Below are 144,179 nucleotides of genomic sequence, written 5' to 3' on the forward strand. Positions count from 1 at the left end.
TCTAGAAAAGAATTATTTCTAAAGAAAGTATCTAGAAAAGTTCCAAGAAAAGATTATTTTCGAAATTGAGGTTTTCAAAAAGAATGTAGAAAAGTGTTTTTCTAAGGGGAATAACTAGAAAAGTATCTAAAAATGTTTTCTTGAATGAGCCCCCAGAAAAGAATCTAACAGCAAAAAATAAATAAATCATTTTTTTCAGAAGAAATGATGCATAAAAGAATTTAGAAAAGAACGTTTTTTAGATTGAGGCTCTAGAAAAGAATCTTGAAAAGAGTTTTTTCTAGACAGAGGATCCAGAAAAGAGATTAGAAAAAAGTTTTCTAGGATAAGTCTCTAGAAAAGAATCTGAAAAAGACTTGTTTCTAGATAGAAGATCTAGAAAACTATGTTTTCAAAGTTGAGGCTCTAGAAAAGGATCTAGTAAAGAATTCTTTCTAAAAGGAGGATACAGAAAAGTTTCTTCAAAAGATTTTTCTCAAGATTGAAGTTCTAGAAAATCATTTAGAAAAGACATGTTTCTAGAGAGAACTAGAATCGTATCTAGAAAAAAAAATTATTGAATGAGTCTCTAAAAAGGAATCTACAGATCTTTCTTCTAAGATTGTTATCCATAAAAGAATCTAGAAAAGAACGTATTTTTATGTTGAGACTCTAGAAAAGAATCTAGAAAAGTGTTTTTTCTAGAGAGAGGATCCAGAAAAAATATTTTCTAGATTGAATTCTAGAAAATGATCTAGAAAAGAATTGTTTAACGAGAAAGGATAGAGAAAATTTCCAAGAAAAGATTTTTTTTCTAGATTGAGGTTTTTGAAAAAATTCTAGAAATGTATCTGTTTAAAAAGAGAATAAGTAGAAAAGTATTTATTTTTTTTTCTTGAATGAGGCTCCAGAAAAGAATCTAACAAAAAAAAAAACATGATTTCAGAAGAAATAATCCATAAAACATTCTAGAAAAGAACGTTTTTTTAGATTGAGGCTCTAAAAAAGAATCTTGAAAAGAGTTTTTCCTAGAAAGAGGATCCAGAAAAGAGCCTAGAAAAACTTTTTTCTAGCATGAGGCTCTAGAAAGGAATCTAGAAAAGACTTGTCTCTAGATAGAAGATCTAGAAAACTATGTTTTCAAAGTTGAGGCTCTAGAAAAGGATCTAGTAAAGAATTCTTTCTAGAAGGAGGATGCAAAAAAGTTTCTACAAAAGATTTTTCTCTAGATTGAAGTTCTAAAAAATCATCTAGAAAAGACATGTTTCTAGAGAGAAGAACTAGAAACGTATCTAGAAAAAATTTTTCTAGAATGAGGCTCTAAAAAAGAATCTATAAATCTTTCTTTTAAGTTATCCATAAAAGAATCTAGAAAGGGACGTTTTTAGGTTGAGACTCTAGAAAAGAATCTAGAAAAGTGTTTTTTCTAGAGAGAGGATGCAGAAAAAAATGTTTTCTAGATTGAGGCTCTAGAAAATGATCTAGAAAAGAATTGTTTCTAGAGAAAGTATCTAGAAAAGTTCCTAGAAAAGATTTTTTTCGAAATTGAGGTTTTCAAAAAGAAACTAGAAAAGTGTCTTTCTAAAGTGAATAACTAGAAAAGTACCTAAAAATGTTTTCTTGAATGAGGCTCCAGAAAAGAATCTAACAGCAAAAAATAAATAAAACAGTTTTTCAGAAGAAATGATGCATAAAAGAATTTAGAAAAGAACGTTTTTGATTGAGGCTCTAGAAAAGAATCTAGAAAAGAGTTTTTTCTAGAGAGAGGATCCAGAAAAGAGCCTAGAAAAACTTTTTCTAGCATAAGTCTCTAGAAAAGAATCTGGAAAAGACTTGTTTCTAGATAGAAGATCTAGAAAACTATGTTTTCAAAGTTAAGGCTCTAGAAAAGGATCTAGTAAAGAATTCTTTCTAGAAGAAGGATGCAAAAGAGTTTCTACAAAAGATTTTTCTCTAGATTGAAGTTCTAGAAAATCATCTAGAAAAGGCGTGTTTCTAGAGAGAACTAGAAACGTATCTAGAAAAAAATTTGTAGAATGAGGCTCTAAAAAAGAATCTACAAATCTTTCTTTTAAGAGTGTTGTCCATAAAAGAATCTAGAAAGGAACGTTTTTAGGTTGAGACTCTAGAAAAGAATCTAGAAAGGTGTTTTTTCTAAAGAGAGAAACAAGAAAAAATGATCTAGAAAAGAATTTTTTCACGAGAGAGGATAGAGAAAATTTCCAAGAAAAGATTTTTTTTCTAGATTGAGGCTCTAGAAAAGAATCTAGAAAAGAGTTGTATCTAGACAGAGGTTCCACAAATGAATCTAGAAAAAAATTTTCTAGCAGGAGGCTCTAGAAAAGAATCTAGAAAAGACTGGTTTCTAGATAAAAGATCTGGAAACTATGTTTTCTAAGTGAGGCTCTATAAAAGGATCGAGTAAAAATTGTTTCTAGAGAGAGGAGGCAGAAAAGTTTCTAGAAAAGATTTTTGTCTAGATTGAAGTTCTAGAAAATCATCTAGAAAAGGCGTGTTTCTAGAGAGAAGAACTAGAAACGTATCTAGAAAAAAATTTTCTAGAATGAGGCTCTAAAAAAAAAACTATAAATCTTTCTTTTAAGAGTCATCCATAAAAGAATCTAGAAAAGAACTTTTCTTTAGGAAGAGACTCTAGAAAAGAATCTAGAAAATTGTTTTTTCTAGAGAGAAGATCAAGAAAAAATGTTTTCTAGACTCAGTTCTAGAAAATGATCTAGAAAAGAATTGTTTCACGAGAGAGGATAGAGAAAATTTCCAAAAAAAGATTTTTTTCTAGATTGTGGTTTTTGAAAAAATTCTAGAAATGTATCTGTTTAAAAAGAGAATATGTAGAAAAGTATTTAAAATTTTTTTCTTGAATGAGGTTCCAGAAAAGAATCTAAAAAAAAAAAAAAAACAAAAAACAAAACAAAACAAAACAAAAAAACATGATTTCAGAAGAAATGATCCATAAAACATTTTAGAAAAGAACGTTTTTTTAGATTGAGTCTCTAGAAAAGAATCTTGAAAAGAGTTTTTCCTAGAAAGAGGATCCAGAAAAGAGCCTAGAAAAACTTTTTTTCAAGCATGAGGCTCTAGAAAGGAAACTAGAAAAGACTTGTTTCTAGATAGATCTAGAAAACTATGTTTTCAAAGTTGAGGCTCTAGAAAGGCATCTCATAAAGAATGGTTTTTAGAAAGTGGATGCAGAAAAGTTTCTGCAAAAGATATTTCTCTAGATTGAAGTTCTAGAAAATCATCTAGAAAAGACATGTTTCTTGAGAGAAGAAAAAGAAACTTATCTAGAAAAATTTTTTCTAGAATGAGGCTCTAAAAAAGAATCTACAAATCTTTCTTTTAAGAGAGTTATCCATAAAAGAATCTAGAAAGGGACGTTTTTAGGTTGAGACTCTAGAAAAGAATCTAGAAAAGTGTTTTTTCTAGAGAGAGAATCCAGAAAAAATGTTTTCTAGATTGAGGCTCTAGAAAATGATCTAGAGAAAGTATCTAGAAAAGTTCCTAGAAAAGATTTTTTTCGAAATTGATGTTTTCGAAAAGAATCTAGAAAACTCTCTTTTCTAAAGGGAATAACTAGAAAAGTATCTAAAAATATTTTCTTGAATGAGGCTCCAGAAAACAATCTAACAGCAAAAAATAAATAAAACATTTTTTCAGAAGAAATGATGCATAAAAGAATGCAGAAAAGAACGTTTTTTAGATTGAGGCTCTAGAAAAGAATCCTGAAAAGAGTTTTTTCTAGACAGAGGATCCAGAAAAGAGCCTAGAAAAAACTTTTTCTAGCATAAGTCTCTAGAAAAGAATCTAGAAAAGACTTGTTTCTAGATAGAAGATCTAGAAAACTATGTTTTCAAAGTTGAGGCTCTAGAAAGGCATCTAGTAAAGAATGGTTTCTAGAAAGTGGATGCAGAAAAGTTTCTACAAAAGATATTTCTCTAGATTGAAGTTCTAGAAAATCATCTAGAAAAGACATGTTTCTAGAGAGAAGAACTAGAAACGTATCTAGAAAAAAATTTTCTGGAATGAGGCTCTAAAAAAGAATCTACAAATCTTTCTTTTAAGAGAGTTATCCATAAAAGAATCTAGAAAGGAACGTTTTTAGGTTGAGACTCTAGAAAAGAATCTAGAAAAGTGTTTTTTCTAGAGAGAGGATCAAGAAAAAAATGTTTTCTAAATTGAGGCTCTAGAAAATGATCTAGAAAAGGATTGTTTCTAGAGAAAGTATCTAGAAAAGTTCCTAGAAAACATTATTTTCGAAATTGAGGTTTTTGAAAAGAATCTAGAAAAGTGTCTTTTCTAAAGGGAATAACTAGAAAAGTATCTAAAAATGTTTTCTTCAATTATACTCCAGCAAAGAATCTAGAAAAAAAAAAAAAAAAAACATGATTTCAGAAGAAATCATCCAGAAAAGAATCTAGAAAAGAACGTTTTTTTAGACTGAGGCTCTAGAAAGGAATCTAGAAAAGAGTTGTTTCTAGAGAGAGGTTCCACAAATGAATCTAGAAAAAAATTTTCTAGCAGGAGGCTCTAGAAAAGAATCTAGAAAAGACTGGTTTCTAGATAAAAGATCTGGAAACTGTGTTTTCTAAGTGAGGCTCTACAAAAGGATCTAGTAAAAATTGTTTCTAGAGAGAGGAGGCAGAAAAGTTTCTAGAAAAGATTTTTGTCTAGATTGAAGTTCTAGAAAATGATCTAGAAAAGGCGTGTTTCTAGAGAGAAGAACTAGAAACGTATCTAGAAAAAATTTTCCTAGAATGAGGCTCTAAAAAAGAATCTACAAATCTTTCTTTTAAGAGTCATCCATAAAAGAATCTAGAAAAGAACGTTTCTTTAGGAAGAGACTCTAGAAAAGTGTTTTTTCTAGAGAGAGCATCCAGAAAAAATGTTTTCTAGATTGAGTTCTAGAAAATGATCTAGAAAAGAATTGTTTCACGAGAGAGGATAGAGAAAATTTACAAGAAAATATTTTTTTTCTAGATTGTGGTTTTTGAAAAAATTCTAGAAATGTATCTGTTTAAAAAGAGAATATGTAGAAAATTATTTAAAATTTTTTTCTTGAATGAGGCTCCAGAAAAGAATCTAAAAAAAAAAAAAAAACAAACCATGATTTCAGAAGAAATGATCCATAAAACATTTCAGAAAAGAACGTTTTTTTAGATTGAGTCTCTAGAAAAGAATCTTGAAAAGAGTTTTTCCTAGAAAGAGGATCCAGAAAAGAGCCTAGAAAAACTTTTTTCTAGCACGAGGCTCAAGAAAGGTAACTATAAAAGACTTGTTTCTAGATAGATCTAGAAAACTATGTTTTCAAAGTTGAGGCTCTAGAAAGGCATCTAGTAAAGAATGGTTTCTAGAAAGTGGATGCAGAAAAGATTCTACAAAAGATATTTCTCTATGTTGAAGTTCTAGAAAATCATCTAGAAAAGACATGTTTCCAGAGAGAAGAACTAGAAATGTATCTAGAAAAAAATTTTCTAGAATGAGGCTCTAAAAAAGAATCTACAAATCTTTCTTTTAAGAGAGTTATCCATAAAAGAATCTAGAAAGGGACGTTTTTAGGTTGAGACTCTAGAAAAGAATCTAGAAAAGTGTTTTTTCTAGAGAGAGCATCCAGAAATAATGTTTTCTAGATTGAGGCTCTAGAAAATGATCTAGGAAGGAATTGTTTCTAGAGAAAGTATATAAAATAGTTCCTAGAAAAGATTTTTTTCGAAATTGAGGTTTTTGAAAAGAATCTAGAAAACTGTCTTTTCTAAAGGGAATAACTAGAAAAGTATCTAAAAATGTTTTCTTCAATTATACTCCAGCAAAGAAGCTAGAAAAAAAACAACATGAATTCAGAAGAAATCATGCAGAAAAGAATCTAGAAAAGAACGTTTTTTTTTAGATTGAGGCTCTAGAAAAGAATCTAGAAAAGAGTTGTTTCTAGAGAGAGGTTCCACAAATGAATCTAGAAAAAAAAATTCTAGCAGGAGGCTCTAGAAAAGAATCTAGAAAAGACTGGTTTCTAGATAAAAGATCTGGAAACTATGTTTTCTAAGTGAGGCTCTACAAAAGGATCTAGTAAAAATTGTTTCTAGAGAGAGGAGGCAGAAAAGTTTCTAGAAAAGATTTTTGTCTAGATTGAAGTTCTAGAAAATCATCTAGAAAAGGCGTGTTTCTAGAGAGGAACTAGAAACGTATCTAGAAAAAATTTTTTCTAGAATGAGGCTCTAAAATAGAATCTACAAATCTTTCTTTTAAGAGAGTTATCCATAAAAGAATCTAGAAAGGAACGTTTTTAGGTTGAGACTCTAGAAAAGAATCTAGAAAAGTGTTTTTTCTCGAGAGAGGATCCAGGAAAAAATGTTTTCTAGATTGAGGCTCTAGCAAATGATCTAGAAAAGGATTTTTTCTAGAGAAAGTATGTAGAAAAGTTCCTAGAAAAGATTATTTTCGAAATTGAGGTTTTCGAAAAGAATCTAGAAAAGTGTCTTTTCTAAAGGGAATCACTAGAAAAGTATCTAAAAATGTTTTCTTCAATTATACTCCAGAAAAGAATCTAACCAAAAAAAAAACATGATTTCAGAAGAAGTAGTAGAAGTAGTAGCCATACTACTACTGGGCTTATACCCCAAGGAACTACTACAGAAGGGAAAGGATCCTGTATGTGCCAAAATGTTTGTGGCAGCCCTTTTCATAGTGGCTAGAAGCTGGAAAATGAATGGATGTCCATCAATTGGAGAATGGTTGGGTAAACTATGGTATATGAATGTTATGGAATATTATTGTTCTATAAGAAATGACCAACAGGAGAAATACAGAGAGGCTTGGAGAGACTTACATCAACTGATGCTGAGTGAAACGAGCAGAACCAGAAGATTATTATACACTTCAACAATGATACTGTATGAGGATGTATGCTGATGGAAGTGGATTTCTTCAACATAGAGAAGAGCTAATCCAATTCCAATTGATTAATGATGGACAGAACCAGCTACATCCAGAAAAGGAACACTGGGAAATGAATGTAAACTGTTATTTTTACCTTCTGAATCCAATTCTTCCTGTGCAACAAAAAATTTGGTTCTACACACATATATTGTATCTAGAATATACTGTAATATATTTAACGTATATAAGACTGCTTGCCATCTGGGGGAGGGGGTTGGGGGAGGAAGGGAAAAAATCTGAATAGAAGTAAGTGCAAGGGATAATGTTGTAAAAAATTACCCATGCATATGTACTGTCAAAAAATGTTATAATTATAAAATAAAATAAAAAATTAAAAAAAAAAGTACCTAGTAAAGAATTCTTACTAGAGGTAGGATGCACAAAAGTTTCTACAAAAGATTTTTCTCTAGATTGAAGTTCTAGAAAATCATCTGGAAAAGACATGTTTCTAGAGAGAATTAGAAACGTATCTAGAAAAATTTTTTTCTAGAATGAGGCTCTAAAAAGGAATCTACAGATCTTTCTTCTAAGAGAGTTATCCATAAAAGAATCTAGAAAAGAACGTTTTTTTTAGGTAGAGACTCTAGAAAAGAATCTAGAAAAGTTTTTTTCTAGAGAGAGGATCCAGAAAAAATATTTTCTAGATTGAGGCTCTAGAAAAGGATCTAGAAAAGAATTGTTTCACGAGAGAGGATAGAGAAAAATTCCAAGAAAAGATTTTTTTTTATGGATTGAGGTTTTTGAAAAAATTCTAGAAATGTATCTGTTTAAAAAGAGAATATGTAGAAAAGTATTTAAATTTTTTTTTCTTGAATAAGGCTCCAGAAAAGAATCTAACAACAACAACAACAACAAAAAAAAAAACCCATGATTTCAGAAGGAATGATCCATAAAACATTCTAGAAAAGAACGTTTTTTTAGATTGAGGGTCTAGAAAAGAATGTTGAAAAGGGTTTTTTCTAGAAAGAGGATCCAGAAAAGAGCCTACAAAATCTTTTTTTCTAGCATGAGGCTCTAATAAGGAATCTAGAAAAGACTTGTTTCTAGATAGAAGATTTAGAAAACTATGTTTTCAAAGTTGAGGCTTTAGAAAAGGATCTAGTAAAGAATACTTTCTAGAAGGAGGATGCAAAAATGTTTCTATAAAAGATTTTTCTCTAGATTGAAGTTCTAGAAAATCATCTAGAAAAGACATGTTTCTAGAGAGAAGAACTAGAAACGTATCTAGAAAAAATTTTCTAGAATGAGGCTCTAAAAAACAATCTACAAATCTTTCCTTTAAGAGAGTCATCCATAAAAGAATATAGAAAGGAACATTTTTAGGTTGAGACTCTAGAAAAGAATCTAGAAAAGTGTTTTTTCTAGAGAAAGAATCCAGAAAAAATGTTTTCTAGATTCAGGCTCTAGAAAATGATCTAGAAAGGAATTGTTTCTAGAGAAAGTATCTAGAAAAGTTCCTAGAAAAGATTTTTTTTTCGAAATTGATGTTTTCGAAAAGAATCTAGATAACTCTCTTTTCTAAAGGGAATAACTAGAAAAGTATCTAAAAATGTTTTCTTCAATGAGCTTCCAGAAAAGAATCTAACAACAAAAAATAAATAAAACATTTTTTCAGAAGAAATGATCCATAAAAGAATCTAGAAAAGAACGTTTTTTAGATTGAGGCTCTAGAAAAGAATCTAGAAAAGAGTTTTTCTTAGACAGAGGATCCTAGAAAAAACTTTTTCTAGGATAAGTCCCTAGAAAAGTATCTAGAAAAGACTTGTTTCTAGATAGAAGATATAGAAAAATATGTTTTCAAAGTTGAGGCTCTAGAAAAGTACCTAGTAAAGAATTCTTACTAGAGGTAGGAGGCTGAAAAGTTTCTACAAAAGATTTTTCTCTAGATTGAAGTTCTAGAAAATCATCTGGAAAAGACATGTTTCTAGAGAGAATTAGAAACGTATCTAGAAAAAATTTTTCTAGAATGAGGCTCTAAAAAAGAATCTACAAATCTTTCTTTTAAGAGAGTTATCCATAAAAGAATCTAGAAAGGAACATTTTTAGGTTGAGACTCTAGAAAAGAATCTAGAAAAGTGTTTTTTCTAGAGAGAGGATCAAGAAAAAAATGTTTTCTAAATTGAGGCTCTAGAAACTGATCTAGAAAAGGATTGTTTCTATAGAAAGTATCTAGAAAAGTTCCTAGAAAAGATTATTTTCGAAATTGAGGTTTTTGAAAAGAATCTAGAAAAGTGTCTTTTCTAAAGGGAATAACTAGAAAAGTATCTAAAAATGTTTTCTTCAATTATACTCTAGCAAAGAATCTAGAAAAAAAATGATTTCAGAAGAAATCATCAAGAAAAGAATCTAGAAAAGAACGTTTTTTTTAGATTGAGGCTCTAGAAAAGAATCTAGAAAAGATTTGTTTCTAGAGAGAGGTTCCACAAATGAATCTAGGAAAAAATTTTCTAGCAGGAGGCTCTAGAAAAGAATCTAGAAAAGACTGGTTTCTAGATAAAAGATCTGGAAACTATGTTTTCTAAGTGAGGCTCTACAAAAGGATCTAGTAAAAATTGTTTCTAGAGAGGGGAGGCAGAAAAGTTTCTAGAAAAGATTTTTGTCTAGATTGAAGTTCTAGAAAATCATCTAGAAAAGGTGTGTTTCTAGAGAGAACTAGAAACATATCTAGAAAAAAATTTTCTAGAATGAGGCTCTAAAAAAGAATCTACAAATTTTTCTTTTAAGAGTCATCCATAAAAAGAATCTAGAAAAGAACGTTTCTTTAGGAAGAGACTCTAGAAAAGTGTTTTTTCTAGAGAGAGCATCCAGAAAAAATGTTTTCTAGATTGAGTTCTAGAAAATGATCTAGAAAAGAATTGTTTCACGAGACAGGAAAGAGAAAATTTCCAAGAAAAGATTTTTTTTTCTAGATTGAGGTTTTTGAAAAAATTCTCGACATGTATCTGTTTAAAAAGAGAATATGCAGAAAAGTATTTAAAATTTTTTTCTTGAATGAGGCTCCAGAAAAGAATCTAACAAAAAAACAAACCCATGATTTCAGAAGAAATGATCCATAAAACATTTTAGAAAAGAACGTTTTTTTAGATTGAGTCTCTAGAAAAGAATCTTAAAAAGGGTTTTTCCTAGAAAGAGGATCCAGAAAAGAGCCTAGAAAAACTTTTTTCTAGCATGAGGCTCTAGAAAGGAAACTAGAAAAGACTTGTTTCTAGATAGATCTAGAAAACTATGTTTTCAAAGTTGAGGCTCTAGAAAGGCATCTAGTAAAGAATGGTTTCTAGAAAGTGGATGCAGAAAAGTTTCTACAAAAGATATTTCTCTAGATTGAAGTTCTAGAAAATCATCTAGAAAAGACAGGTTTCTAGAGAGAAGAACGAAAAATGTATTTAGAAAAAAATTTTCTAGAATGAGGCTCTAAAAAAGGATCTACAAATTTTTCTTTTAAGAGAGTTATGCGTAAAAGAATCTAGAAAGGGACGTTTTTAGGTTGAGACTCTAGAAAAGAATCTAGAAAAGTGTTTTTTCTAGAGAGAGAATCCAGAAAAAATGTTTTCTAGATTCAGGCTCTAGAAAATGATCTAGAAAGGAATTGTTTCTAGAGAAAGTATCTAGAAAAGTTCCTAGAAAAGATTTTTTTCGAAATTGATGTTTTCGAAAAGAATCTAGAAAACTCTCTTTTCTAAAGGGAATAACTAGAAAAGTATCTAAAAGTTTTTTTCTTGAATGAGGCTCCAGAAAAGAATCTAACAGCAAAAAATAAATAAAACATTTTTTCAGAAGAAATGATGCAGAAAAGAATCCAGAAAAGAACGGTTTTTAGATTGAGGCTCTAGAAAAGAATCTTGAAAAGAGTTTTTTCTAGACAGAGGATCCAGAAAAGAGCCTAGAAAAATTTTTTTCTAGCATAAGTCTCTAGAAAAAAATCTAGAAAAGACTTGTTTCTAGATAGAAGATCTAGAAAACTATGTTTTCAAAGTTGAGGCTCTAGAAAACGATCTAGTAAAGAATTCTTACTAGAGGGAGGATGCAGAAAAGTTTCTACAAAAGATTTTTCTCTAGATTGAAGTTCTAGAAAATCATCAAGAAAAGACATGTTTCTAGAGAGAAGAACTAGAAACGTATCTAGAAAAAAATTTTCTAAAATGAGGCTCTAAAAAAGAATCTACAAATCTTTCTTTTAAGAGAGTTATCCATAAAAGAATCTAGAAAGGAACGTTTTTAGGTTGAGACTCTAGAAAAGAATCTAGAAAAGTGTTTTTTTTCCTAGAGAGAGGATCCAGAAAAAAATGTTTTCTAGATTGAGGCTCTAGCAAATGATCTAGAAAAGGATTTTTTCTAGAGAAAGTATGTAGAAAAGTTCCTAGAAAAGATTATTTTCGAAATTGAGGTTTTCGAAAAGAATCTAGAAAATTGTCTTTTCTAAAGGGAATCACTAGAAAAGTATCTAAAAATGTTTTCTTCAATTATACTCCAGAAAAGAATCTAACCAAAAAAAAACATTATTTCAGAAGAAGTAGTAGAAGTAGTAGCCATACTACTACTGGGCTTATACCCCAAGGAACTACTAGAGAAGGGAAAGGATCCTGTATGTGCCAAAATGTTTGTGGCAGCCCTTTTCATAGTGGCTAGAAGCTGGAAAATGAATGGATGTCCATCAATTGGAGAATGGTTGGGTAAACTATGGTATATGAATGTTATGGAATATTATTGTTCTATAAGAAATGACCAACAGGAGAAATACAGAGAGGCTTGGAGAGACTTACATCAACTGATGCTGAGTGAAACGAGCAGAACCAGAAGATTATTATACACTTCAACAATGATACTGTATGAGGATGTATGCTGATGGAAGTGGATTTCTTCAACATAGAGAAGAGCTAATCCAATTCCAATTGATTAATGATGGACAGAACCAGCTACATCCAGAAAAGGAACACTGGGAAATGAATGTAAACTGTTATTTTTACCTTCTGAATCCAATTCTTCCTGTGCAACAAAAAATTTGGTTCTACACACATATATTGTATCTAGAATATACTGTAATATATTTAACATATATAAGACTGCTTGCCATCTGGGGGAGGGGGCTGGGGGAGGAAGGGAAAAAATCTGAATAGAAGTAAGTGCAAGGGATAATGTTGTAAAAAATTACCCATGCATATGTACTGTCAAAAAATATTATAATTATAAAATAAAATAAAAAAATTAATAAAAAAAAGTACCTAGTAAAGAATTCTTACTAGAGGTAGGATGCACAAAAGTTTCTACAAAAGATTTTTCTCTAGATTGAAGTTCTAGAAAATCATCTGGAAAAGACATGTTTCTAGAGAGAACTAGAAACGTATCTAGAAAAAAATTTTCTAAAATGAGGCTCTAAAAAAGAATCTACAAATCTTTCTTTTAAGAGAGTTATCCATAAAAGAATCTAGAAAGGAACCTTTTTAGGTTGAGACTCTAGAAAAGAATCTAGAAAAGTGTTTTTTCTAGAGAGAGGATCCAGAAAAAAATGTTTTCTAGATTGAGGCTCTAGCAAATGATCTAGAAAAGGATTTTTTCTAGAGAAAGTATGTAGAAAAGTTCCTAGAAAAGATTATTTTCGAAATTGAGGTTTTCGAAAAGAATCTAGAAAAGTGTCTTTTCTAAAGGGAATCACTAGAAAAGTATCTAAAAATGTTTTCTTCAATTATACTCCAGAAAAGAATCTAACCAAAAAAAAAACATTATTTCAGAAGAAGTAGTAGAAGTAGTAGCCATACTACTACTGGGCTTATACCCCAAGGAACTACTAGAGAAGGGAAAGGATCCTGTATGTGCCAAAATGTTTGTGGCAGCCCTTTTCATAGTGGCTAGAAGCTGGAAAATGAATGGATGTCCATCAATTGGAGAATGGTTGGGTAAACTATGGTATATGAATGTTATGGAATATTATTGTTCTATAAGAAATGACCAACAGGAGAAATACAGAGAGGCTTGGAGAGACTTACATCAACTGATGCTGAGTGAAACGAGCAGAACCAGAAGATTATTATACACTTCAACAATGATACTGTATGAGGATGTATGCTGATGGAAGTGGATTTCTTCAACATAGAGAAGAGCTAATCCAATTCCAATTGATTAATGATGGACAGAACCAGCTACATCCAGAAAAGGAACACTGGGAAATGAATGTAAACTGTTATTTTTACCTTCTGAATCCAATTCTTCCTGTGCAACAAAAAATTTGGTTCTACACACATATATTGTATCTAGAATATACTGTAATATATTTAACATATATAAGACTGCTTGCCATCTGGGGGAGGGGGCTGGGGGAGGAAGGGAAAAAATCTGAATAGAAGTAAGTGCAAGGGATAATGTTGTAAAAAATTACCCATGCATATGTACTGTCAAAAAATGTTATAATTATAAAATAAAATAAAAAATTAATAAAAAAAAAGTACCTAGTAAAGAATTCTTACTAGAGGTAGGATGCACAAAAGTTTCTACAAAAGATTTTTCTCTAGATTGAAGTTCTAGAAAATCATCTGGAAAAGACATGTTTCTAGAGAGAATTAGAAATGTATCTAGAAAAAATTTTTCTAGAATGAGGCTCTAAAAAGGAATCTACAGATCTTTCTTCTAAGAGAGTTATCCATAAAAGAATCTAGAAAAGAACGTTTTTTTAGGTAGAGACTCTAGAAAAGAATCTAGAAAAGTTTTTTTCTAGAGAGAGGATCCAGAAAAAATATTTTCTAGATTGAGGCTCTAGAAAATGATCTAGAAAAGAATTGTTTCACGAGAGAGGATAGAGAAAAATTCCAAGAAAAGATTTTTTTTTATGGATTGAGGTTTTTGAAAAAATTCTAGAAATGTATCTGTTTAAAAAGAGAATATGTAGAAAAGTATTTAAATTTTTTTTTTCTTGAATAAGGCTCCAGAAAAGAATCTAACAACAACAAAAAAAAAAACAAAAAAAAAAAAACCCATGATTTCAGAAGGAATGCTCCATAAAACATTCTAGAAAAGAACGTTTTTTTAGATTGAGGGTCTAGAAAAGAATGTTGAAAAGGATTTTTTCTAGAAAGAGGATCCAGAAAAGAGCCTACAAAATCTTTTTTCTAGCATGAGGCTCTAATAAGGAATCTACAGATCTTTCTTCTAAGAGAGTTATCCATAAAAGAATCTAGAAAAGAACGTTTTTTTAGATTGAGGTTCTAGAAAAGAATCTAGAAAAGAGTTGTTTCTAGAGAGAGGATCCAGAAAAGAGCCTTGAAAAACTTTTTTCTAGCATAAGTCTCCAGAAAAGAATCTGGAAAAGACTTGTTTGTAGATAGAAGATCTAGAAAACTATGTTTTCAAAGTTGAGGAACTAGAAAACGATCTAGTAAAGAATTCTTTCTAGAAGGAGGATGCAAAAGAGTTTATACAAAAGATTTTTCTCTAGATTGAAGTTCTAGAAAATCATCTAGAAAAGGCTTGTTTCTAGAGAGAACTAGAAACGTATCTAGAAAAAAATTTTCTAGAATGAGGCTCTAAAAAATAATCTACAAAACTTTTTTTAAGAAAGTTATCCATAAAAGTATCTAGAAAGGAACGTTTTTAGGTTGAGACTCTAGAAAATAATCTAGAAAAGTGTTTTTTCTAGAGAGAGAATGCAGAAAAAAATGTTTTCTAGATTGAGGCTTTAGAAAATGATCTAGAAAACAATTGTTTCACACGAGAGAGTATAGAGAAAATTTACAAGAAAAGATTTTTTTTTCTAGATTGAGGTTTTTGAAAAAAATCTAGAAATGTATCTGTTTCAAAAGAGAATATGTAGAAAAGTATTTAAAATTTTTTTTTTCTTGAATTAGGCTCCAGAAAAGAATCTAACAAAAAAAAAACAAAAAAAAAAAAAACAAAAAACATGATTTCAGAAGAAATGATCCATAAAAAATTCTAGAAAAGAACGTTTTTTTAGATTGAGGCTCTAGAAAAGAATCTTGAAAAGGGTTTTTCGTAGAAAGAGGATCCAGAAAAGAGCCTACAAAAATTTTTTTTTTTCTAGCATGAGGCTCTAGAAAGGAATCTAGAAAAGACTTCTTTCTAAATAGAAGATCTAGAAAACTATGTTTTCAAAGTTGAGGCTCTAGAAAAGGATCTAGTAAGGAATTCTTTCTAGAAGGAGGATGCAGAAAAGTTGCTACAAAAGATTTTTCTCTAGATTGAAGTTCTAGAAAATCATTTCGAAAAGACATGTTTCTAGAAAGAACTAGAAACGTATCTAGAAAAAAATATTTTCTAGAATGAGGCTCTAAAAAGGAATCTACAGATCTTTCTTCTAAGAGAGTTATCCATAAAAGAATCTAGAAAAAAACTTTTTTTTCAATATAGACTCTAGAAAAGAATCTAGAAAAGTGTTTTTTTCTAGAGAGAGGATCCAGAAAAAATGTTTTCTAGATTGAGGCTCTAGAAAAGCATCTAGAAAAGAATTGCTTCACGAGAGAGGATAGTGAAAATTTCCAAGAAAAGATTTTTTTTTTCTAGATTGAGGTTTTTGAAAAAATTCTAGAAATGTATCTGTTTAAAAAGAGAATAAGTAGAAAAGTTTTTAATTTTTTTTTTCTGGAATGAGGCTCCAGAAAAGAATTTAACAAAAAAAAAAAAAAAAAAAAAAAAAAAAAAAAAAAAACAGGATTTCAGAAGAAATGATCCATAAAACATTCTAGAAAAGAAGGTTTTTTTAGTTTGAGGTTCTAGAAAAGAGTTGTTTCTAGAGAGAGGATCCAGAAAACAGCCTAGAAAAATTTTTTCTAGCATAAGTCTCCAGAAAAGAATCTGGAAAAGACTTGTTTCTAGATTGAAGATCTAGAAAACTATGTTTTCAAAGTTGAGGCTCTAGAAAACGATCTAGTAAAGAATTCTTTCTAGAAGGAGGATGCAAAAGAGTTTTTACAAAAGATTTTTCTCTAGATTGAAGTTCTAGAAAATCAATTAGAAAAGGCGTGTTTCTAGAGAGAAGAACTAGAAACGTATCTAGAAAAAAATTTTCTAGAATGAGGCTCTAAAAAAGAATCTACAAAACTTTTTTTTAAGATAGTTATCCATAAAAGAATCTAGAAAGGAACGTTTTTAGGTTGAGACTCTAGAAAAGAATCTAGAAAAGTGTTTTTTCTAGAGAGAGAATCCAGAAAAAAAATGTTTTCTAGATTGAGGCTCTAGAAAGTGATCTAGAAAAGAATTGTTTCACGAGAGAGGATAGAGAAAATTTCCAAGAAAAGATTTTTTTTTTCCTAGATTGAGGTTTTTGAAAAAATTCTAGAAATGTATCTGTTTAAAAAGAGAATATGTAGAAAAGTATTTAAAATTTTTTTCTTGAATGAGGCTCCAGAAAAGAATCTAACAAAAAAAAAACAAAAAAACAAAAAAAAAAAACAACATGATTTCAGAAGAAATGATCCATAAAACATTCGAGAAAAGAACGTTTTTTTTAGATTGAGGCTCTAGAAAAGAATCTTGAAAAGGGTTTTTCCTAGAAAGAGTATCGAGAAAAGAGCCTACAAAATTTTTTTTCTAGCATGAGGCTCTAGAAAGGAATCTAGAAAAGACTTGTTTCTAGATAGAAGATCTAGAAAACTATGTTTTCAAAGTTGAGGCTCTAGAAAAGGAACTAGTAAAGAATTCTTTCTAGAAGGAGGTTGCAGAAAAGTTGCTACAAAAGATTTTTCTCTAGATTGAAGTTCTATGAAATCATCTAGAAAAGACATGTTTCTAGAGAGAAGAACTAGAAATTTATCTAGAAAAAAATTTTCTAGAATGAGGCTCTAAAAAAGAATCTACAAATCTTTCTTTTAAGAGAGTTATCCAGACAAGAATCTAGAAAGGAACGTTTTTAGGTTGAGACTCTAGAAAAGAATCTACAAAAGTGTTTTTTCTAGAGACAGGACCCAGAAAAAAATGTTTTCTAGATTGAGGCTTTAGAAAATGATCTAGAAAAGAATTGTTTCTAGAGTAAGTATCTAGAAAAGTTCCTAGAAAAGATTTTTTTCGAAATTGAGGTTTTCGAAAAGAATCTAGAAAAGTGTCTTTTCTAAATGGAATAACTAGAATAGTATCTAAAAAAGATTTTCTTGAATGAGTCTCCAGGAAAGAATCTTACCAAAACAAACAAACAAACAAACAAACAAACAAACATGATTTCCGAAGAAATCATCCATAAAAGAATCTAGAAAGGAACGTTTTTAGATTGAGGCTCTAGAAAAGAATCTTGAAAAGTCTTTTTTCTAGAGAGAGAATCCAGAAAAAAATGTTTTCTAGAATGAGGCTCTAGAAAATGATCTAGAAAAGAATTGTTTCTAGCGAAAGTATCTAGAAAAGTTCCTAGGAAAGATTTTTTTTCAAAATTGAGGTTTTCGAAAAGAATCTAGAAAAGTGTCTTTTCTAAAGAGAATAACTAGAGAAGTATCTAAAAATGTTTTCTTGAATGAGCCTCCAGAAAAAAATCTTACAGCAAAAAATAAATAAAACATTTTTTCAGAAGAAATGATCCATAAAAAAATCTAGAAAAGAATGTTTTTTTAGATTGAGGATCTAGAAAAGAATCTAGAAAAGAGTTTTTCTTAGACAGAGGATCCAGAAAAGAGCCTAGAAAAGACTTTTTCTACCATAAGTCTCTAGAAAAGAATCTAGAAAAGATTTGTTTCTAGATAGATCTAGAAAACTATGTTTTCAAAGTTGAGGCTCTAGAAAAGGATCTAGCAAAGAATGGTTTCTAGAAGGAGGATGCAGAAAAGTTTCTACAAAAGATTTTTCTCTAGATTGAAATTCTAGAAAATCATTTAGAAAAGACATGTTTCTAGAGAGAACTAGAAACGTATCTAGAAAAAAATTTTCTAGAATGAGGCTCTAATAAAGAATCTACAAATCTTTCTTTTAAGAGAGTTATCCATAAAAGAATCTAGAAAGGAATGTTTTTAGGTTGAGACTCTAGAAAAGAATCTAGAAAAGTGTTTTGTCTAGAGAGAGAATCCAGAAAAAATGTTTTCTAGATTGAGGCTCTAGAAAATGATCTAGAAAAGAATTGTTTCACTAGAGAGGATAGAGAAAATTTCCAAGAAAAAAATATTTTTCTAGATTGAGGTTTTTGAAAAAATTCTAGAAATGTATCTGTTTAAAAAGAGAATATGTAGAAAAGTATTTAAATTTTTTTTTCTTGAATAAGGCTCCAGAAAAGAATCTAACAACAACAACAACAACAACAAAAAAAAAAAAAAAAAAAAAAAAAAAAAAAAAAAAAAAAAAAACCATGATTTCAGAAGGAATGCTCCATAAAACATTCTAGAAAAGAACGTTTTTTTAGATTGAGGGTCTAGAAAAGAATGTTGAAAAGGATTTTTTCTAGAAAGAGGATCCAGAAAAGAGCCTACAAAATCTTTTTTCTAGCATGAGGCTCTAATAAGGAATCTACAGATCTTTCTTCTAAGAGAGTTATCCATAAAAGAATCTAGAAAAGAACGTTTTTTTAGATTGAGGTTCTAGAAAAGAATCTAGAAAAGAGTTGTTTCTAGAGAGAGGATCCAGAAAAGAGCCTAGAAAAACTTTTTTCTAGCATAAGTCTCCAGAAAAGAATCTGGAAAAGACTTGTTTGTAGATAGAAGATCTAGAAAACTATGTTTTCAAAGTTGAGGAACTAGAAAACGATCTAGTAAAGAATTCTTTCTAGAAGGAGGATGCAAAAGAGTTTATACAAAAGATTTTTCTCTAGATTGAAGTTCTAGAAAATCATCTAGAAAAGGCTTGTTTCTAGAGAGAACTAGAAACGTATCTAGAAAAAAATTTTCTAGAATGAGGCTCTAAAAAATAATCTACAAAACTTTTTTTAAGAAAGTTATCCATAAAAGTATCTAGAAAGGAACGTTTTTAGGTTGAGACTCTAGAAAATAATCTAGAAAAGTGTTTTTTCTAGAGAGAGAATGCAGAAAAAAATGTTTTCTAGATTGAGGCTTTAGAAAATGATCTAGAAAACAATTGTTTCACACGAGAGAGTATAGAGAAAATTTACAAGAAAAGATTTTTTTTTCTAGATTGAGGTTTTTGAAAAAAATCTAGAAATGTATCTGTTTCAAAAGAGAATATGTAGAAAAGTATTTAAAATTTTTTTTTCTTGAATTAGGCTCCAGAAAAGAATCTAACAAAAAAAAAACAAAAAACATGATTTCAGAAGAAATGATCCATAAAAAATTCTAGAAAAGAACGTTTTTTTAGATTGAGGCTCTAGAAAAGAATCTTGAAAAGGGTTTTTCGTAGAAAGAGGATCCAGAAAAGAGCCTACAAAAATTTTTTTTTTTCTAGCATGAGGCTCTAGAAAGGAATCTAGAAAAGACTTCTTTCTAAATAGAAGATCTAGAAAACTATGTTTTCAAAGTTGAGGCTCTAGAAAAGGATCTAGTAAGGAATTCTTTCTAGAAGGAGGATGCAGAAAAGTTGCTACAAAAGATTTTTCTCTAGATTGAAGTTCTAGAAAATCATTTCGAAAAGACATGTTTCTAGAAAGAACTAGAAACGTATCTAGAAAAAAATATTTTCTAGAATGAGGCTCTAAAAAGGAATCTACAGATCTTTCTTCTAAGAGAGTTATCCATAAAAGAATCTAGAAAAAAACTTTTTTTTCAATATAGACTCTAGAAAAGAATCTAGAAAAGTGTTTTTTTCTAGAGAGAGGATCCAGAAAAAATGTTTTCTAGATTGAGGCTCTAGAAAAGCATCTAGAAAAGAATTGCTTCACGAGAGAGGATAGTGAAAATTTCCAAGAAAAGATTTTTTTTTTCTAGATTGAGGTTTTTGAAAAAATTCTAGAAATGTATCTGTTTAAAAAGAGAATAAGTAGAAAAGTTTTTAATTTTTTTTTTCTGGAATGAGGCTCCAGAAAAGAATTTAACAAAAAAAAAAAAAAAAAAAAAAAAAAAAAAAAAACAGGATTTCAGAAGAAATGATCCATAAAACATTCTAGAAAAGAAGGTTTTTTTAGTTTGAGGTTCTAGAAAAGAGTTGTTTCTAGAGAGAGGATCCAGAAAACAGCCTAGAAAAATTTTTTCTAGCATAAGTCTCCAGAAAAGAATCTGGAAAAGACTTGTTTCTAGATTGAAGATCTAGAAAACTATGTTTTCAAAGTTGAGGCTCTAGAAAACGATCTAGTAAAGAATTCTTTCTAGAAGGAGGATGCAAAAGAGTTTTTACAAAAGATTTTTCTCTAGATTGAAGTTCTAGAAAATCAATTAGAAAAGGCGTGTTTCTAGAGAGAAGAACTAGAAACGTATCTAGAAAAAAATTTTCTAGAATGAGGCTCTAAAAAAGAATCTACAAAACTTTTTTTTAAGATAGTTATCCATAAAAGAATCTAGAAAGGAACGTTTTTAGGTTGAGACTCTAGAAAAGAATCTAGAAAAGTGTTTTTTCTAGAGAGAGAATCCAGAAAAAAAATGTTTTCTAGATTGAGGCTCTAGAAAGTGATCTAGAAAAGAATTGTTTCACGAGAGAGGATAGAGAAAATTTCCAAGAAAAGATTTTTTTTTTCCTAGATTGAGGTTTTTGAAAAAATTCTAGAAATGTATCTGTTTAAAAAGAGAATATGTAGAAAAGTATTTAAAATTTTTTTCTTGAATGAGGCTCCAGAAAAGAATCTAACAAAAAAAAAACAAAAAAACAAAAAAAAAAACAACATGATTTCAGAAGAAATGATCCATAAAACATTCGAGAAAAGAACGTTTTTTTTAGATTGAGGCTCTAGAAAAGAATCTTGAAAAGGGTTTTTCCTAGAAAGAGTATCGAGAAAAGAGCCTACAAAATTTTTTTTCTAGCATGAGGCTCTAGAAAGGAATCTAGAAAAGACTTGTTTCTAGATAGAAGATCTAGAAAACTATGTTTTCAAAGTTGAGGCTCTAGAAAAGGAACTAGTAAAGAATTCTTTCTAGAAGGAGGTTGCAGAAAAGTTGCTACAAAAGATTTTTCTCTAGATTGAAGTTCTATGAAATCATCTAGAAAAGACATGTTTCTAGAGAGAAGAACTAGAAATTTATCTAGAAAAAAATTTTCTAGAATGAGGCTCTAAAAAAGAATCTACAAATCTTTCTTTTAAGAGAGTTATCCAGACAAGAATCTAGAAAGGAACGTTTTTAGGTTGAGACTCTAGAAAAGAATCTACAAAAGTGTTTTTTCTAGAGACAGGACCCAGAAAAAAATGTTTTCTAGATTGAGGCTTTAGAAAATGATCTAGAAAAGAATTGTTTCTAGAGTAAGTATCTAGAAAAGTTCCTAGAAAAGATTTTTTTCGAAATTGAGGTTTTCGAAAAGAATCTAGAAAAGTGTCTTTTCTAAATGGAATAACTAGAATAGTATCTAAAAAAGATTTTCTTGAATGAGTCTCCAGGAAAGAATCTTACCAAAACAAACAAACAAACAAACAAACAAACAAACATGATTTCCGAAGAAATCATCCATAAAAGAATCTAGAAAGGAACGTTTTTAGATTGAGGCTCTAGAAAAGAATCTTGAAAAGTCTTTTTTCTAGAGAGAGAATCCAGAAAAAAATGTTTTCTAGAATGAGGCTCTAGAAAATGATCTAGAAAAGAATTGTTTCTAGCGAAAGTATCTAGAAAAGTTCCTAGGAAAGATTTTTTTTCAAAATTGAGGTTTTCGAAAAGAATCTAGAAAAGTGTCTTTTCTAAAGAGAATAACTAGAGAAGTATCTAAAAATGTTTTCTTGAATGAGCCTCCAGAAAAAAATCTTACAGCAAAAAATAAATAAAACATTTTTTCAGAAGAAATGATCCATAAAAAAATCTAGAAAAGAATGTTTTTTTAGATTGAGGATCTAGAAAAGAATCTAGAAAAGAGTTTTTCTTAGACAGAGGATCCAGAAAAGAGCCTAGAAAAGACTTTTTCTACCATAAGTCTCTAGAAAAGAATCTAGAAAAGATTTGTTTCTAGATAGATCTAGAAAACTATGTTTTCAAAGTTGAGGCTCTAGAAAAGGATCTAGCAAAGAATGGTTTCTAGAAGGAGGATGCAGAAAAGTTTCTACAAAAGATTTTTCTCTAGATTGAAATTCTAGAAAATCATTTAGAAAAGACATGTTTCTAGAGAGAACTAGAAACGTATCTAGAAAAAAATTTTCTAGAATGAGGCTCTAATAAAGAATCTACAAATCTTTCTTTTAAGAGAGTTATCCATAAAAGAATCTAGAAAGGAATGTTTTTAGGTTGAGACTCTAGAAAAGAATCTAGAAAAGTGTTTTGTCTAGAGAGAGAATCCAGAAAAAATGTTTTCTAGATTGAGGCTCTAGAAAATGATCTAGAAAAGAATTGTTTCACTAGAGAGGATAGAGAAAATTTCCAAGAAAAAAATATTTTTCTAGATTGAGGTTTTTGAAAAAATTCTAGAAATGTATCTGTTTAAAAAGAGAATATGTAGAAAAGTATTTAAATTTTTTTTTCTTGAATAAGGCTCCAGAAAAGAATCTAACAACAACAACAACAACAACAAAAAAAAAAAAAAAAAAAAAAAAAAAAAACAAAAAAAAAAACCATGATTTCAGAAGGAATGCTCCATAAAACATTCTAGAAAAGAACGTTTTTTTAGATTGAGGGTCTAGAAAAGAATGTTGAAAAGGATTTTTTCTAGAAAGAGGATCCAGAAAAGAGCCTACAAAATCTTTTTTCTAGCATGAGGCTCTAATAAGGAATCTACAGATCTTTCTTCTAAGAGAGTTATCCATAAAAGAATCTAGAAAAGAACGTTTTTTTAGATTGAGGTTCTAGAAAAGAATCTAGAAAAGAGTTGTTTCTAGAGAGAGGATCCAGAAAAGAGCCTAGAAAAACTTTTTTCTAGCATAAGTCTCCAGAAAAGAATCTGGAAAAGACTTGTTTGTAGATAGAAGATCTAGAAAACTATGTTTTCAAAGTTGAGGAACTAGAAAACGATCTAGTAAAGAATTCTTTCTAGAAGGAGGATGCAAAAGAGTTTATACAAAAGATTTTTCTCTAGATTGAAGTTCTAGAAAATCATCTAGAAAAGGCTTGTTTCTAGAGAGAACTAGAAACGTATCTAGAAAAAAATTTTCTAGAATGAGGCTCTAAAAAATAATCTACAAAACTTTTTTTAAGAAAGTTATCCATAAAAGTATCTAGAAAGGAACGTTTTTAGGTTGAGACTCTAGAAAATAATCTAGAAAAGTGTTTTTTCTAGAGAGAGAATGCAGAAAAAAATGTTTTCTAGATTGAGGCTTTAGAAAATGATCTAGAAAACAATTGTTTCACACGAGAGAGTATAGAGAAAATTTACAAGAAAAGATTTTTTTTTCTAGATTGAGGTTTTTGAAAAAAATCTAGAAATGTATCTGTTTCAAAAGAGAATATGTAGAAAAGTATTTAAAATTTTTTTTTCTTGAATTAGGCTCCAGAAAAGAATCTAACAAAAAAAAAACAAAAAACATGATTTCAGAAGAAATGATCCATAAAAAATTCTAGAAAAGAACGTTTTTTTAGATTGAGGCTCTAGAAAAGAATCTTGAAAAGGGTTTTTCGTAGAAAGAGGATCCAGAAAAGAGCCTACAAAAATTTTTTTTCTAGCATGAGGCTCTAGAAAGGAATCTAGAAAAGACTTCTTTCTAAATAGAAGATCTAGAAAACTATGTTTTCAAAGTTGAGGCTCTAGAAAAGGATCTAGTAAGGAATTCTTTCTAGAAGGAGGATGCAGAAAAGTTGCTACAAAAGATTTTTCTCTAGATTGAAGTTCTAGAAAATCATTTCGAAAAGACATGTTTCTAGAAAGAACTAGAAACGTATCTAGAAAAAAATATTTTCTAGAATGAGGCTCTAAAAAGGAATCTACAGATCTTTCTTCTAAGAGAGTTATCCATAAAAGAATCTAGAAAAAAACTTTTTTTTCAATATAGACTCTAGAAAAGAATCTAGAAAAGTGTTTTTTTCTAGAGAGAGGATCCAGAAAAAATGTTTTCTAGATTGAGGCTCTAGAAAAGCATCTAGAAAAGAATTGCTTCACGAGAGAGGATAGTGAAAATTTCCAAGAAAAGATTTTTTTTTCTAGATTGAGGTTTTTGAAAAAATTCTAGAAATGTATCTGTTTAAAAAGAGAATAAGTAGAAAAGTTTTTAAATTTTTTTTTCTGGAATGAGGCTCCAGAAAAGAATTTAACAAAAAAAAAAAAAAAAAAAAAAAAAAAAAAAAAAAAAAAAACAGGATTTCAGAAGAAATGATCCATAAAACATTCTAGAAAAGAAGGTTTTTTTAGTTTGAGGTTCTAGAAAAGAGTTGTTTCTAGAGAGAGGATCCAGAAAACAGCCTAGAAAAATTTTTTCTAGCATAAGTCTCCAGAAAAGAATCTGGAAAAGACTTGTTTGTAGATTGAAGATCTAGAAAACTATGTTTTCAAAGTTGAGGCTCTAGAAAACGATCTAGTAAAGAATTCTTTCTAGAAGGAGGATGCAAAAGAGTTTTTACAAAAGATTTTTCTCTAGATTGAAGTTCTAGAAAATCATTTAGAAAAGGCGTGTTTCTAGAGAGAAGAACTAGAAACGTATCTAGAAAAAAATTTTCTAGAATGAGGCTCTAAAAAAGAATCTACAAAACTTTCTTTTAAGATAGTTATCCATAAAAGAATCTAGAAAGGAACGTTTTTAGGTTGAGACTCTAGAAAAGAATCTAGAAAAGTGTTTTTTCTAGAGAGAGAATCCAGAAAAAAAATGTTTTCTAGATTTAGGCTCTAGAAAGTGATCTAGAAAAGAATTGTTTCACGAGAGAGGATAGAGAAAATTTCCAAGAAAAGATTTTTTTTTCCTAGATTGAGGTTTTTGAAAAAATTCTAGAAATGTATCTGTTTAAAAAGAGAATATGTAGAAAAGTATTTAAAATTTTTTTCTTGAATGAGGCTCCAGAAAAGAATCTAACAAAAAAAAAACAACAACAACAAAAAAAAAACAACATGATTTCAGAAGAAATGATCCATAAAACATTCGAGAAAAGAACGTTTTTTTTAGATTGAGGCTCTAGAAAAGAATCTTGAAAAGGGTTTTTCCTAGAAAGAGTATCGAGAAAAGAGCCTACAAAATTTTTTTTCTAGCATGAGGCTCTAGAAAGGAATCTAGAAAAGACTTGTTTCTAGATAGAAGATCTAGAAAACTATGTTTTCAAAGTTGAGGCTCTAGAAAAGGAACTAGTAAAGAATTCTTTCTAGAAGGAGGTTGCAGAAAAGTTGCTACAAAAGATTTTTCTCTAGATTGAAGTTCTATGAAATCATCTAGAAAAGACATGTTTCTAGAGAGAAGAACTAGAAATGTATCTAGAAAAAAATTTTCTAGAATGAGGCTCTAAAAAAGAATCTACAAATCTTTCTTTTAAGAGAGTTATCCAGACAAGAATCTAGAAAGGAACGTTTTTAGGTTGAGACTCTAGAAAAGAATCTACAAAAGTGTTTTTTCTAGAGACAGGACCCAGAAAAAAATGTTTTCTAGATTGAGGCTCTAGAAAATGATCTAGAAAAGAATTGTTTCTAGAGTAAGTATCTAGAAAAGTTCCTAGAAAAGATTTTTTTCGAAATTGAGGTTTTCGAAAAGAATCTAGAAAAGTGTCTTTTCTAAATGGAATAACTAGAATAGTATCTAAAAAAGATTTTCTTGAATGAGTCTCCAGGAAAGAATCTTACCAAAACAAACAAACAAACAAACAAACAAACATGATTTCCGAAGAAATCATCCATAAAAGAATCTAGAAAGGAACGTTTTTAGATTGAGGCTCTAGAAAAGAATCTTGAAAAGTCTTTTTTCTAGAGAGAGAATCCAGAAAAAAATGTTTTCTAGAATGAGGCTCTAGAAAATGATCTAGAAAAGAATTGTTTCTAGCGAAAGTATCTAGAAAAGTTCCTAGGAAAGATTTTTTTTCAAATTGAGGTTTTCGAAAAGAATCTAGAAAAGTGTCTTTTCTAAAGAGAATAACTAGAGAAGTATCTAAAAATGTTTTCTTGAATGAGCCTCCAGAAAAAAATCTTACAGCAAAAAATAAATAAAACATTTTTTCAGAAGAAATGATCCATAAAAAAATCTAGAAAAGAATGTTTTTTTAGATTGAGGATCTAGAAAAGAATCTAGAAAAGAGTTTTTCTTAGACAGAGGATCCAGAAAAGAGCCTAGAAAAGACTTTTTCTACCATAAGTCTCTAGAAAAGAATCTAGAAAAGATTTGTTTCTAGATAGATCTAGAAAACTATGTTTTCAAAGTTGAGGCTCTAGAAAAGGATCTAGCAAAGAATGGTTTCTAGAAGGAGGATGCAGAAAAGTTTCTACAAAAGATTTTTCTCTAGATTGAAGTTCTAGAAAATCATTTAGAAAAGACATGTTTCTAGAGAGAACTAGAAACGTATCTAGAAAAAAATTTTCTAGAATGAGGCTCTAATAAAGAATCTACAAATCTTTCTTTTAAGAGAGTTATCCATAAAAGAATCTAGAAAGGAATGTTTTTAGGTTGAGACTCTAGAAAAGAATCTAGAAAAGTGTTTTGTCTAGAGAGAGAATCCAGAAAAAATGTTTTCTAGATTGAGGCTCTAGAAAATGATCTAGAAAAGAATTGTTTCACTAGAGAGGATAGAGAAAATTTCCAAGAAAAAAATATTTTTCTAGATTGAGGTTTTTGAAAAAATTCTAGAAATGTATCTGTTTAAAAAGAGAATATGTAGAAAAGTATTTAAATTTTTTTTTCTTGAATAAGGCTCCAGAAAAGAATCTAACAAAAAAAAAAAAAAAAAAACATGATTTCAGAAAAAATGATCCATAAAACATTTTAGAAAAGAACGTTTTTTTAGATTGAGTCTCTAGAAAAGAATCTTGAAAAGGGTTTTTCCTAGAAAGAGAATCAAGAAAAGAGCCTACAAAAACTTTTTTCTAGCATGAGGCTCTAGAAAGGAATCTAGAAAAGTCTTGTTTCTAGATAGAAGATCTTGTAAAATATGTTTTCAAAGTTGAGGCTCTAGAAAAGGATCTAGTAAAGAATTCTTTCTAGAAGGAGTATGTAAAAAATTTCTACAAAAGATTTTTCTCTAGATTGAAGTTCTAGAAAATCATCTAGAAAAGACATGTTTCTAGAGAGAAGAACTAGAAACGTATCTAGAAAAAATTTTTTTAGAATGAGGCTCTAAAAAAGAATCTATAAATCTTTCTTTTAAGAGAGTTATCCAGAAAAGAATCTAGAAAGGAACGTTTTTAGGTTGAGACTCTAGAAAAGAATCTAGAAAAGTGTTTTTTCTAGAGAGAGAATCCAGAAAAAATGTTTTCTAGATTGAGGCTCTAGAAAATGATCTAGAAAAGAATTGTTTCTAGATAAAATATCTAGAAAAGTTCCTAGAAATGATTTTTTTCGAAATTGAGGTTTTCAAAAAGAATCTAGAAAACTTTCTTTTCTAAAGGGAATAACTAGAAAAATATCTAAAAAATGTTTTCTTGAATGAGGCTCCAGGAAAGAATCTAACAAAAAAAAAAAAAAAAAAAAAAAAACATGATTTCAGAAGAAATCATGCATAAAAGAATCTAGAAAAGAATGTTTTTTAGATTGAGGCTCTAGAAAAGAATCTAGAAAAGAGTTGTTTCTAGAGAGAGGTTTCACAAAAGAATCTAGAAAAAAAGTTTCTAGCATTAGGCTCTAGAAAAGAATCTAGAAAAGAATGGTTTCTAGATAAAAGATCTGGAAACTATGTTTTCTAAGTGAGGTTCTAGCAAAGGATCTAGTAAAGAATTGTTTCTAGAGAGAGGCGGCAGAAAAGTTTCTAGAAAAAATTTTTGTCAAGATTGAAGTTCTAGAAAATCATCTAGAAAAGACATGTTTCTAGAGAGAAGAACTAGAAAAATACATAGAAGAAAAATTTCAAGAATGAGGCTCTTAAAAATAATGTACAAAAACTTTGTTTTAAAAGTGACGATCCAGAAAAGAATCTAGAAAAGAACGTTTTTTTAGGTTGAGGGTCTAGAAAATTATCTAGAAAAGAGATGGTTCTAGAGAAAGGATCCAGAAAAAATAGTTTTCCAGATTAAGGTTCTCTGAAATGATCAAGAAAATAATTGTTTCTAGAGTATCTAGAAAAGTTTCTAGAAATGATTTTTTTCTAGATTTTGATTTTCAAAAAGAATCCAAAAAAATCTCTTTTCTAAACAGGACATCTAGAAAAGTATCTAAAAATGTTTTCTTGAATGAGCCTCTAGAAAAGAATCTAACAGCAAAAAATAAATAAAACATTTTTTCCGAAGAAATGATCCATAAAAGAATCTAGAAAAGAACGTTTTTTAGATTGAGGCTCTAGAAAAGAATCTTGAAAAGGGTTTTTCCTAGAAAGAGGATCCAGAAAAGAGCCTAGAAAAACTTTTTTTTAGCATGAGGCTCTAGAACGGAATCTAGAAAACACTTGTTTCTAGATAGAAGATCTAGAAAAATATGTTTTCAAAGTTGAGGCTCTAGAAAGGGATCTAGTAAAGAATGGTTTCTAGAAGGAGGATGCAGAAAAGTTTCTACAAAAGATATTTCTCTTGATTAAAATTCTAGAAAATCATCTAGAAAAGACATATTTCTAGAGAGAAGAACTAGAAACGTATCTAGAAAAAAATTTTCTAGAATGAGGCTCTAAAAAGGAATCTACAGATCTTTCTTCTAAGAGAGCTATCCATAAAAGAATCTAGAAAAGAACGTGTTTTTAGGTAGAGACTCTAGAAAAGAATCTAGAAAAGTGTTTTTTCTAGAGAGAGGATGCAGAAAAAATGTTTTCTAGATTGAGGCTCTAGAAAATGATCTAGAAAAGAATTGTTTCACGAGAGAGGATAGAGAAAATTTATAAGAAAAGATTTTTTTTTCTAAATTGAGGTTTTTGAAAAAATACTAGAAATGTATCTGTTTAAAAAGAGAATATGTAGAAAAGTATTTAAATTTTTTTTTTCTTGAATGAGGCTCCAGAAAAGAATCTAACAACAACAACAAAAAACCCCATGATTTCAGAAGAAATGATCCATAAAAGAATCTACAAAAGAACGTTTTTTAGATTGAGCCTCTAGAAAAGAATCTTGAAAAGGGTTTTTCCTAGAAAGAGGATCCAGAAAAGAGTCTACAAAACTTTTTTCTAGCATGCGGCTCTAGAAAAGAATCTAGAAAAGACTTTTTTCTAGATAGAAGATCTAGACAACTATGTTTTCAAAGATGAGGCTCTAGAAAAGGATCTAGTAAAGAATTCTTACTAAAGGGAGGATGCAGAAAAGTTTCTAGAAAAGATATTTCTCTAGATTGACGTTCTAGAAAATCATCTAGAAAAGACATGTTTCTAGAGAGAAGAACTAGAAACGTGTCTAGAAAAAAATTTTCTAGAATGAGGCTCTAAAAAGGAATCTACAGATCTTTCTTCTAAGAGAGTTATCCATAAAAGAATCTAGAAAAGAACGCTTTTTTTTAGGTTGAGACTCTAGAAAAGAATCTAGAAAAGTGTTTTTTTCTAGAGAGAGGACCCAGAAAAAATGTTTTCTAGATTGAGGCTCTAGAAAATGATCTAGAAAAGAATTGTTTCACGAGAGAGGATAGAGAAAATTTCCAAGAAAAGATTTTTTTTCTAGATTGAGGTTTTCGAAAAAGATATAGAAATGTAACTTTTAAAAAAGAGAATAAGTAGAAAAGTATTTAAATTTTTGTTTCTTAAATCAGGCTCCAGAAAAGAATCTAACAAAAAAAAAAAAAAAAAAAAAAAACATGATTTCAGAAGAAATGATCCATAAAACATTCTAGAAAAGAACGTTTTTTAGATTGAGGCTCCAGAAAAGAATCTAGAAAACAGTTTTTTCTAGAGAGAGGATCCAGAAAAGAGCCTAGAAAAACTTTTTCTAGCATGAGGCTCTAGAAAATAATCTAGAGAGGACTTCCGGCCAAGATGGCGGCGTGGAGGCAGACAGCTGCTTGAGCTCCTCGTTTTCTCTCAGAACTTACTTCATGACAAGCCTCTGACTTAATGCTTGACCCAGAAAGAAATCCACAAATTATCACCAAGAGAAGACATCCTTGAAAGTCGCCAGAAAAGGTCTGTGTTTGCTCGGGGGAGGGTCAATCAGACTGGGGGCAGACTGAGGGCAGGCAGCCAGAGCAAGACAGGCAGCTCACACAGCTCAGACCAGAGCAGGAGGGGTGGGATCTCTGCCGTTTCTGTGAAAGGGCTTTTGCCCCAGTGTGGATGCTCCGTCTTGGCAGCAAGCCAGGAGCAGCAGAGAGGGTGTAAACACCGGAGGTGAAGATTAAAACCCCAGAAAGCCAGCGTCTCTCAGAGCCCGGCCACCCCCAACCCCCACCTGGACTGACTTGGTGCGTTCTCGGAGCCTCAGAGCGCAGACTCAGTACAGTCATTGCTGTTCTGTTAGTGGCTCTCTGCTGCCCTACCCCCAGTCTGTCGAGGAAGCCCATTAATACCATCCAGCCCCATCCCCCGCAAAACAGACCAATTGTTTCTCTTGTCAGTTTGTTTTCTTCGATTCCTACTCTGACAAAATGAACAAAAAATTCAAAAGGGCTCTAACCATTGACAGCTTCTGTGTGGAGAGGGAGCAGACTTCAAATGCTGAGGAGACTAGGAACAGACTGTCCCCAGATGTATCCCCTGGGAGGGATATAAGCTGCTCCTCAATACAAAAGAACCTCATAGAGGAAATCAAAAAGGCTCTCACAAGAGAGCTGGAAGAGAAATGGGAAAAGGAAAGGGAAGCTTGGCAAGAGAGCCTGGAGAAGTCATCCCATGCATTCAAAGACAGAGTGGATAAAGAAATCAAATCATTGAGAAACAAGATTAGTGAGCTGGAAAAGGTAAACAACTCCAAGGAAAACAGGATTAGTGAGCTGGAAAAAGAAATCAGCTCTCTAAAAAATAAAATGGACAAAATGGAAAAAAATTCCATAGAAGATAAAAACTCAATTGGACAAATTACAAAGAGATATAAAAAAATTGAGTGAAGAAAATACATCATTGCAAACTAGACTGGAACAAGTAGAAATGAATGACTCAAGGAGAAACCAAGAGGTAGTCAAGCAAAACCAGAGAAATGAAACAATTGAAAAGAATGTCAAGTACCTTACCAGAAAGACAACAGACCTGGAAAACAGATCCAGGAGAGACAATTTGAGAATAATCGGACTCCCTGAAAAATGGGAGGAAAAAAAGAGCTTGGACACCATTTTCGAGGAAATTATCAAAGAGAACTGCCCAGACATTCTGGAAACAGAGGGTAAAATAGACATTGAAAAAATTCATCGATCACCTACTGAAAGGGACCCTGAAATCAAAACGCCAAGAAATATAGTGGCCAAGTTCAAGAACCATCAGACAAAGGAAAAGATATTGGAAGCTGCTAGAAAAAAACAATTCAGATATGGAGGATCCACAATAAGGATAACACAGGATCTAGCAGCGCCAAACATTAAAAGAACACAGGGCCTGGAACATGATATTCCGAAAGGCTAAGGAACTTGGTATGCAGCCAAGAATAACTTACCCAGCAAGAATGAGCATCGTTTTCCAGGGAAGAAGATGGACATTTAACGAAATAAATGAATTCCATCTATTTTTGATGAAAAAACCAGACCTACATAAAAGGTTTGATCTTCAAATACAGAACTCAAGAGATTTCTAAAAAGGTAAAAAGAAATCTTGAGAACTATACTTCTGTCAAAAAAATATGTAAAGAACATATGTACAATTTGTCTTAGAAACTAGAGGTGGAAAGGTGATTATATCATAAAAAAGTGTAAAGTGGTGGTACTACATATCATGAAGAGGCAAAGGTAACCTATTATATCTGAGAGAAAGAAAGGAGGGAGATGAACATAGCGTGTATCAATAGACATATTTGATTTATGGTGAAACTTCTTCCACTTCATTGAAAAGTGAAAGGGAAGGAGTAAGCTAAGGGGAAGGGAATACAGTAATTTCGAGGAAAAGGGGTAAAATAAGGGGAGGATCTTTAAGGTGGGGGAGGGATCCTAAAAAGGGAGGGCTGTGAAAAGCAAGTGGTGTTCACCAGTTTAATACTGGATAGGAGGGTAAAAGGGAAGGAAAGGGGAAAAGCATAAGCAGGGGTTAATAGGATGGCAAGCAATATAGAATTAGTCCTTCTAACCATAAATGTGAATGGGGCAAACTGCCTCATAAAGAGGAAGCAGTTAGCAGACTGGATTAAAAGTCAGAATCCTACTATATGTTGTTTACAGGAAACACACCTGAAACAGGATGAGACATTCAAACTAAAAGTAAAAGGGTGGAGCAGAATCTATTATGCTTCAGGCAAAACCAAAAAAGCAGGAGTAGCCATCCTCATCTCAGATCAAGCAAAAACAAAAATTGATCTAATTAAAAGAGATAAGGAAGGGCATTATATCCTGCTAAAGGGAAGCATCAATAGTGAAGCAGTATCAATATTAAACATGTATGCACCCAGTGGTGCAGCATCTAAGTTCTTAAAAGAGAAATTAAGAGAGCTGCAAGAGGAAATAGATAGCAAAACTATAATAGCGGGAGATCTCAACCTTGCACTCTCAGAATTAGATAAATCAAACCACAAAATAAATAACAAAGAAGTCAAAGAGGTAAATAGAATACTAGAAAAGTTTGATATGATAGACCTTTGGCGAAAGCTAAATGGAGACAGAAAGGAATATACTTTCTTCTCAGCAGTTCATGGAACCTATACAAAAATTGATCATATACTAGGGCATAAAAACCTCAAAATCAAATGCAGTAAGGAAGAAATAGTAAATGCATCCTTTTCAGACCATAATGCAATCAAAATAACATTTAATAAAAAACCAGGGGAAAATAGACCAAAAAAATAATCGGAAACTAAATAATCTTATACTAAAGAATGATTGGGTAAAACAGCAAATCATAGACATAATTAATAACTTCACCCAAGAAAATGACAATAATGAGACATCATACCAAAATGTGTGGGATACAGCCAAAGCAGTAATTAGGGGAAGTTTTATATCTCTACAGGCCTACTTGCATAAAATAGAGAAAGAGAGGGCCAACGAATTGGGCTTACAACTAAAATTGCTAGAAAAGGAACAAATTAAACACCCCCAGACAAACACAAAACTTGAAATTCAAAAAATAAAAGGTGAGATTAATAAAATTGAAAGTAAAAAAAAAAAAGCTATTGAATTAATTAATAAAACTAAGAGTTGGTTTTATGAAAAAATCAACAAAATAGAAAAACCCTTAGTAAACCTGATTAAAAAAAGGAAAGAGAAAAAGCAAATTGATAGTCTTGAAAATGAAAAGGGTGAACTCACTACTAATGAAGAAGAAATTAGAACAATAGTTAGGAGCTACTTTGCTCAACTTTATGCCGATAAATACGATAACTTAAATGAAATGGAAGAATACCTTCAAAAATATAGCTTGCCCAGATTAACAGAGGAAGAAGTCAGTAGTCTAAATAGTCCCATCTCAGAAAAAGAAATAGACCAAGCTATTAACCAACTTCCTAAGAAAAAGTCCCTAGGACCAGATGGATTTACAGGTGAATTCTACCAAACATTTAAAGAACAACTAACTCCAATGCTATGTAAACTATTTGAAAAAATAGGGATTGAAGGAATCTTACCAAATTCCTTCTATGACACAGACATGGTACTGATACCTAAACCAGGTAGATCGAAAACTGAGAAAGAAAATTATAGACCAATTTCCTTAATGAATATTGATGCTAAAATCTTAAATAAAATATTAGCAAATAGACTTCAGAAAATCATCCCCAGGATAATACACTACGACCAAGTGGGATTTATACCAGGAATGCAGGGCTGGTTTAATATTAGGAAAACTATTAGTATAATTGACCATATTAATAATCAAATTAATAAAAACCATATGATCATCTCAATAGATGCAGAAAAGGCATTTGATAAAATCCAACATCCATTCCTACTAAAAACGCTTGAGAGTATAGGAATAAATAGACTATTCCTTAAAATAATAAGGAGCATATATTTCAAACCTTCAGTAAACATCATATGTAATGGTGATAAACTAGAACCTTTCCCTGTAAGATCAGGAGTGAAACAAGGTTGCCCACTATCACCATTACTATTCAATATAGTACTAGAAACGCTAGCCTCGGCAATAAGAGCCAAGAAAGAGATTCAAGGTATTAGAGTAGGAAATGAGGAAATCAAACTATCACTCTTTGCAGATGACATGATAGTATACTTAGAGAACCCCAAAGACTCTGCTAAAAAGCTATTAGAAATAATTCAGAATTTTAGCAAAGTGGCAGGATATTAATCCACATAAATCCTCAGCATTCTTATATATCACCAACAAAATGCAACAGCAAGAGATACAAAGAGAAATTCCATTTTAAACAAATGTTGAGAGTATAAAATATTTGGGAATATATCTACCAAAGGAGAGTCAGGAATTATATGAGCAAAATTACAAAACACTTGCCACAAAAATAAAGTCAGATTTAAATAATTAGAAAGAAATTCAGTGTTCTTGGATAGGCCGAGCGAATATAATAAAGATGACAATACTCCCCAAACTAATCTATTTATTTAGTGCTATACCAATCAGACTCCCAGGAAACTATTTCAATGACCTAAAAAAAATAACAACAAAATTCATATGAAGAATAAAAGGTCGAGAATTGCAAGGGAACTAATGAAAAAAAAAAGTCAGAGGAAGGTGGTCTAAGTGTACCTGATATAAAGCTATATTATATAGCAGCAGTCACCAAAACCATTTGGTACTGGCTAAGAAATAGACTGGTAGATCAGTGGAACAGATTAGATACAAAGGACAAAAAAGGGTACATATATAGCAACCTAATCTTTGACAAACCCAAAGATACCAACATTAGGGACAAAAATTCATTATTCGGAAGAAACTGTTGGGAAAACTGGAAATTAGTATGGCAGAAATTAGATATGGACCCACACTTAACACCATATACCAAGATAAGATCAAAATGGGTCCATGATTTAGGCATAAAGAATGAGATCATAAATAGATTAGAGGAACAGAGAATAGTCTACCTCTCAGACCTGTGGAGGAGGAAGGAATTTATGACCAGAGGAGAACTAGAGATCATTATTGATCACAAAATAGAAGATTTTGATTACATCAAACTAAAAAGTTTCTGTACAAACAATACTAATGCAAACAAGATTAGAAGGGAAGTAACAAATTAGGAAAATATTTTTAAAAGGAAAGGTTCTGACAAAGGTCTCATTTCCAAAATATATAGAGAACTGACCCTGATTTATAGGAAACCAAACCATTCTCCAATTGACAAATGGTCAAGGGATATGAACAGACAATTCTCAGATGATGAAATTGAAACTATATCCACTCACATGAAAGAGTGTTCCAAATCATTGCTGATCAGAGAAATGCAAATTAAGACAACTCTGAGATACCACTACATACCTGTCAGATTGGCTAAGATGACAGGAACAAATAATGATGAATGTTGGAGGGGATGTGGGAAAACTGGGACACCGATACATTGTTGGTGGAGTTGTGAAAGAATCCAGCCATTCTGGAGAGCAATTTGGAACTATGCCCAAAAAGTTGTCAAACTGTGCATACCCTTTGACCCAGCATTGCTGTTATTGGGATTATATCCCAAAGAAATACTAAAGAGCGGAAAGGGACCTGTATGTGCCAAAATGTTTGTGGCAGCTCTTTTTATTGAGGCTAGAAACTGGAAGTTGAATGGATGTCCATCAATTGGAGAATGGTTGGGTAAATTGTGGTATATGAAGGTTATGGAATATTATTGCCCTGTAAGAAATGACCAGCAGGAGGAATACAGAGAGGCTTGGAGAGACTTACCTCAACTGTTGCTGAATGAAATGAGCAGATCACTATACACTTCAACAATAATACTGTATGAGGATGTATTCTGATGGAAGTGGAAATCTTCAACATAGAGAAGATCCAACTCATTTCCAGTTGATCAATGATGGACAGAAATAACTGCACCCAGAGAAGGAACACTGGGAAGTGAATGTAAATTGTTAGCACTACTGTCGATCTACCCAGGTTACTTATACCTTCGGAAGCTAATAATTAATGTGCAACAAGAAAATGGTATTTACACACATATATTGTATCTAGGTTATATTGTAACACATGTAAAATGTATGGGATTACCTGTCATCGGGGGCAGGGAGTGGAGGGAGGGAGGGGATAATTTGGAAAAATGAATAAAAATAAAAATAAAAAGAGAGTGATCCATAAAAGAATCTAGAAAAGATCATTTTTTAAATTGAGGCTCTAGAAAAGAATCTAGTATTAAGTTTTGTTCTAGAGAGAAGATCCAGAAAAGAATATTTTCTAGATTGAGGCTCTGGAAAATGATCTAGAAAAGAATTGTTTCCAGAGAAAGGATCTAGAAAAGTTCCTGGAAAAGATTTTTTCTAGATTGAGGTTTTTGAGAAGAATCTAGAAAAGTCTCTTTTCTAAAAGAGAACAAGTAGAAAATTACCTAAAAAAAGTTTTCTTGTATGAGGTTCCAGAAAAGAAGCTAACAACAACAACAACAAAAAAAAAAAAACATTGTTTCGGAAAAAATGATCCATAAAATATTCTAGAAAAGAAAGTTTTTTTTAGATTGAGGCTCTAGAACAGAATCTAGAAAAGAGTTGTTTCTAGAGAGAGGAACCAGAAAAGAGTCTAGAAAATTTTTTCTAGCATGAGGCTCTAGAAAAGAATCTAGAAAAGACTAGTTTCTAGACAAAAGATCTAGAAAACTATGTTTTGAAAGTTGAGGCTCTAGAAAAGGATAATGATTTTTTTCTAGAGGGAGGATGCAGAAAAGTTTCTTGAAAAGATTTTTGTCTAGATTGATGTTCTAGAAAATCATCTAGATAAGTCTTGTTTCTAGAGAGAAGAACAAGAAAAGTATCTAGAAAAGAATCTAACAAAAAAAAAACATTATTTCAGATGAAATGATCCGTAAAGGAATCTAGAAAAGAACGTTTGTTTTTTAGATTGAGGCTCTAGAAAAGAATCTAGAAAGGAGTTATTTCTAGAGAGAGGATCCACAAAGGAAATCTTGAAATATTTTTCTAGCATGAGGATCTAGAAAAGAATCTTGAAATGACTTGTTTCTAGATAGAAGATCTAGAAAACTATGTTTTCAAAGGTGAGGCTCTAGAAAAGGATTTAGTAAAGAATTCTTTCTAGAAGTAGGATGCAGAAAAGTTTCTAGAAAAGATTTTTGTCTAGATTGATGTTGTAGAAAATCATCTAGAATGACTTGTTTCTAGAGAGAAGAACTAGAAAAGTATCTAGAAAAATATTTTCTAGAATGAGGCTCTAGAAAAGAATCTACAAAAACTTTATTACAAGAGAGATTTCCATAATAGAATCTAGAAAAGAACGTTTTTTTTTTAGGTTGAGGCTCTAGAAAAGTATCTAGAAAAGAGTTTTTTCCTAGGGAGAGGATCCAGAAAAGAATGTTTTCTAGATTGAGGCCCTAGAAAATGATCCAGAAAAGAATTGCTTCCAGAGAGAGGATCTAGAAAAGTTTCTAGAAAAAATTTTTTTTTCTAGATTGAAGGTTTCGAAAGGAATTTAGAATAATCTCTTTTCTAAAAAAGAAAAGAACAAGAAAAGTATCTAAAAATGTTTTCTTGAATGAGCCTCCAGGAAAGAATCTAACAAAAAAAAAACATTCTTTCAGAACATATGATCCATAAAACATTCTAGCAAAGAAATTTTTTTAGATTGAGGCTCTAGAAAAGAATCTAGAAAAACATTTTTTCTGACATGAGGCTCTAGAAATGAATGTAGAAAAGACTTGTTTCCACATAGAAGGTCTAGAAAACTATGTTTTCTAAGTTGAGACTGTACAAAAGGATCTAGTATAGAATTCTTTCTAGAGTGAGGAGGCAGAAACGTTTCTAGAAATAATTTTTGTCTAGATTGAGGTTCTAGAAAATCATGTAGAAAAGAGTTGTTTCTAGAGGGAACAAATAGAAAAGTATCTAGAAAAAATTTTCTAGATTGAGGCTCTAGAAAATAATCTACAAAATTTTGTTTCAAGAGAGGTCATTCAAAAAATAATGTAGAAAACTACGATTTCTAGATTGAGGCTCCAGAAAAGAATCTAGAAAAGTGTTGCTTCTAGAGAGAGTATCAAGAAAAGAATGTTTTCTAGATTGAGACTCTAGAAAATGATCTGGAAAAGAATTTATTCTAGAGAGAGGATCTAGAAAAGTTTCTAGAAAAGATTTTTTTTCTAGATTGAGGTTTTCAAAAAGAATCTAGAAAAGTCTCTTTTCTAAAGAGAACAACAAGAAAATTATCTATATAATGGTTTCTTGAATGAGGCCCCAGAAAAGAATCTAACAAAAAAAAAGTTGTTTCAGAAGATATGATCCATCAAAGAATGTAGAAAAGAACGTTTTTGTTTTTTTTTATATTGAGGTTGAAGAAACTAGAAAAGAATTGTTTCTAGAGAGAGGATCCAGAAAAGAATCTAGAAAAATGTTTTCTAGAATGGGGCTATGGAAAAGAATCTAGAAAAGACTTGTTTCTAGATAAAATATCTAGAAAACTATGTTTTCAAAGTTGAGGCTCTAGAAAAGGATCTAGTTAAGAATTCTTTCTAGAGAGAGGATGCAGATAAGTTCCTAGAAAATATTTTTTTCTAGATTGAGGATTTCTAAAAGAATCTAGAAAAGTCTCTTTTCTAAAGAGAACAATAAGAAAAGTATCTAAAAATGTTTTCTTGAATGAGGCTCCAGAAAAAAAAAATCTAATAAAAAATACTTTGTTTCAAGACAGATGATCCATAAAGAATCTAGAAAAGTAAGATTTCTACATTGAGGGTCTAGCAAAGAATCTAGAAAAGTGTATATTTAGAGAGGATCCAGAAAAGAATTTTTTCTATATTGAGGCTCTAGAAAATGATCTGGAAATGAATTTTTTTTTAAAGAGAGGATTGTGCACAAAGAGTTGCTTTGATGAAAAGAGGAAAGAATTGTCATCAACCACAATGTCCCAAGCAGCACAGGAAAGAAAGGGAAAAGTAGAATCAATAGAATGGGAAGTAGAGAACAAGTAATTAAAGGAATGATGTTTTGAAATCGAATAACTGGAAGATTTCTCTGCACATTGATTATTGCCACTGAAAACAACTGCTGTAAAAAGCCTTTCATCCAACTTTAAATATAAAGAAGATAATTCATTGTGCAGACAGAACTCCTTTGACACAAATAGGAGAGAATTGACATCAAAAATGTAGTCCCAAACTGCACAGGAAACAAAGGGAACTTGACTCAATAGAAAGAGAAATAGACAAGAACAAGTAAAAAAAGGAATTGCTGTTTCAAAAGAGAATAACTGGAAGATTTCTCTGCACATTCACTATTGCCACTGAAAACATCTGTCTTTAAGAAACCTTTCATCCAATTTTAAATATAAGGAAGATAATTCATTTTTAAGACAGAACTCCACTGACACAAGTAGGAGAGAATTGTCATCAAAAATGTAGTCCCAAACTGCACAAGAAATTAAGGGAAACTTCACTGAATAGAAAGTGAAATTGAGAAGAAAAAGTAAGAAAATGAATTGATGTTCCAAAAGAGAATAACTGAAAGATTTCTCTGCGCATTCATTATTCTGACAAAAACAACTATGTTTAAGAAAACTTTCATCCACCTTTAAATATAAGCTATAAAATGCATTGTGCACAAAGAGTTGCATGGACGAAAAGAGGAGAGAATTGACATCAACCACAATGTCCCAAACTGCACAGGAAAGAAAGGGAAAACTAGAATCAATAGAATGGGAAATACTGAAGAACAAGTAAGAAAAGGAATTGTGTTTGCAAAGCGAATAACTGGGATATTTCTCTGCACATTGACTATTGCCACTGAAAACACCTGTCTTCAAGAAACCTTTCATCCAACTTTAAATATAAGGAAGATGATTCATTGTGCAGACAGAACATCACTGACACAAGTATGAGGGAATTGACATCAAAAATGTAGTCCCAAAATGGCAAGGAACAAAGGGAAACTTCAGCCAATAGAAAGTAAAATAGAGAAGAACAAGTAAGAAAATGAATTGATGTTTCAAAAGAGAGTAATAACTGAAAGATTTCTCTGCACATTCATTATTGGGACAAAAAACGACTGTGCTTAAGAAAAGTTTCATCCACCTGTAAAATTAAGCTACAAAATGCATTGTGCACCAAAAGTTGCATTGACGAAAGAGGAGAGAATTGACATCAACAACAATGTCCCAAACAGCACAAGAAATAAAGGGAAAACTAGACTCAATTGAATGAGAAATAGAGAAGAACAAGTAAGAAAAGAAATTGAAGTTTCAAAGATGGATAACTGGAAGGTTACTCTGCACATTCACTATTACCACTAAGAACTGATACGTTTAAGAAAGCTTTCCACAATCTTTAAATTTAAGGCAGGTAATGCATTTTGCACAAAGAATTGCATTGACAAAAATAGTAGAGCACTGACATCAATAACAGTGTCCCAAAGTGAAGAAGAAACAAAGGGAAAACTAGACAGAATAGAATGGGAAATAGCAAAGATCAAGTAAGAAAAGGAACTGAAGTTTCCAAAAGGAATACCTACATTGATTATTACAATTGCAAAAGACTACGCTAAAGAAAACTTTCATCAAAAAAAAAAATATATAAGCAAGGAAATATATGGTGCAAAATAGTTTCATTGATAGAAATAGGAGAGAATGGACATCCATAACAATGTACCAAACTACTCAGGAAACAAAGGTAAAATGAGAATCAATAGAATAGGAAGGAGAGAAGAAAGTGTAAGAAAAGGAATTGATGTTTCGAAAAGGAATAACTGGAAGAGTTCTCTGCACATTCACTATTGCCACTGAAAACAACGGCTCTAAAGTAACCTTTCATTCAGCATTAAATATAAGGGAGATAATGCATTGTGCATTCAGAGCTCCAATAATGCCAAATAGGAGAGAACTGACAACAAAAATAATGTCCCAACCTGTACAAGAAACAAAGGGAAACTTGAATAAATAGAAAGAGAAATAGAGCAGAACAAGTAAGAAAAGGAATTGATGTTTCAAAAGAGAATAACTGGAAGATTTCTCTGCACATTCATCGTTGGGACAAAAATGTTTAAGAACACTTTCATGCACCTTTAAATATATGCAAGAAAATGCATTGTGCTCAAAGTGTTTCATTGACGAAAAGATGAGAGAAATGATATAAACAACAATGTCCCAAACACCACAAGAAACAAAGGGAAAACTAGACTCAATAGAATGGGAAATAGAGAAGAACAAGTAAGAAAAGGAATTATGTTTCAAAAGTGAATAACTGGAAGATTTCTCTGCACATTCATTATTCTGACAAAAACAACTATGTTTAAGAAAACTTTCTGCAAACTGTAAATATAAGCAAGAAAATGCATTGTGCGCCAAGAGTTGCATGGACGAAAAGAGGAGAGAATTGACATCAACAACAATGTCGCAAACTGCACAGGAAAGAAAGGAAAAACTAAACTGAATAGAATGGAAATAGAGAAGAACAAGTAAAAAAAGGGATTGATGTTTCAAAAGCGAATAACTGGGATATTTCTCTGCACATTGACTATTGCCACTGAAAACAACTACTGTAAAGAAACCTTTCATCCAACTTTAAATGTAAGGAAGATAATTCATTGTGCAGACAGAAGTCCACTGACACAAGTAGGAAAGAATTGACATCAAAAATGTAGTCCCAAAATGGCAAGGAACAAAGGGAAAATGACTCATTAGAAAGTGAAATAGAGAAGAACAAGTAAGAAAATGAATTGATATTTCAAAAGAGAATATCTGAAAGATTTCTCTGCACATTCATTATTGGGACAAATACGACTGTGTTTAAGAAAACTTTCATCCACCTTTAAATAAAAACAAGAAAATGCATTGTGCACAAAGAGTTGCATTGACGAAAATAGGAGAGAATTGACATCAACAACAATGTCCCAAACGGCACAAGAAACAAAGGGAAAACTAGACGCAATAGAATAGGAAATAGAGAAGAACAAGTAAGAAAAGAAATTGAAGTTTCAAAGATGGACAACTGGAAAACAACTCTGCACATTCACTATTGCCACTGAAAACAACTGCTGTAAAGAAACCTTTCATCCAGCATTAAATATAAGGGAGATAATGCATTGTCCATTCAGAGCTCCATTGACGCCAAATGGAAGAGAATTGACATCAAAAATAATGTCCCAACCTAAGAAACAAAGGGAAATTGACTCAATAGAATGTGAAATAGAGAAGAACAAGTAAAAAAAGGAATTGTTTTTTGAAAGGGAATAACTGGATCATTTCTTTGGACATAGACCATTTAGACTGAAAAGGATTGCTGTTTTGAAACCTTATATAAAGTTTAAATATAAAGAAGATAATGAATCATATAAAGAAAGTTCTAGTGAAGCAAATACGAGAGAATTAACATCAAATATAATGATCAAAAATGCACAGGAATCAAAGGGAAAACTTGTCTCCATAGAAGGGGAAATAGGGAAGAGCAAGTATCCAAAGGAATGGATATTTCAAAAGGGAATAACTGGAAGATTTGTCTGCAATTCACTCTTTCTGCTACATAGGATTCCTCTTAAGAATCCTTTGATCCAGCATTAAATATAAAGAAGATAATGCATAGTACAAAAAAAAGTTCCTTTGAACCAAATACGAGAGAATTGATATCAACAATAATATATAATTATATTATATATTATATTATATAATTATATATTACAATGATCATAATATATTAAGTTATAATATATTATATATAATATAATATGATAATTATTATATATATTATATATTATATTAATATATAATATAATATAATATAAAGAGGTGAATGCAACTTGTACAGAAAGTTCCATTGAAGCAAATGGGAGAGAATTAACATCAACTATAAGGATGCAAAATGCACAGGAATCAAAGGGAAAAGTTGACTCAATAGAAGGGGAAGTAGAGAAGACCAATTGTTTAAAGGCATGAAATTTTCAAAAGGGAATAACTGGATGATTTGGCTGCAATTCACCCTTTCCGCTGAATAGGATTGTGTTAAGATTCCTTTGATCTAGCTATAAAGAAGGTAATTCATTGTACCAAAAAAGTTCCATTGATGAAAACACGAGAGAATTGGGATCAACTCTAACATCGCAAACTGCAAAACAAACAAAGGAAAACTAGACTCAATAGAATGTGAAGTAGAGAAGGACAAGTAAAAAAAGGAATTGTTTTTAGTAAAAGGAATAACCGGAACATTGCTTGGGACAGAAACTTTTTAGACTGAAAAGGATTGCTATTACAAAACCTTTCATCAAGCTTTAAATATAAAGAAGATAATGAATCATTTACTGAAAGTTCCACTGCTTCAAATGGGAGAGGATTAACATCAACTATAAGGATCGAAAATGCACAGAAATCAAAGGGAAAACGACTCAATAGAGAAGGAAATAGAGAACAAGTATCCAAAAGAATGAATTTTTCAAAAGGGAATAACTGGAGGATTTGTCTGCAATTCTCTCTTTCCGCTCAATAGGATTCTGTTGAGAATCCTTTGATCCAGCATTAAATATAAGGTAGGTAATGCATTGTACCAAAAAATATCCAATGAAGTAAATACGAGAGAATTGGGATCAACTCTAATATCCCAAACTGCAAAACAAGCAAAGGGAAAAATAGACTCAATAGAATGTGAAATAGAGAAGAACTAAGAAAAGGAATAGTTTTTTCCTAAGGGAATAACCAGATCATTACTTTGGACAAAAATGTTTTAGACTGCAAAAGATTACTGGTAAAAAATCTTTGATCAAGCTTTAAATATAAAAAAGATAATGCAACTGGTATAGAAAGTTCAACTGAATCAAATGGGAGAGAATTAACATCAACTATAAGGATTGAAAATGCACAGGAATCAAAGGGAAAATGACTCAATAGAGGGGGAAATAGAGAATAAGTATCCAAAAGCCTGAATTTTTCAAAAGGGAATAACTGGAGAATTTGTTTGTAATTCTCTCTTTCCGCTGAATAGGATTTTGTTGAGAATCCTTTGATCCAGCATTAAATATAAGGTAGGTAATGCATTGTACCAAAAAAGACCCAATGAAGTAAATACGAGAGAATTGGGATCAACTCTAATATGCCAAAATTCAAAACAAACAAAGGGAAACATAGACTCAATAGAATGTGAAATAGAGAAGAAGAACTAAGAAAAGGAATTGTTTTTTCCTAAGGGAATGACCAGATCATTGCTTTGGACAAAAACGTTTTAGACTGCAAAGGATTGCTGTTACAAAATCTTTGATGAAGCTTAAAATATAAAAAAAGATAATGCACCTTGTATAGAAAGATCCACTGAATCAAATGGGAGAGAATTAACATCAACTATAAGGATCGAAAATGCACAGGAATCAAAGGGAAAAATTGACTCAATAGAAGGGGAAGTAGAGAAGACCAATTGTCTAAAAGCATAAAATTTTCAAAAGGGAATAACTGGAAGATTTGTCTGCAATTGACTCTTTCCACTGAATAGCATTCTGTTAAGAATCCTTTGATCCAGCATTAAATATAAAGAAGGTAATGCATTGTACCAAAAAAGTTCCATTGATGCAAATACGAGAGAATTGGGATCAACTCTAATATCCCCAACTATAAAAGAAAAAAAGGGAAAACTAGACTCAATAGAATGTGAAATAGAGAAACAGTAAGAAAAGGAATTGTTTTTTTCATAAGGGAATAACCGGATCATTGCTTTGGACAAAAACTTTTTAGACTGCAAAGAATTGCTTTTACAAAAACTTTGATCAAGCTTCAGATATATAAAAGATAATGCACCTTGTATAAAAAGTTCCACTGAATCAAATGGGAGAGAATTAACAACAACTATATTGATCCAAAATACACAGGAATCAAAGGGAAAAGTTGACACAACAGAAGGGTAAATGGAGAAGCACAAGTATCCAAAGGCATGGATTTTTCAAAAGCGAATAACTGGAAGTTTTGTCTGCAATTCACTCTTTCCACTGAATAGGATTGTGTTAAGATTCCTTTGATCTAGCATTAAATATAAAGAAGGTAATTCATTGTACCAAAAAAGTTCCATTGATGAAAACACGAGAGAATTGGGATCAACTCTAACATTGCAAACTGCAAAACAAACAAAGGAAAACTAGACTCAACAGAATGTGAAGTAGAGAAGAACAACTAAGAAAAGGAATTGTTTTTTCCTAAGGGAATGACCAGATCATTGCTTTGGACAAAAACGTTTTAGACTGCAAAGGATTGCTGTTACAAAATCTTTGATGAAGCTTAAAATATAAAAAAAGATAATGCACCTTGTATAGAAAGATCCACTGAATCAAATGGGAGAGAATTAACATCAACTATAAGGATCGAAAATGCACAGGAATCAAAGGGAAAAATTGACTCAATAGAATGGGAAGTAGAGAAGACCAATTGTCTAAAAGCATAAAATTTTCAAAAGGGAATAACTGGAAGATTTGTCTGCAATTGACTCTTTACACTGAATAGCATTCTGTTAAGAATCCTTTGATCCAGCATTAAATATAAAGAAGGTAATGCATTGTACCAAAAAAGTTCCACTGATGCAAATACGAGAGAATTGGGATCAACTCTAATATCCCCAACTATAAAAGAAAAAAAGGGAAAACTAGACTCAATAGAATGTGAAATAGAGAAACAGTAAGAAAAGGAATTGTTTTTTTCATAAGGGAATAACCGGATCATTGCTTTGGACAAAAACTTTTTAGACTGCAAAGAATTGCTTTTACAAAAACTTTGATCAAGCTTCAGATATATAAAAGATAATGCACCTTGTATAAAAAGTTCCACTGAATCAAATGGGAGAGAATTAACAACAACTATATTGATCCAAAATACACAGGAATCAAAGGGAAAAGTTGACACAACAGAAGGGTAAATAGAGAAGCACAAGTATCCAAAGGCATGGATTTTTCAAAAGCGAATAACTGGAAGTTTTGTCTGCAATTCACTCTTTCCACTGAATAGGATTGAGTTAAGATTCCTTTGATCTAGCATTAAATATAAAGAAGGTAATGCATTGTACCAAAAAAGTTCCATTGAAGCAAATGGGAGAGAATTAACATCAATAGAATGTGACATAGAAGAGAACAAGTAAGTTAAGGGAATTTTTTCTTCAAAAGGAAATCACCAGAACATTGCTTTCGACAAAAAATTTTAGCCTGAAAAGGATTGCAGTTGAGAAACCTTTGATCAAGCTTTAAATATAAAGAAGTTAATGCAACTTGTAAAGAAAGTTCCATTGAAGCAAAAGGGAGGGAATTAGCCTCAATTATAGTGATCCAAAATGGAAGGGAAACTAAGGGAAACCTAGATCCAATAGAATGGGAAATGGAGTAGAACAAGTTTCCAAAGGAATGGATTTTTCAAAAGGGAATACCGGGAAGATTTCTCTGCACATTCACCCTTTCTGCTTAATAAGACTCCTGTTAGGAATCCTTTCATACAGCTTTAAATATAAAGAAGATAATGCATTGTGCACAAAAATTCTATTGAAGCAAATGCGAGAGATAACAACTATAATATCCCAAACTGCAAAAGAAACAAAGGGAAAATTAGCCTCAATAGAATGTGAAATAGAGAAGAACAAGTAAGTAAGAGAATTTATTCTTCAAAAGGAAATAACCGCAACATTGCTTTGGACAAAAAATTTTTAGACTGAAAAGGATTGCTGTTATGAAAGCTTTGATAAAGCTTTAAATATAAAGAAGATAATGCAACTTGTACAGAAAGTTCAACTGAAGCAAATGGGTGAGAATTTACATCAAAGGGAAAACTTGATTACATAGAAGGGGAAATAGAGAAGAACAAGTATCCAAACGAATGGATTTTTCAAAAGGAAATAACTATAAGATTTCTCTGCACATTCACCCTTTCTGCTGAATAAGAATCCTTTGATACGGCATTAAATATTAAGAAGGTAATGCATTGTGCACAAAAATTCTATTGAAAGAAATGCCAGAGAATTTATATCAACTCTAACATCCCAAACTGCAAAAGAAACAAAGGGAAAATTATCCTCAATAGAATGTGACATAGAGGAGAACAAATAAGTAAGTGAATTTTTTCTTCAAAAGGAAATTAACTGGAACATTGCTTTGGACAAAAACTTTTTAGACTGAAAAGGATTGCTTTTGCAAAACCTTTGATCAAGCTTTAAATATAAAGAGGGTTAATGCATCTGGTATGGAAAGTTCCATTGAATCAAATGGGAGAGAATTTACATCAAAGGGAAAACTTGACTACATAGAAGGGGAAATAGAGAAGAACAAGTATCAAAAGGAAAAGATTTTTTAAAAGGAAATAACTGGAATATTTCTCTGCAATTCACTCTTTCCACTTAAAAGGACTCCTGTTAAGACACATTTGATCAAGCTTCAATATAAAGAAGATAATGCATTGTGCACAAAAAGTTTCATTGAAGCAAACACGAGAGAATTGATATCAAGAATAATATCCTAAAATGTTAAAAAAAAAAAAAAAAAAAAAAAAACAAAGGCAAAACTAGAATCAATAGATTGTGAAATAGAGAAGAACAAGTAAGAAAAGGAATTTTTTTTTCAAAAGGGAATAGCTGGATCATTTCTTTGGACGTAAAGTATTTAGACTGAAAACGATTGCTGTTATGAAACTTGTGATCAAGCTTTAAATATAAAGAAGATAATGCAACTTGTACAGAAAGTTCAACTGAAGCAAATGGGAGAGAATTAACATCACTTATAAGATCCCCAAATGCAAGGGATGCAAAGCGAAAACCTAGACTCAATAGAATGGGTAATAGAGAAGAACAAGTAAGCAAATGAATGGATTTTTCAAAAGGGAATAACTGGAGAACTGCTCTGCACATTCACAAGTTCTGCTGAATTGGAGTCCTGTTAATAATCCTTTGATACTGCTTTAAATATAAAGAAGATAATGCATTGTGCAAAAAATTTTTATTGAAGCAAATGCAAGAGAATTGATATCAACTATAATATCCCAAACTGAAAAAGAAACCCAGGGAAAATTAGACTCAATGGAATGTGAAATAGAGAAGAACAAGTAAGTAAGGGAATTTTTTATTCAAAAGGAAATAACCGAAAGATTGCTTTGGACAAAAATTTTTAGCCTGAAAATGATTGCTGTTACGAAACCTTTGATCAAGTTTTAAATATAAAGAAGTTAATGCAACTTGTACAGAACGTTCCATTGAAGCAAATGGGAGAGAATTAACATCAAAGGGAAAACTTGACTACATAGAAGGGGAAATAGAAAAGAAAAAGTATCCAAAGGAATGGATTTTTCAAAAAGGAATAACTGGAAGATTTGCCTGCAATTCACTCTTTCCACTGAATAGCATTCTGTTAAGAATCCTATGATCCAGCATTAAATATAAAGAAGGTAATGCATTGTACCAAAACAGTTCCATTAAAGCAAAGACGAGAGAATTGGTATAAACTCTAATATCCAAAACTGCAAAAGAAACAAACGGAAAACTAGACTCAATAGAATGTGAAATAGGCAACCAGTAAGAAAAGGAATTGTTTTTTCGTAAGGGAATAACCAGATCATTGCTTTGGACAAAAACTTTTTAGACTGCAAAGGATTGTTTTACAAAGCCTTTGATCAAGCTTTAAATATATAAAAGATAATGAACCTTGTATAGAAAGTTCAACTGAATCAAATGGGAGAGAATTAACATCAACTATAATGATCCTAAATGCACAGGAATCAAAGGGAAAAGTTGACTCAATAGAAGGGGAAGTAGAGAAGACCAATTGTCTAAAGGCATGAAATTTTCAAAAGGGAATAACTGGATTATTTGTCTGCAATTCACCCTTTCCGCTGAATAGGATTCTGTTAAGAATCTTTTTATCCAGCATTAAATATAAAGAAGGTAATGCATTGTACCAAAAAAAGTTCCCTTGAAGCAAATACAAGAGAATTGGTATCAACTATAATATCCCAAACTGCAAAAGAAACAAAGGGAATACAAGACTCAATAGAATGTGAAATAGAGAAGAACAACTAAGAAAAGGAATTGTTTTTTGTAGGGGAATAACTGGAACATTGCTTTGGACAAAAACTTTTTAGTCTGAAAAGAATTGCTCTTACAAAACCTTTGATCAAGCTTTAAATATAAAAAAGATAATGCACCTTGTATAGAAAGTTCAACTGAATCAAATGGCAGAGAATTACCATCAGCTATAATGATCCAAAATGCACAGGAATCAAAGGGAAAAGTTGACTCAATAGAAGGGGAAATAGAGAAGAACAAGTATCCAAAGGCATGGATTTTTCAAAAGGGAATAACTGGAAGATTTGGCTGCAATTCACCCTTTCCGCTGAATATTTTTCTGTTAAGAATCTTTTTATCCAGCATTAAATATAAAGAAGATAATGCATTGTACCAAAAAAAGTTCCCTTGAAGCAAATACGAAAGAATTGGTATCAACTATAATATCCCCAACTGCAAAGACACAAAGGAAAACTAGACTCAATAGAATGTGAAGTAGAGAAGCACAACTAAGAAAAGGAATTGTTTTTTCATAAGGGAATAATCGGAACATTGCTTTGGACAGAAACTTTTTAGACTGAAAAGTATTGCTGTTACAAAACCTTTGATCAAGCTTTAAATATAAAGAAGATAATGAATCATTTACAGAAAGTTCCACAGAATCAAATGGGAGAGAATTAACATCAACTATAAGGATCGAAAATGCACAGGAATCAAACGGAAAATGACTCAATAGAGGAGGAAATAGAGAACACGTATCCAAAAGCCTGAATTTTTCAAAAGGGAATAACTGGAGGATTTGTCTGCAATTCTCTCTTTCTGCTGAATAGGATTCTGTTAAGAATCCTTTGATCCAGCACTAAATATAAAGAAGGTAATGCATTGTACCAAAAAAGTTCCAATGAACTAAATATGAGAGAATTGGTTTCAACTCTAATATCCCAAATTGTAAAAGAACCAAAGGAAAACTACACTCAATAGTATTTGAAATAGAGAACCAGTAAGAAAAGGAATTGTTTTTTCATAAGGGAATAACCGGAATATTGCTTTGGACAAAAACTTTTTAGACTGAAAAGGATTGCTGTTACAAAACCTTTGATCAAGCTTTAAATATAAAAAAGATAATGCACCTAGTAGAGAAAGATCCACTGAATCAAATGTGAGAGAATTAACATCAGCTATAATGATCCCAAATGCACAGGAATCAACAGGAAAAGTTTACTCAATAGAAGGGGAAATAAAGAAGAACAAGTATCCAAAGGCATGGATTTTTGAAAAGGGAATAACTGGAAGATTTGTCTGCAATTCACTCTTTCTGCTAAATAGGATTCTGTTAAGATTCCTTTGATCTAGCATTAAATATAAAGAAGGTAATGCATTGTACCAAAAAAGTTCCATTGATGAAAATACAAGAGAATTGGTATCAACTCTAACATCTCAAACTGCAAAAGAAACAATTTAAATCTAGACTCAATAGAATGTGGAGTAGAGAAGAACATCTAAGAAACTGAATTGTTTCTTAGTATGGGAATAACCAGAACATTGCTTTGGACAAAAACTTTTTAGACTGAAAAGGATTGCTGTTACAAAACCTTTGATCAAGCTTTAAATATAAAGAAGATAATGAATCATTTACAAAAAGTTAAGCTGAATAAAATGGGAGAGGATTAACATCAATTATAAGGATCGAAAATGCACAGGAATCAAAGGGAAAACGACTCAATAGAGTGGGAAATAGAGAACAAGTATCCAAAAGCCTGAATTGTTCAAAAGGAAATAACTGGAGGACTTGTCTGCAATTCTTTCTTTCCGCTGAATAGGATTCTGTTAAGAATCCTTTGATCTAGCATTAAATATAAAGAAGGTAATGCATTGTACCAAAAAAGTTCCATTGATGAAAATACGAGACAATTGGTATCAACTCTCACATCCCAAACTGCAAACTAAACAAAGGAAAACTAGACTCAATAGAATGTGAAGTAGTTAAGCACAAGTAAGAAAAGGAATTGTTTTTTCATAAGGGAATAACCGGATCATTGCTTTGGACAAAAAATTTTTAGACTGAAAAGGATTGCTGTTACAAATCCCTTGATGAAGCTTTAAATATAAAGAGGTTAATGCAACTTGTATGGAAAGTTCCACTGAAGCAAATGGGAGCGAATTAACATCAATTATAATGATCCAAAATGCAAGGGAAGTAAGGGCAACCTAGACCCCATAGAATGGGAAATGGAGAAGAACAAGTATCCAGAGGAATGGATTTTTCAAAAGGCAACAACTGGAAGATTTTTCTGCAATTCACTCTCTCCACTTAATAGGACTCCTGTTAAAAAGCGTTTGATCCAGCTTAAATATAAAGAAGATAATACATTGTGCACAGAAAGTTTAATTGAAGCAAATATGAGAGAATTGATATCAACTATAATATCCCAAACTGCAAAAGGAAAAAAGGGATAACTAGACTCAATGGAATGTGAAATAGCAAAGAACAAGGAAGAAAAGGAATTGTTTTTTGAAAGGGAATAACTGGATCTTTTCTTTAAACTTGAACTTTTTAGACTGAAAAGGATTACTGTTATGTAACCTTTGATCAAGCTTTAAATATAAAGAAGTTGATGCAACTTGTATGGAAAGTTCCATTGAAGCAAATGGGAGAGAATTAACATCATGATCCGAAATGGAAGGGTAACTAAGGGAAAACTAGACCTAACAGAATGGGAAATGGAGAAGAACAAGTATCCAAAGGAATGGATTATTCAAAAGGGAATAACTGGAAGATTTTTCTGCAATTAACTCTTTCCACTTAATAGGACTCCTGTTAAAAAGCCTTTGATCCAGCTTAAATATAAAGAAGATAATACATTGTGCACAGAAAGTTTCATTGAAATAAATATGAGAGAATTGATATCAACTATAATATCCCAAACTGCAAAAGGGAAAAAGGGAAAACTAGACTCAATGGAATGTGAAATAGCGAAGAACAAGGAAGAAAAGGAATTGTTTTTTGAAAGGGAATAACCGGATGATTTCTTTAAACTTAAACTTTTTAGACTGAAAAGGATTGCTGTTACGTAACCTTTGATCAAGCTTTAAATATAAAGAAGTTGATGCAACTTGTACAAAAAGTTCCATTGAAGCAAATGGGAGAGAATTAACATCAATTATAATGACTGGAAATGGAAGGGAAACTAAGGGTAACCTAGACCCAATAGAATGGGAAATGGAGAGGAACATGTATTCAAAGGAATGGAGTTTTCAATAGGGAATACCTGGAAGATTTCTCAGCACATTCACCCTTTCTGCTGAATAGGACTCCTGTTAAGAATCCTGTGAAACAGCTTTAAATATAAAGAAGATAATGCATTGTGCACAAAAATTCTATTGAAGCAAATGCCAGAGAATTGATATCAACTATAATACCCAAACTACAAAAGAAACAAAGGGAAAATTAGACTCAATAGAATGTGACAGAGAGAAAAACAACTAAGTAAGGGAATTGTTTTTTCAAAAGGTAATAACTGGTTCATTTCTTTGGACGTAAATTTTATGACTGAAAAGGATTGCTGTTACAAAACCTTTGATCAAGCTTTAATTATAAAGAAGTTAATGCAACTTGTACAGAAAGTTCCACTGAAGCAAATGGGAGAGAATTAACATCAAATATAATGATCCCAAATGCAAGGGACACAAAGTGACACCTAGACTCAATAGAATGGGTAATAGAGAAGAACAAGTAAGCAAAGGAATGGACTTTTCAAAAGGGAATAACTGGAAGACTGCTCTGCATATTCACCCTTTCCGCTGTATAAGAATCCTATGATACTGCTTTAAGTATAAAGAAAATAATGCATTGTGCACAACAATTCTATTGAAGTAAATGCAAGAGAATTGATATCAATTATAATATCCCAAACTGTAAAAGAAATAAAGGGAAAATTAGATTCAATAGAATGTGACATAGAGGAGAACAAGTTAGTAAGGGAATTTTTTCTTCAAAAGGAAATAACCACTGAAGCAAATGGGAGAGAATTAACATCAAGTATAATGATCCCAAATGCAAGGGACACAAAGCGACACCTAGACTCAATAGAACGGGTAATAGAGAAGAACAAGTAAGCAAAGGAATGGACTTTTCAAAAGGGAATAACTGGAAGACTGCTCTGCATATTCACCCTTTCCGCTGTATAAGAATCCTTTGATACAGCTTTAAATATAAAGAAGATAATGCATTGTGCACAAAAATTCTATTTTAGCAAGTGCCAGAGAATTGATATCAACTATAATATCCCAAACTGCAAAACAAACAAAGAGAAAATTAGACTCAATACAATGTGACATAGAGGAGAACAAGTAAGTAAGGGAATTATTTATTCAACAGGAAATAACCGGAACATTGCTTTGGGCAAAAACTTGTTAGACTGAAAAGGATGGCTGTTAAGAAACCTTTGATCAAGCTTTAAATATAAAGAGGTTAATGCAACTTGTACAGAAAGTTCCATTGAAGCAATTGGGAGAGAACTAACATCAAAGGGAAAACTTGGCTACAAAGAAGGGGAAATAGAGAAGAACAGGTATCCAAAGGAATGGATTATTCAAAAGGGAATAACTGGAAGATTTTTCTGCAATTCACTCTTTCCACTTAATAGGACTCCTGTTAAGAAGCCTTTGATCCAGCTTAAATATAAAGAAGATAATGCATTGTCCACAAAAAGTTTCATTGAAGCAAATATGAGAGATTGATATCAACTATAATATCCCAAACTGCAAAAGGAACAAAGGGTAAACTAGACTCAATAGAATGTGAAATAGAGAAGAACAAGTTTGAAAAGGAATTGTTTTTTCGAAAGGGAATAACTGGATCATTTCTTTGGATGTAAATTATTTACACTGAAAAGGATTGCTGTTATGAAACCTTTTATAAAGTTTAAATATAAAGAAGATAATGAATCGTATCGAGAAAGTTCCAGTAAAGAAAATAAAGAGATAATTAACATCAAATATCATGATCAAAAATGCACAGGAATCACAGGGAAAACAAAACTCAATTGTAGAAAAGAACAATTATCCAAAGACATGGATTTTTCCAAAGGGAATAACTGGAAGATTTCTCTGCAATTCACTCTTTCTGCTAAATAGGATTCCTCTTAAGAATCCTTTGATCTAGCATTAAATATAAAGAAGATAATGCATAGTACAAAAAAAGTTCCTTTGAAGCAAATACGAGAGAATTGATATCAACAATAATATCCCAAACTGCAAAAGGAAGAAAGGGAAAATTAGACTCAATAGAATGGGAAATAGAGAAGAACAAGTAAGAAAAGGAATTGATGTTTCAATAGGACTGGGACACTGATGCATTGTTGGTGGAGTTGTGAAAGAATTCAACCATTCTGGATAGCAATCTGGCATTATGCCCAAAAAGTTATCAAAATAAGCATACCCTTTGACCTAGCAGTGTTACTACTGCACTTATATCCCAAGGAAATAATAAAGCAGGGTAAGGGACCTTTATGTGCCAAAATGTTTTTGGCAGCCCTTTTTATAATGGCTAGCAACTGGAAAATGAATGGATGTCCATCAATTGGAGAATAGTTGGGTTAATCATGGTATAAGAATGTTATGGAATATTATTGTTCTATAAGAAATGACCAATAGGAGGAATACAGAGAGGCTTGGAGAGACTTACATCAACTGATGCTGAGTTAAACGAGCAGAACTAGGAGATCATTATACACTTCAATAATGATACTGTGTGAGGATGTATTCTGATGGAAGTGGATATCTTCAACGTAAAGAAGATCTAATTCAATTCCATTTGATCAATGATGGACAGAATCAGCTACACACAGAAAAGGAACACTGGGAAATGAGTGTAAACTGTGAGCATTTTATATCCGTTTTTTGTTGTTGTTGTTGTTTTTCTTCCCAGATTATTTTTACCTTCTGAATACAATTCTTCCTTTGCAACAACAACAAAATTCGGTTCTGCACATATATATTGTACCTAGGAAGATATTTAATATGTATGGGAATAGCTGCCATCTAGTTGAGGGAAGGAGTGGAGGGAAGGAGGGGAAATATTCAGAACAGAAGGGAGTATAATGGATAAGGTTGTAAAAAAAAATTAACTATGCATATGTACTGTCAAAAAATGTTATAATTATAAAATTAATTTAAAAAACAATATGGAAAACAATGTAGAAAAAAGGTTTTTTTCTAGAAAGAAGACCCAGAAAAGATTTTAGAAAATAGTTTTCTGGATTGAGATTTTATTATAGTATCGAAAAATGAATGTTTTCTGGATTGAAGTTTTAGAAAACAATATGGAAAATGTTGATGCTCCAGAAAAGAATGTAGAAAAGAGGTTTTTTCTAGAGAGAGGATTTACAAAGAAATCTAGAAAAGAATGCTTTCTGGATTGAGGGTCTAGAATAGGATCTAGAAAAAGAGTTGTTTCTAGAGAGAGTATCCAGAAAAGGATCTAGGAAAGATAGAGGATCCTGAAAAAAATCTAGAAGTGATTGTTTTATGGATTGAGCCTCTGGAAAAGAGTTGTTTCTAGAGAGAGGATGCAGAACAGATTCTAGAAAAAAAAATGTTTTCTAAATTGTTGTACTAGAAAAGAATCTAGAAAAGACTTTTTTGTAGGGAGAGGATCCAGAAAAGAATTAGAAAAGAGTATATTCTAGATTGAGGCTCTAGAATAGAAAAGACTTTTTTCTAGAGAGAGGATCCAGACAAGATTCTAGAAAAAATGGTTTCCAGACTGAGGTTCTAGAAAAGAATCTAGAAAAGACTGGATTCTAGAGAGAAGATCTAGAAAAAGAATCTAGAAAAAATGTTTTCTAGAATGAGGCTCTAGACAAGAATCTTCAAAAACATTTTTTCAAGAGATATGATCCATAAAATAATCTAGAAAAGAAAGTTTTCTAGATTCAGGCTCTAGAAAAGAATTTAGAAAAGACTCGTTTCTAAAGATAGAATCAAGAAAACAATCTAGAAAGACATTTTCTGGAGTGCAGCTATAGAAAAAGATCTAGAAAAAGTTGAAGCTCCAGGAAAGACATGAGCAAAGAATGTTTTCTTGCTTGAAAATCCAGAAAAGGGTCTGAAAAGATAGAAGTTCCAGAAAATAATCTAGATGATTGAGGCTCCATAAAATGATCTAGAAAAGAGTTTTTTCTAGAAAGAAAAAGCTGAAAAGAAGCTAGAAAAAAATTTTCTGAATTGAGGCTCTAGAAAAGATTCTAGCAAAGTTGTTTTTAAAGAGAGGATCCAGAAAAGAAATCTAGAATATTTTTTTTAGATTGAGATTGTAGAAAAGAAACTATAGAAAGGTTGTTTATAGAATGGAAATCCAGAAAAGAATTAGAAAAGTTTTTGTAACCAGAAAATAATCTAGAAAACAGAGAGGGTTTTTTTTTTTTTTTTTTTTTTTTTTTTTTTTTTTTTTTTTTTTTACTGAGGCTCTAGAAAAGATTGAGGCTTCAAAAATAATCTAAAAAGGTTTGGAGGTCTAGAAATGAATCTAGAAAAATATGTTTTCTTGATTGAGGGAATAGAAAAGAATCTAGAAAAAAAGATGTTTATAGAGAGAGAATCCAGAAAAGAATATAGAAAAGATTGTTTTCTCTATTGAAGCTCTATTTTAGGATCTAGAAAAGAATGTTTTCTGTATTGAGCATTTAGACAACAATATGTAAAAGTAGGTGCTCCAGAAAAGAATGTAGAAAAGAGGATTTTTTCTAGAGAGAGGATTCATTAAAGAATGGAGAAAAAAATGTTTTGTTTTGTTTTGTTTTGTTTTGTTTTTGTTTTTTCTTTTTTTTCTGGATTGAGGCTCTAGAATAGAATCTGGGCAAGGTTTTTTTCTAGAAAGAGTATCCATAAAAGCATCTAGGAAAGACTGAGGATCCAGAAAAAATATGGAAGAGATTGTTTTATGGATTGAGGCTCTGGAAAAGAGTTGTTTCTAGAGAGAGGATCCAAATAAGTTCCTAGAAAATATTTTTTTCTACATTGATGCTGTAGAAAAGAATCTAGAAAAAAACATGTTTCTAGAGAGAGAGGTTCCAGAAAAGATTCTAGAAAAGAATGTTTTCTAGATTGATGTCCTAGCAAAGATTTATTTCTAGGGATAAAATCTAGAAAAGAAACTAGAAAAATATTTTCTAAAATGAGGCTCTAGAAAAGAATGTAGAAAAAAATTGTTTCAAGAGAGATGATCCGTAAAAGAATCTAGAAAAGAACGATTTTTAGATTGCGGCTCTAGAACAGAATCTAGAAAAGACTTCTTTATAAAGACAAAATCAAGAAAAGAAACAAGAAAAGGCTTTTGATAGATTGAGGCTATAGAAAAGGATCTAGAAAAGGTTGAAGCTCCAGGAAAGACGCTAGTAAAAAATGTTTTCTGGCTTTACAATCCAGAAAAAGATCTGAAAAGACTGAAGTTCCAGAAAATAATCTAAAAAAGATTGAGGCTCCAGAAAATGATTCAGAAAAGTTGTGTGTTTTTTTTTTTTTTTTTTTCTAGAGAGACGAACGAGAAAAAAAGCTAGAAAAAATATTTCTTCATTAGGCTCTGGAAAAGTTTCTAGCAAAGCTCTTTTAAGAGAGATGATCTAGAAAAAAATCTAAAAAAATTTAGAAAGTATAGTGAATCCATAGAAGAATTTCAAAGAGAATGTTTTCTAGAGAGAGGATCGAGAAAAATTACTAGAACATTTTTTTTTAACTGAGGCTGTAAAAAAGAAACTATATAAGGGTTGTTTATAAAAAGAGATCGAGAAAAAAATTTAGAAAGATTGAGGTACAGAAAATAATCTAGAAAACAGTGAGGATTTTTTGTTTATTGAGGCTGCAGACATAATTGAGGCTCCAAAAATTATCTAGAAAGGTTTGGGGGTCTAGAAGTGAACTAGAAAAAAATGTTTCTTGATTGAGGCTCTAGAAAAGAATCAAGAAAAAGGATGTTTCGAGAGAGAGGATATAGAAAGGAATGTAGAAAAGATTGTTTTCTGAATTAAGGCTTTATTATAGGATCTAGAAAAGAATGTTTTTTGGATTGAGGCACTGGAAAAAAATCCACAAAAGACTAGTTTCTAGAGAGACGATCCAGAAAAGAATGGAGAAAAGAATATATTCTAGATTCAGGCTCTAGAAAAGGATCTAGAAAAGAATTGTTTCTGAGGGACAGGATCTAGAAGATATTCTAAAAAAAGAATGTTTTCTAGACTGAGGTTCTAGAAAAGAATCTAGAAAAGGCTGGTTTCTAGAAAGAAGATCTAGAAAAGAATCTATTAAATGATTACTGGAAGGAGGCTGTAGAAAAGAATCTAGAAAAACATTGTTTCAAAATAGATGATCCATCAAAGAATCTAGAAAAGAACGTTTTCTAAATTAAGATTCCAGAAAATAATCTAGAAAAAACTTTTTCTAAAGATAGAATCGAGAAATGCATCTAGAAAAGACATCTTCTGCATTACAGCTAAAGAAAAGGATCTAGAAAAGGTTGAAGGTCCAGGAAAGACGCTAGTAAAGAATGTTTTCTGGCTTGAAAATTCATAAAAGGATCTGAAAAGATTGAAGTTCCAGAAAATAATCTAGAAAAGATTGAGGCTTCAGAAAATGATCTAGGAAAGAGTTTTTTCTAGAGAGACAAAGCAGAATAGAAGCTGTAAAAAAATTTCTGAATTGAGGCTCTAGAAAAAATTCTAGCAGAGTTGTTTTTAGAGAGAGGATCCAGAAAAAATCTAGAAAAATTTGAGAATCCATAAAAGACTCTAGAAAAGAATGTTTTCTAGGGAGAGGATCCAGAAAAAATCTGGAATAATTTTTTTTAGATTGAGGCTGTAGAAAAGAAACTATACAAGGATCGTTTATAGAAAGCAGATGCAGAAAAGGATTTAGAAAAGGATCCAGAGGAGAGGATCCAGAAAATAATATAGAAAACAGTGAGGGTTATTTTACTGAGGCTTTAGAAAACACTGAGGCTCCAAATAAAATCTAGGATGGTTTGGGGGACTACAAATTAATCTAGAAAAAAATGTTTTCTTGATTGAAGTTGTAGAAAAGAATCTAGAAAAAAAAAGATATTTCTACAGAGAGGATGCAGAAAAAAATGTGGAAAAGATTGTTTTCTAAATTGAGGTGCTATTATAGGATCTAAAAAGAATGTTTTCTGGATTGAGGATTTAGACAACAATATAGAAAAGACTGATGCACCAGAAAAGAATATAGAAAGAGGGTTTTTTTTTCTAGAGAGAGGATTCATAAAATAATCTAGAAAACATTGTTTTTCTGGATTGAGGCTCTAGAATAGGAACTAGAAAAGAGTTGTTACTAGAGAGAGTATCCAAAAAAGGTTCTAGAAAATATCGAGGATCCAGAAAAAAAATCTAGAAGAGATTGTTTAATGGATTGGGGCTCTGGAAAAGGGTAGTTTCTAGAGATAAGATCCAAGAAAGACCCTAGAAAAGAATGTTTTCTAGATTGAGGGTCTAGAAAAGGACTTAGAAAAGAATTTTTTCTAGAGAGGAAATCCAGAAAAGATTCTAGAATAGATTGTTTTCTAGATTGGGGTTCTAGAATAGAATCTAGAAAAGATTTCTTTCTAAAGCAAGAATCCAGAAAAAAAATCTAGAAAAGACTTTTTCTGGATTACAGTTATAGAAAAGGATCAAGAAATGGTTGAAGATCCACGAAAGATGCTAGCAAAAAATGTTTTCTGGCTTGAAAATCCAGAAAAGAATTTGAAAAGATTGAAGTTCCAGAAAATAATCTAGAAAAGAGTTTTTTCTAGAGAGACAAAGCAGAAAAGAAGCTAGAAAAAATTTTCTGAATTGAGACCCTAGAAAAGATTCTAGCACTGTTGTTTTTTAGAGAGAGGATCCAGAAAAAAAATCTAGAAAATATTGAGAATCCATAAAAGAATCTAGAAAAGAATGCTTTCTAGAGAGAGTATCCAGAAAAATAATCTAGAAGAATTTTTTTAATTGACGCTATAGAAAAGAAACTATACAAGAGTCGTTTATACAGAGCAGATCCAGAAAAGAATTTAGAAAAGATTGAGGAACCAGAAAATAATCTAGAAAACACTGAGTGTTATTTTATTGTGGCGCTAGAAAAGATTGAAGCTTCAAAAATAATCTAGAAAGGTGTGGGCATCTAGAAATGAATCTACAAAAAAAAATGTTTTCTTGATTGAGCCTCGAGAAAAGAATCTAGAAAAAAAAGATGTTTATAGAGAGAGCATCCAGAAAACAATATAGAAAATATCGTTTTCTGGACTAAGGCTCTATTATAGGATCTGGAAAAGACTTTTCTGGATTGAGGGTTTAGACAACAATATAGAAAATGTTGATTGATGCTCCAGAAAAGAATGTAGAAAAGAGGTTTTTTTCTAGAGATAGGATTCATAAAAGAATCTAAAAAAGAATGTTTTTTTCTGAATTGAGGCTCAAGGATAGAACCTAGAAAATAGTTGTTTCTGGAGAGAGGATCCAAAAAAAAAGTAGAAAGGGATATTTTCTAGATTTAGGCAATAGAAAAAAAATCTAGAAAAAAATTATTCTCTAGAGAGAGGATCCAGAAGTGATTCTAGAAAGGAATGTTTTCTACACTGGACTTCTAGAAAATAATCTAGAAAAGTCTGGTTTCTAGAGTGAAGATCGAGAAAATAATCTAGAAAAGTGTTTTCTAGACTAAGGCTGTAGAAAAGAATCTAGAAAAACATGATTTCTTGATCTTCAAATACAGAACTCAAGAGACTTCTAAAAAAGGTAAAAAGAAATCTTGAGAACTATACTTCTGTCAAAAAAATAAGTAAAGAACATATGTACAATTTGTCTTAGAAACTAGAGGTGGAAAGGAGATTATATCATAAAAAAGTATAAAGTGGTGGTACTACATCTCATGAAGAGGCAAAGGTAACCTATTATATCTGAGAGAAAGAAAGGAGGGAGATGAACATAGCGTGTATCAATAGACATATTCGATTTATGGTGAAACTTCTTCCATTTCATTGAAAAGTGAAAGGGAAGGAGTAAGCTAAGGGGAAGGGAATACAGTAATTTCGAGGAAAAGGGATAAAATAAGGGGAGGATCTTTAAGGTGGGGGAGGGATCCTAAAAAGGGAGGGCTGTGAAAAGCAACTGGTGTTTACCAGTTTAATACTGGATAGGAGGGTAAAAGGGAAGGAAAGGGGAAAAGCATAAGCAGGGGTTAATAGGATGGCAAGCAATATAGAATTAGTCCTTCTAACCATAAATGTGAATGGGGCAAACTGCCTCATAAAGAGGAAGCAGTTAGCAGACTGGATTAAAAGTCAGAATCCTACTATATGTTGTTTACAGGAAACACACCTGAAACAGGATGAGACATTCAAACTAAAAGTAAAAGGGTGGAGCAGAATCTATTATGCTTCAGGCAAAACCAAAAAAGCAGGAGTAGCCATCCTCATCTCAGATCAAGCAAAAACAAAAATTGATCTAATTAAAAGAGATAAGGAAGGGCATTATATCCTGCTAAAGGGAAGCATCAATAGTGAAGCCGTATCAATATAAAAATTTACAACTTCCCCCCCATCCTTGCAAGGCTTCTAATTTTCCCGCTCTTTTTCCTTTCCTTTGTCTGAAGAGCTATAAAAGTGTTTATTATTCCTCTATTCATTACTGGATACTTTGAGACGAGAGTCCTGTCCAGTCAATTAAACTCTCCAATTAATAAAAAAAAAAAAAAAAAAAGAAAAACATGATTTCAAGAGAGATGATGCATAAAAGAATCTAGAAAGTAACGCTTTCTAGAATGAGACTCTAGAAAATAATCTAGAAAACACGTTTCTAAAGATAGAATCCAGAAAAGAATTTAGAAAACTCTTTTATTAGATTGCAGCCATAGAAAAGGGTTTAGAAAAGGTTGAAGCTCCAGGAAAGACGCTAGTAAAGAATGTTTTCTTGCTTAAAAATCCAGAAAAGTATCTGAAAAGATTGAAGTTCCAGAAAATGATCGAGAAAAGATTGAGGCTTCCAATAATTATCATGGATAGGCCAAGTGAATATAATAAAGATGACAATACTCTCCAAACTAATCTATTTATTTAGTGCTATACCAATCAGACTCCAAAGAAACTATTTTAATGACCTAGAAAAAATAACAACAAAATTCATATAGAAGAATAAAAGGTCGAGAATTTCAAGGGAATTAATGAAAAAAAAGTCAGATGAAGGTGGTCTAGGTGTACCTGATCTAAAGCTATATTATATAGCAGCAGTCACCAAAACTATTTGGTATTGGCTAAGAAATAGACCAGTCGATTAGTGGAACAGATTAAGTACAAAGGACAAAAAAGGGTATAACTATAGTAATCTAGTGTTTGACAAACCCAAAGATATCAACATTTGGCATAAAAATTCATTATTTGAAAAAAACTGTTGGGAAAACTGGAAATTAGTATTGCAGAAATTAGATATGGACCCACACTTAACACCATATATCAAGAAAAGATTAAAATGGGCCTATGATTTAGGCATAAAGAATGAGACCATAAATAGATTAGAGGAAATGAGGATAGTCTACCTCTCAGACCTGTGGAGGAGGAAGGAATTTATGACCAGAAGAGAACTAGAGATCATTATTGATCACAAAATAGAAGAAGATTTTGATTACATCAAACTAAAAGGTTTCTGTACAAACAAAACTAATGCAAACAAGATTAGAAGGGAAGTAACAAATTTGTTAAATATTTTTATAGCTAAAGGTTCTGATAGGTTGAAGGTCCAGGAAAGACGCTAGTAAAGAATGTTTTCTGGCTTGAAAATCCAGAAAAGGATCTGAAAAGATTGAAGTTCCAGAAAATAATCTAGAAAAGATTGAGGCTTCAGAAAATGATCTAGGAAAGAGTTTTTTCTAGAGAGACAAAGCAGAATAGAAGCTGTAAAAAAATTTCTGAATTGAGGCTCTAGAAAAGATTCTAGCAGAGTTGTTTTTAGAGAGAGGATCCAGAAAAAAAAATCTAGAAAAATTTGAGAATCCATAAAAGAATCTAGAAAATAAATATATAGAGAACTGACCCTAATTTATAAGAAATCAAACCATTCTCCAATTGATAAATGGTCAAAGGATATGAACAGAGAATTCTCAGATGATGAAATTGAAACTATATCCACTCATATGAAAGTGCGTCCCAAATCACTACTGATCAGAGAAATGCAAATTAAGACAACTCTGAGATACCACTACACAGCTCTCAGATTGGCTAAGATGACAGGAACAAATAATGATGAATGCTGGAGGGGACGTGGGAAAACTGGGACACTAATGCATTGTTGGTGGAGTTGTGAAACAATCCGGCCATTCTGGAGAGCAATTTGGAACTATGCCCAAAAAGTTATCAAAGTGTGCATACCCTTTGATCCAACAGTGCTACTACTGGGCTTATATCCCAAAGAAATACTGAAGAGGGGAAAGGGACCTGTATGTGCCAAAATGTTTGTGGCAGCTCTTTTCGTAGTGGCTAGAAACTGGAAAATGAATGCATGTCTATCAATTGGAGAATGGTTGGGTAAATTATGGTATATGAAGGTTATGGAATATTATTGATCTGTAAGAAATGACCAGCAGGATGAATTCAGAAAGGTTTGGAGAGACTTACATGAACTGATGCTGAGTGAAATGAGCAGAACCAGAAGATCACTATACACTTCAACAACAATACTGTATGAAGATATATTCTGATGGAAGTGGATATCTTCAACATAAAGAAGATCCAACTCACTTCCAGTTGATCAATGATGGACAGAAACAGCTACACCCAAAGAAGGATCACTAGGAATTTAATGTAAAGTGTTAGCACTACTGTCTTTCTACCCAGGTTACTTATACCTTTGGAATCCAATTCTTAACGTGCAACAAGAAAATTGGATTTACACACATATATTGTATCTAGGTTATACTGTAACACATGTAAAATGTATGGGATTGCCTGTCATGTAGGGGAGGAAGTAGACGGAGGGAGGGGAAAATTTGGAAACTTGAATACAAGGGATAATGTTATAAAAAAAATTGCTCATGCATATGTACTGTCAAAAAATTTATAATTACAAAATTAATTTTAAAAAATTAAAAATAAAAAAATAAATTGGATGAGGGTAAGGAAAGGATCATAATTATATCTCTATACATAGAAACCATTCAATAAATGGTTGTTGAATGAATGATTAAAAAATTAATAGGGTAAATCAAATGGCTAAATGTCACTTTAAATTCATTGATACTTTAGTAATTAAGATTTTGAATGTAAATAAATCTTCTGTTCACATTCTGGGCATACGCATCTACTCCAACATCACCTTTAGACAAAGCGGACAGCATAGAAACCATGACCGAATTTTTAAGCATCCAGACAAATTGTTTTTTTTTTTTCCTCTCTAAATTAATAGCATATTGTAGCATATCTCCAATTTCATTATTCCAGCCTTAGGCTGATATCCTCAGGTCAAACATCCAATGATTAAGAAATAAGTGGAATGTTATTACTGCACAGGAAACTAAATTAGTGATTATTTGAAAGTTTGGTTCCAGCCCCTCTCCTAGACTGCCCTGTTTCCATAAATACTGACGATCTCCCTTCTTCCCCAACTCCAACACACCTATGGAACTTAACATAGTTCTTACTCAAATCTCTAACTAGGAGGTTGAAAAAGAAACTCATAAAACTAAACATAGTATTAGAAAATTTTAGCAGTCTCTTTTTGGTTTGTTTCATACACTTAATTAAGTGATATTATTTTGGGTATTCTCTATATGTTACATAATGTAGTTGGAAAAGGATATACTAAAGTGTATTATTAATAGACAATAAATGGTTAAATTGTAACCATCATATGTACTTTTATATGGTAAAAATTTGATTTCAAATTAGGAAAAATGGAGGGGAAGGACAAGTTATGCTCATTTTAGCATAAGAGACTAGTCTGTTTCAAGTTTATTATTATAGACAATAATAAAAATGGCTTGTGGTATGATGTTTGAGGCTTTATTAAATATTTTCCTTACAATTTCTTCATGAAAGAGGAAATTAAAAGTTTATTTGTCCTTATTTTACTGATAACAGGATCAGTAAAATGGAGCTAAAAGGAATTGTAGAGTTGCTGCAGATCAAATCTCTCATTTTACCACCTAGTAAACTGAGATTTGGAAAAGTTATCAGTTACCTGAGGTCACATAGGAAATAAATGCTCACATGGTTGGAGTTTAAATCCAGAAATTTGGATTCTAAATCTAGCACTCACATCGTTTAAGTAAATTGTTCACTGCCAAAATAGCACAGTCAGTCAGTCAACAAGCATTTATTAAATGACTGCTACATATCAAGCACTGTGCAAAAGGTAAAGGAAATTAATTCCCAATTTAATAGGGAAGACAATAGACAAACAACTATGCACAAACAAGATGGATACACGATAAATAGGAATTAGTGAAAAAGACATAATAGGAGAATCACTGACTACAGCCAGAGCATCTGGTATTTAATTCCCTATGGAACCCTGGACAAGTTACAACCACCTTGGACCTCAGTTTCCTCATCTGTAAAATAAGGTGTCAGCTTCTGCAGTTCCTTCCAGTTTTGAGTCTCTGATCCTAAAACTGAATAGCAACTACCAGAGTCATGAATTTTCATATATGTATCTCAAATTGCCCTTCAATGTGAATTGACTATATTGCTGTGGTTTAAAACAAAGTAATCATTTGTATTAAAAGTCTAAAATTAAGTAAAACTTACAAGTTCAAGTTAAATGAGTGTAGAAGTTGGGGCCGAGTTATAGGTGTGTTTTTAGTAAAAGAAAATATATCACAAAATACTTTAAAATAAATTTACCTTTGTAATTTTGTTCTCTAACACTAGCTTTGTTCTCTAACATGTATACTTGTGTACACACGTACATATACATACACAAACTGTAACGAGCTGTCGTCTCCAGAAGCTGCCGGATCGCTCTCTGGGAAGAGATCTGCTGTGTCTACTCAAATCTTTAAGACAGATTCTTCTTCCTGTAGTGAACCGTTGTCTCCAGGCAGTTGCTGTTAACTCTTGTCCTTAGAAGTGACTTCCCTTCCTGCAGAGAGCCCCGTCAAGCCTGATGCAATGCAGAGTCTTTCTTCTTGAATCCTGGCTCTGAATCTCCTCCAGCTCTTATCCTTCTCCAGGCCGATCTGCCCTCTGCACCCAGTGCTGTCTCTTTTTATCCTCCCAGAGAATGGGCGTGGGATAATGCAAGGGCTTCTGGGAAGAACCACCCCAGCCAATGAGCTTGCCCCCTCTATCAAGTCAACCTGAGTTCTCACCTTGTAATTGTCCAGAAAACCTGAATTCTCACCTTGTCACCATCCAGACAACCTGAGTTCTCACTTAGTAATCCTAACATCTCCCCCTTTCTTTTGATTTAGAACATAGGACAGTCATGACCTTGAAACATAAATCCATCAATATGGGAAGTATTACAGATAATTACATAAATGACCTTGAAACATAAATCCATCAATATGGGAAGTATTACAGATAATTACATGAATTACATAAGCACATAGTAACATAGTAACATAACACATGCTAGAAGTATATAACATAATCATAAATTGAAAATTTATAAATGTCCATAAGTCCATTGTCCATTAGTCTCATCTTGTGTGAGGAAGTCCAATGATTCCTGCTGGTTTTTAAAGTTCTTTAACAGTCTTCTTATTATCCATGCTCTTTCAGTGTCAGATGTTTCTTAGATCTTCTCCTTTATTTTGAGATCTTTCTCTTTTTCTGTCTCTCTCTGATGGACGAGGCGAATATGACTCGTTGGCACCCATCTGATTCCTTCTCCTGCTGAAGAAATACAAGCAAACCCTCTCTCCCAGGCAGTTAACCTATCTAATTTCCTTCTATTTACCACTTTCTAAATCTCTTCTCATCATCTGACAATTACATTGGAGTTGTTTGCACTGGGCACGGCCCTGTTGGTTTAAAAGGCCTGTATTCTCCCCAAGTGTAATCCATTTTTGCAATCTGATTGCCTTTTGGCTCACTTATCAGGTAATCCCTTTCTACCATGTGATTGCTTTTCTGCTGATTGATTAAATCAGAGTCCTGGCCTTCTAAAGGCTCTTTAGGTGTAGCATTAGCTGCCATCATACCCCAAGTCTTTTTTGCCTGGGGCCCTGGATCTGGGCCCCTCATCCCATTTCCCTGAATTATTCTACACTCTGATGCCCAATGGAGTCCTCTGTTGCATTTTGGACATGGGGTTTTAGGTCTTCTTTCACCCTGTCTTCTCACTTTATCTCCATACCTACACTGAGCTCTTAGATGTCCAATTTTTCCACATTGAAAACATCGCCAAGTTTCTCTAGAAGGCCCTTGCCAGGAGGGACCCTGTCTTTCCACATTCATCATTGTCCGGGTGTAAAAAGCATTTGTTCCCACTGTAGCACAGCGTCTTATGATCTCCTCTAAAGGAGCATCTTTGTCTAATCCCCATATAATTCTTTTGCAAATCTCATTGGCATTTTCCTTAGCCAGATGTCTGGTCATTATTTCTGTAGCTGAATTTTCTCCAATAGTTCTTTTGACAGCAGTTTGCAAACGTCCCACAAAATCTGCAAAAGGTTCATTGGGACCTTGCTGTATTTTAGTGAAAGCCTCTCCACGATCTTTCTGTCCAGGAAGGACACCCCAAGCTTTTATTGCAGCCTTAGCAATTTGTTCATATATTGTCATGGTATAATTAATCTGTTCCGAATTCTCTCCATACCGACCTTCACCAGCCAAGTGCTCAAAAGTGAATTGTGTGTTAACTCCTATTTCCAAATTGCATCTGACTTGAATTTTACATAATTCATGAAATTCCGCAAGCCATAATAAATTTTCTCCAGGTTCCAGACATGTCCTTGCTATGGATTTCCAATCATTCGGGGTTAGGACTTCATAAGACAAACCATCTAGTAACATTTTGACATAAGCTGATGTAGTCCCATAAAGGGTACAACCTTTTTTCAAATCCTTAATTTTATTCAAATCTAAAGGTGCATATCTTCTCATTTTATGACCTACAGAATCAATATTTTCAATCACAGGATATGCATGTATAAAATCACTTATATCCTGTCCTTCTCTCTTAGCTTTAACCAATGCTTTTTCTAATCTTGTCATAGGCTTAGGCTGCTTCACAGGCAATTCTGTTTGTGTTTCTGCCTCTTCCTCTCCTCCTTCTTGCTCCACCCATGAAGGGTTAATTGAGGGAGGAGATGGGAGGTGCTCCTGTTGCTCAGAATTGTACTTAACTTCATTGTTATCTGATTCATCCTTTTCACCTAGTTTAGTTGACACTTCCCCATTTTGCTCCTTCATCTCTTCCTTTAGAATAACATTGTTTAAAGCCAATTGGATTACATTGTATATATGAATTGTATCTTTGGAAATTGAGTTTGGCCTGGAATTGTAGTGTTCACCTAATTGCTTTCCTACTAATTCCCATTCATCTGGATCCAATTCTTCTTCCAGAGAAAAAGAAGGACATATAACCTTCACAGTTTTTAAAAGTTCAGTAATCTCCTCTAAAATTATAATCAATCCTTGGCTTTTCATAACCTTGATGATGCTCTCTAAACATTTTCCTTGAACAGAAGGTGTTTGCCCCATTTCAGCTATAAGAGATTCCTGGTTTAGTCCTTAACAAGTTCCTTATTTATCTATTAGCACACTCACTTAATCTTTAACAAAGTTTCCTCGTTACTCACGGTTCTGGGTCAGAGAGACTGAGATCTGGATGGGAGGCTTTTCCACTGGAATCAGGACCGTATCTGTCCCTGTTCGGGCGCCAAATTGCGAAGGTCTGGTCTAGCTCCTCTTGTCAGGATAAGCAAAAGTCCTTGCCCCACGTGTGGACGCCAAATGTAGCGAGCTGTCGTCTCCAGAAGCTGCCGGATCGCTCTCTGGGAAGAGATCTGCTGTGTCTACTCAAATCTTTAAGACAGATTCTTCTTCCTGTAGTGAACCGTTGTCTCCAGGCAGTTGCTGTTAACTCTTGTCCTTAGAAGTGACTTCCCTTCCTGCAGAGAGCCCCGTCAAGCCTGATGCAATGCAGAGTCTTTCTTCTTGAATCCTGGCTCTGAATCTCCTCCAGCTCTTATCCTTCTCCAGGCCGATCTGCCCTCTGCACCCAGTGCTGTCTCTTTTTATCCTCCCAGAGAATGGGCGTGGGATAATGCAAGGGCTTCTGGGAAGAACCACCCCAGCCAATGAGCTTGCCCCCTCTATCAAGTCAACCTGAGTTCTCACCTTGTAATTGTCCAGAAAACCTGAATTCTCACCTTGTCACCATCCAGACAACCTGAGTTCTCACTTAGTAATCCTAACAACAAACCTCTGCAATATGGCTTCTATCTCTACCACCACTCTATGGAAAGAGGTCTCTACAAGGTTACAAATTATTTCCTTATTGCTAAAACCATTTTTTAATCCTCCTCAATGACATTGGAAGGTATCATACTATGGACACCCTTTTTCAACTTGATACACATCTACTCCCTTGATCTTACTCTTTTAGGATCTTCCTACTTCTCTGACTATTCCTCTATCTTTTCCTTTCTCCTCACTTCCCACTTAAACATGGGTATTTCCCCACTATCCTGTTCATGTACCTTTTCTCTTATCTCTTTACTCTCTTCCCTTTAGTCATTTCATCCATGCCTATCAATCCAATTATTAACTCTAAGCAGATAGCTTCCAAATCTATATCTCCATATCTATATCTCTATTCCTATATTCACAATCACCAGAATATTTTGTTGGTATTTCAGACTCAATTTATCTAGACCTATATTCACCATCTTCCTCCTTAAACTTTCCTTTCACAACTTACCTAATTAATCCTAATTAGGAATTATTTTTGACTTTTCCCTTTATCTTATCCCATACATTTAATCAATTGATAAATTGCCAAGACACCATCCTCCTTCCCACTTGAACTGCAACTGCCTTAGTTCAGATTCTCACATATTTTCACTTGTCAGTAGCCTCTTAACTGATTTTCTTGTCTTTGGCTTACCCCCTCCCATCATTAACATTGCTGTATCTTCTCTATTCATTGTTAAAAATCATATAAATTGACTTGAAAACGTTTTGTTTCACCCCCCTTACCTGTTTAATTAAGTATGAATAGGACCTGATCCTGGTATGGAGGCCCCAATAAGCTAGCTTGAATTTATCCAAGGTTACTACTCTTCTTATTTTCTAAGCCCCCATTCTCATCCTGTTATCTTCCAACTCTGCGCCTTTGATCATTCTGTTCTCTAAATCTGAAAAATTATCTTCCATTTTCTATCTCCATTTATTGATGTCCTCTTCTTTTAAAGCTTGACTCAGATTACTTACTTTATAGAGCTGTTCATGGACATCTTCCAATTCTAGGTAAAAGAAGTCTCCACCTGCCTGAATTTCTCAAATCATTTTGCCTAAACTTCTTTATACTTACCTGTCTCTTCCTTCAAAGTTATTTAGAATATATATTCTCTTCACTTCCCAAACTCTCCTTCCCTTATTACTTTTTAAGTCTTTGAAAATAGAGCCTTAAATATCTTATATATACATTACAAAGAGGTAAAAAGTAGGCTTGGAACAAAACAATCTCTTAACAATTAGAGCTAAAAGGCCCCCTAAGTTTCAATAATAGACAAGCAAAGAATCAGAATGCATATATACCCATACATGAACTCTGGGAGTTCTCATCTCAACATCTACTCACACAGGGGAGTTTAGTCCCTCAGGAGCACGTCTCAAGATTTTAAAAGTATCCTTGAAGGATTGGGGTATATTTCCAATATCAGTTTCCTCTTTCTTCATCTTTCTTATATCATTGATTAATTTAGTGATTAGTGCCCTGGTATGCTTTAATCAATTAACATTAATTAAGATTTTGCAAAATAATTTGTATTGAAAAGGCATAGCAAGAACTAAAGTATAAACAATTCTTTCAAATACCAATGAGTCACCACCTCAGTATATGGGAAATATAACTCAAACTTTTCAAATTGTCTTGCAAATACAGCAAAACCAATGGAAAAAAAAAAAAAAAACTGATGTCTTACTGAAGCAGACCACAGAATTCTTGATGTTAATCTATTGCTGGACTGGGTCAAACAGGTCCCTCCTCCAGGCCTCAATGGTGTAGAGTTTTCAAACTCTGGCATGGACACCAGTTCCCAAACTTCCAGTCTCAAAATTTGCCAAGTCTCAGCTATCTCCAATATTTCTTCAGGCAAAAAAAAATAGCCTTACACAACAGATAGAAATACCAGTAAAGCCATGTGTTCATCATTCCATTTTAATCATGGAAAAGGTATATTTTGGTCGTCTTCTTCCCCAGATTTTACAAAAGTTATTGCTCCCTTACACAAATGTAACTAAGAAGTTAACAGCTGAGTGGGAATCTTTTTTACACATATCCAATTTCATCCTAGAAACTAATCAAAAAGGACCTTCAGTGAATGGATCCAATACATGCTCCAAAATATTCAATGAGAGATTGTATCAAGCCTTGATACAATCCAAGCACTCTGCACAGGCTCATAAGGATTGTTTTCTCATTGGCCAATCACACAAATATGAGAAATAACATTCAACAGCCATTCAATATGAAGGAAATTTGTCTATTTCCTCAAGTAACTTAAAGTGTAAGTAATATGATTTATGTGTATAAAGAGTTATTAGCTCGTCCCCCAAAGTAAACCAGAACAGAATTTTAACCACACTCCTTCTTACAATCAGAGAACCAGAGAGAATATTTGATGGATATGTGTTAAAGAGTTCTAAAGCAGACCTATCTAATTTAAACTTAATAATGCTCTGTGCAAATACAACCCAACCCTGAGTAAATTCAAAGAGAGAAACAGGGAGAGGGACAGAAAAGAAGAAATATACTTCCTGTTCCAATAAACCATGCTCTAAACAAACAGTCCAAAACCCAATTTATGTGGTTTTATTAGCAACAAAATGTTCTGGTTGGAGTAAGAGTAGTCGGTAGTGTTTTGTTCATGTTTTTAAGGACTGTTTTTGTATATGCTTCAGTTTTGCAGTCATTCATACTAAATTTCTGTGAAATTCGAACTTTGAAAGTGTTAAATGGAGAATGTCCTGTATTCATAGGGGATAAAATACTTCAGTAACTCAGCTTGAAATAATTCTAGAATATGACTTCAAATTCAAAAGAGTAGCATGACACAATGACACTGGCCTTCAATTTAGAATCATAAGATTTGGGTTCACTTTTGATTCTGGTCCCTATTAGATGAGGGACCTGAGGTAAGTTCACTTTCCTTCAGAAATTCAGTTTCTTCATTTGTAAAACAGGGAACAGACTAGATGGCTTCTAACAGCTCTTCCAGCACTAAATATTTTATATTTTGAGGAATTTTATACACATACTTTTCCCCATACTTTTTGAGAATTTTATACACAATCATCAGAATTCAACCAAGCCCCCTGAGGTGGTTTATTATCTCACTCTAGGGCATTATACTGCTGTAAATTTAGATATATAGCACTTGCAATTCTCCAAAATATTTCTATACAAGTTATATCCTATATCTCTTGTTATGACGCATGTGAAAAAATCTCACGAAGTTGATCAGAGAGATATTTTCTCTTCTTCTTCTCTATCCTTGACTATCCTTGATGAAGACATGGACCCAAAGTGATTAACTCATGCAAGACTACACTGCAAGGCACTATCAAGAGCTGGGAATGGAACCCATATCTCTAAATTATTCCCAGTCTAATTCTCTTTCTGCTCTTACATGCTATTTGCACCAATGTTGTCTCATCACATTAAGCAAATTATTTCAGGATGTTGAGATCCTTGATTGTTACCCAGAGTCCATGGAGAAGGACTACTGAGCATTTTAGACTAAGAAACATGTGTGGCTATTGCCAGAGAAGAGAGAGATATATATTTTGAAGAGAAATAAACTGCTTGCCTCCAAAAAATTATACTATGGCTCCAGGGATACCATCAGGCAAGATATATTTTTACTAAGATTCAAGAGGAGAAGAGAGAAGTAGTTTTTTTGCTTGCTGAGGACTACCAATTTTTTTTAATCTGATAATCCATTGTCTTCCTTGGGAAGAATCAAAAATATGAAATAGAAACTTCTAAGACTTGTCAGAATAGATGATTAGTCTCTGTTTCTAATGATTTAGAAGGACATAAATTATACTTACACAAAGAATTTAGGATCCATTACTAAAGATTAGGACATTTGAGTCAGTCAGTGGAAGACTTTAGGCACACAAGGGGCGTTTTCATCACATTGCCCATCAGAAATAAGGACTTTAGAAAAGAAAAACAGATATGCAAAGTGAATATCTGATTTAAGAAAAATATGCAACTCATAATGCAGCCCAAATTCAAGTTAGATTTTTGGCTGACATATTTCACTATTGGTATATATTAAGCTAATGTTTTCAGTCAACTAAATTTCCACAATTTTTTTTTTTCAGATTTCCTGCTGTCTAGCCATGCCTTCATCATCTTATACTTGTGAAGCTGACATTTTTATTCAAATGTAAGACTTAATATTTTTTCCTGTTAAGCTTAATCTTAATATTATACATTGGGGTATTGGAGTACTGGGGAGTTGTTCCTAATTTTTTTTTTATTTATCATTTTTAAAAATTGATTCTTTTTGAATCTAAATACTGCAACCCAACATTAGCTGCTAGGAATATTGGTCTTTTGCTAGCTAGGGTCTAGCTAACAAAAATGATATCATGCCACTATTAATTGACCATTATACATCCTGGGAAGTTCCAATGTACTCAGTAACTGATTTTGTCATCTTCATTTTAGTAATGAATGCAAGGCTTCTCTGCTCAAAATCAGTTCAGCAAACAAGCTAATCCAGGTATTTAGATTAGCAAATTTTCCTAATTACATTATGGAAGATAAAGCCATAGGGATCATGGTACAGGCCATCTGCTGATTGATTCTTCCTAAGGCCCCCATTCCACTTGGTCCATGTTTATCTATTCAGCACCAATAACCATATAACTAGACATAAAGGCAGAGACCTTGAGTTCTGTACTTTCCTCAATCAAGGTACATATACTACTGTATTTCTCTGACATTGCTGTGATTGTGGAACTGAAGGACCAAGGAACTATATGCGTGCATGTCTGTGAATAATCAACTGACTGAGTTGTGATTCTTGAGTGCTTATGTTCCTTCTTGGTATTTCACCCATTATCTCCTCAAAGTGACCCTTTCAAACTTTATGTCATCCACAAATTTGATGAGCATGCCATCTATACCTTTAACTAAATCATTGAGAGATAATGTGTTTATTAAGCATTTACCATGTGACAGTTTCTGGGAATACAAATTTAACTTAAATTAAAAAAAAAAAAAAACTCTCCCAACTCTCCAGAATGTTACAGATGAATAAGGGAAAATAATATGTAAAGAGGTACTATTTATTGTATGGAGAGGCAAAGTCAAGGGTGGAGCCAAGAGATAGGTGAGCATATTAAGACCTGGACCAGTCAAGAAATAGTGGTCTTAGGAATTTGGCAATGGGGAAGACTGATGAGTCAGAAACATCTTCATGATGAGAGATTGGTGTGAATATAGAATAGACTGGATAGTCAGGAAAGAGTCAGAAAAAGGGTGATCAGGTTGAAGAGATGATAAATAAAACTAGACCAACTAGATACCCTGAAGAAGTCTACTGAAGCCCTTCCTTTAAGTGAAGTTGAACCATTTATGACTAGTCTTAGTAGAAGTCATTTAACCAATTTTGAATCAATTTATTTATATTGACATCTAACCCAAAGTTTCTTAAACTGTGGATCATATAATTGAATGTTGGGGTCATGATAAGTTCGGCAACAGTCAAATATTTCATCAAGATTTAATTCTTTGTGTTTAAAAAAAAAAAGTAAAGTGCATCATCTCATTAGTATGCAAATTTTATTTTGTCTTTAATAAATGGTAAAATTACATACATATATATATATACTAAAGAATTGTTTTTAAATAGATTTGTTTGTGATTTATTGTCCACAAATGTATAATTTGCATACCTATTTTATATTCTTATGTACCTGGAGTTGTGTAAAAATTTCTTGGGTGAAAAGGGATTGTGAATAGAAAAAACTTAAGACCTGCTCTAGTCCTTATCTCTACATCTTGTCTATATTACAGGCAGGAAGATCTTGAATTAGCCATCCTGGAGACATCTAATATACACTGACTCTTCCTCAAATACCTACCCTAATCACTCAGTTTGTCAGCCTACTCACTTCCCATGACTTACTCCTCCACCCCATCTCAGCTACACACAAAGACTCTTGCGCTTTTCATTATCCACAAATGCATCACCTTCATGTTCCAAAGCCCTGAGATATCTTTATCTGACTATAATTTATTGGCTTTCTACCCTTGCTTTGCTTTCCCTTACCAAACCCAACCCTTTATCCACACCATACCATATCCAATCCCTTAACCCTTTCATTTTATCCTAGACTATCTCCCCTGTACTAACTTTTCTTTCCCCCAACTCTACATCTTGGTGATCAGCTCAAATATTATTATAATATCAATTACACCTTGTCTCACTTTTGGATGACTCCCATCTTCTATCTGCCATCTTCGTTCTTGAGTATGTTACCAAATGCCAGGGGAGAAAAATCACACAGTTCTGTGTCAATTTTAATTTGTTATATAATCTTAACTGGATCCTCACTGCCACTAGGTTATTCTGCTACACATCAGTTCACTATGCTACTCTTCACAGTAGTTCTTCCAAACCGTTTTTTCCTTCCTCAAAATATAATAGTTTCCCTTCCTGACAATCTCTCAACTGAAGAGCTTGTCTCAGAACAATTGAGACCATTCACCATGAGTTCCTTCCTCTCCCATTTTCCTTTTTTGTATCACTCCTCTTTCTTCTTCACTTTTTCCTTATATGAAGAAGTGGCTCTGCTTCTTACTAAGACCCACCTGCTTCTAGCAATCCCATTCCATTCTATCTCCAAATCCAATTTTTATTAACACTCCTTTTTAACCTCTCTAAAGCCTTTCACACTATTGATCACCCTCTTCTCCTCTTCTTTCTTTTTTTTCCCTTTTTTTAGGTCCTTTTTTAGGACCTCCTTCTTTCCTGGTTTTTCTCTTACCTCTCAGACCATTCTTTCTCAGTTTTCTTTGGTAGATTCTAATCCAGGTCATGACCTCTAACCAAAGGTGTCCCTCAGACTCCTCTTCTCTTGTTTTTCTATACTACTTCACCTGATTATCAGCTCCCATGGATTTAATTATCATCACTATGCTGATGTTCCTCAAATCTTTATATTATTTTCCATAAATCTCTGCTGACTACCAATCTTGAATCTCTAATGGCCTTTCAGACATCTCAAAATGGATGTTCAGAAGACAACTCAAATTCAACATGTCCAAAAGTGAATTCATTCTCTTACCTCTAAACCAGACCCCTGCCCTAACTCCCCTATTTTTGTTAAGAGCAATTTCTGTGAAGAGCTCCCATTTCCTCAGATTTGTAACACGGGTATCTTCCTCCATATTATGTATTTCTCACCCTTCATATCCAATCTATTGCTAAGGCCTGTCAATTTCAATTCTCAATATCTCTCAAATTTTTCTCTCCTTTGATATTACTATCACCATTGTGTAGGTTAGACTGTAGTGATAATCTGCTAGTGGGTCTATTTTTCTCAAGTTTCTTCCTGTAGCCAATTAGCATTGATTCAGCTACCAAAGTACTTTTCTTAAAGTACATGTCTCCTTCCATTCACCTTCCCATTCAAGCAATTTCAGTGTCTCTTTAATACTTACTGGAAAAAATACAAAACCCTCTGTCATTCAAAATATTTTAAAACCAGCTTTCCCACCCTTCAAACCAACCTTTCTAATTTTCTCACAGGTTAGACACCCCCACATACTTTTGACCCACTGGCATTGATCTCTTTGATGCTTCACAAACAAGCTATTCCATCTCTTGGCTCTGAGCATTTTCTTGGCGATACTTAGAACACTCTCTCTCTTCATCTCTGCCTATTGACTTCCCTGGCTTCCTCCAAGTATCAACTAAAATTTCATTTACAGGAAACTTTTTTTAATCCCTCTCAATTCCAGAGCCTTCCCTCTCATATTCATTTCCTATTTCTTCTGTACGTAGCTTGTTTTTACATATTTGTCTTCTTCTTTAGATTGTGAACCCTTGAGGACAAGAATTGTCTTTAACCTTCTTGTGTATCCTCCATGTTTAGCATAGTGCCTGGCATGGCAGAGGCACTTAATAAAGATTTATAAACTGACTCTCATCTCAAACTCAATATATCTAAAATAGAATGATTTTCCCACAAACCCACCCCTCTTCCCAATTTCCCTATTAGCCAAGATTCAGGGCCACAACCTGATATCATCCTTCATTCCTTTCACCACATATATCCTGTATTTGTCAAATCTTGTCATTCCTAGCTTCATTGAATCTCTCATATACATCCCCTCCCTTTCTACTCACACAGCCAACATCTTATTTCAGACTTATAGCATTATTTGCATAGACTAGAGCAATAACTAACCTCTTAATTAGGTTTCCTGCCTCATGACTGTCTGATCCATCCTCTCTTCACAAATGACAAAGTGATTTTCCAAAAACAAAGGTCTGACTATGTTATTCCACTATTCAATAAACTGCAATGGCTTTCCATTACCTCTAGCAGCTAACATAAACTCTCCTGTTGATATGTAAAGCTCTTCACCACCTGACCCCCATCTATCTTTACAACCGTGTTACACATTACTTTCCATACTACAGTCCAGCCAAACTGTTCTCCCTATTTTTCCTCACACATCTTAGTGCCTTTGTCCTCATTCTACATCCTTATTTTCTCATATTTCTCCCTAAGAATCCTTTGGTTCCTTTACAATTCAGTTCAGTTCATCCAAAACTTTCTATATGACTTTGTTCCTGATTTCTAATAAAGTAACTAGGGGTCAAATGGATGGAGCACTGGACATAGAGCAAGACCTAAGTTCAAATCCAGATTTAGACACTAGTGGTAAGACCATAAGTTTTCTCATCTATAAAATGAAGATAATAGTTTCTAATTCCTAAGTCTCAAGTATGTAAAGAGATATGATTAATATTTCCTGATTGACATCTAAGTCTTGCCCACTAATCATGGTTGCCCCTCAAGACTCTGTCATGACTCTTTCCCAGCCCATTTTGTTTTTCTTTTTCTAGCAGAATGGTACTTCTCTTATTTTATGCAACTGAGGACAGACCACAAGATGGTCAAAGAAAAGATGTTTTCAGTCAGCACAATACATTATTATTATCCTTACCTTTTTTCTACATCACAACGTTTTCATTCAGGGTTTTGGATGCCATTCCCTTGCTCTCTTGTGCAGAGCCCATCGATATCTCACTCTTTGCTCAGCCAAAGTGGTTGCAGTTGAATGATAAGGCATTTCATTTCTGTGGGAGTTGACAATCCCACCTGCACCACACACACAGTTGTTTCTATGAAAGGAAAATTGGAATTGAATAAACCCAGTGCTCCCGAATGGTGGCAAGGCCAAATCTCATTTACACAGTCTGTCAACACAGTTTCTTTCCATTCTTGGGTGGATTTTTAGTTATTCAGATGATAGGTTCATAGCCATCCATCTGCTCATACTCAAAATCTTTGCAGCTTAGTAAAACTTCCAAGTGTATTCCCTACGGAAGGATGAAAGCCCAGTAGAAACTCTGTGTCCCAATGAGACATAGACTGTTTTCATGAAAGTTGGTATTTCAATGAATATTTAAGAGAGGAGGTAGGATCAGTGTAGACAATTATTCCATTCCTTTAAAGTTATAAGAAGACACTAATTCCAGTTACCTTTGAATCAATCAGTTGAAAGTGTGATCTAAGTGTGAACAGGGTTTGTTAAGTCAATTTGAATTGGTTTATGGAATTGGCCACAAGCAACAAGTCCTTTCTAAAACAGCTAACCAGTTTTTGTTTTGAAGTTTGTTTTGTTCATGGTAAATTAAAGACTTTTTAGCTAAAGCCTTTGAAAAGGAATCATTGGAGTGGAGAGGTCTATGCCATAGGTCTCAGCTTCCTCTGACCTTGTCTAGAAAAGAACTATGGACTTTAGAAGACCAAGGAATTACAATTTTTCCAAATTAGCATTGCATCAAAATTCCTGGAGGAATCACATTCTGTAAGGTCTGTATTGCAATCCTAAGATAAATTAGGAAAGGCAGGTTCAAGATTCCACAAAAATTCCAACCAAAAAACTGAATTCAGCATACCTAAGTAAAACATGTTGATAATTGAGCAAAAGGACTTCTCAGATTTGTGAGCCATATCTTTACCACATGTGTTCTAAGCTCAAGACCACTCTCCTTTTGACTTTATACATATTTGTGGAAAAGACTTTGGAATGGTTAGTTTGTAACAACTGATCTGCTATAATACCTTAGTAAGTGACCTTTACAAAAATCTAACTAATTAGCTGATAATGATTTATAGGAGCCATTAGGAGCTCATGAACTAAAATAACATTAAAAATAGATATGCCTAATTTTTCAGGGCTATTCCTAAAACGATGAGGGGATATTTGGCAATCTGATCTCTGGAAATAAGACCTGACAGTGTGGATGGAAATTTTTTTATTAAACCTTTTTAATTTTCAAAACATATATATGGATAATTCTTCAACATTAACCCTTGCAAAATCTTGTGTTCCAATTCCCCTCTCTTCCCCCTCCCCTCCCCTTATTTGAAAGTAATTTAATATATGTTACACATGGTAAAAATACATGTTAAATCCAATATATGCATACATATTTATATAATTATCTTGATATGTCATTGGATCTGACCTTGATCATCTCATAGTTGAAAAAAGCAACGTCCATCAGAATTGATCATTATATAATATTGTTCTGTTCATTTCACTTAGCATTAGTTCATGTAAATCCCTCCAGGCCTCTCTGAAATTATCCTGCTGATAGTTTCTTATATAACAATAATATTCCATAATATTCATATAGCATAATTTATTCATTCTCCAACTGATGGGTATCGACTCATTTTCCCATTTCTTGACACTGCAAAAAAGGACTTCCACAAACATTTTTGCACATCTGGGTTCCTTGCCTTCCTTTAAGATATCTTTGGTATATAAGCCCAGTAAAAACACTGCTGGATCAGAGTATACACATTTTGATAGCCCTTAGGGGATGGTGTGAATGGAAATTTGAGGGAATAGCTTTGGAGCTTATATGTACAAAAAGCATATACTATTTTTACTGTAAAATAGAATGTATCTTCCTATGAAAATAAATTATAATCTAGATAAAAATGGAAATTTTATTTGTTGGCACTGAAGTTTTTAATTCTTTATATAATGTTATATTGCCTATAATATTGAGAGGGTTTAGGAAGTAGTCATTGGCAAATTAAAAAAATATATGTCTCTACCCAATGAGTACCCAAGATGCATGGGTCTTAAAGAAGACCCTTGATATGAGAATACCAGCGAAGCATGTGGTTTTTCCAGTCATCCTTTACTATTGCAATATGAGCAACTTTACTTATTTTTTCACTTACACATTTATTTGATAACATCATTCATACTACATCTTTTGTGTAAGTCCTGTCATATAATGAATCATAGCCTGGTAACATCAAGGAGATCAAAATTGATGTTTGAGTGAACCTTATCTTTGTTGTTGCTGCTTGTACTATTTTGAAGAGGACCATGGCATCAAGAAAATAATGCTATGACATACAAGTATATTAAATTAAAGTATGACAGGCTTATGCAAGGTCACCAGTCTCACTTTATCCAGAGCCAATATAGAACAGGATAACTACAGATGGCCCTGGATACAGTAAGAAACATTGGTCTCATTAAGATATTTCTCAGATCTCAGGGTATGACAAGGTAAAGGCCAGTGATTGAGTAAGGATAAGTAAGAAATAAGGGAGAGAATGACCTCTTTTCCCTAGTCAGAAAAAAAAAAATCAAGGGAGGAGAAGACCCTTAGAATTCTGGCCAAAACAGAAGAAAACTCACTCTGAGCTAATCAAGGGTCAAACAATGACTAAGTGAGTTTTGGCCTGGGACCAATAGTTGTTCAATCAACAAGCACCAAAAATGATTTGGATTTAAGGCATGGTCCTAGCCTATAAACCTCCAAGCTATCTTGGAAGGCTTCAGCAATCAAGATTTATATTCCTTATATTTACAGCACCTAAAGATGAAGTTATAATAGTGAAAAGGGAAGGGAAAGAAGAAGAAAGAGAAGAGAGAAGAGTTGAAGAGAAGAGAAGAGGAAAAAAAATGAACTATGTTGCCCAACTGGCCAGTTTCAGTTGAGTCCCCAGTGGGGGGGCTCCTATTGCTTCTCACAGAAGGTTTTTTTTTTTTTTTTTTTTTTTTTTTTTCTTGAAAAGGACAATGACTTCAAGGAGGGGATGCCATGGCATGCAAGTGAATTGGATTGAAGTGAGGGAGGCCTGTTTCACTTTCTCTTCCGGAGTCATTTTGGCTCAGTGGCAAGAGATAGATCAGGTGACTGGAAATTGCCCAGATCTATCACTTTATCTTTAACTCTTCAGGAATTGTAATGTTTCACAGTGCCACACATCATCAGAAAAATATTTGTATTCAAAAAATTTAAACTTAGATTGTTTATAATGGGGCCCTTGTATCCAACAATGAGTTGAATACATTTTGAGTCTGGACCCTCAGAAATTGCTTCTAAAGATCCTGCTTCAAGGCTGTTGTCATTAATAACTTCCATTGGTTTGTTAAATCTGAGTATTCAAACTTTGGTTTCCTAAATGAAAAGATAGGGTATCTGGTTTAATGTGTCCAAGCATTGGGCATTCCCCTCAATTAGAGAACTCATAGTTGGGGCATCTCCACTGGGAAAAGTCTTTTTTATATGAAGCCTTTTCTAATCTGTTCAACTACAGAAAAGGTTGTATTCCTTTAAAAGGGATGTGTGTGTGTGTGTGTGTGTGTGTGTGTGTGTGTGTGTGTGTATGAACTAGATCTGAGAGTTAGAACTGTTGGTAAAGAAACAAATAAAAAGTATGTTGTAAAATATGAAAAACTATTTCCTTCAGATTTTGAAAAATAAAAATATATTCATGCTGTTTTATACACACAGTAACATAGACAAATGAAGTTCTACCCCATACAAGGAAAGAGGAAAATCAAGATGGTGGAAAAGGAAATTAAAATTTCTCTCTGACAAGTAAATAGAAATTATTATTATCAGGAAAAGAAGGAAGGCCACTGGTGAATGGAGGAAATTAGCACAAGGTCTTTTGATGCTGAGATGGCCTGTAGTTTGGCTTTTGACTCTAAGAAAAGCAGGTTTGTTGAACAATAAAATCCTAGTCAAAGTCATTGAATAAGAATGCATTTTTAAATTGTTCATAGCTAAAGATTAATAAAAAACGTATTGAGTTGTACCTAGGTTTTATGATTTTAAAAGCATTCCACATGGATAAAGTGTTTTAAATGTTCTGTTAGTGATATTTAAACTTATTTATAACAAAGCATTCACCATTGTCACCTAGTGGTAGTGTATATTAATTACAGGTTCAGTTCTTTGGCATACAAATCATTTCAAAGTTTAGTTTCTAGACCTAAATTTCTCAGATATCATTAAAGCTTCTCAGAATCTGGGAATATCAAGAATGAAACAAAGTCAGAACTTAGAGCATAGTGCATTTTTTAATTAATAGTACTGTGACCAGGTAAATCAGTCTTATTGGATGAATCAGAAAGCATGTATGGGAAAAGATAAAGGGAAAATAGTAAAATCATTTTGGCTCTCAATTCAATTGATTTTTAGTACAGAAATATTAGAGATGATGGTCCAGAACATTTTGCATCTTTGATACCTGGAAACACCACAGTGGCTATTTCAACCTTTTCTCCTCCTCAAGTCCCAACTTTACCTGCTCCATTTTCACTTTGGGCCAGACTTGACTCTTAATTTACTTAGATGAAAATACTTTATATGAAATCCTTCAATTCTATTCTCCTAATTTTCTATTCCTATCTTTCTTCTCCGGTTTCTTCTCTGCTCATTCTCTCCAGTCTTTGACTAGGTGGCTTTCCTTTTTCTAATCTATGTCCTTGAACCCATCCCTTCCTGTTTCCTCCAAGACTTTGCTCTATTCATAATCTCCCCTTTTCTCTACATTATCAACCTTCTCCTCTCTACTGTGTCCTCCTTAATCAATCAGCAAGCATTTATTTAGAGCCCACTATATACCTGGTATTATGCCAAGCACTAAAATAATAAGAAAAAACTAAGACATCTTAATCTTTATCACAGTCTTTAGAAGAGAATGATACTAGGAGCTAAACAGATCAGAAAAAGCTTCCTTGAAAAAAGCTGGCACCTGAGTTTGTTTTTGTTTTTTATTTTGATGTTTTGTGTTTATGTGTTTGTTTGTTTTTAACTCAGATATTCCAACAGATAATAGTGAGGAGTGAGAACATTCTAGATGTGTTGATAGGCAGTTCAAAGTTACCAGGATTAGTAGTGATGTATGGTATGTGAGGAACATGCTCAGGTCACTCCTAATCTAAAAATAAATATCCAACAATACCTCTAATAGGTCTGTTTCCCAAAGACATCCCCAAAAAAGGGAAAAGGACTTGCATGTATAAAAATATTCATGTCAGCCCTTTTCATGGTGGCAAAAATATTGAAATTGAGGGGATGCCCATTTTTTGGGAAATGGCTGAACAAGTTACAGTATATGAATGTAATGGAATACTATTGTGTAGTAAGAAATGATGAGGAGACAGATTTCAGCAAAACCTGGAAAGACTTGTATGAACTAATACAAAATGAAGTGAACAGGACTAGGAAAATAGTATACATAGTATCAACAACACTGTGTGTTCAACAATAAATAACTCAGCTCTTCTTAGAATCATAATCCAAGACAATTACAATAGCTTCACAAAGGAAAATGCCATTCACATCCAGATATAACTGATTGATTCTAAAAGTAGATTGAAGCTTACCTTTTTCCTTATTTTATTATTTCATTTTTTTTCCTTTTAATCTGTTTCTTCTTTCCCAATCACGATTTATTAGTAATATGTATAACCTACATCATATTGCCTAACATTTTCAGAAGAGGTGAAGGAAGAAGAAGGAGGGGAAAAAATTTGAAATTCAAATTCTTGCAAAAATAAATGGAAATTTTTTTTCTTTTGACATATTATTGGGAAAAAAATATTTAAAGGAAAAAAAAAAGCTGAAGGTGATTAAACTCCCAAGATTACTTGCAGCTCTAAATCCATTGCATACTCCTAATTATAATTGAAGAAAAGCTAAGTGATTTAGTCAGTGGCTAGTATTCTTTGAGGAAAGGATTCATACCAATGTATTTTCCAATCTGGACTCAGACCCAATTTCTCTCTTCCTCTCCCTCTCCCTCTCTTCCTCCCTCCCTCCGTCTGCTTGTCTGTCTGTCTGTCTGTCTGTCTCTCTGTCTCTCTCTTTCTCTCTCTCTCTCTCCTTCTCTCTCAATTTTAATTATGCATTTTATTTTAAAAATATGTACATGGATAATTTTTGACATTCACTTCTACAAAACCATGTATGCTAATTCTTTCCCTTTCTTCCTCTTCTCCCCCAGTTAGAAAATGATCCAATATATGATAAACATGTTCAATTTCTCTCTATATATATTTCTACAAATATCATGCTGCACAAAAAAAATCAGATCCAAAAAGAGAGAGAGAGAGAGAAAGAGAGAGAGAGAGAGAGAGAGAGAGAGAGAGAGAGAGAGAGAGAGAGAGAGAGAGAGAGAGAGAGAGAGAAATGCAAGCAAACAACAACAAAAAGAGTGAAAACACTATGTTGTGGTCCACATATTACTGACTCTGAAGCCAGTCATATCTACTTCACCACATTTCCTCTCATATTTTTCTTTGTTAAAAGAAAAGATGGAGGACATCATGGTAAATGAACTAAAAATAGCATAGTTATCAAGAGAAGTCTATTGCCAAAATGGAAAAAAAAAGGATTTACCATTCCAAAAAACACAATTTTTTAATTTGAATTATCAACTATTTTAGACTATCTGTGTCACTAAGCCAATCTATTAGTGTATTTAATTAAAAATTGATCATATATTAATGTACTATGAAGATATGCCTTTCTCAGTGTGATCACAATATTTACTGCTTTTCCCAACAGTACAGAGTCCAGAGTGGGAGAAAAAGTCCACAATTGTTATGTTTATGTGCTATAGGAAAGTCATAGTTCATATACTTTCTCCTCTTAAAGTTCAAAATTGTTCTGGGGAGATGCTAGGGCTATGTGTCTAGACTAGGAGGTCAGACTCAATCTCTAATAATACTGGAAAAAATTAACTGGACCAACAGTAAGAGGTAGAGAATTGGTCACAAGGGAAAAAATACAATCTTAGTAATTGATATTGGAAAAAAAAATCAGAGTAGAAGAGCAAAGCTGAATTCATATAAATTCACAGACCACCTGGCCAAGGTCCTTTTATATTCCCTACTGTTTGGACATTAGCCATCCTAAAGACTGATATGCAAAAAGTCAGGATTTAAGTAGCTCACAGCTGAAAGACTAAGGAACATTAAAGGAAAAAAAATAAACAAACAAACAAACAAAAAAAAAAACAATACAGCTCAGTCTGCTTATCATAACAAAAAGCTTATTTAAGCTACCAAATGATTAACTTGGGGCATATAAATAGATTAAAAATTTATTAATTTGTTCAATACTTTTTCCTGCTTTGAATATTAGTGATAGAACCCCATAATTAAGACATATTCAATAGTTTTCATTGTTTTTAGGGAATTTGTTAATTGATCTGAATGTAGTATAGTATAGTATATTGTAGAGGGCTAGAAATCTGAAAAGGTGTACTTGAATCAAGGACGGCACAGTACTTATAATGAAGCACCTACTCAATGTGAGATAATAGTTCTCCATATGGTAATATAATAGCTCTTCTAACATGCTCAATGTGCTGCAGTGATGTAATAATACTGAGATATTTAGGGGAGTCTCAGACACAGAAGACTCTCTCAGCCACAGACACAGAGAAGACTTCAGGCTCCAGACTAAAAATTCCAGACTCCATCTTTGACCAGCCATGGGGTAGCTCTCCTGCCTCCTTCACTTCTCCACCTAAATACCAAGGACTGTCCTGGGACCCTCCAGAAAACTAGCCCGGACATTACAGTGGATATATGTGCATGTATTTGTTCACTGGAATATTGTTGGATACAAAATTAGATGTGATGATAAAGAATTAAAAAGTGAACTTTGAAACTAACCACTATTTGCCAAGTTTTTCTCTGTATTTACTTTTTCCCTGGGTTCCAAGGGTTTCCCTGGGTTGGTATCATCTTTCAAAATTGCCAGGGAAAATTTCTAGAACCAGAGATTTAATATTAATTGAAAGAACCCACTAATTGCCTCCTAGAAGAGATCCCAAAATGATAACTTCCATAAATATTATAGACAAATTCTAGAGCTCCCAGATTAAGGAGAAATGTGGCAAACAATCAGAAAAAAATTCAAATATAATGGAACCACAGTCAAAATAACACAAGACTTATCATTAAAGAGTCAGAGGGCTTGCAAAGAATTACAACCAAGAATAACCTACCGAACAAAGCAATACAATACTTTAGTGGAAAACTGAATATTCCATGAAATAGAGAACTTTCAAGTACTCTGAGGGGAAAAAAATAGATGATTTTGTTTTTAAGTACAATGGGAAATCATGAGGAATTCAATAAGGTTAAACTACTTATATTCCTACATGGAAAGATGATATTTGTAACTTATAAAAATTTTCTCCTTTTTAGGGGCAGGCAGAACCATATATAGAGGGCACAGATATTAGTTGAACAGGAAGGAATGATACCTAAAATAAAACTAAGGGGTGAGAAAGAAGAATGCATCCATAGAAAGAGAACAGGAGGGGCATAATAGGATAAATTATCTCACATAAAAGAGGCAAGAGAAATCTTTTACTGTGGAGAGGAAGAGTGGGAAGGTAAGGAGTACTAAGTGAACTTTATTGCTCAATTGGCTCAACATAGGAATAACATGAACATTCAATTGAGTATGGAAATCTAATTTATTCTATAGGAAAGTAGTAAGAGAAGGATAAGAGAAAGAGATATTGAGGGTATATTGGGAAAGGTGATATTCAAAAGAAAAATACTTTTGAGGGACAGGGGAAAGGAGAGAAAGAATAGAAACACAGAGGAAAATATGATGAAGGGAAATACAATTAGCAATAGTAAATATGAAAAAAATTGAAGCAAGTTTCTCCTATAAAGTCCTCATTTTTCAAACATATAGAGAACTGGGTCATATTTATAAAAATAAGAAAATTTCCCAATGTATAATGATCAAAGGATATAGTTTTCAGATGCAGTAATAAGAGTTTTCTATAGCCATATTAAAAAATAAAAAGCTCTGACTCACTATCAATTGCAGAATTGAAAATTAAAAAATTCTGAAGTACTGCTTCTTACTTATTAGACTGGTTAATGGGACAGCAAAGGAAAATGACAAGTGTGGGAGGAGATGTGGAACAAATTAGGCATTTGTTGCTCTTGGTGGAGCTGTGAACTGATTCAACCACATTATATGGCATTTTTGAACTATACACAAAGAACTATAAAATCATGCATACACTTTGACCTAGAAAAACTACTATTAGGTCTATATTCCAAAAAAAGACAACAAAAAGGATCTATATGTACAAAAATCTTTAGAGCAGCTTTTTTCTGGTGGCAAAGGATTGGAAATTGAGGAGATAATCAGCAACTGAGACATAGTTGAATAAATTGTGGCATGTGAATATTATTACTATTATATTACCATTGTGCTATAAGAAATGATGAGTAGGATCCTTTCAGAAAACCCCAGAAAAACTTCCATGAGCTGATACAAAGTGAAATTTACTGTGTACAAAGAAACAGCAATACTGTAAAATGATCAGCTGTGAATGACCGCCATTCTCAGCAATATAATGATCTAAGACAACTCTGAAGGACTTGTGTTGAAAACTGATATCATTTCCAGAGAAAGAACTGATGGTTTCTGAATACAGATTGAAGCATTTTTTTATTATTTTGAGTTTTTTTCCTGTTTTCTTTCACAACATGAGTATTATGAAAATGTTTTACATGATTATATATTAAAATATTTTATTAATTGCCTTCAAGAAAGGAGTATGGGGGAAAGAACTAAGAATCTGTAAAATGAATGTTAGATAATGTTTTGACATGTGAATTGGGAAAATAAAATTGTAAATGTAAAACAAAATTTTTAAAAAATTATAAAAGGCATTGAGAGGTTTCATAACAATCAGCAAATCAGAAGTGACACTTTAACTGAGGTCTTCCTCAGTGTAAGGCCAGCTCTCTTTCACTCCAAATTGTTTTTCCAGAAAAAAAAAAAAGACAATTTTATATGAAAAATCTGAAATCTCACTCCAACTTTTAGTTTCCATCTACTTTTTCATAATTCTGATGAGTACTTCTCACTGCTAACTGAAGAAAATTGACTTAATTTTTGTCTTTTTTTTTTAACTTTCTTTCCTCTTTGGAGAGATGCTTATATGTGTGAATTGTCTTTACTGCAGGGAAAAGGAAAAGAAACAAGATAATCAATATAAACTTGTCATTTGCCAACTTTCCAGTTGTGAAAACAGCTCCTTCTCTCCTTTTACTATCTTTTCATTAGAGAAAACAGCTCCTTCTCTCCTTTTGCTGCCTTTTCATTAAATAATTTTGGTTCATTAGGAGACTTCCTAGATCATTGCTTTTTTTTTTTCTTCTTCAGATGTACCCTTGATGATTATATTTAGATAGGAAAAACTATTTTGGCCACAGAAATCATAAGCCATCAATATTATGAACAGCTCTTATTTCAGAAAAAGAATAAAATCCACTGTTATAACTTTTTTTTTAATCTAACATGGACTAAATTCATCACTTGTATCTATTCAAATTAAACAGAATCTTCTGTATGCAGCCTTTTTTACTTGTAAAAACTTTTCTCAGGACATTTCTAATAGCAACCAATTACTTATCTTGGGAAACTGACTCATTCTTTTAGTTTGCCAGTCTGACAGGTGCTTAGGGGAACAGACTAATAATTATTTCAGGCAATTGGACACTGACAATCCCATTCCAATCTCTCTCTACCATTCCTGTAGAAACACTTTTTATTTATTGACTGCTAAATGAACTTTATTACTAATTCATTCTATAGACTGAATTTGGTGTCTTGAAATGTGACTTAATCAGCAAGGATTTTTATGCAACATATTGTTCTATATGTTAGGAATATAACAGAAGTAAGATAAACTAGCCTCAAGCATCTTGCAATCTTTTGAGATGAAAGGCCATATTCATATGAATATGGTTAATGCCCAGAAAAGCCAGAGCATCATTTGGGGAGTTGGAATGTGTGGGAGTGTTTTACCACATTTCTCAGATTCATTAGTTTCAGTCCTTTGACCTTGAAGGCATGTCTACCCATAACTAGAATATAAGAAGAAGGATCAGCCACTCTGTAATACTATTCTTTTCTTATATTGCAGGAAGCAAGATAAGATATACATTGTCATAGAGAGAACAAGCAGAATAAAATGGAACAAAATTACTAAGGATGAATGTGAGGTTGTGAGTGAACTGGAAGTGAGCCTGAAGAAACTGGAAGAAGCAGAAGTTGACTGACTCTAAGAATATAGGCGAGAATATGTGGCAAAACTGGCTGCTGTGGTTGGTGAGAGCAACTGAAATCAAATCTAGCATGAATCTTCTTTCACTCCTCATTTATCCAGGGCACTACACTGGATAAATTCTTATCAGGGTTTAAATTTTATTTCTTTTCCCTTGTTTTCTGCTCAGACTAACTAGGAAATAATTTACAGGTAAGAGAAAAAAAAAAACAACCCTAGCTATGATATTATTGTAGCCTACTACCTAAAGCAATTTTTAAAATATGTCTGTATTTTTTGTGCCACCTGATTATTTTAACAAGTCACATAGCTTTTAACAAAGAGTTTTTGAAGCCTCTGAGTTTGAGGAAATCAAGATAAAGGAGTCAAGGAAAATAAACATATAAGATAGGTGTGTGTGTGTGTGTGTGTGTGTGTGTGTGTGTGTGTGTAAGACAGAGAGAGAGAGATGGAGGAAAGGAATGAGGGAGGGAGGGAGGGAGGGAGGGAGGGAGGGAGGGAGGGAGGGGGAGAGAGAGAGAGAGAGAGAGAGAGAGAGAGAGAGAGAGAGAGAGAGAGAGAGAGAGAGAGAGAGAGAGAGAGAGAGAGAGAGAGGGAGAGAGAGGGAGAGGGAGAGAGGGAGGGAGAGGGAGGGAGGGAGGGAGAGGGAGAGGGAGAAGGAGAGGGAGAAGGAGAGGGAGAGGGAGAGGGACAGAGAGAGAAAGTTAGTGAGAGAGAGAGATGAAGAGAGGGAGGGAAGAAGGGATGGAGGGAGGAAGGGAGAGAGGGACAGAGGGAGAATGTACTACTTTTGAACTGGTTACTAATTTCTCACAATTTCCTGAACATATTTATTAGACTTATACTGAATCCCAGAGAGGAGTTTTGTGATTATCCTGGAATATATCTTTTAGTAAAGAATTGACAAATGATTAGTCACCTTCTCACATGCAAAATGATGGAAGTGGGGCACTAACATGAGGGTTCAACAGAAAAGGAATTTCGAAGGAAGTGACACTTGTTCTGAGCCTTGAAGGGAGTTAGATTTTCCTAGAGGCAGAGGGGAAAATACCCAAATTTAAAGGGCATTTTGTACAAAGGGAAATAGAATGGCAGCCCACTGATGTGAACACAGAGGTCAGTTTAGCTATTGGCTGGAGGGTAGAGTAAAGAAAAGAATGTAAATTCAGTTTGGGAATATAGGCTGGCAGCAGATTGCAAAGAAATTTGTAAACCAAATATGGGAGTTTATATTTCATTTTTAAGTTAATGGAAGGCTACAGATGCCTCTTGAACAGAAGAGAGAAGTAGTTGATCTATACTTTAGCAAGATCAATTTGGCAGGTTTAGGATGATGGATCAGGGAAGAGAAAGAATAGATACAGAAGAAAAGTAGGAACCTTTTGAAACAAGTAAGAGATTGTGAGAGCCAAGTTTATAAAGATTATAGAATTGATGAATGGCAGGATGAATAGATAGATATATGCAAAGAGATGTTGAGGTAAAATAACAGATAAGAACTAGCAAATAACTAGATTCAGAGGGTTCTGTAAAGAGTCAAGGATGATGTGTAATTGCAAACTCAAGTGCTGGAAGTGCCTTTCATAGAAATAGGAAATTAGAAGGATTTTTTCTGGAAGCATTGAGAAGTTGAGACACTTACCAAGATTACACAATTAATATGGGTCAGATTTAGAACTTGAACTTTAAGGTGATTCTGATTTTAAGGATAGTATCCACTAAGCAAATCTGCCTCTCATCATAATAACTTACAAGTGGATAAAATATCCAAAAATTGTAACAAGATTAAAAGGTTCACAAACATAGATGGAGACAAATGCATAATCACATTTCTATAAAAATTTAACGTTTGCTTCCAATTGATTAATGATGGACAGAATCAGCTACATCCAGAAAAGGAACAATGGGAAATGAGTGTAAACTGTTATTTTTACCTTCTGAATCCAATTCTTCCTGTGCAACAAGACATTCGGTTCTACACACATATATTGTATATAGAATATACTATAATATATTTAACATGTATAAGACTGCCTGCCATCTGGGGGAGGGGGTTGGGGGAGGAAGGGAAAAAAATCTGAATATAAGTAAGTGCAAGGGATAATGTTGTAAAAAATTACCCATGCATATGTACTGTCAAAAAAAAAAAGTTATAATTATAAAATTAAATAAAAATTAAATTTAAAAAAATAAAAAAGAATATCCTCAAAATTTAACGTTTGCAAAGCACTTTACACATTTTATCTAATTTGATCCTGACAATAACCCCATGAAGAAGGTGTTATCCTTAGACTAATTTTATATAGGAGAAACTGAAGCTGGGTCATATAGTTAGTCTAAGATAGGATTTGAACTCAAGTTTTCCAGAATCCCAGTCCAGTGTTTGATTCAATAAGCCACCAACAACATAGATCATCTTGATTGCAATAAAGTAAAAATATTCTGAAAGATTAAAATTAGTATAATTAGAAGTATATATATATATATATATATATATATATATATGTGTGTGTGTGTGTGTGTGTGTGTGTGTGTGTATGCGTGTGTGCGTGTGTGTGCATATATATGTGTGTGTATATATATATATATATGAATATATGTTTGGAAAAGATCTGCATTTACATTCTCTATTAAAAGTAAAATATTTAGGGGCAGCTAGGTGGTGTAGTGGATTGAGCACCAGCCCTGAAATAGGTGGACCTGAGTTTAAATCTGGCCTCAGACACTTAATATTTCCTAGCAGTGTGACCCTGGACAAGTCACTTAACCCCAATTGCCTCAGCAAAAAAAAGGAAGTATAACATTTTAAATTTCTGAGTATTTTTAAAATAAATATTTAGGATGAAAATAGCTCCAAGTAAATGAGAAATATTTTATTGCAACCAACTACAAAACTTCTCCAAATCACTGATAATGATATGTATGTGTATTTGTATAAATTAAAAACCTGAGGCATAATATATTATATAGATGAAAGAATTGTAAATTTAGATTGGAACTGTGGGAACATTCTAACTGTTCTATCCTATCTGTGTAACCTGAAACGTGTCACTTAAGCTTTCTGGTCCTCAGATTCTTTACCTATAAAATAAATGGATTATACTATATGACCTCTCATATCCACTCCAACTCAACGTTAATAAACCTATAAACCTGGGGCCTCACACCCATCAAATCAACAAATATGGTTAAGAATGGAGACATTCAATGCATATTTATGCTTTAACTGATGGGAAAGCATTAGTCCAATTCATTCTAAAAAACAACATGGAATTTTACAAGATACAGTTTTAAAATAATGAAATAATATTAATGATAATTATTCCTTTGATTAGGAGGTATCAAACTGAGCTTTTAATTTAAGATTAATGACAGAAAGAAAACATGCATCTGTGAAACTGTTAATTATAGCAAAAGCTTAGATATATATGCCCTACAATTGGGGAATAACTACACAACTTATGTATAGATGTAATTTAATATTCACTATACTTCAATTAAGGACAAATTGAAGAATTAAGAGAAACATGAAAGTCTTTTCTGAATAATACAAAAGGGAAAAATAAAATTCAAAAGAACAATATACCGAATTATTAAAGACAGCAAATTAAGATTACATCATCCTGTTATAACTTCTTATCCACATATAGTTGTGAACAAATAGTTGTAAAAACTACTGTTATTTTTTTATAGTATGACATTTATTATTTGGATTATTTATCAAGTTATAACTTATTAAAAGGTGAAAAGCAGATTACTATAATAAGAATTAGGGAGACCTGAATTTGGGTACCAAAGAAATTCCCCTTTACCTCTATCCATAATCCTCCTTACATGAATGCAACAGAATATTATTTGTAAGAAAGTATGAATGTGGTAAGTAAAAAAAAAGCATAAAAATACATGAAATAAGTTGAACCAAGAAAACAAAATACAAAATGACTGGAAAATGTAAATGGAAAGAAAAGTCATCAAAAAATACAAAATTATTATTGAAAAAATAATAAAGAACAAATCTGCTCCTAAAGAAGAGTTATTAGAAACCACATCTTTTCAGAGTTGGATAGTATATAGGTATGAATACTGTCTATATAGTTTCATGATCTTCTTTTAATGTATTTTTTAAAAATTATATATATAGAATGATTTAATTTTTCTGGAATGAGAGAAGAGAAGGGATAGAGGAAGAAATTTATATAATGCAGAGCAAAAGATAACAAAATGTATTTTAAAAGCAAAAAACCCTATAATTTCCTACAGTCCATGTCCATTCAATTTTCTTAAAATTTATACACACACACACACACACATATATATATGTTGTATAACATGTAAGTATTCACATATACAGAAAATGTTTTACTGGCACAGAAAGTAATCACATACCCTCTTATCCTCTACAGCAGACATCCTTAAACATCAGCATTCTCAATCTTTAACCTCTCCTTATCTAACCATTTCAAGTATTCCAATTTCTCTAATTTTCAAAAGTATGAACTTTCCTAGACTCTGTCATCTTCTAAAAATCTTGTTCTATATTCCTTCACCTATTCTCAGCCAAACTTTTTGAAAAAATTGTCTATTCTTGCTCCTTCTTCTTTCTCAGTAGTTCTTCAACAGTATGATTTGGCTTTGGACCTTATCATTCAACTGAAACTATTCTTTCCTTAGTTATCAATCTCTTAAGTCTTAATTTGTCTTGATATGTTTGCTACATATATACGGTTTACCATTTTCTCCTTAATATTTTCCCTTCTCTGAGTTTTCATGACATTATTCTTTCCTCTATGACTTCTTACCTACCTGATTTCATCTTCTCTATATTTTTGCTAGCTCATCATCCATATCATATTCTCTTTCTGAATGGATTTTAGTTTTACTTAAGATTCTGTTTTGGGTCATCTTCTCTTCATCCTTTATACTCTCTTTACTAGGGAACTTCATCAGATCCATAAGTTTAATTATTGTTTCTATGTAGAAGATTTTCAGAATTATAATCCAGTTCTTTACCCTGACCTATATTCTCTCACTACCAATTGTTTATTGAATATTATAAAGACTTTATACATATAACTTAAACTCAATATGTCCAATACTAAACATATCATCTTTCCTTCTATATCCTCCCTTTCAAGCTTCCCTGTCAAAGATATTAATAGCCTTCCTGTATTTCTGGTTTATCATGTCTTTATTCTCACTCTACTTGACTCCACATATCCAGTCAGTTGCCAGTTATTGCTGTCTCTGCCTTCACATTCTTGTATCTAACCCCTTCTTTGAACTCATAGTAACTAACTTAGTTTAAACTCAGAACAGCTCTGGTGTAGATTATTACAATAGGCATATTTGGTCACCCCAACTTAATTCTCTCACCACTGAAGTCCATCCTATGCATTCAACAAAGTGAATTTTCTTTAGTGAAAATGTGATCACATGCCTCTCCTACTCAATGACCTCTTAGTTAAAATATAATCTTCTATCGTAGCTTTTAAATCCATATTCAATTTGACTGCAACCTATCTTTCTATCCTCATTAAAGATTATTTCCCAAGTGTTGGTCTTTTCAATTCAGCCAAACTAGAATTCATGTCACTTCTAGTTCCCATCTGTCTCCCTTGACATTTTATTGACTAGCCATCATGACTGGAGTGCAATCTCTACTCTTTGCCTCCTAGAGTTGCTCTCTTCCTTTAAGATTTAGCTTAGACATCATTTTCTTTATGAAACTTTCTTTGATTCCCCCAAAACGTCTGTGCCTTTATATTTTACATTTTCCAACTATAAACACGTGTGAAATATATATTTACCTTATAGTTATGCTAGATGAATCAACTTTAAATTTATTCTGTATATACTTTTCTATTAATGTATCAGTCTTTTTGATTAGAAAATTTGCTCTTTTCTTCTGAAGACTATTTCACTCTTTGTATCTGTACTGCTCACATCCAGTGTATTAGATGAGAGGATCATAAAAAATGCTTAATAAGTATTTGATAGCTAATTGTTTTTTTTCATTCAGTAGTCATTTACATCAGCAAAATCACAGACAAACCTGTGTTTTTCCAGTGTAAAGAATTCTGTGCTTATAGTGCAAATGTGTCAGTATGACTTATGTGGTTAATTGCTAATACATACATTAAAATTCCTTGAGTTTCTGCTATGACAGCTGTTTTTTTTTTTTTTGTTTTTTTTTTTTACTGAGGCAATTGGGGTTAAGTGACTTTCCCAGGGAAATGTTAAGTGTCTGAGAGCAGATTTGAACTCACATCCTCCTGACTTCATGGCTGGCATCTGACAGCTATTTTTAAGAGTCCTAGCATTTGTGGAAAGACTCTAAATTTTTCTGGAATTATAAATTGGTATTTTTCTTCATTGTCTTTAGAGTCTCCATCTACTAATTCACTCTGCATAACACTGCCAGATAATTCTCTGGAAACTCTATGGCCAAGATTTCATTCTAACATTTGGTTACCACAATTGTATCCTATTGGAATCAATTCCTTATCTAAAGTACCAATCTAGAGGTCTGTTGCTAACAAAAGAAACAAAATTTTTTACCAAAGATTTTTAAAAATTGATGTATGTAAAATTTTCAGATAAAATTTCATTAGCTTCCAATGGCTTTCTCTCACTCTGAATTGATTATTGCATAACTATTCAGATATTATTTCATTATTCCCCCCCCCAAACTATGGACATATGAATGTTGCTTCCCACTTATTTATATTTCTATGAATCCATACTTTAGATATTTTTTTAAATTTTATTTTCATTATAGGTTTTTATATGTAAAACATATACATGGGTAATTTTTCAACATTGACCCTTGAAAAAACTTCTCTTTCAACTTTTTTTCCTCATTTCCTCCACTCCCCCTCCCCTATATGGCAGGTAGTCCCATACATATCAAATGTGTTAAAGTATATGTTAAATGCAATATATGTATACATATTTATACAATTATCTTGTTGCACAAGAAAGATTAGATTTAGAAAGAAGATAAAAATAAGCTGAGAAGAAAAAAATGCAAGCAAACAATAACAGAAAGAATAGAAATATTGTGTTGTGGTCCATACTCATTTCCCAGTCTTCTTTCTCTGGGTGTAGGTGGTTCTGTTCATTACAGATCAATTTGAATTGGTTTGGATCCTCTCACTGTTGAAGAGAGCCATATGTGTCAGAACTCATCATCATGTAGTATTGTTGTTGAAGTGTATAATCTCCTGATTCTGCTCATTTCACTTAGCATCAGTTCATGTATGTCTCTCTAAGCCTTTCTGTATTCATGCGTCTGATCATCTTATAGAACAATAATATTCCATAACATTCATATGCCACAGTTTATTCAAGCCATTCTCCAATTGGTGGGCATCTCTTCAATTTCCAGTTTCTACCCACTATGAAAAGGGCTGCCATAAACATTTTTGCACATACGGGTCCCTTTCCCTTCTTTAATATCTCTTTGGGATATACGTAAGCCTAGTAGTAACACTAGTGGATCAAAAGGTGTGCACAGCTTGATAACTTTTTGAGTATAGTTCCAAATTGCTCTTTAGAACGATTGGATCCATTCACAACTCTACCAACAATGCATCTGTGAACTGTTGTCCCACATCCCCTCCAACATTCATCATTATCTTTTCCTGCCAATCTTAGCCAATCTGGCAGATATGTATCTCAGAGATACATATAGCAGATACATATCTCAGATATGTATGGCAGAGTGGTATCTCAGAGCTGCCCTAATTTGCATTTCCCTGATCAGCAAGGATGGGAACACCTTTTCATATAACTAGAAATAGTTTCAATTTCATCATCTGAAAACAGTCTGTTCATATCCTTTGATCGTTTATCAATTGGAGGATGGCTTGATTTCTTATAAATTAGAGTCAATTCTCTACATATTTTGGAGATGTGAGGCCTTTATCAAAATCCTTAGCTGCAAAAATGTTTTCCCTTCTAATCATGTCCACATTAGTTTTATTTGTACAAAAGCTTTTTATCCTAATATAATCAAAATTTTCTATTTTGTAATTAATAATGACCTCTAGTTCTTCTTTGGTCACAAATTCCTTCCTTCTCCAAGGTCTGAGAGGTAAATGAACCTATGTTCTTCTAATTTACTTATAATCTCATTCTTTATGCCTAGATCATGAACCCATTTTGATATCTTGGTGTATGGTGTATGGGTCAATGTCTAGTTTCTGCCATACTAATTTCCAATTTTCCAGCAGTTTTTGTCAAATAATGAATTATTATCCCCAAAGCTGGGGTCTTTGGGTTTGTCAAACACTAGATTACTATAGTTATTGACTATTTTGTCCTGAGAACCTAACCTATTCACTGATCAACCAGTCTATTTCTTAGCTAATACCAAATGGTTTTGGTGACCACTGCTTTATAATATAGTTTTAGATCAGGTACAGCTAGGCTATCTTCATTTGATTTTTTTTTTCATTACTTCCCTTGAACCTCTTGACCTTTTGTTCTTCCAGATGAATTTTGTTATTTTTCTAGGTCATTAAGATAATGTTTTGGGAGTCTGATTGGAATAGTACTAAGTGAATAGACTAGTTTGGGTATATTGTCATTATTGTATCCGTTCACCCTATCTAGGAGCACTTAATATTTTTACAATTGTTTACATCTGACTTTATTTGTGCAAAAAGTGTTTTGTAGCTTTGATCATATAGTACCTGACTTTTCCTTGGCAGATAAATTCCCAAATATTTTATAGTATCAACAGTTATTTTACTTTTATTTTTTATTATAGCTTAATATTTACAAGATATATGCATGGGTAATTTTTCAGCATTGACAATTGCAAAATCTTTTGTTCCAACTTTTCCCCTCATTCTCCCTACCCCTTTCCCCAGATGGCAGGTTGACCAATACAAGTTAAATATATTAAAGCATAAGTTAAATACAATATACGTATACATCGACAGTTATTTTAAATGGAATTTCTCTTTGTATCTCTTGCTGTTGGATTTTGTTAACGATGTACAAAAATGCTGATGATTTATGTGGACTTATTTTGTATCCTACAACTTTGCTAAAGTTGTGGATTATTTCTAATAGCTTTTTAGTAGAATCTTTGAGGTTCTCTAAGTATACCATCATATCATCTGCAAAGAGTGATAATTTGATTTCCTCATTACCTACTCTAATTCCTTTACTTTATTTTTATCTCTTATGGCTAAAGCTAGCATTTTTAATGCAATACTGAATAGTAATGGTGATAGTAGGCAACCTTGTTTTACTCCTGATTTTACTGGGAATAGTTCTAGTTTATCACCATTACATATGATGCTTACTGATGATCTTAAATAGATGCTATTGGCTATTTTAAGGAAAAGTCCATTTATTCACATACTCTCTAGTGTTTTTTAATAGGAATGAGTGTTGGATTTTATCAAAAGATTGTTCTGCATCTATTGAAATGATCACATGGCTTTTGCTAATTTGGTTACTGTGATATAGTCAATTATGCTAGTAGTTTTCCTAATATTGAACCAGCCCTGCATTCCTGATATAAATCCTACTTGGTCCTGGTGTGTTATCCTGGAGATGATTTTCTGTAATCTTTTTGCTAATCTTTTATTTAAGATTTTTGCATTGATGTTCATTAGGTGATGTTCATTAGGGAGATTGGTCTACAATTTTCTTTCGCTGCTTTTATCCTACCTGGTTTAGGTATCAGTACCATGTCTGTATCATAAAAGGAATTTGGTAGGACTCCTTCATTCCCTATTTTTTCAAATAGTTTATATAGCATTGGAGTTAATTGTTTTTTAAATGTTAGGTAGAATTCCCATGTAAATCCATCTGGTCCTGTGGATTTTTGGGGGGAGGGGAGTTGATTAATAGCTTGTTCTATTTCTTTTTCTAAAGTGGGATTATTTAACCAATTTACTTCTTCCTCTGTTAATGTAGCAACCTATATTTTTGAAGGTATTCATCTATTTCATTTAAGTTATCAAATTTATTGGCATAAAGTTGGGCAAAGTAACTCCTAATTATTGCTCTAATTTCCTCTTTCTTAGCGGAAATTTTTATCTTTTCATTCACAAGAATAACAATTTGATTTTTCTCTTTCCTTTTTCTAATCAAATTTACTAAGGGTTTATCTATTTAGTTAGTTTTTTTTCATAAAAGCAACTCTTAGTTTTATTTATTAATAGGTTTTTTTTACTTTCAATTTTATTGATCTCTCCTTTTATTTTTAGAATTTCAAATTAATATTTGCTCTTTTTCTAGCTTTTTTAGTTGTAAGTCTAATTCATTGAATTAGAGAGAATTAGAATTTCTCTTTCTCTATTTTATGCAAGTACATCTCTAGAGAAATAAAATTTCCCTTTATTACCACCTTGGCTTCATCCCACACATATTGGTATGATGTCTCATTATTGTCATTCTCTTGGGTGAAATTATTAATTGAGCTTATTTAGTTTCCAATTGCTTTTTGGCCTATTTCCCCATGGCTTTTTTACTGAATATAATTTTTATTGCATCGTGACCTGAGAAAGACGCATTTACTATTTCTGCCTTTCTGTTTTTGAACTGGAGGTCTTTATGTCCTAATATATGGTCAACTTTTGTATAGGTTCCATGAACTGCCAAGAAGAAAGTGTACTCCTTTCTGTCTCCATTCAGTTTTCTCCAAATATCTATCATACCTAACTTTTCTAGTGTTCTATTTACCTTTTTAACTTCTTTCTTATTTATTTTGTGGTTTGATTTATCTAGTGCTAAGAGTGCAAGGTTGAGATCTCCAACTATTGAAGTTTTGCTGTCTATTTCTTCTTGCAGCTCTTTTAACTTCTCCTTTAGGAATTTAGATGCTACACCACTTGGTGCATATATATTAATATTGATATTGCTTCATTAGCTATGCTTCCCTTTAGCAAGATATAGTGTCCTTCCTTACCTCTTTTAATTAGATCAATTTTTGATTTTGCTTGATCTGAAATTAGGATTAGTACCCCTCTTTTTCTTGGCTTCACCTGAAGCATAATAGATTCTGCCCCAGTCTTTTATCTTTATTCTGTATATATCACCCCGCTTCAAGTGTGTTTCCTGTAAACAACATATTGTAGGATTCTGGCTTTTAATCCAGTCTGCTATTTGCCTACGTTTTATGCGGGGAGTTTACCCCATTCACATTTATGGTTAAAACTACTAAGTCTATATTTCCTGTCATCTTATTATCCCCAGATTATTCTTTTCTCTTTTCTTTCCCCTTTACCCCCTCTCCTTAGTATTAGACTTATGAGCACCATTTGCCTCACACAGATTTCCCTCTTTAGAATCCCTCCATCCCCCCTTCCCTTTTCTTAAACCTTTTCCTTACTATTTCTGTATTCTCTTCTATTTACCTTCACCTTTCCCTTTTTGCTTTTCCCCTCCCACTTTTCCATGAGGTGGGAGAATATTTTCTCTTTGAACCAAATCTGATGAGAATAAGATTCACACTGTGTTCATCCCCTTTCCTTGATTCCCTCAGATATAATAGGTTTCCTTTGCCTCTTCATGAGATGTAGTTTCCTTCTTTTTACATCCATTTCCCCCTTTTTCTGGTATAATTTCCTTTCCCCCTCTAATTCTTTTTTTATATTATAACAATAAAACCAAATTATACATGTACTCTCTATGTATACCCATAACAGAAATACAATTCTCAAGAGTTCTTTTTACCTTTTTAAGCTTCTTTTGAGTCCTATATATTTTTTTTTCTTTAGGTCTGGTTTTTTCATCAGAAATAAATGGAATTCACCTATTTCACTGAATATCCATCTTATTCCTTGGAAGAAAATTCTCATTTTGGCTGGGTAACTTATTCTTGGCTGCATACAAAGTTCTTTTGACTTTCGGAATATCAGATTCTAGGCCCTTCAATCCTTTAATGTGGATGCTGCTAGATCTTGAGTAGTCCTTATTGTGGCTCCTCAGGATTTGAATTTTTTTTTTTTCTGGCTGCTTGTAGTATTTTGTCCTTGGTCTGATAGTTCTGAAATTTAACTATGCTATTTCTTGGAGTTTTGATTTTGGGATTTCTTTCCACAGGTGATCAGTGAATTATTTCAATGTCTCTTTTGCCTTCTGTTTCTATAACATCTGGGCAGTTCTCTTTGATGATTTCCTGAAAAATATTGTCAAGGCTCTTTTTTTAATCATGATTTTTCAGGGAGTCTAATAATCCTTAGATTATTTCTCCTAGATCTATATTCCAGGTCTATTATTTTTCCAAGTAGGTATTTAAAATTTTTTTTCTTTTTTTCTGGTTTTGCTTGACTTAGTGTCTCAAGTCATTCATTTCCATTTGTTCAAGTCTGATTTTTAATGAATTATTTTCTTCATTTGCTTTTTTAAATTTCTTTTTGTATCTGTCCATTTGAGTTTTAAAATGAGTTGTTTTATTTTATGGAATTTTTTTTTTCCATTTTGCCAATTTTTTTTAAAGAATTAATTTTTTTTTTCAATTCACAAATTCTGTTTTTCAGGGAATTGATTTCTTTATCCACTCTATCTTTTAATGACTTGTTCTGACCCTCTTGCAAAACTTTCCTTTCCTTTCCCCATTTTTTATCTAGCTCTCTTTTAAGATCCTTTTTAATTTCTTCTATGAGAGCCTTTTTTGATGGGGACCAGATCATATCCACCTTTGGATCTAGAGACAAACTGTTTTTAGTCTCCTCAGAGTTTGAAGTCTGCTCTCTTTCTGTACTGGGGAAAAAAAAAAAAAGCCTTATGACCTGCTTACAGGAGCAGTGAAGTATTTCCAAGCTTCCTCTACAGACAGCAGGAAGTGGCAGTGAAGGGACAGTCGGACAGCCACTGGCTGTGCTGGAATTAGCAGTTACGCTGAAATAAGCAGCAATAGAAAGGCAGCTACTAGGACTTTGCTGGAGCCAACTACTGCAGCTGTGCTTGGGATCATACTGAGTCACTCTGGGTGTTGGGTAGGTGTGGCCAGGTCCAGAGAGACCCTAGTGTTTTGGGATTATAGTCTTTACTTCCTATTTTTATAGCTTTTATGCTGATCTACTGGCTTGCTGCTAGGGCAAAGAAGGTCCACTGTGGAAAATTCTGCCCTGCAGATTTTCAGCTGAGACCACACCCCATCCCTCCTTGTGGTCTGTTTCCTATGCTCTCACTGCCAACTTGCCTGAAGGCTGCACCTGACGTAGCCTTGTTCTGTTTGCACCAGCAAGCAAAAACAGACCTTTTCTGAAAAATTTTGAGAATATCTTCTGTACTCCCAATATTCATGAGTTCTGACAGTCAAGCATTAATTACAAGGCTGAATATTGTTAAAATAGATTGAGGGCAAAGGAGAGTTTAGGAAGATGTCTGTGTCCTCTCTGCCATCTTGTCTCTGCCATTGGCTCCTCCCTGTTTCAGATACTTCTTTCTCAAGTTATGTTCCTCACTTCAATCATCATCATCATCATCATAATCATTATACAAGTTTAGGAACTGGCTCTGTGGTTTCATTGGTAAAGGAACTTCCAAGTGAGAAACTGCTATTTACTAATGCAGCTCAACACTTGCTCTGAAATATATAGTTTTAAAAGAGATGCTGGGGGCAGTAGGATATTAAGACTTTCCTGGTGTCACTTGGCAAATAAATGTGAGAAGTGGCCATTGAATCTGACTCTCCCTCTTTCCTGCCAGCTAATTGGCACAATGAATAGAGTGCCAGGCCTGAAGTCATGAAGACTTATATATCCCTCCAAATTCAAATCTGACTTCAGATATTTATTAGTTGTAAACTCCCTCAATCATGTTTTCTCCTCTGTAAAATAAATGGAAGAGAAAATGGCAAACCTAATCCTAATATCTTCTCCCTTCTCTCTGGTATCTCTAGTATCTAGTATCTTCTAAGGCCCACTGTCTCTTTATTAGACCAATCCTGTTTGTATCAACATCATAATCTTAATAATAATATATAATTCTGGAGAGCAATTTGGAACTATGCTCAAAAAGTTATCAAAATGTGTATATCCTTTGATCTAGCAGTGTTTCTACTGGGCTTATATCCCAGAGATATTAAAGAAGGGAAAGGGACCTGTATGTGTAAAAATGTTTGTGGCAACCCTTTTCATAGTGGGTAGAAACTGGAAATTGAAGTGATGCCCATGAATTGGAGAATGGCTGAATAAATTGTGGTATATGAATATTATGGAATAATATTGTTCTGTAAGAAATGACCAGCAGCATGATTTCAGAAAGGCCTGGAGAGACTTATATGAACTTATGCTGAGTGAAATGAGCAGAAGTAAGAGATCATTATGTACTTCAACAATACTATATGATGGTCAATTCTGATGGACATGGCCATCTTCAACAATGAGATGAACCAAATCAGTTCCAGTTGTTCAGTAATGAAGAGAACCCAGGGAAGAACTGTGGGAAATGAGTGTGATCCACCACATAGCATTTCTACTCCTTCTCTTATTGTCCACTTGCATGTGAATGCTCACAAGGCATTCACTACTTTTGTGAATACCCTTGTTAATGCCCACTCTGCATTCACTACTACCAATCTTTCCTAATTCCCAGGCCCTCAGAGAACCTAGAGTCTTTTGCAGTGCTTACAAGAATTTTACCAAGCTTACCTCTGTCTGAGGTCTTCAGAGATCTCTGGCCATCATTTCATAGGAGAGATGGTTTAAATACACGACAGAGTGCTTGAGAACAGCTATGTGCAAGCTCAAGATCTTTTATTCACGTGTTCACATCCTGTTTCTAGCTAACCTCTTGCTGACTTTCAGTGAACTCCTGATGAACTCAAGGTCAAAGAGGATCTGCTTCCTTGTCCCCACAGCTTTAATTGGGTCTATGAAGTCAAACACACAGCCAATTAGAGAAGGAGACACTTCTCATTGATGATGCAATCTCAATTCGACCAGAGTTCCTGCCCATAAGGTGGTCTCTGTTTACTCACAGCAAATCACATCCGGGGGTCTCAGGCTTTCTTTGACCGTTTACTACCTGACTATAGAGTGCCTGATTCCTCTGACCCTTGCAATTTCCTTCTCTTGTAAAGTGGGGGGACCACTCATCACATCAAACTGACTTTAGCATCAACAATAGCTTGACTAATCAATGAGATTACAGAATGTATATAACAGAACAAAGGCAAACAAAAGTAAAACAATAACAACTAAGCCAAACAGTGGCCAAAACCAAGCATGCAGCATGGTGTTCAACCCATTCAATAAAGTCATGCTCAAGAAGGTGGGACGTCAATGAAGTGGGATGTCAAAGTCTGTAGTTTCAATTGTATACATCTTTTAGTAAAAGAAAGGCACAGAGGAAGGTGTATACAAGAAAAATCATGTCCTGTAGCACTGCCTCACTAACTTTGGCAGGTGGATGTGTTGGTTTTTCACCCACTAACTTAGAGGCATTGTCTATAAGTGGAAAACAGGGTGAAGTCTCTCCCCAGGCCACCATATGAACAGTGAGTAGTCATGGGAGAAACACACAAGCTCATTGTCCAATTAGATCAGTCTGTAGGTATTGCACATCACCCAAGACAGTCCAATTGAGCTTCTACACTAGTGCTGTATCTGCTGTCTCTGGTGCATGGTCAGGAGGGACATGGCTGCCATCAGTGTCTGGAAGGCTGCTAACCTCTGGCCGATCCCTCTGGGCTGTCGTCCAATCCTTTTCTTCTTGTTTCCCCAAGTCACTGATGTGTCTGGTTGGGATTCATTTCTCTGCTGTTGGGTCTGCACCTGGAATAACAAGAACATATCCGGACTCCAAACCTTGACCCAACCCAGCCCTTTCAGATACCATCTAAGCCCTTCTATATCACTGTGGAGAAAGGGTTCTTGTCCTTGTCAGCCAGTCTGTTGTTTAGCCACACATTCTGCATGTGTCAGAAGCACATTGCTGGGGTAAAATCCAAAGAATTTAAAAATTGCAGGCAATTACATGTAGGTATTGCTACATCTCGTACAAATCCCAAAATTCCCTTCTCCGGCATGGACAGGAATATCTTGGGGGTTTAAATAGTCTGTCCAATGATGATATGGTATGCCAGTGAATGTGCAATGCCAGATTCAATGCAAAAGGACCTACAGGCAGAAGATGTATAAGCTGGCACATTACCTATCTAAAGTGCATGTGAGATTCCTACAAGGGAAAGATGGCTGACTGTTTCTCCTGATTGGAATGAAGCCATAAGGAACTGAGAATGTATATCCATGGTTTTATATCCATGGTTACATAGATGCTCTGCCTCTTAACTCTCTTAACATGAGTGATGTCCATTTGCCATAGAGCAGCATAGGAATGTGAAAAGGCAAGCTATACATCCTTTTGCTGTGCTGCTAGCTTCCTCTTTAGTTATCACAATTTGCAAATGTAAAGATCTAGCAGCCTGATGATAAAAGATAGGATTGGAAAGTCCACTATGAAAATGGACATGCAGGATATAATACTTACCTTAGTGCCTTCTCACTTGCTCTTGAACTTCTTTAAAGAGCTTGTAATATATTTTAAAAACTACAAATTTTACTTAGGCTGTGGCAATTCTTTGGACTACATCTACTGAATAAGCCATATTAAAAATTATATTTACATACCCATGTGCAAGGCTTGGAGCTGTGGACAATAAATTTTTCCACTCTGGGAACACACATCAATGTTCCACAACACACATCAATGTTGCACTGGCATGAGAGGTATATATTTTGCCAGGTCTTGTACCAGAAAATTGTACTACTCTCTTAATGGCTTTTATTGAAATTCTATCCACAAACACTGGGTAAGAAATAAAAGAAATAAAATTTTGTTCTGATTGTGCTGGGAGGTTCATATTTACATCTCTTTTAGAGTCTCTTGAGATTTTTTTTACAAGCTGGCATGGCGAGTCTAAAGCACTGTCTTCTCTTAATGGTGGTTACAATATAACTTTTGGAGATGCTATTCTTACAGGAGTAAGGTAAGCAGTCACATTCACATTGACACATACTAGGGCTATTCTTCATACCCTATGGCAAAACTGTCCATTCAAATTCTTTATAAGGCTGAGCTAGATTAATGCTGGGCACTGAAAAGACAAATCCCTTCATATTCTCCTTATCTAGAGGGATAGAATAGAAATAATCTTTAATCCAAAGAGACTATTTGAGGCAGTTGAGGACATGGAAGCCCAAACTGAAGAGCTTCCATTATCTCCATCTGTCCATTTACTTATCTTGAATCCATAACAAATTTAGGGGAATTCCAAGGACTTAGAGAAGCTTGTTAATGTACTTGGTTAAGTTGCTCCTGTCCTACATAAAATAAGGTCTGAATTTTTTCACTTTGTAAGATGTCTCCCACCGATGGGGAATCTTTCAACTATAAAATAAATAAAAATTTCTGTCTTAATCCAACCATTCCGGAGAGCAATCTGGAATTATGCCCAAAAAGCTATCAAAATGTGCATACCCTTTGACTCAGCAGTGCTACTACTGGGCTTATATCCCAAGGAGATACTAAAGAAGGGAAAGGGACCTGTATGTGCCAAAATGTTTGTGGCAGCCCTTTTCATAGTGGCTAGAAGATGGAAGATGAATGGATGTCCATCAATGGGAGAATGGTTGGATAAATTATGATATATGAATGTTATGGAATATTATTGTTCTGTAAGAAATGACCAAAAGGAGGAATACAGAGAGGCTTGAAGAGATGCGGAGTGAAACGAGCAGAACTAGGAGATCATTATACACTTCAACAATGATATTGTATGAGAATGTATTCTGATGGAAGTGGATATCTTCAACATAGGGAAGAGCTAATCCAATTCCAATTGATCAATGATGGACAGAATCAGCTACATCCAGAAAAGGAACACTGGGAAATGAGTGTGAACTGTGAGCATTATTTTTTTTTTTTCTTCCCAGATTATTTTTGCCTTCCCAATACAATTCTTCCTTTGCAACAATAACAACAAAATTCGATTCTGCACATATATATTGTACCTAGGATATACTATAAGATATTTAATATGTATGGGAATGCCTGCCATCTAGGGGAGGGAGTGGAGGGAAGGAGGGGAAAAATTCGGAACAGAAGGGAGTACAAGAGATAATGTTGTAAAAAAAAAAAAATTACTTATGCATATGTACTGTCAAAAAAAAAGTTATAATTATAAAAATTAATTATAAAAAAAAAAAAAAAAGAACTGAACGATTAAAAACTTGTTTTACCTTACCCCACATGGAAGGAAAAAAAAAAAGGAATCCTGAGTAGGTATTTCAGAGACAGAGATTTCACTTCCTGCAATAAATTTGAACTAACTATAGTGGAAGAGGCTCCTTTGGAGCTTCACTTTAATGTTTCACACAATGATAGAAGCTTACTTGTTGAGAATGTGGTAGAGGAAATGCCTACTGCCTTTGAACTCATTGATGGCAAGGACGGGTTTTTACCTATTTGTATTTCCATCACTTTGCACTATTTCTGCTATACAGTAAGCACTTAATATATGCATGTTATCTTGACAAGACTTATAGTTTTGACTAGACAACCTTTAGGGACATTCCAAAACTGAACTTCTGACAGCCTGTAATGAGAGAACTTTATTAATATTTGCCTTTACTTTTCCTAGACCCTATGCAGACTACTTACTTATGTCATTAAAAAAAAGAACATTATACACATTATAATTAATTAAATCATATCTTATTTTAATTATTAAAAAAAATAAACTTCTGTCTTATCTTTAAATTCCCATCTCAAAGAGGTAGCACTAATTTTAGCTACTATAGAGCCTTTTATGGCAGACATATAGGTGTTTACTGTAATCTTTAGCCAATTACTAGACCAGCTGGCATTTCTAATAGCTGTATGATCTACATCTGTGTCTAACAATCTTTTCAATGGTATGTCATTCATACAGATAATGAACAAAGGACATTCAACTCTGTGCAAAAGCGAAAGAAAGATCTATAAGATGAACAAAGGCAAGTTTCAGCTCCCCAGATAATATCTTTGTAGTCTTGTAGGCATAAAACTCTACTTTCTCTAACTGCAATCTCTTATCCTCACAGGCTTGCTTAGAGACTAACTGATCAGGTTGGAGTGCTGCATTTTCAAAAACTCTCAGAGCATAATAACAACTGGTACACTTAAAACACAAGTCTCCTTTGCCTCTGGCCATGAAGCCTCGTGGGGGTTGGAATTGCTGATAATATCATCACCCCTCCCATTCTTCCTCCTCCTCCCACCCATGAAGGTGGAGTTGAGGGAGGAAGATCAAGAAATGGGAAATTCCCCAAAGGTGCATGCTTGGTGGTAGGCAGAATTAAAGCCAAAACCAAGTTTTGTGCATGAATAGATCCAAACCCCTTCCCATTAGCAGGATATTTAATTCTTTTCTCTGTAGATCCCCTAAAGCAATAGCAGCTGAGATAAATTAACAAAATACTAAAGAATATGTCTCTGGTTAACTTCCACATGGTATGTTCACCAACTTTCTGCTTGTTTTTTTCCTTCTCAGTTTCAGCTAGTAGGCTGAACTTTCAGTTCTTTTTGTCTTTTCTCTAACTCAACCAGTAACTCAGCCTGTAATTCTTTTATCTCTCTTTGTTATTGTCTGTAATGTAATTTTTCATTTTACCTCTAACTCAACCTTTAATGCTTATATTTTTTGATCTATACTCTCAACCATCTCTATTAGCTTTAGATTTTTTCCTTGCTGAGCTATATTTAATAGGCGTGGGAGCAAATACCTCCCAGCTTGAAAGCAAGCTCCTTGCTATTCTTCAGAGGTGATCCATCTGGCTCTTTCACCTATTTACTTGAGCTGCATGCACAGCTATGTCCTTTTATGAGAGGGAAACCAGACAGCCCTGTAAAGTTATGTAAAATCACCAACAAAACATTATACAAACTTAAATGGCCCCACATCCTCTGAAAGCAGGAAGACCTTTTCAGATACAAACTTAAGTAGTCTTGCTTATTCTGTTCTATTATTCTGTTTCTGTATAAAGTAGGCCTTCAAATTATGTTTCTTTGCAAAATCACTTCTCTCTTGAGTGATTTGCCTGCCAAGACATCTTGGTGCCTTTCTTACCAATAAAAGCTTTTCTTATCACAGCTTTGATTACATGAAATTCTTTTGCTACAGACCCACCCAAAAGCTTTGGAGACAAGGACAGCAGATCCATCCCTGCCCCAAATCACACCCTCATCATCCTTGAGCTTGATCTTAGGTAGACTTATGCCTAGATCCATAATGCTTCCCTCCCAGATGGAGTACTGTCTTCCTGATAAATGGGGGCTCTGGCAATCTACAATGCATTCATTCTGGCACCACTTGTAAATGCCCACAAAGCATTCACTACTTTTGTGAATACCCTTGTTAATGCCCACTCTGCATTCACTATTGCCAGTCTCTCCTAATTCCCAGGGCCTCAGAGAAATCTCTGGTCACTGTCTTTTGTAGTGTTTAAACCAATTTTACCAAGCTTGCCTCTGTCTGAAGTCTTCAGAGATCTCTGGCCATCATTTCATAGGAAAGATGAATTAAATACATGATAGAGTACTTGAGAACAGCCTTTAGAACAGCTCAAGATCTTTTATTCACATGTTCACATCCTGTTCCTAGCTAACTTTTGCTGACTCCCTGTGAACTCCTGATGAGCTCTAGGTCAAAGAGGACCTGCTTCCTCTTCCCCACAGCTTAAGGTCATACACATAATCAGAGAAGGAGATGATGCAATCTCAATGTAATCAGAGCTGCTGCTCATGAGGTGGTCTCTGTTTACTCACAGCAAATCACATCTGAGGGTCTCAGGCTTTCTTTGCCTGTTTACTTCATGACTGTGGAGTGCCTGATTCCTCCTCTGACCTTTACACTTGCATTTTTATTTTCCTTCTAAGGTTATTTTTACCTTCTTTCTAAATCTGATTTTTCTTGTGCAGCAAGATAACTGTATAAATATGTATACATATATTGCATTTAACATATACTTTAACATATTTAACATGTATTTGTCTACCTTTCATCTAAGGGAGGGGGTGGGGGGAAGAAGGGGAAAAGTTGGAACAGAAGGGTTTACAAGGGTCAATGTTGAAAAATTACCCATGCATATGTCTTGTTGAATAAGAAATTAAAATTTCATATTAGAATTGTAAGCTCACTCAAATCTAACAGGCCTGAGTTTCTAAATTATGGGAATTTGACCATTCCATGAACTCTATATGTCCTTGACAATAGATACCAGGAACTAGCCAATTCTAGAAATGTTTATGCTTACAGCGGGTGGCTCCGTCCTTGAGCATATACTATTGCTAAGGAAATACGTCAAGGTATAGACAATATGGAATGAGTCAAAATACTAGATATTTGATACATACATATGTCAAAATGACAGATAAAGTGAGATACTTGATACATAACATATGGAATGAGTTAAAACACTAAATGGTCACACATGTCAGACTTCTTGGCTGAAAGCCCTCTTTGTTTAAGAGAGGTATATAAGATTGAGAATCTCACATCTCCACTGAGTCTCACCCGTGGGGAGGACGCTTCGCCCGGAAAAATCTTTACACAATTCAAGTTGATTGAGGCTGAAACGGGACTCCCAGCCATTTGAGTTTTTGAGGTTCCCTTGAATTGGTGATGTATTCTCTTCCTCTATCTGCTATAATTGTCATGTTGTTAATTGTTCTTATTTCTATTTGTTTTGTTGTGTAAATCTAAATTGTCTGTACCTTGTCTTGTTTGATTAAAACTTTTTATTTTCATTTTTTAATTGAGCTTGAGAGTGTCATTTATAGGAGCGAATCCAAACTTTTCTTTAAAATCATAATACATAAATAAATAAAAAGCTATAATAAAAAAGTTGAACTTAAAAAAATTAAATTAAATAATAATATATAATAAGGCATGATTTGGCAACTAGACTAATATATGAGAATCTCACCATATTTCAAATATAGACACACAAAAGCTCATAATGCAAATAAAAGACTTCAAAATATTCTTGGGAATTCAGCCAATAAAATATCCCATTATCATAGACTAAACGATTGTACATATTCATCAGTACTTAACATTGTCCCATAAAATCTTGAAAAACAGTTATTTAATTGATGTTGTTATGCCAAATACTCATAATTTCTAAGTTAAAAGGAACTAAACGTTTCTAGAACATAGAAACAGAAAAGATTAAAATCGTTTGGGAATAAGAAGAGGCATTTAGCATCCCTCTTCAGTTATGTCAAGCATATTTATAGTGAGTATACAATGAACTCAAATTCTAAGATTTGTATTTTTTTCAATTAACATCTCCATGAAGATAATTTTAAAATATACTTAATTCATTTCATACCTTTTTTTTGGCCTCCAGTCTCATATTTACAACTGCCTATCAGACACCTTGAGCTAAATTTCCTATAGATATCTTAAACTCAATATCTTTCTCCCAAAATTGTTCCCTCTCCCTAACTTCCTGATTACTGTCAAGGACACCAACATTCTTAATCATTCAAGCCTAAAATTTATGTAGTCATCTTTGTCTCCTCACTATCATTTTCTTTTTTTTTTTCCTTTTTTGCTGAGGCAATTGGGGTTAAATGACTTGGCCAAGGTCATACAGACAAGAAATGTTAAATGTCTAACGTCAGATTTGAACTCAGGTCTTCCTGACTTCAAGGCTGGTTGTTCTATCCACTGCACCAACTAGCTGCTCCAACTTTCATCTTTCTTATCCACTCTATTGCCAAGTCCTAATGATTGCACTTTAGTAACAGCTCTCATCTATACTCTTTATCCTCTTGGACATTATATCACAATACTGATGCAGGTCCTCACCATCTCATGCTTAGACTATTGCAATAGCCTCTTGGTTGATCTCTATGTCCAAAGTCTCTTCCTACTCCTGTCCATCTTTCACTTATCTGTCAAACTGATCTTCCTCAAACGTAATTCTGATCATGTCACCCTTGTATTTATTGAATTTCAGTGTCTCCAGTGCCAGGCACTATATTAAGTTAACCATATTTAAGACAAAAATAAAACAAAGTGTTCCAGGTATATGGCAGACACTGAATAAACACTTGTTGACTGGATTTTGACTATAAAAAGCAGGCATTTTTATTTGATCAATACAATTCAAGTAACAATAAATATTAGACAATAATACTAAGATCTGTCTGAATCCCATTGATAATGAAAAAAATAACATTGCTATTATTAAGCTATAAAAGTTATTTTCCATTTCATATCTGCTAACAACATAATAATATTAAGATATTTTTAATTGTGTATTTCAGGAATATAGCCTACGAATCTTATTGTTCTGCCTATTCAATAAGATCTGCTTGGATATAAAACTAGATACGACTTCCAAATTTAAAAGACACTCAAATCAAACAGACCACTAAGTATTCGATGTATATGGATGACATCTATCTGTATGGATCCACTAAAAATAAATAATATATTAAATATCTTTATCTTATGGAATCTTTCTCCAGTTGTTTTGATAAATGTAAAGCATTAAATGTGTCTACCAGGGAAATAAAGACTGAGGTACTGAGCTTGAAGCTAAAGGTCAAATTGGAATGGACAAGAATGCTTAGAAATATCTTGGTTTCTTTCAGACAAGGAGAAACTGAAGGTAAATTTGTTGAGACTTTTGGCATCCAGAAATAAAAAGTAAATGATAATAATGCATTTAAAGCAAGTAAAAACTATATAATTCCTGTTTTAATGTACACATTGGGAACTGCAAAATATACCTTAGCAAACTTGAAAAGTAGAGTACAAGAATCCATAGAATTTTGACAAAACACAAGGCAAATCCTCACTCTCCAAAAAAGAGGAAAAGCCTTGATAAACATTCTCAGAATGTATGATAAACTAGTCAAAAATCTATAAAAATACTTTTTGAATAGCTGTACATTATTTCAATAATCAATAGTAAATGTTAATAAAAAGTACACACCAGGTACTTATCAAAATTAGTTTATATCCAGATAGAGCTTATAAAATAGCTAAGATGCAAATCTAAGAATCAGAGATATTCATATGAAGATATTCATATGAACTCAGACAATGATATGTTCACTGCCTAACATATGCCTAAATCATGTGAATTTTTTTTGTAAAAAAAAAAGTAATTTATCATAACAAATCAGGATTAGGTTATTACTATCTAGATGGAAGAAAATGGTAGAAACTGTATCATATCATTTGAAGCTATACAAATCTAATACCTAGCAAATATCTAGCAGATTATGGCCAAGTGGAGAGAAATGTTTATCAGATGTAATCAGTATATCATGAAATAATGAATAACAGATTCCGTGATACAAATATAGACCTGAAAATATTCTTGAGAATTCAATCAATAAACTATATTGTAACTAGAGCATTATCATAGATTCCACATTATTTACTTACATTTATCCCCCTTGATCCATAAAAACGGAGAAATATTTTGAACAGAATTTTAATAGAAAATGCTCATAATCTTCAAAATATGTGGAACAAAAATCAAATGTGGAGGCCTAGAAAAAAAGAAATCTAAATCATATGTTAATGATTTATCCCTTGTTTGCTTATGTTTCACTTTTCTGGATTTCCTTTGGAATTTTCCTGGCAAAGATATTGGATTGATTTACTATTTCCTTCTCCAGCTCATTTTAAAGATGAGGAAACTGAGGCTAACAGGGATAAATGACTTGAGCTGGATCACATAGCTAGTAAGTATCAGAAGCCAGATTTGAACTCATAAATAAGATGAATCTTTCTTACTCCACATCTGACATTCTATCCACTGAGCTTTCTAGCTAGTAATAATTCAAGGTACATATTATTCTTAATATGCTATTTTTTCTTTCAGCAAGTGTACAGAAAATGCATTTACCTTCCAGTATATTCATTCAATTATTAAAAGCAAATATTTTATGAACCTGGGTAATACTCCATAGAATATTAAATAGTAAAATAATAGTAAAATAGAGCTTGTTCTAGGAACATTTTAATCTGAACTACACTGAATGAGATGAGAAAAAAGTTTGCCCTGGTGCAGAGACTAACTGACCTAAATTGGACAGGCAGGAAAAGGGATTACCCATCTGTGCTTGGGATGTTCACTTACTCTCTTTGCATAGAACAGGAAGTATGTAGCTGTACCAAGCGTTTGCATCATAAATTCAGCTTGCCCCAACTACAAACAGGAAGAATTTATAACATGACAGAAAACAGGAGAGGAGATGGAAAGAGTGACAAAAAGGGAGTTGATACCCCAAGTAAGAAAAGATATAGAGTACTTAGCTTCCCTGGTTGAATTCAACAAGTTGTCAAATACTTTTTAGAGGATCCTTTCTTCTCCACTCCCTCAGGGGCACAAGAAGCTTCTACTCTCCCTCCGGCTCTCAGCAGAACGCTTGCACTCCAGAACCTCCTCCTTATCAGAAACAGGATCGGGGTCCCAAGATATAGGACTCCCCTCTCCACGGGAGTCGAGTTCTGAAATGCCCAATCCCCACTTCTTAGTCCTTCTCATACATGAAGTGGGCTGCCTTTCTCCTCAACCCAATCTCTCCAGCCTCCCTTTGAGGCTGGCCAATCTCAAGGCCTTTGCCCTCCTCGGGCTAAAGCTGTAAATTCCCCTTCTCCTCCACCGGAGCCTGATCCTGCTACAGCTGTGGATCAGGAGCCTCCTTCCAATCTCTTCCCCTTGAGGGAAATTGCCAACCTTCAGGGAGGAATACTCAGAGTACAAGTGCCCTTTTCCATGTCGGATCTCTCCCAAATCAAGGAAAAATTGGGCAGATACTCTGAGGATCTTACTAAATATATTGAGGGATTCAAAGCCATCACCCTCCAATATGATCTTTCCTGGGGAGATATTAATATAATCTCCTCTTCTTGTACCATAGAGGAGAAAAGGCGAATCTGGGATTTAGCCCAGAAATTCAGGGACGAGATACTGTACGAGGATGTATGCTGATGGCAGTGGATATCTTCAATATAGAGAAGAGCTAATCCAATTCCAATTGATTAATGATGGACAGAATCAGCTACATCCAGAAAAGGAACACTGGGAAATGAGTGTAAACTGTTATTTTTACCTTCTGAATCCAATTCTTCCTGTGCAACAAAAAATTCGGTTCTACACACATATATTATATCTAGAATATACTATAATATATTTAACATATATAAAACTGCCTGCCATCTGGGGGAGGGGGTTGGAGGAGGAAGGGAAAAAATCTGAATAGAAGTAAGTGCAAGGGATAATGTAAAAAATTACCCATGCATATGTACTGTCAAAAAAAAAAAGTTATAATTATAAAATAAAATAAAAATTTAAAAAAATGAAGGACAAACAATAAAAAAAAAAAAAAAAAGAAATTCGGGGACGATATGGCTTCTTCCTCCCCTGCTAGGTACCAGGCAGGGGCTGTTGCTGTACCTCTATCAGACCCCTCATGGAACTATCAGGAGGGAAGCAGGGATAGAGAGAGGAGAGACCACCTACTAAGCTTCCTCATTGAGGGCATGAGGAAAGGAATCAAAAAGCAAGTCAATTATGACAAGCTCAGGGAGATCACTTCAAACAGCTGAGGAAAACCCCACCCTCTTCCAAAGTTGATTGGAAGAGGCCCTGAGAAAATACACTAATCTGGACCCCACTTCTCAGGAGGGTGCCACCGTTCTTAGCATGCATTTTATTAACCAGTCTGCCCCAGATATCAGAAGGAAGCTACAAAAATTGGCCCTAGGGCCTCAAACCCCCATGACTCAATTATTAGAAGTTGCTTTTGGGGTGTTTAATAATAGAGACCAAGCAGCAGCAATGGAAAAGGATTGCAGGGCCAGAGCCAGAAATAAAGAACAGGCTCAGCTTTTAGTGGCTGCCATTTCTAGAGATCAGACCTGTTTGTGCTTTAGATGCGAGACAGGGTCACTGGGAGAGAACATGCCCCCAGAAAAAGCCTCCAGGTCCTTGTCCTAAATGCCACAAGGAAGGACACTAGAAAAGGGACTGCCCAGAATGGGGTAGAGCCACTGCCTCAAACCTCACCCTCCAGTCCTCTCAGGACTTGGAATGACAGGGCCCGGGGTTTGGCGAGGCCCCCCCCTTTCTCTATCAGCGCAGCTGAAGCCAGGGTGACTCTAGACGTGGCAGGTAAGCACATTAATTTTCTATTTGATACTGGGGCCTCTTTTTCAGTTCTGTTATCCCATTCTGGTCCAACGCGCCCCTCCCCCGGTAAAGTAATAGGGATTGAAGGGAACCTCCAGAGGTGCTTTGAAACTTTTCCTTTACCTTGTAGATAGGGAGATTTGCTGTTTCCACACTCCTTTTTAATTATTCCTTCCTGTCCCACTTCTCTATTGGGCCAGGATTTAATGGAAAAGCTGGGAACCCAATTCTCTCTGCTCAAATCTCCAAGTGATATATTTGTGCTCCTTCTGAGACCTTCCCATGTTCCTTATGAAATCTGGGAGGACATAGACTCTTCCGTCTGGGATCAGGGCATTCCCAGAAGGGCAACTCGTGTTACACCAGCCCTCATTAAGCTACAGGATTCTACTGTGTTCCCACATAGACAGCAGTATCCAATTAAGCAGGAAGACAGGATTGGGTTACAACCTTTGATTGAGAAGTTTCTTAAGTTTAAACTTCTAGTCCACTGCCAATCACTCCTATCCTTCCTGTTAAGAAAGGAACGGGGATTATCCTATGGTACATGATTTAAGGGCAATTAATGAAGCAGTTATCCCAATCCATCCCATAGTACCTAACCCCTACACTATATTTACACAAATTCCAGGAAATACTAAATGGTTCACCACCCTGGACTTAAAAGATGCTTTCTTTTGTATTCCTCTGCAGGAGGTCTGCCAATTTCTCTTTGCCTTTGAATGGGCAAAGCCAGGTGGACTTCCTGGTCAATTAAACTGGGCAATTTACGAGACAGTCCACATCTATTCAGGCAAGCCTTAGCTAAAGATTTGAGAGATCTTGAGCTGCCTGGCAGCAGCCTTATTCAATATGTGGATGATATCTTGCTCTGTAGCCCTACTAGGGAGGAGTCTCTGGCAGCGACTGTAAAGACCTTGAATTTCTTAGCTTCAAGAGGTTATAGGGTCTCTCTATCTAAAGCTCACATTGCCTGCCAATCTGTCAAATATTTGGGTCACAATCTCACCCCCACCTCTCACTCTCTAACTGAGGAGAGGAAGCAGGCTATTCTAAGTATCCCCCCTCCTGTTTCTAAGAAACAGCTGAGAATCTTCTTAGCTATGGCAGGCTTCTGTAGAATCTGGATTCCAAACATTGGGATTATTGCTAAACCCCTCTATGATTCTATTCAAGGTCCCGATAATCTCCCTCTTGAATGGGGACCTGAGTAGGCCAATGCTTTTAAAACCTTGAAGGCTAAATTAAGCTCTGTCCCTGCTCTTGCCTTGCCTGATTTACAGAAACCTTTCACTCTGTATGTAGATGAAAGGCTGGGCAGGCTTTGGGAGTCCTTAATCTCTGGGACCAGATCCCAGGCCAGTGGCCTATTTTTCAAAGAAGCTGGACTCAGTTTCTCTAGGATGGCCTTCCTGCCTTAGAGCAGTAGCTTCGACCACCCTCTTAATAAAGGAAGCCTCTAAACTGACCTTGGGGTCGCCATTAGAGGTTTTAACCCCCCACAGGGTCCAAAGCATTCTAGAATCCAAAGGTCATCAGTGGCTCTCAAGTGAGAGACTTACTAAATACCACGCTCTCCTGCTAGATACCCCTGACCTGACTCTTCGAATTTGCCACACCCTAAATCCTGCCACCCTCCTCCCTGATATCTCTCAATCTGGAGAGATTGTCCATAATTTCAAGGAAATTATAGATTCTGTATACTCTAGCAGAGCTGACTTGAAGGAAATTCCTCTTGATAACCCAGAGGAGGAATATTTCACAGATGGGTCTAATTTCCTCAAGGATGGGGAGAGAAAGGCGGGTTATGCAGTGGTATCTCTTTATAACACCCTGGAAGCTAAGCCATTGCCTACTGGCACCTCGGCACAGAAATCCGAACTTATAGCATTAACCAGGGCTTTAGAACTGGGGAAGGGGATGAGAGTCAATATTTACACTGATTCCAAATATGTTTTTCATGTTTTGCATGCTCATGGAGCTATTTGGAAAGAAAGGGGCTTGTTAACAGCAAGGAATTCTCCCATTAAACACTCGGGAGAAATTCTATGTCTATTACAAGCTGTCCATGAACCCAAGGAGGTCTCTGTTATATTTTGCAGAGGGCACCACAAGGGAGAGTGACTTCAGGCTAAGGGAAATAGGCTGGCAGATGCAGCTGCTAAAACAGCTGCCCTTACGCCCCTGTTGACACCTTTAATTCCCCAGCTAACTGAGTCTTTTACTCCTTCCTATAGCACACAGGAGAAAGCTCTCGCAGAACAAAGGGGATACACATTTTCTCCCTCAGACCATGTTGTTAATTGTTCTTATTTCTATTTGTTCTTTTGTGTAAATCTAAATTGTTTGTACCTTGTCTTATTTGATTAAAACTTTTTACTTTTATTTTTTAACTGAGCTTGAGAGCATCATTTATAGGAGCGAATCCGAACTTTTCTTTAAAATCATAATACATGTAGTCGGCAGGATTCGCTGCATAAATGCCTCTCTTTAAGAAAAATAGATCTCTGTGTCTGTCTGTGTATGTTTGTCTGCTTTGAATTTTTTGTTCTGTGTTAAAAGTTAGCAAGCTCATAAGATAAGAATTCAGCCTCTGTGTTACAGGCTTAGAAAACTATCAGGCTGAATTGTGGAAACTGGAATTCATTCAGAATAGTAATTCTTTCAGAGTGGTTCAAAAATGTATTGGTCTTAAAAATTGTTTGTGATTTTAAACTTTTTAACCTGTTGTACCAATCTGTAAGTAAAACAAAAGAAAAAAACTTGCCTATTTTAAACTGGTAGGGAAGTTTTCTCTGAAAAGCAGATTTTCAAAGTCTGCTAAAGAGGAGTAAAGGCAATACAATCTTATCTGCTTAATACCACCTGGGAAGCTTCTTACTAATGGCCTTGAAGCACTCAGGCAGAAGAAAGAAAAAAAAAAAAAAAAAAGAAACTATTTGGTTTGCTTCTGAAACATTGGGTAATTTTTTATCCTTATGGGTTATGAATCTTGAAGTTTAAAGTTTAAAAAAAAAAAGGTGATTAAAGAAAAGGGACAAGGGAGATTGATTTACAAAAGCAATTAATAGTTTAAATGAAATCAGAAGAGTTATTGGTTTGGAAGTGTTAGGTTTAAGTAAGTAAGCATTGGGAGGAGAGAAACAGAGAGATGGGACAGGAGAATGAAAGTGATTTAAGAAGGATTGGTTAGTGAGAGCAAATGATTTCAAGAAGAAATCAGTGGGGAAAAGAAGGAACTGGTTGGAAAGGGGAGTCACGGAGAGATGACTCTAAGACAGGATGTGTTTTTTGCAGGGGGAGAGCAGCAGTAGGAAGCTGCAGCTGTTTTTGGTTGAAGAAAGCAAACTGATAAAGGGTCAAGCTGCTCTCTTACAAGATGTTAATTGAGTGAACATTTGTTTCTAAAATACATAATGGTTTTTGTGTTTAAAGAATATGATCAGAAATGTGATATATAGTCTGAAAAGGCTATTTATTTTTTAAAAAATGTTTAATTGATGTTTTTAAGAACTTTTCAGATTCTTTTATGTGAAAATAGAAGTTTTAATTAATTGTATTGATGCCAATTATTTGAAGGGACTCCAAGTATGATAGTTTTTGCCTTTGTCCTTTTGAAGATTTTTTGTTATGGCAATATGTAGTTTGGGATTTTTCTGTGTATTGGGTATTTTAAAAGCAAAATAATTGGTACAATGTTGAACTTATGAAACATCTACTTGGGTATATAAGAATTATGTGAACATTCTGGGATAAATTTCTTATTGTTAAAAGTCTTACAAAATGTAGATGATCTTTTTGTGACAGGAAGAAAAAGAGTGACCTTGTCCAGGTCACTATCAGTTTGTTAAATTATTTAGGAGCACAGGGACTGAGAATTTCTTAAGGCAAATTGCAATTTGTAAAAGGTGAGGAAAATATTTAGGCCATTTTATAAGCTTAGGGAAAAAGAAACTAGATTCTGTATAGGTGGAGGGGATTCTTCAAATTACTAAGTCTAGAACGAAAAAGTCTCCAGAGATCTCTAGGATTGGTGGGGTATTATAGAACCTGGATTGGTGAATATGCATTATTAACTAAGCATTTATTAACTCATTTGTTGAAAGGGAAGCCTGATATAGTTCAATAGGATTCAAAAGGGGAACAAAGTTTTGAAATGTCAGCCCCTGTTTTACTTTTGCCTTCTTTGGAAAAGGCTTTTCTTTTATATGTAAATACAGTAAACAATGTGGCTTTAGGAGTATTATCACAATTAAGGGGAGGGCAGCCACAGCACTTTTGGTAGAAGAAAAGTCAGAAATTAACCTTTGGGGGTAGTTTAATAGTGAGTGTCCTGCACCAGGTTCAATCAATTCTGAATCAAAGGGGCCAGGAGGTGGCTAACTGATTCACTCTCACCAGACCTGTTGTGGGTCTGCTTCCCTGCAGCTTCACTGGAAACTGAAAGTTTCTTACTGCGCGCCTCACGCTATCACCAGCCTTCGGACGTCTCCGGCCCCGCTCCGGAGACAGGAGCGGGGAATAAGCAAACAGAGAGCCAACGTGTAGCAGAACTGGTCTTTATTGTCTGCACCCAAAATGTCTCTCCGAGCTGCCGCTGGCTATTCCTCTTATAGAGGTTGTCGGACCCTCCCCGAAACCTCCCATCGTGGGCGGGGCCAGCTCCCTTATCAATGCCTAGTCGGGTTTCTCCTTTTATGGCCAGGCGACTCATAGCTCTACACATCCACCGACACGTAGCTCTATTAATCAACCAGGAGCAACATTCTGGAGTTGACTGACATTAGGGCGGCTCCCTTCCGCACAGAGAAGATCGGTTCTAGGCCCTTTACAATTCCCCCTTTTTGTTTAATAAGAGGGCGGTCTAATATAGCCATCACAACTCGGAAGGACATAAATGGGGGTAGAGCACCAGGAATATCAATTATGAAAATATCAAAATGGAAAATATTCAGAGCACCAGAAATCGAAACACAAATAGATAATATCGAAATACATATACAACATTAGGCTCATTGATCAAGGGTTGGTTACAAATCTCCTTTGGCATTTAAGACATTAGATGCCTTCAGTTCTGTCAGAGACCGACGTAGTGCAAAAAGTATGGCTCGAATTATCAAAGGCAAAAAACACAACATAAACAGTACAAGGACGAGGGCAACACACCCGAGAATTAACCAGTGAATTACATTGTGATAGTCAAGCCCATTCAACCATGCCATCAACGAGGAGGTCGATTCCTCCCATTGCTTATTGAAATCAATTGTCACATTCTCCAATCCATTTATAATTTTGTCAAGGGCCATTAATTCATTTTGTAAAGACGTTTGCATAGAAGCATTACGTAAAAGACGTTCAAGATATGCATAATCAGAGGAATTATATAACACAGGTAATATACAAGAGGCACGATATAAAAAGCTACAAGTAAGTTTCACATATCGGGACAACAAAGCTTGTTGTTTCACTAACTCCAAGGAAACATATTGCAATTGAGTTATTTGAGAAATCAGCATAGAGTCTATGGCCTCCTGGTGTCTCCAGGCCAAGTCATTTTCAGTCATGTACTTCTGCAGCTTCTCCGCCACAATAGTTAATTGTGTATTCAGTTCTCTTATCTGGAATTCCTCTGAGATACTCAGAGCCAAGGCCGCCAGTGATAAAAACATACTGCCACCTTCCCGTTTTCCTCTGTGGTGCAGATTTTTCAACAGTCCTTGAAGAACCCCTTCTGCTTTGGTTATCTTATAGTTTGAGTTCAAACATATCAGGAACAATGCATTACCCAGAGTCCACAATTGTCCTTCAAAGCTATAACACAATGTACTATTTGGAAAAACTCCCCCTCTACAAGTGGAATTCTTGTTGCCAAAAACCCGATGCCATTGGGTAAAAGTCAACTCCCTGTCCTGATTATTAGATATATGTAACTGCATTTTTATCCTATTTGTAACTAATCCCACTTTCCACAGATGTGGCTGCAGGACATGATTAGAATAGAATACAGGAGCAATTAGTTGAGAGTGAGAATCGGCATTCCGATCCCAAAACGTCAAGTTCACAGTGCCATCTTGCAAAGATATGCTTTTCCTCATTAGTCCTGTACTGTATTCCCTTAATTGTCCAAAAACTACACCCAACTTTGAGTCTATACAACTCGGCAAATCAGTACGTTGCTGTCTCACAGCATTCATTGTATTTTTCCCATGTATTTCCTTCATTTGCACCATTATACTGGTACTTATATTATTTAACTCATCATTACTGTGTAGCAGATGACTTCTATTCAGCCTTTTCATGGTTGCACACCAATCATTCCCTTGTCCCTCAAGAACTATGCACAGTGGCAAGTGGGTTGTCATAAAAGTTAGGCTGTCTTTACTTTGTTTAAACATTTGAGGTTGTCGCTCTGGGTACCCTGGGTGAATGTGTGAGCCTACCAAGAATGAGCCATTACCAGTCAATTTTAAAGGGATACTTTCATGAACCCATGTCATCATTCGTAATTTGGGAAGATTAGGAGTTATAGCCCAATGAGTTGGTGCCTTAGCCGCGTGTAGAGTATACATTGGAATCATACCCTTGCCATCTTGTTTCTTACCCTCCGAAGGAGGGCGTGGGGTGATAGGGGGACTCTTCAATAAAAATATAACCCCGCTGTTAAAGGCTAAGGTCTTTTCCCCAATTTCATTGGTGATAATCGTGTCATAGCAGGATGCCCTCTAGGTATCATTGACTCGCTCAACTGACGCTATCAAACATAATAAAAAGGCTGTACCGTCAAATGACTGAACTCTACCTTTAAAAGGGAAGCAAGTCTGAATCTGATTAACCCTAGAGTGTTTAAAGCAGGTAGTATTTTTCCCTAGTAAACTTCCAAACCTTTCTCCAAAATCCTTCTTCCAAACTCTATGCGGCAGCACCAGCAGTTCTGTAGGATGTTCATGTAGAGGAACATTAATTATAACTGAAATATTCGTAATTGCTAGTGTCAGACCTATCTTCCATAGGTGATTCTGAATATGCCCTTCCACTATGGGTGTTGGTGCAACCAGTACCGGTGCCTCATCTGTCTCCCCATTCCAAAAGCTGATATTAACTTCTGGCAAAAAGGGCCCTTTACGAAACACGCCCGTGGAACAACTGATCAAGGGTGAAAATAAAGGCGAGTTCACAACCGGGGTACAAGGGGGAAGGGGACTTTCAACTTTATCTTCTATCTCATGTTCCACGTGGGGAACAGCCAACATCTCAACTATCATCTTGCTAGTCAAGTCATTTAGGTCGCTCGTTTTGTGGGATGATTGCTCAATTCTAAAAGGTTCCAGCATAATGCATGAACTTATCTTTAAGTTATATGTCAGGCATAAATGGACATCCCGAGTAATGAAAGTGAGCTTCTTAAAATGTTCCTTCCATACTTTTGATTCTTTGTACGCCCCCATCCCTTCCAAAAAGGAAACATTTCCTAACGTGGCTAATGGCATAGGCTGATGACGCCAAGTGACCATTTGAAAACTAGACAAATCTGCAATCATATTTCTCTCCTCACTCTTCACCCCTCCTATCAGGCTACTTAATCCTAACAACATGCATGCAATTTGATTCATTCGCATTTGAGTTTCTCGTCTTCCTTCTCTTCTCTTTGCTTGTTGGGTTCGGTTTTTTCCATTTCTCCTCCTTTCTCTTCTGCCCCGATGGATTCGTCTTCTTTTTCTCATACCAACCTGGTCCTTCTGATTGGGATCCATCTTTTCTCCTTTTCCCCTGTTGAGACACAAACAAATCCTTTGCCTCTCACAATAACTTTGTAAGGGCCTTTCCAAACGTTATTCTCATCTTTATACATTATCTTTTCCAATCTTAATTCTTTGGAATCATTTTCCGATTTTTCTGTCATTGATTTTCTTTTTGGTTTATTACCCATGGTATTTTCAACTAAAGCCTTCATGGCCGGGGTTAATCCCTCATCGTCAAATTTCAAAAAATTGATAGTGAAGAGAGCTTTATCAATATCTTGTTATTTTCTTGCATCCCATTCCCCCTTTTTGTTTAATGAGCATAGTTTTTAAGGTTCTGTTCATTCTAGTTAATTTTCTTATCATGTCTATAGACAAAGAAGGATTTTTGCCAAAAATTTATATAAGGGTTTGGCACATACATCTGTGCAGGTGCGGGGTACGGAAGGGCTTCACTAGTTGACTCGTTCCGTATCGTCTGTATCTTGACAGTTCTTTATTAATTGTCTATGCCCAGAGAGGGAGCCACTCTTCTCTGGAGCACAAACATCTCTAGGAATGGCTAGTTCCTAGCATCTAGTGTCAAAAATATACAGAGTTCATGGAACGGTCAAGTTCCCATAATTTGGAAGCTGAGGCCTGTTAGATTTGAGTGAGCTTATAATCCTAATATGAAATTTTTAATTTCTTAATCATTTGGCCTTAAGATCACGAAAATAATAAGAGGACTGAGCTAGTGGGGTGAAATTAGAGTAAATTAATTTCATTTTCCAATACATATGACAATTACACATACATAATTACAAAAAGAACAATAATAATAATATGGGTATGGCTAAACTATTAAAATAAATGGTAGCGCTACCTGATCTAAATAAGAAATCATACCAATGGTGGTTAGTATCCGATGTTACTAAATGAGAGGCCTCGATAAGTTGTCCTGCAGCTATAAGAGTCTGTATTTGATGTTCATTTAATGCGCGCTGATTAGACTCTAATAGTTTCTTCATAACTTAAGATCTGTTTAGGATATCCATATATATGAAGTAAAGCAAAGTAATCAGGTAAGACAAAAGGTAACACATGAAATTGACACATAACAGCCCATATCTTAACTTGACAATACACAATAGTTCCAGTACACCAAAAAAAAAGTACACTTAGCATTTTCAGGTCATTGTTTTTCCATGCTTCTGGTAAATTAAACATATAATCCCACATTGCAACAATCTCTGAGCATTTTCTTTTTGTATCTAGGTATACATATTTTGTAAAGAGCATTTGGTCCACTTAAATAATTTACTAATATTTCCAGTAAAACCCAAACTAGTAATAATACTATCATCAAAAATCTGTAGAAATTGGCCTTGATATTATAATGTATTTTGGTGGAGTAGGATCGTCGTGGGCAACTATTTGAGCATTTACAGTCAAAGCCTGAGAAACAGCTTGTCCAGCACTGCGCAGTCTGCTGGCCAAGATCTCAAGGTCTATTGAATTAACTATACCGAAACCAGTTCCAGCACCACCAAATAAAGTGTCATACCAGGTTCTTTTCTTTCTAACACAATTCATCAGAGGAGGAAAAGTTACATTATTGGTACAAGTTTTAGGAACTCTTATGATTGATGGAGGATGTTTTGTAGGAGGGGGAGGTGTCAGTAATAGATATTTTATCTAATAGTGAGGTTTCAATACCGCTATCAAGATTTTACATGCACAGTTCATCAGTTGCTTTTCAATGTTTGTCTCAGCTTGTTCTCTGCATTCAGTTGGGAAGTCCACACCCTCAGAGTCCACTCTCTTTCCTATGTAGCACTGCTGTATCTGGATCTGGAACAGTCCTTTCCAGCTCAGGGTCAGCTTGTCCTCCTTCCACGTCCTAACCAGGACCCCTTCTCCAAGCTAGAACTCATGCACTGTTGAAACCCTAAGGGAGAAGTCTGAGCAATAAGCCTGTTTAGTTGTAAAGTTTTCAGATGTTAAAGTAAAGACATAACATATTTCCTTAAAAACAAATCCTTGGTTTCAAATATTGGATATAAGGAAGAATTTTGAATCCCTTTAAATCAGTTTGCTTTCTTCAACCAGAAACAGCTGCAGCTTCCTATTGCTGCTCTAGCCCTGCAAAAATACGTTCCGTCTCACAGTCACCTCTCCGTGACTACCTTTTCCAACAAGTTCCTTCTTTTCCCCACTGATTTCTTCTTGAAATCATTTGCTCCCACTAATAAATCCTTCTTAAATCACCTCTATTCTCCTGTCCTATCTCTCTGTTTCTCTCTTCCCAATGCCTACTTGCTCAAACTTTCTCTGACATACTTTAAACACTTCCAAACCAATAACTCTTCTGACTAGATGCTTCATTTAAACTATTAATTAATTTTGCAAATCAATCTCTCTTGTCCCTTTTCTTTAATCACCTTTTTTTTTTTAAACTTTAGACTTCAAGATTCATAACCCATAATGATAACAAGTTACCCAATGTTTCAGAAGCAAACCAAATAGTTTTTTTTTTTTTTTTTTTTTTCCTGCCTGAGTGCTTCAAGGCCACTAGTAAGAAGCTTCCCAGGCGGTATTAAGCAGATAAGATTGTAATGCCATTACTCCCCTTTTAGCTTTGAAACTCTGCTTTTCAGAGAAAACTTTCCCACCAGTTTAAAATAGTCAAGTTTTTTTTTTTTTCTTTTGTTTTACTTACAAATTGGTACAACAGGTTAAAAAGTTTAAAATCACAAACAATTTTTAAGACCAATACATTTTGAACCACTCTGAAAGAATTACTATTCTGAATGAATTTCAATTTCCACAGTTCAGCCTGTTATTTTTCTAAGCCTGTAACACAGAGGCTGAATTCTTATCTCTTATGAGCTTGCTAACTTTTAACACAGAACAAAAAATTCAAAGCAGACAAACATACACAGACAGACCAGAGCTCTATTTTTTCTATCCAGGCTCTGCATGCTTTTAAGTTAAGATCCACTCCATTCTTTTTACGGAGTTTATATAGCTATGAAGCATATACTCCTGAATCTGTTGGCTCGATATGGGCTTTAACTATTTTTTGTCCCATGCCTCATCTAACTGCGTCTAAGCAGTCAGGCTGTTTGCTTCTTCTTGATTCTAAAAATCAAGGAGCGCGTCTTTTTACTTACCTTTCCTTGTTCCAGCGAATACACTGCCCAGGTCCCTGTTCAAGGTGCCACTTGTTGTGGGTCTGCTTCCCTGCAGCTTCACTGGAAACTGAAAGTTTCTTACTGCGCGCCTCACGCTATCACCAGCCTTCGGACGTCTCCGGCCCCGCTCCGGAGACAGGAGCGGGGAATAAGCAAACAGAGAGCCAACGTGTAGCAGAACTGGTCTTTATTGTCTGCACCCAAAATGTCTCTCCGAGCTGCCGCTGGCTATTCCTCTTATAGAGGTTGTCGGACCCTCCCCGAAACCTCCCATCGTGGGCGGGGCCAGCTCCCTTATCAATGCCTAGTCGGGTTTCTCCTTTTATGGCCAGGCGACTCATAGCTCTACACATCCACCGACACGTAGCTCTATTAATCAACCAGGAGCAACATTCTGGAGTTGACTGACATTAGGGCGGCTCCCTTCCGCACAGAGAAGATCGGTTCTAGGCCCTTTACACAGACCATAACTTTAATCCAGCCATGTTCTTATCTGCTTCCCCTGGGGAACATGTGTCCCTTGAACATGATTGTCCAAATGTGATTGATTACCAAACTAAGATTAGGGAAGATTTGTAGGAGGTCCCTTTGTTGAAAGGCACTGAATAGTTCATAGATGGTTCCTCACAAATAGTTAATGGGAAAAGGAAAAATGGTTATGCTGTTGTTAATGGGGAAGATTTGACTCTGGTTCAAGCTGGATTCTTGCCAAAAGAGTGGTCAACTCAAAATTTGTGAATTATATGCAGTAAATCAAGCCCTAAAATTGCTTGAAGGACTGATTCAAAATATGCTTGGGGAATTGTTCATATATTTGGGGAAGAAAGGGGAATGGTAAACAGTAAAGGAAAGGGATTGGCACACAGGGCATTGGTCTCTGAAATTTTGACTAATCTTATGTTACCTAAGAACGTTGCAATGATTCATGTGCAGGGGCACCAAAGAGGAAATTCATTTGAGATAAGGAGAAACTGCTTTGCAGATGAGGAGACAAAGCGGCCTGGAGAAGAGGAATCTGTAAGTACGGAGGAGATGATGGTGTTAATTTTGGCATTTCTGCCTCCAGTGCCTCCACTTTCCCTTACCCTAGAAGAGAAGTAGGAAATCTAAAGCCTTGGCGCTCAGGAGGATAAAGAGGTCACTGGCTCCTCCCTAATGGCAGAGAGGTACTGACCATAGCAGGTATGAGACATGTACCCCAACATTTACATCAGGGCAGTCATTAGGATGTCTGAGACCTGTGTGATGTGGTGCTGACTAGGTTTGTGGCACTGGCAGGCAACTGGTCAGTGGGCGTCCTATTTGTCAGAGGATGAATAGGGCGGCCCAATGATAAGTCTAAAAGGAAGAAGGCCCCTGGTATCAGGCCTTTCCAAAGCATACAGGTGGACTTTACCAAGCTGCTGTCAGTGGGGCATCTCAAATACTTGTTGGTCGTAGTGGACCATCTGACCTTATGGGTGGAGGCCATTCCCCTTGCCTGGGCAACAGCCACAGTAATTGTAAAAGTACTTCTTGAGCAAATCATTCCAGGGTATGGGATGGTGGAGCAGGCACATTTAGGCCAAGGCACCTGTTTCACAGCTAAGATCTTCCAATCTGTGGCCCAAGCTCTAGAAATATGATAGGACTTACACACCCCATAGCATCCTCCCTCATCAGGTAAAGTGGAAAGGATGGATAAGGAAATTAAACAGCAACTGACTGAATTGGCATAGAGACACAATTGCCCTGGACCAAGTGCCTTCCCCTTGCCTTATTAAGAATTAAAACAAAATCCCTGAAGAGATGTGGAATTGTCACCTTATGAATTATTGTATGGTCACCCTTATCCAAAAGGGATTCAAAATTCTTCCTTCTATCCAATATTTGAAACCAAGGATTTGTTTTTAAGAAAATATGTTATATCTTTACTGTAACATCTGAAAACTTTACAACTAAACAGGCTTATTGCTCAGACTCCTCCCTTAGGATTTCAACAGTGCATGAGTTCTAGCTTGGAGATGGGGTCCTGGTTCGGACATGGAAGGAGGACAAGCTGACCCTGAGCTGGAAAGGACTGACCCAGATCCAGATACAGCAGTGCTGCACAGGAAAGAGGGTGGACTCAGCATACCAGAATTAAAGGACTGGTGGACTCCGAGGGTATGGACTTCCCAACTGAATGCAGAGAACAACCTGAGACAAGCATTGAAAAGCAACTGATGAACTGTGCATGTAAAATCTTGATAGCGGTATTGAAGCCTCACTATTAGATAAAATATCTACTACTGACACCTCCCCCTCCTACAAAACATCCTCCATCAATCATAAGAGTTCCTAAAAACTTGTACCAATAATGTAACTTTTCCTCCTCTGATGAATTGTGTTAGAAAGAAAAAGAACCTGGTATGATACCCTATTTGGTGGTGCTGGAACTGGTTTGGGTATAGTTAATTCTATAGATCTTGAGGCCTTGGCCAGCAGACTCTGCAGTGCTGGGCAAGATGTTTCTCAAGCTTTGACTGTAAATGCTCCATGGTTGCTCACGACGATCCTACCCCACCAAAATACTTTAAAATATCAAGGCCAATTTCTACAGATTTTTAATGAGAGTATTATTACTAGTTTAGGTTTTACTGGAAATATTAGTAAATTACTTAATTGGCCCAAATGCTCTTTACAAAATATGTATACCTTGATACAAAAAGAAAATGCTCAGAGATTGTTGCAATGTGGGATCATATGTTTAATTTACCAGAAGCATGGAAAAAACAATGACCTGAAAATACTATGTGTACTTCTCTTTGGTGTACTGGAACTATTGTGTATTATCAAATTAAGATATGGGCTGTTATGTGTCACTTTCATGTGTTACCTTTTGTCTTACCTAATTACTTTGCTTTACCTCATATATAAGGAAACTACATAGATTTGAATAATGTAACCCACACTTTGTCTGTAACTGCAACTGATAGGGGGATTGTTTGTGGGATGATGATTCGGCAGATGGAACCCTCCCTTCTATCACATTCATCCAATTTGTGTGATTTAACATTGTGTCCTGTGAATAACTTCTCCATGATATATGAGGTATCTTCGCAACATATATGTATAGCTTCTAATAACCTGGGTACCCAAGCTTCTTCCTTTACCCCATGTCTCCCTGTCACTACAACCTCTTATCAATATCCTGAACAAGTCTTTAGTTATGAAGAAACTGTTAGTCTAATTAGCGTGCGTTAAATGAACATCGAATACAGACTCATATAGCTGCAGGACAACTTATCGAGGCCTCTCATTTAGTGACATCAGATACTAATCATCATTGGTATGGCTTCTTACTTAGATCAGGTAGCGCTACCATTTATTTTAATAGTTTAGCCATAACCATATTATTTTTATTGTTCTTTTGGTAATACTGTATGTGTAATTGTTATATGTATTGGAAGATGAAAACAATTTATTCTAATTTTATCCCATTAGCTCAGTCCTCTTATTATTTTCGTGATCTTAAGGCCAAATGAATAAGAAATTAAGATTTCATATTAGAATTGTAAACTCACTCAAATCTAACAGGCCTAAGCTTCTAAATTATGGGAATTTGACCATTCCATGAACTCTATATGTCCTTGACAATAGGTACCAGGAACTAGCCATCCCTGGGAATGTCTATGCTTAGGGCTGGGTGGCTTCCTCCCCGAGCATATACAATTGATAAGGAAACACGTCAAGGTATAGGCAATATGGAATGAGTCAACATACCAGATTGTCACGTACTCTGCACATGTATACGTGCCAAACTTCTTGACTAAGGGTCTTCTTTGTCTAAAAAAAACATATAAAAGGCTAGTGTTCTATATCAGCCGTCAAGCTTCAGCCACGAGGAGGACACTTCGCCTGGAAAAATGTTTACACAATTCAAGTTGATTGAAGTTGAAACGGGGCTCCCAGCCATTTGAATTTTTGAGGTTTCCTTGAATTGGTGATGTATTCTCTTCCTCTATCTGCTATACTTGTCATGTTGTTAATTGTTCTTATTTCTATTTGTTTTTTTGTGTAAATCTAAATTGTCTGTACCTTGTCTTATTTGATTAAAACTTTTTACTTTTATTTTTTAACTGAGCTTGAGAGCATCATTTATAGGAGCGAATCCGAACTTTTCTTTAAAATCATAATACAGAGCACTTCTTTGTTCCAGAGGCAAATCAGTAGAAACTGATTTCTGCTCTGCACCAGGCTACTCATCTGGGGAGGAGTGCCCTCCAATCCTTGTTTGAAACTCGTTTTCACTGGCCATAAACTGGGGGAAACAATCAGACAAGTCTGCCAGGCCTGTCCAATTTGTGCCCAAATGAATCCTGAGGGGAGCTGTTAAAGCTCCCATCTCTCCTGAAGCCAATTCAGAGGAAAGGCACTTACCCTGGCGAGGACTGGCAACTAGATTTCACGCATATGCCCCCCCGTAGAGGTTTCAGGTTGCTTCTAGTGTTCGTGGACACATTTACTAACTGGGTAGAAGCATTTCTTTGCAGGACTGAGAAAGCCCATGAGGTATCCAAATTTTGCCTGTTAAACGAAATTATACCTCGCTTTGGTTTACCTGCCTCGTTACAGAGCAATAATGGGTGTGCCTTTATTTCCCAGGTGACCCAAATTGTAGCAAAAGCTCTTAAAATTACTTACTATCTCCACACGTCATGGAGACCCCAAGCCTCAGGGAAGGTGGAGAAAATGAATCATACCCTTAAGTGAGTCCTCTCTAAATTATGTCTTGAGACTCGAGAAGATTGGATTAAAAATCTCCCAATCTGGCTTCTTAAAATCAGAATTGCCCCCAGGGAAGCTATTAAGCTTTGTCCATTTGAGCTCTTCTATGGACAGCCTTTTCTAACAACTAATTATCTTGTTGACCCCAAATAGCATCTGGTCACTCGATTTGCTTCAAGACTGAGTGCAATCCAGAAGGCCCTTTCTGAATATGCAATCAAGCATCTCCCTAAACCTACAGATGCTCCTGCTCAGGTTAACTCCCCTGTAAATCCTGGGGATATGGTATATTAAAGAACTGGAAACCCCAGGGGTCTGACCCCCTAGGCATGAAGTGGAAAGGGCCATACAAGGTCATCTTAACTGCTCCAAATGCAGTTAAACTGTAAGGGTCCCCCAGCTGGACTCATATTTCTAGGATTAAAAATGTTGCTTCTGTTTCAGATAATCCAGTTTATTCCTGTGAGCCCATAGAGGACCTGAAGTTACTCTTTTGCAAGACGCCTGGGAAAGACTCTGGAGAAAGAAGCCTCTCATGCTAATCTTTCTTTCTCCTTATGAGGACTCTACTCTTGATATTTTCTCTCTAGCTTTCTTGGTCCTACTCTGTGGGTCCTGGGAAATTGGGTCACAACTTCCTAGTCAGACTTGGGAACTCTGCGGGGAATGGGGGTGTCCAGGACTGCTGGGTGTGCTATCACCACCCCCAGGGTGGGTCACAGATGCGGCCTAATGCATTCTTTGCAAAGGCTCCATTCCCATGTGCCACCAGCTCCTCAGTAGATGCCACCCCCTTTGTACTAGCCAACCCCCAGGGAAACTACTCTGATCCAACTGTTCCCTGCTTTCTGGCTGGGAAGGATCTCATATCTACCCATCACCACACCACAGTGGTTGTCACCGTGGCGCCTAATGGCCATATTCAAATCCCTGATGTGGGAATATTGACCTCTACCACCAATACTGTGGGTGCCAGCGAGTGTGACTCGTTTCAAAACTGCCGAAATTTCACCTTGGCAACTTGCACGAGCTGCATAGGTGGGACACAAGCCAAGTGCAGTTATGATTACGCACCCCCCAAGAAGGTAATTGTAGGGAACCCATTTAGGGATTATCCTGGCAAGCTCACCTACAGTGTTATATAGCACCTTCCTTGAAACTTCTCCATAACCTCCTCAGGACTAACATTCCAATCAATAGGCTGTTATGCGATTATAATCATCCGTGGGGACAAGCAACCAGGACACTGCTACAAAATAAAACTTCGGGGACCATCTGTGCGCCAAGGAGGTATACATTCCTCTGTAAAGTAAGTCTTCCACTCCACCTTAAGGTTTCTGAGGGTCCTGTTAGAAAAAACACCTCTGACTGGAACCCTCCCCCACCTGTGATTTTGTCCACTTGCTGCCTTACACCCTTTAAACACCATGGGTCCTGCACCCTGGGTTACCTAAGCACCCCTTTCACGGTATATAATGCCAGCACCTCCGATCCCACCCCTTCAAATAGACCAAGGAGAGGGCTTTGGGAAAATGTTCTATGGTACTTACGGAAAGGCACTTCAATGCTAGTGCCCTTCGTAGGGTACTTAGAACATGAAAATGTTCTTTCCAACCTAACGGCCCCTATTAACCAGCTGGCAAATGAGACTGCACATTCTCTCCAGGAGATTCAAGAATCTCTGGACTCCCTTGCCAACATGGTTCTGGATAATTGTCTGGCCTTAGATTATCTCCTAGCTTCTAGTGGCGGAATTTGTACCCTGGTCAATACTTCTTGCTGTATGTATATTAATTATTCCAGGGAAATTGAACTTAGCACTGAAAGAATTTTAGAAAAAGCTGGCTGGATGAAGGACATTCAAGAGAAAATCCTTACTCCTCCCGACTCTTCCTCTGGGTGGGGCTCCTGAATATGGTCTCTCTTAACCCCCATCCTAAATCCACTTTTAATAATTGTCTTATTACTCATATTTGGTCCTTGTATTTTCAGACTACTGGTGAGAGTCATTTCTTCTAGGCTTCAAGCTTCAAACTTTGAGCTGCTTCTACAGCCTGCAGACTCTGGGACTCAAGGAGACACACACCCTCTAGACTCAGCTGCTCCCATCTTCAGATCCTGTGTTTCCCTTCCTGACATGGACCCCCCCCAAATGAACTAGGGACAGCTCTACAACCCTTGCCAGCTTGAAGAAGCTATAGAAGATGAGACCTTTGTCCCTTTTCCCCAAAAGCATTTGGAGGGACTTGTCTCAGGGGGGAATCTGACGAGGGAAACTGAGGTCAGAGACCCTAAAAAGTTAACCTTAGCTCGACCTAGAAGCCAATCCCACCTTTGTTAAGTACCACTAATTAACCTTTCTATAGAATTCAGCTGACACTAACCAAGTTTTCTATAGAGCTGAACTAAAGCTAAGTACTCCTACTTAACTTTCAATAGAACTGAATTAATGTTAAGTACCACCACTTAAGCTTTCTATAATTTGAACTATCACTAATCAAACTTTCTATAACTTTACTGAAGCCTATTCAAACCCAAAACCTCTCTATTGTCTCAAAAGCCCTCAAGACCTAATATAACTAAGCTCATATAACTAAGTACTCTTGACTGTACCAGAGTGGGCAGAATAGACAGAACTCTCTAATCCCATCTGGGAGTTCCTGTCCACCTGAGATCTCTCCGTGATTTAAAACAAACGTTTTACTTTTAATTGAGTAAATTCTTTTACTTCACCCTCGCCTGTTCTCACATACCATAAAGCCTGGAAATCCCCCAATAGTTTGCTGTTTCCTATTCCAGTTCATTCTACAGATGAGAAAACTAAGGCAAACAGATTTAAATGATTTACCCAGGGTCACAAAGATAGTAAGTGTCTGAAGCCAGATTCAAATTTATGAAGATGAGTCTTCCTGACCTTAGTCACAACACTCTTATCTACTATAACACCAAGCTGCCTATATAATGATTTATCCCTTTTTTTTAAACAGCCATGCCTATGATTAAAGAGGATACACAATAAGATTGCTCAGTAATTCATTTGTCTCACTGATTCCTTTGTGCCCTTTTCAAATGCCTACTTCTAAACAAAACAAGAGATCCAAAATGTAAGGAGAAAATCAGTGTTTCTTGTGTGGGTTTTTTTTCAAGTTGCTTAAGACCTTTCTGAAATTTTCTGGGTTTGCATGGAATTTTTTTCAAGTATATTTTGTTATTTGGGGTATATAATTATTTTTTTTTTTTTATTTCATTCTGCTGGGAATCCTCTTTTGAATTAAGTTTTTGTGTTTCATAACACTTAAATGTTTACTAATGATCTAACTTTATAGGACACTAATTATGGACAATTCAGGTTTAATCAAGCCGATAGCTAGTAGACTAAATACCCATAAATGTCAAATACTGATAAATGTCATCAGCTCAGGTTAAGTAAATGTACTTATAGCTGGCCAAGGCTCGAGTAAATATGGGCCTGCACGTATTATACAGGTCATAGGAGAAACAAAGAAATAATGAAAATAAAATGCAAAAAGAATTCACATATTCTTGTAAGTTCTTCACCTTATCTCACTCTATTCCTCACAATTTGACTTCCTGAAACTTAGGCCTTGGGTCTCATATTTTCTACCCTACAGCCTTTTGAGTATAGAGATCACATGACATCCTGAAATGTAGAGCTAGGCACCTGTTGTGCCCTACGGTCCTCTGAGAACCAAGTCATGTCCTGACACCTGGACCCCATGTCCTAACACCTCCAAGAAGCCTTCCCCTGGACACTTAAATGTTTACTAATGATCTAACTTTATAGGACACTAATTATAGGACAATTATGTATAATTGTCTAAATTTTCATAATTTTGCTGCACATTGAAATTGTGCTCTGATCTTGGACTAATTCTTCAGTTTAATTGTTGTAGTCTTTATTATTGATGTTTGTTATGTTACTATATGCACAATGAGTTTTATTTAAACGAAATGAACAGTATGGATATTAAAACTTAACCTCACATGATAGTCCTGACTAACAGCATTGAAGACAAAGTAATAGAGGAGAACTTAAGTGGGGTATAGATGACATGGGGAGATGTTTATTGCATGTTATAGGGGAGGCAGTGGCCTGTAAATTATTTAAATTAACAATATCCTTAAAGATATAATAGGAAGTTTACATGGGCAACTAGTTAGTAAATCCATCACTGATGAGAAACAGATAAGGATGAGGTAGGACTTTTTTTTCAAATAGAATAATGTAATAAAATTATAATGCAATGCATTGTGAAGAGGGGAGAAATGACAACTGGAAGTAGAGAGGAACGTGGATGCAATGGTTTAATTTTGGCAATCAGTTCTTTGGGGAGAAGAATTGCTGAAGTCAATTTATGAGGAGCTATTCAATTTCTAAAAGTAGGATATGTTAAAGAAATAACAGTGGTAGGTGAACAATATGAAGAAAGAGAGGGGCCAACTTCAATTTGGTGTATTGTCTGAAAGTAAACAGTAATGAGTTCATAGTATAGAAATGTTTGGAATGTATCAAGTGTTCAAAGAGGACCAGAACCTCTGGGATTAGGGTTTAATGAGCCCTTTTCAGGATTGCTTATCCTTCTTTGGTATTCACCTTTCACCCAACTCTCATTAATGGCTCCAATATACATTGCTCAAGGGCCACATCTTAGTAAAACCATCTTAGTAGATGGCCTAATTCAGCTTGAGGACAACTGAGAAGCCTCAAACCTGTCAGCAAATTAGGGGAATGTCTACCCCATGTATGTGAAAAATTCTCCTGGTAGAATGATCAGATGAGATTCATTTGTTCCAACAATCATGAAGGCAGTTGAAGCAGGTACTGTGCAGCACCTCAAGCTTGGTGAGAGACTGAATAAGTCAAGGTCATCTATTGTATCCCAGGCTTTCGCCAGTCATCTTAACTTTTCTCTTGACCCTAACTGACTCTGAAAAAGAGATTAAGCTTGATGCCTTTGTGCATCTCTACGTAACTTAAATCCAATTCATACATCACCCCATGATGTCATCAGTCTTTTTCAAAAATGAAGGATAAACAGCATTGTAATTGGAACAGGATTGGAATGCTTGTAAAAGTGGGATATCTGATAGACCCATCAGCCTGGAGTCAGGAAGATGGGAGTCCAAATCCAGTTTCAGATGCTAGTTGTCTGTCCTTGAAAAAGTCATCTTATCTCCATCTTGTTTAGGTTCTTCAGTGTAAAATGGGGATCACAATAGCACCTACCTTGCAGAGATATTATGAGGATCAAATGATGCCTAGCACAATGCCTAGCATACAATAAGTACTTAATAAGTGTTTATTCTATTCTTTTTCTCCTTCTTGCAAAGACTAGAGAAGCAATTTGGTACTGCAGAGATTTGGTTCACCATACATTATATATATATATATATATATATATATATATATATATATATATATATGAAGAAGAGTGTCCATCTGAGTTTGTGCTATGAATGAAGAGAAAGTCGTCTAAGGAGTGACATTAAAAATATTTGGTTGTCCCAATTACAGAGATATTGAACTGAGAGGAAATAAACAGATCCTATTATAAAGTATCTGATTGAACTTTATAAGGTGAAACAATAGATTGGATATAATAGCTGCTAAAATGATATATTCAGCTAAGTAATATCGACTTTTCAGAAGGAAAACATAGCAAAACATTATCTAAACATCTCATGCAAATTGTCTTGAAATCAAGACAAGAAATCATCCCTGATCATCAGAATCCCAAGAATAAGAACTCATGGAAATTCTCATGAGAAATGGAATCATTGGAAAGACTGTTCTTCAAAGGTAGAGAATGTTTCATTATTGTCTTAGTATTGCTAGAACCCAGACCAATGCCTGCCACATAGTAGTAAATGCTTCTTAATTTATTTAATTAATTAATCCTAATTAATTAAAATTTGCTTTTATTTATATATTATTTATTTATTGTTTTATTAATTTATCAATCAGCTCTTTATTATAGCTGATATAAAAATACAAACAGCAAAACAGAAGCAAAGAAATAAAGAGTTAACTTCTAACTACAGCTCTGGTCTTTGACAATTGTGTCTCTTGGATGTGCTGAAGAAGTGAATTTTGACTTAGTTTGGAAGCTCTTCTTTCCTTACTCTTGGGAATATTACTGATATCAGTAATAGAGACTGTCACAACCCATGAAAATCCTTAGCCTTACTTTAGTACCACTTTCATGATATCAATTTATTGAATCTTTTGCTCAAGATATTGTGAGGATATGAAATGTTTGAGGCTGGGCCTAATTCAGATCTTTTCACTGGAAATTTATACTCAATGTTAAAATTAAATGAGAATTTAGTAGATCATTCTGGGCATCTGATGGCACAAGGGATAAAGTACTGGGCATGGAGTCAGGAGCCCCCATCTTAATAAGTTCAAATGCAGACATTTACTGACTGTGTGATCTGAAGCAAGTGGCTTTATCCTGTTTGTCTCACTTTTTCATCTGTAAAATGAACTAGAAAAGGAAATGACAGTCTCCTTCAGATCTTTGTCAAAATAAAAAAAGTGGGGTCACAAAGAGTTAGACATGACTGAAAAATGACTGAACAGAAGTAAATCAGAGGGGACTTAGCCATAACAGGGGAAAAATATTCAATAAGATTGGCATTTGAGGGCACCTCTGTTTTACTGAGCTGCATGGATCGCCCCCTACCTCAAATTGCCAACAGTAGTCTTTTAATCAAGTATCAGAGTGTTCTTGGAGTTTCATATGGCTATTTTGTACTCAGTGAGCAGAAAATCTATTATAGTAATTACTGCATATAGAACAGTGATCATATTCATGGCCTAGGGCATAATTTTCCTCAGCAAGATCCTAGTCACCATAACAACTATGTATTAATCTCAAAAGTTAAAACTCTCTGGCTCTACTCTTCTCTCAGAAGCCCATATATATCAGAAACTTTCAACATGCCTAGTTTGAAAGGAAGATAAGATTTTTTTTTTTTTTAGGCAATAGATATTTTCATAAGAAAACAGTTGCCCAAATAAGAATATACATGAGGACATTTAAAAAAATATGAACTTTAACATAAATGAAATGGGTTGAATGAATGGAAAATAATGAATTATGCAGCCAAAGGGGTCATCTTGAACGACTTTTTGCCTGATAAATGAAACATTTCCATGACACCCCTGGCAATTTTTTTTCTTCCACTTTATTCTTAAATATCTTCAGTAATAGGCAATTCACCACTCCTGTGAAAACAATCTATTTAAAATTTCTTTTTTTATTATTATTATTATAATTTTTTTATTAATTTTTCCAAATTATCCCCTCCCTGCCTCCACTCCCTCCCCCCGATGGCAGGTAATCCCATACATTTTACATGTGTTACAATATAACCTAGATACAAAATATGTGTGTAAATACCTTTTTCTTGTTGCACATTAATTATTAGCTTCCAAAGGTATAAGTAACCTGGGTAGATAGACAGTAATGCTAACAATTTACATTCGCTTCTCAGTGTTCCTTCACTGGGTGCAGTTATTTCTGTCCATCATTGATCAACTGGAAGTGAGTTGGATCTTCTTTATGTTGAAGATTTCCACTTCCATCAGAATACATCCTCATACAGTATTGTTGTTGAAGTGTATAGTGATCTTCTGGTTCTGCTCATTTCACTCAGCAACAGTTGATTTAAGTCTCTCCAAGCCTCTCTGTATTCCTCCTACTGGTCATTTCTTACAGAGCAATAATAATCCATAACCTTCATATACCACAATTTACCCAACCATTCTCCAATTGATGGACATCCATTCAACTTCCAGTTTTTAGCTACAACAAAAAGAGTTGCCACAAACATTTGGCACATACAGGTCCCTTTCCACTCTTTAGTATTTCTTTGGGATATAATCCCAATAACAGCAATGCTGGGTGAAAGGGTATGCACAGTTTGACAAGTTTTGGGGCATAGTTCCAAATTGCTCTCCAGAATGGCTGGATTCTTTCACAACTCCACCAACAATGTATCAGTGTCCCAGTTTTCCCACATCCCCTCCAACATTCATCATTATTTGTTCCTGTCATTTTAGCCAATCTGACAGGTGTATAGTGGTATCTCAGAGTTGTCTTAATTTGCATTTCTCTGATCAGTAGTGATTTGGAACACTTTTTCATATGAGTGGAAATAGTTTCAATTTTATCATCTGAGAATTGTCTGTTCATATCCCTTGACCATTTATCAATTGGAGAATGGCTCGGTTTCCTATAAATCAGGGTCAGTTCTCTATATATTTTGGAAATGAGACCTTTGTCAGAACCTTTACTTTTAAAAATATTTTCCCAATTTGTTACTTCCCTTCTAATCTTGTTTGCATTAGTATTGTTTGTACAGAAACTTTTTAGTTTGATGTAATCAAACTTTTCTATTTTGTGATCAATAATGATCTCTAATTCTCCTCTGGTCATAAAATCCTTCCTCCTCCACAGGTCTGAGAGGTAGACTATTCTTTGTTCCTCTAATCTATTTATGATCTCATTCTTTATGCCTAAATCATGGACCCATTTTGATCTTATCTTGGTATATGGTGTTAAGTGTGGGTCCATATCTAATTTCTGCCATACTAATTTCCAGTTTTCCCAACAGTTTCTTCCGAATAATGAATTTTTGTCCCTAATGTTGGTATCTTTGGGTTTGTCAAAGATTAGATTGCTATAGATGTACCCTTTTTTGTCCTTTGTATCTAATCTGTTCCACTGATCTACTGTTCTATTTCTTAGCCAGTACCAAATGGTTTTGGTGACTGCTGCTATATAATATAGCTTTAGATCAGTTACACTTAGACCACCTTCCTCTGACTTTTTTCATTAGTTCCCTTGCAATTCTCGACCTTTTATTCTTCCATATGAATTTTGTTGTTATTTTTTCTAGGTCATTAAAATAGTTTCTTGGGAGTCTGATTGGCATAGCACTAAATTAATAGATTAGTTTGGGGAGTATTGTCATCTTTATTATATTCGCTCGGCCTATCCAAGAGCACTGAATGTTTTTCCAATTATTTAAATCTGACTTTATTTTTGTGGCAAGTGTTTTGTAATTTTTCTCATATAATTCCTGACTATTCTTTGGTAGATGGATTCCCAAATACTTTATACTCTCAACATTTGTTTGGAATGGAATTTCTCTTTGTATCTCTTGCTGTTGCATTTTGTTGGTGATATATAAGAATGCTGAGGATTTATATGGATTTATTTTGTATCCTGCCACTTTGCTAAAATTCTGAATTATTTCTAATAGTTTTTTAGCAGAGTCTTTGAGGTTCTCTAAGTATACCCATGTCATCTGCAAAGAGTGATAGTTTGATTTCCTCATTTCCTACTCTAATTCCTTGAATCTCTTTCTCGGCTCTTATTGCCGAGGCTAGCATTTCTAGTACTATATTGAATAGTAATGGTGATAGTGGGCAACCTTGTTTCACTCCTGATCTTACTGGGAAAGGTTGCAGTTTATTTCTATTGCATATTATGCTTACTGAAGGTCTTAAATATATGCTCCTGATTATTCTAAGGAATAATCCATTTATTCCTATACTCTCAAGAGTTTTTAGTAGGAATGGATGTTGGATTTTGTCAAATGCCTTTTCTGCATCTATTGAGATGATCATATGGTTTTTATTAATTTGATTATAAATATGGTCAATTATACTAATAGTTTTCCTAATATTAAACCATCCCTGCATTTATCCTACTTGATCATAGTGTATTATCCTGGGGATGATTTTCTGAAGTCTTTTTGCTAACATCTTATTTAAGATTTTAGCATCAATATTAATCAAGGAAATTGGTCTATAATTTTCTTTCTCAGTTTTCGATCGACCTGGTTTAGGTATCAGTACCATGTCTGTGTCATAAAAGGAGTTTGGTAGGACTCCTTCATTCCCTATTTTTTTCAAATAGTTTATATAGCATTGGGGCTAATTGTTCTTTAAATGTTTGGTAGAATTCACATGTAAATCCATCTGGTCCAGGGGATTTTTTTCCTGGGGAGTTGATTAATAGCTTGTTCTATTTCTTTTTCTGAAATGGGACTATTTAAGCAATTTATTTCCTCCTCTGTTAATCTCGGAAGCCTATATTTTTGGAGGAAGTCATCCATTTCACTTAAGTTATCAAATTTATTGGCATAAAGTTGGGCAAAGTAACTCATTATTTCTCTAATTTCCTCTTCATTGGTGGAAAGATCCCCCTTTTCATTTGTAAGACTAACAATTTGATTTTCCTCTTTCTTTTATCTGATCAGATTTACCAAAGGTTTATCTATTTTATTGGCTTTTTCATAAAACCAACTCTTGGTTTTATTTACTAATTCAATAGTTTTTTTACTTTCAATATTATTGATTTCTCCTTTTAATTTTTGTATTTCAAGTTTAATTTTTGGTTGGGGGTTTATAATTTGGTCTTTTTCTAGCCTTTTAAGTTGTAAGCCCAATTCGTTAATCTTCTCTTTCTCTATTTTCTTCAAATAAGCCTCCAAAGATATAAAATTTCCCCTTATTACTGCTTTAGCTGCATCCCACAGATTTTGGTATGATGTCTCATCATTGTCATTATCTTGGGTGAAATTATTAATTGTTTCTATAATTTGCTCTTTCATGCAGTCATTCTTTAAGAGGAGATTATTCAGTTTCCAATTACTTTTTGGTCTATTTATCCCTAACATTTTACTGAATGTAGCTTTTATTGCATTGTGGTCTGAGAAGAAGGCATTTATTATTTCTGCCTTCCTACATTTAATTTTGAGATCTTTATGTCCTAATATATGGTCAATTTTTGTATAGGATCCATGAACTGCTGAGAAGAAAGTATATTCCTTTCTATTGCCATTCAGTTTTCTCCAAAGGTCTATCATACCTAGTTTTTCTAATGTTCTATTTACTTTTTTAATTTCTTTCTTGTTTGTTTTGTGGTTTGATTTGTCTAAATCTGAGAGTGCAAGGTTGAGATCTCCCACTATTATAGTTTTACTGTCTATTTCTTCTTGCAACTCTCTTAACTTTTCCTTTAGAAAGTTAGATGCTATACCACTTGGTGCATATATGTTTAGTATTGATATGGCTTCATTATTTATGCTACCTTTCAGCAGGATATAGTTTCCTTCCTTATCTCTTTTAATTAGATCAACTTCTGCTTTTGCTTGATCTGAGATAAGGATAGCTACCCCTGCTTTTTTGGCTTTACCTGAAGCACAATAGATTCTGCTCCAACCTTTTACCTTTACTCTATATGTATCTCCCTGCTTTAAGTGTGTTTCCTGTAAACAACATATTGTAGGGTTCTGATTTTTGATCCAGTCTGCTATCCATCTCCGTTTGATGGGAACGTTCATCCCATTCACATTTACAGTTAAAATTACTTTTTCTCTATTTCCTGCCATCATA

The 144,179-nt window shown here is 34.2% G+C and overlaps 1 long non-coding RNA gene across 2 annotated transcripts; it reads right to left on the reverse strand.

Moving 5' to 3' along the window:
• Positions 1–125,986: 125,986 nt before the first annotated feature.
• LOC141545617 (uncharacterized) lies at positions 125,987–128,433 on the reverse strand. Of its 2 annotated transcripts, none has more exons than XR_012483087.1 (2): positions 127,976–128,433; positions 125,987–126,750 (listed from the first exon to the last, which is right to left on the reverse strand). It is a non-coding gene; the product is annotated as an uncharacterized LOC141545617 (long non-coding RNA). The 2 variants fall into 2 exon arrangements; XR_012483088.1 differs by having other exon boundaries at positions 125,987–126,763.
• Between the last annotated feature and the right edge of the window lie 15,746 nt (positions 128,434–144,179).

Source organism: Sminthopsis crassicaudata, chromosome 6 (assembly GCF_048593235.1).
Source record: "Sminthopsis crassicaudata isolate SCR6 chromosome 6, ASM4859323v1, whole genome shotgun sequence".
In the NCBI taxonomy this organism is placed as follows: Eukaryota; Metazoa; Chordata; class Mammalia; order Dasyuromorphia; family Dasyuridae; genus Sminthopsis; species Sminthopsis crassicaudata.